Here is a 144,179-nt window from a genome sequence, read left to right as displayed (position 1 = left end):
AGTTGAACAAGGCCCAAGTGGAAGGTCCTGTACATGGGTCAGGGCAACCCCCAGTAACAATGAAGACTGAGTGGAGAATAAATTGAAAGCAGCCCTGAGGAGAAGAACTGAGGGGTGTCAGTGGATAAAAAGCTCAATATGACCTGGCAATGTGCACTTGCAGCCCAGAAAGCTAACTGAATCCTGGGTTATATAAAAAAAATCATGACCAGCAAGTTGAGAGAAGTGATTCTCCCCTCCTGCTTTTGTGAGACCCCACCTGGCACACTGACTTCAGCTCTGGGGACTCCAACATGAGGAGGACATGGAGCTGCTGGAGCGGGTCCAGAGCAGGGCTGTGAAGATGGCGAGGGGGCTGGAGCACCTCTCCTATGAAGATGGGCTGAGAGACTTGGGTTTGTTCAGCCTGGAGAAGGCTCTGGGGAGACCTTGTTGCAGCCTTGCAGTACCTAAAGGGGGCTTACAAGAAATCTGGAGAGGGACTCTTGACAGAGGCCTGTAGTGACAGGGCAAGAGGGAATGGCTTTCAACTGAAAGAGGGTAGATTTAGATTAGATGTTTGGAAGATTTCTTTTTTTAACGTGAGGGTGGTGAGATACTGGAACAGGTGGCCCAGAGAAGTTCTGGATGCCCCATCCCTGGAAGTGTTCAAGGCCAGGCTGGATGGGGCTTTGAGCAACCTGGTCTAGTGGAAGGTGTCCCTGCCCGTGGCAGGGGGGTTGGAACTTGATTATTTTTAAGGTCCCTTCCAACCCAAACCATTCTCTGATTCTCTGATTCTCTGATTCTGTGATTAATTGGAAATGTACATACAGTATTAAATCAATCTTTAAAATACAAAAATACTAAGTAAAAATTACTGTTCCTGTTTAAATTAGAACACCTGATTACAATTAATTGGAAAATACTTACATGTACATGGAAATCTAGGGGTGGAGGGAGAGTTATTTATTTACTGGGGGTTTTTGGTGGGTGGTTTTCCTTATGTTTGTTCTTTTTTATAGTTAATAAATTCCCACTGAATTGTATCTGTCCCATAAAAAATAATATTAGAAAATTTGTATTTCTTTATATTCCTCTGCTGGTCAGTATCTTCTGTTAAATTGGCAGTATGTTTTCCTCTTTAGTTTTTGCTTATCTGTTAGAGAATTCTTTTGCAAGTTTTGATGAAAATACAAAGAAAATTATTACATCCAATGATCAATTCAGCCAAGTGTTTAGATCTTCTGAAACTGAGAATAAAGTTACCATTCATCTTCATTTGAGAACAGGTAGATGTATACACTGGTTAGTCTTCTCATCTGCCATGATTGACAGATGCCTGTAAGAAACAAATATGTTGCATTCTCATCCATGTCAGTCGATTATCTGATGTCTTTAAGGGCTTGACCTGACTTGGCAAAAAAAGCAATTACTGTTGCATCTTTTCTTTTTGAAAATTTGCATTTTAATGATTGCTTACATGGGCTGTTTGGTAAGATCAAACAGCAGTTGTATGTTCCTGTCTTGCAACTCCGTTTTGTTTTTCTTAGTGATCTCTTAATATTAGGGGATTTTATCTAGGCCAAACACCATCAGAATCATTGTGTGCAATCCATTTTTGTTAGGCAGACAAATAGAATATCTCCCAGTGCAAATTCCTAGAGCTTGTATTCTACTTTGGTGATGTTTTACTCTGTGCAATCAGGAAAGCAGAAAATGTGTATGATGTCCTCCTCATCATTTGAGATCAAGCATGTACTCCATAAAATACATATGTGAAAAAGAAACAAGTCTCATAGAATCATAGACTCCTAGAATCATTTAGGTAGGAAAAGACCTTTGAGATCATCAAGTCCAAATGTTAACCCAGGACTGCCAAGTCCATCACTGAACCATGTCCCTCAGCACCACATCTACGTGTTTTTTTAAACACCTCCAGGGATGGTGATGCCACCACCTCCCTGGGCAGCCTCTTCCAATGCTTGACCACCCTTTCAGTGAAGAAAGTTTTCCTAATATCCAATCTAAACCTTCCCTGGTGCAACTTGAGGCCATTTCTTGTCCTATAGTTTGTTATCTGGGAGAAGAGACCTACCACCCCCTTCTACAACCTCCTTTCAGGTAGTTGTAGGGAGCAGTAAGATCCCCCCTGAACCTCTTTTTCTCCAGGCTAAACAACCCGAGTTCCTTCAGCTGCTCCTCATAAGACTTGTGCTCTAGAGCCTTCACCAGCTTTGTTGCCCTTCTCTGGACACGCTTCAGCACCTCAGTGTCTTTTTTCAGCTGTTATTTCAGGAGATGACTAACGTTACAGGTTGTACCATTAAACTATAGTCTTGCTTTACAGCAAAGTCAGGGCTGCTGAATGAACAGAAAAGAGAAGACTTTATAAATTGTTCCTTGTCTTACTAGGTATCATGTGGGGATTTTTTTTAAGGCTGTCCAACATCCTGCATTGTAAAAAAACATTTTTCAACTGCTTTTATGCTTTAATTTCTTCAATGTGGAGACTGATATTTTCTATGTTGATCATATTTCACTTTTAATATCTTAGGGAAAATGTCAAATCAGCCAAACACTTCTTTTTTGGAGGCTTAAGTGGTCTGATTTAACATGTAGCTTAATAAAGAGTTGTGTCAACTGAGGGCATGAAGAACTGTGGTACAGGACAAGCTGCCCAAGGTTAGAAGCTTTTGAAAGCTAGCACATCAGAAATTTGTTCTTGAAAACGCTGCATCTTTTCTAACTTCAGGGTGGAAATCTCATTAAGAACAAGGTATCACAGAAAATATTAGAAAAAATGGGATCAACTGTTGGGTTCAAGGTAGGAGGTAGGAAGTGAAACCATGACAGACTGGGACCAAGTTTTTGATGAGTGTGGGTGTTTATGTAGGACACAAAATTTACTCAAGGCAGGAAATAGATGAATGGAGAAAACACACATGACAATAATGGTATGAGAAAATAAACAGGAATCATATAGGGTTTCAAGGAAATGCTGGGACTGGGGAAACAGAAAGATGAAAAAGCATCCAGAAAGAAGACTGGACAACGAGAAAAAAGAAAGCCAGAAGCCAGTGGTAAATGGGCATGACAACGTCTGTTTGACCAATTTGTGTCTGGATGTAAAGGAAGTCAGAGTATACTAAGTGCAAGGAAACAGCAAACTGAAAGAGAAAATGAAGCTGGATGCAAGGATCTGAGTGACTGTGAAAGGCTCGGTATAGACTGTGGATTTATAGGGATAAATTATGTAAGCCTAAGGGAGACATGTCAAAGTCTGGGGAAATGAGCCGAAGTGCCTGTACTCACTAGACCCCCCCTGTACTGAGCAGCAGCAATAGAACAAATTCCCATTTCTCTCCATTTGTTCGCTATCATGAAATATTTATGGTTCTCATTTCCTACCAGTTTGATCTACATATAAAGTTACAATCATGTTACACAGCTGCCAGTTGTGCCATCAGCCCAAACAGCAAGCACCCATGTGGCAAGTCTCCATCCTTAAGGATATTCAAATGTGTTCTGGGCATGGTCCTGGGAAGTCATCTCTGGGTGTCCCTGCCTGAGTAGAGGACCAGATGACCTCCAGAGGTCCCTTCAACCTCAGCCAGTCTGTGATCCTGTGAAGTCACAGCTCCATATCAAGCAGCATGAGGACAAGCAGGGTCAGGGGAATGGTTTGGTTTTTCTGAGTCCTGTGAAATATCACACACCCCTCTCTTTCTCTGACCTGCCCATACACAGAAATCTCTCAAAATTAAAGAAGTGCTAGAATTAAAACTTCCTTCTGGGCCTGTATTTCTGTTCCCATCTATACCAGAATATTTTCAATTGCTTTATACATACTATTTGTTTGCTGTTCCTTAAGACTTGGGAAATCATAACAGGTTTAACAGAGCCTGATTGCCATAATGCAAGAAAATTATTTCTAAACACAATGATTCCTGCCACTAAAGGAAAGACTCTGCATACTTTGAGTTTCGCTAATCCACAGACAAACTGGAAAGAGTCCTAAAAATCATACAATATTTATATTATACATTTAGGGAACATACTAGTTACCCTGACTTACATCTTTCCTGAGAACTGTTAATTTGCAGCTTAAAGATCCACTAACATTTCTCTCTGCAGTCCTCAATAAAGACGGTATAAAACAGATATTAATAACACTCTGTTTTTAGAATAATGGTAAGTATGAAAATGAACATGTACAAATTGATTATGTACCTGTTCAGAATTTAGGGAGACAAGTGACCTTAATCTGCAGAAGAAACAGCAATAAATATTTACAGATCTATGTCATGTCAATACAACAGGGGTTATATTGACATATAGACTGGGGTTTGTTTTTTCCTTGTCATTTCTGCCCACAGCTACCAGCCCTTTGGGTGTAACTTGTTCTGGTACTGGCACAGTTGCTGCTTTCCTCTATGTTCCCTTTTCCCGTGGTCCTGAAACTGTGTCGTAGATGACCACAGGAGGAGAAACACACTGGCCACCACTGGGAATTTTTAAGAAGCCTTTCAGTAATGGTCTGTAGGAACAGTTCAGTGATGTAAGGCATCTTCTTACACAAAATTGACTTCTTAATTGCTAGGACTTTGAGTAGGAAGAAACTAAAGGTTATCATGCAAAATTGCCAAAAAAATACAGTTGAGCTGTAGGGAGGTGGAGGGACTCATTCTCTGTCATCTTCTGTGGTCATTTTCACACACAATACAACTGTAAGTGGTGGCATACAGCAGAAAATGATGACAAGTTTCAGCAGAGCTGCAGGATAACACAGGTGCTTGTAGGTCATAACTCCATGAAATTAAAGGTAAAAAAACCCCATGACTTCTATCCATATAGATTGACCATAAGGAAAGCAGAAGTTTAGATTGGTCTGGTTTTTAAATTCAGATAGTTCCTTGCTTCTGCCTTAGAACTGGTTTTCACTCTGCTGTGCTCTACTTTCCTACTTCCCTTTTAGCCTGCAGGAGCATCTTTTCTTACAAATACTGACTCTGCATGCCTTGAGTCTTGTTGCATAAGTGTCCCATGGGCTTGCACAAGGCATGGTGCTGTGTGGTGCTGCATACTTACAGCTTTGAGTCCTGAATGTATGAACAACACTCAGTGTGAGCTGTCAAGTCCAGTTTCTACGTGTGGAACCTCACGTAGGGTATGACATTGATGGTTCTAGAAGCACAAGTACCCTCACATTTTTAAATGTGTACTGGTATTCAGAAGCTCCAGAATAATTTCAGATATGTAGATGTATATAATTCTCAATACATGTTATGGTATGGATATGTGTGTATGCTTCTCAAAAGACGTGATTTATGAGCTTAGAATGTCTTTTAAAAATGGCTTTCTGAGAAAATATACAGTAACTGATGGCACTATTGACAAAATTCATAAACAGAATAGTTGATTACCTGTTGTGTAACTAAGCCAATGAATATTCATAGTTCCCTTGGTACGGGGTTGGCATATTTCAGCTAATTAATTCTTCTGCTTAGTTGGTGCATCTGCACACTTTTTATACGATACCAAAGTATGTTTAATTGAGGTTTGACAGATAATACCAGAAACAGTTTGCAAACAAACAAAGTAGACTCCACTGTCATTTCCATAAAGGGAATGGTATCGCTAAACAGAAAATTGTATAAAAATTAATTTTGTCACCCCATTTCAGAAGGGCCTAATATTCACACTCTTAGGGCATGTTTCAGTTAGAAATTGGCAAGCAAAACACTTTTTTTCAAGGTAATGCATTTATTTCAAAAGAACATACAAATTTCTACTCAGACTGCTTCTAAATGTTGTTGATATTGACGTTATCCCCTTTACTGAATATATTTGAGAATACTGTGCAGCCTTTTAATTGAAGTTTTAAGATACCCTTTTTCCTTTGAGAATTTTGGATGCAAGCCAAGGTAAACAAAAGATCAGAAGTTGAGCTGCTTTCTAAAGCAGTTTCTTTTTTAACATCCTACTGTCTTTAGCTGGGAACACACATAGTGGCTTGCAAGGAGCACAGCCTGCTACAGGGTACTGGTCCCCACCTTGTTCAAAATGAGATGCTTAATAAAATACCTTGTGTCTGGTTTTGGGGATGCGTACCTAGGTGTCCTTCCAATGGCTTTGCCACCTTGCCTCAGTGGCAGAGCAGCTGGATCTGTGACTGGGTCTTGATCCAGTGCAGAGTCCAGAAACGGCTGAAGTGTGTCCCCAAGCCACGAACCTGGAGCTTTTGTGGTCTGAGAGCTTAGAGGTATCCCAATAACCAGTCAGAAGAAACTGATAAAAGTGATGGGCTCTGGTTCTCTGTTTCCATGGAGTCCTTCCATCCTCCTCCTCTCTTCTAGTCGTCTTTCATCCATTGCAAAGCTGAATGATTAAAACTTCAATTCAGTGCCACAATCTTCTCACATCAATGGGGCACATCAAGCCACCCACTGTTCTTGAGTTACTCCTTTCTGCCTATCAAAATGATAGCTGGCTAATTTTTAGTCTTAACTTTTCCCTTATCCACCAGAATGGCATTTTCCCATGCTTTTCCTTGATATCTGTTATTGCACAGAAGACTTAGGTAAGTCCACCATCTAAACCAGCATCTTTATGTCTAATTGACTCCTGACTTCCTGGATCCCATCCTTTTCTCTCACCCATGACTGCTAACACCTGTAATGAAAACACCTAATTCTGGAGTGTGGGTAATTTAAAAGCTAGTTACAAACAGAGCTTTTTTATGAAAGTCATTACTTCAGACCCACTCCACGTTATAAATGGTTGGAGTCCATCTGGAGGAATCAAACTGACCTAGGTTTAAGCAAATAAACTGTGTTCGCTGTGTAGCTGGTGGGAAGATGTTTCCGTGTATACAAGCGCTAAGGAATCCGCAGCAATATTTAGATCAGATTTGATGTGCTGAAAAACACGGAAAAAAAAAAGATAATGCTGAAAAACAGGGAAAGCAAATCACCCAGAAAAGTTCCCCCACACTCTGCAATAGCTTAATACACAGTGGCATCAGAGTTAGACATCAAGTTGGATCCTGTGGTTCTCCCTTAATTCAAGTAAATCTGCTTGCTTAACTCAAGTTTATTTAAGCAGTTATCAGAAAGTCATTTTGACCTGTCCCCTAAGGAAGAAGTGTCTTTACTTATAACCCAAATTATGAAGTTCTGATACATGCTAAATTACAATTCTGATCTTAGCCATTAAAATTTTATTGAACTCAATGAAAATCAATTCTACTGTTCATTATTTGAATTCACATCATTTTTGTGCATACTCTCTAATCTACTCTGAACCACCATAGCACTTTTCTGTGTATGAAGCTATAAAATAATATAATCTCATATAATTGTGACTAATACAGTTTTTACGTTCTTGATACAATTTTTCAAAGAAGGAGCAGAAGATAGAACGTGATCTCTTTGAAAGGTGAGGTCTGAACTACATTTTCATTATTTCTTTCCTGAAAACAGCAACAGGCTGGTTCATGTTCTGCTTCAGTAACTTCTTATGAAGAAAATACCTTTAAAAACTGATGAGTCTTTTTCCTTTTTAAATTGGTTTTATCTGTCTGTGAAGCTTTAAAAATGAATTCCATAATTAAATTGTTTTCTCTGTAAAGCTAAAAAGTTGAGGCTAATTATATCTTACTCACATTATGATATTACCATAAATATCTAGCTATTAAGTCATAATGGCCAATCAGATCAGTTAATTTATAAATGTAATTTCATAATAAACTTTAGTAGATTTTGAAATACCAGTGTGTCAAAAGTATTTGGGAAATAACTATTTTTACAAATGTTAAAGCTGTATCAGACTTTTGTTTTTATTGTCAACTGTGCTTTGAGAAGCAAAAGTAAGTTTGCATCCTAAAAAGGCTCAGTTTGCAATTTTTTTCAAAAAATCAAATTTAACATTCTGGTTTGTGTGAACTGTTTTATTGCCTTCTGGTAGCAAGAGAGGACAGTGGCACCTGGGAGACTTTTCTAATGGGCTTTTAACATTTGTTAACATTTTTCCCCATTTAACCTCAATGTTAGTGAAAAATAGCTGAGTTTTTCTAAAAAACAAGGAGAAAAGATTGTATCTGGTGGTAAATTTTTTCACACACTGCATAAAAGTGTTTAAAGAACATATTCAAGATCCAGACTGGTCACAGGAAAGCCAACTGATCTGATCTACAGGGTTTTACCAGTGCCTACCACGGTAGAGACTACAGAAACCAAGAAACAGGTGGCTTCTCTAAAGATTGTCCTTCCACTGAAAAGGTAAACCAGTGAATGTTTAGTTGCTATTGCCTGGGCAACAAGAAGCAAGGGCAGCCCAGTTCAGGGGAGATGACAGGGGTGTGCAGGCATGGACATGTAACTCCAGCTCCCAAAAAGCTCTCCACAAGCAACCTGGAATGCTCATTTTGGGCATTTTGAGCGTTGAGTCTCATGAGATGGGTTTATTTTATAATGCCATCGTTTTAATTAGTGTAAGCACTGAAATTATCTGATAGTGGTATGGTAATGACCTCAGCTAACTACATCAGTTTTAATGCTGCATTTTAAAACAGGATAATGAATGTGGATGTGGCACGAAAATATTCCAATAGGCATTTTATAGTATTTCTGTGTAGATTAAAATACATGTTTATAGTAATGGAAGTGTTCTTGTAGGCCAGTAACTTTCCACTCTCCCACGCCACATGAGAATATTTAGACTACTGTTGGCTTTTAACACCATGATTCTCAAGTGCATACTTTTATCCAGACCAGAGCATGATCCACTTTTGTCTAGTTTAATCAGTCTCACAGGACACCCCCTGACCTGCTTGCCCAGAAAACTGAGAAAATAGAAACTCATTTGATAGTCTTGTGACCTGGAGTCAGAAATCAAATTGCAGTTTCTCTCAGGAGTACTAAAATTCACTTAGAGGCATTGGCCTAAGTTCCTATTAGGAGGTGAGACCTGAGACAAGTAACTCATAAATAAAACAAATAAGGTTACCTGTATACTGCCACTCCAAATTAATTTACTTCAGCAGATGAAGATACATAATGGAGTTGTTTCAGCTTCAGGTTTTGCTTATGTAGTCTGGCAGCAACTTCACAGAATCTGTTGGAATTCCGGGAGCGTGCAGTGGGCAGAGTTATGCATGCTACTTGTTGAGCACCGTGCTTTCTGTTCCTGTTATAGACAGTCAGAGAATGGAGTAGCTAGTTGCAGGTAGGTTGCAATGTTCTCCTTTGAGTTTCACCTCTCCTGTATAGAAGAAATGAAACATGAATTTTTAGGCTTAGTAATAAAATATTCCTTTTATGGTAAGTGGTATATGCCCGAAGATAGTGCTTTACTGACAGCGTGTCCACTCCGAGTCAGCTATGTTTCTAAAGAGCGATCCGCTAACCAAAGGAAGAATTAGAAATATTTTGCCCTGTTCCCTGAGGGACAGCAAAACATCAATCAGTAGATCTGATCCAGAATAAAATGCAGTGATTTTTTCCTGCAGGATTTAGAAGTCAGATTCCCATCCTCTTATTTTTATGGAGGCAAAGGCATACTACAGTTGAAATTAGTTAAAGTATTTATGGACTTAAGCAACAATGTGAATAAAAGTGTCAGAATCTAACCATCTAACACTAAATAATTAAAACTGACATTATCATGAAATTCCTTTTTGCCTTCAGGTTGCTATTTTTCTGTACCCTTTTTGTTCCATACTAGGAATAAAATGTAAATAAAACAGGCAAAGACATTAAGTTGCATTATAACTCCTTTTAACTTTAATAGTCTTCCCTGGATCTGAAAAAAAAAAACCCTGTTATTTAAAACTTGATCTCTTTGATCTGGCAATAACATAGCTCCTTAAGCTAGAAGGTGACACGGTCAATTATGCTTCATCACTCTTTTCACAGACTTGGCCTTCCTAATGCAGACTCAATGAAATTGATAATGTTTGCCTTAATTTTGCTTTTGCATATGTAGGTGGCAAATGTTTTCATTTATACTTCTGAAATCAAAGGTGAAGAACATGCTTCCTGATCCACTGACTAAACTTCTAAGACATAGTTTCAACTATCCTCTTATTCGAGCATTACTTGTATGCCTGCTTGCTTTGCTAATTATTACTATTTCAGTATAGAATGATATTTAATCTGGAGGTATTTGGGTCCTTTTTCTAGCATGTTCTGGACAACAAATTTGAACATGTGTATGTACGTGTGTTTAATGTCTGTTAAAAAGTAATCATTGATATTAACCGAGGATTGAAATACTGTGCAAGGCTTCTGGAATCTGAAATATTTTACTTCCTGTAGAGCAGTGGAAATGCTTGTCCAGCAGATGAGCTCAGTCCTGTCCTGGGAAGATCAATCTCTTTCATGTTTGCCACTAAATGTCAGGCACCTTAGTGTGTGAATGGATGTGAGCAAGAGTAACATCTTAGAAGCAGTTAAAGGTAATTATCAAATATTGAATCTGAATGAAGGGATTGAAATGAGAAGATTAATGACTATTTTTATCACAGATATGCACAAATATTTCATGATGGGGCAGAATGCACTGTTTGTGCTAGAATTAATTTATAGATTTATTCTTGACTAGAAACTTTTTGTTATTATTTGCTTAATTCTGATGTTGAAACTGAAAGCGTAAGTACATTCAGCATACCTGCCTGCATCAAGTTCACTGTCTCACCATCACAGGCCTGACCGTGATGTGGGAATGCTAATTACAGTCTTCTCTGCACACAGCATCCTCTCAGAATGGCACTGGTCCTTTGGACCGCCTCACCCCAGCCTCTGAGAGGGAGACTTAGGCCTTCCTGTATCCCTTACTGACAAAGTCCCTTTCGGCGTGGTCACTAAAGATCAGGTTTTAAAACTGCAAGGAAAATGCCCAACAACCAAAATGAACACTGCCGCAGAAAGTAAACATTTTTGATACCTGCAGCTGGGAAGGCACAGAGAACCATCAGAAAGGATCACTCCTTTCCCAACAAGGGCCAAAATCATATCGGCTGTATTTATGCAAGAAGCTTACATGAGTATATACAAGCCCAATGTACTTGTATTCACATATCAAAGACATGATTCACCTCTCCCCTATGTGCAAAATACACAGAAAAAAATCTATGTGGTGAATTCAAATATTTCCTAAAGCAGTTCAGGGGTGTGTTGAGAGTGTGTGAGAGTGGTGCATTTATCTTATGTTAAGCACGGTCAAGTCCTTACGACTTGAGTCCTACAGCAGATGTTACAGGAGTTGAAACAAAGGTTTCCTTGCAGGTTAGTGTGGCTATTTGCATTATGACAAGAAATCTTTCAAAAAAATCCAGTCACGTTTCTTTCTCTTTCTGCCTATCTGGGACTACCTTTTTCCTCTCTCTTCCTACCAAATGAACCATGGGGCATTATTACTATAAGTTACTGCTTGTACAAGAACCCAGAGATGTCTATCCACCTTCTGTGTTTCAGCTTGGGTTCAGGAAAGTTTCTCTCTCAAGACTGTGAGAGCTACCAGGTAGCTATTTCTCAGTTTTCTCTTTGTTAAAAAGCAAACAGGGCTACAGAGAGCCTTCTTTCTCCATACCCTGTTAAAAGCTTTATCTTTTGGTGTGGAGCAGGAGAGGCTTATTATACACATAAGAGGCACTGCCAGAAGATGTCTAGTTTGTGTCCACCTTCTATTATGTTAAAGCTTAGGAATGTCTTAAAACCTTAGCAACCTTACCTTTACAAGGTATGATCATACCTTGCTAAGGTATCACTGAAACGTGATAGTTGCTTATAGCCTTGATTCTGCAGATGGGGCTGGGAATGTTTCCCTCCTCCGGTCCTTCATGGAACACAGATGGATCCCACAAAGCAGGAAGGAAATCCTCCTGTCTTCCAGATCCTCTCCAAGGAGACAAGATGTGTGTGGGAAGCATCTAGGGCTCATTAGAGACAGAAAGGTAGTTTGCCACTGATAGCAGGAGGTAATTTTCTTGGTGGCAGGAGACAGAATTTTTGAAAGAAAAGGGAAGAAATTCACCGTGGGAGGAATGTAAGTGGGAGTCCAGGCATGTCTGCTTTTTGCAGATTCTTGGTTTAGTTTGTGGAAGATATTAGGCTTCAAATAGTGATTAAAGGAGGGGAAGACCCAATAGAGTCCATAGATCAAGGAGTAACAGAATGCTTTCAGAAAGCTGCTTCCTTTAGAAAGATGAAGCAACTAGCAGTTTTCAAATATTTCTGCTTCTAAGGAAAGTAATATTCAAAGCTATTAAGCACTGGCTAGATTCCAGGATTTAAAAAATAAATACGGGGCTTTGACAGTTTAGAAATTTGATTTGTTTATAAAGGAACCCGTACTTTGTCTCCTACTCTTGAAGAAAGTAGAAAGGTTTTCAGGAACTTTTGTGACCAGCCAAGCTTCAGAAAAAAAATACCCAATCCACCTCAGAGTTGGACTGCTTCTCCATGCCTGTCTTTAGAGTGATTTCAACCATGATTAAGATTTCCAATTATATTATAGCTGGAAGGATAAAGCACATCAATGAAAGCGGAACCAAACTGCAAAGCAACCTGAGGACAATAAAGAAGCCAAGCCACAGGGAATGAGAAAGATATTCACTAGTAAAAATATACGCTGTTATGAAGTGCCTTTCAGTTCTACTTCTCGGAGCAAAATGCACATTTCTATTCTTTTAATCTGGAAGGAACTGAGGTACTAAGCATTGAAATGACATAGGGAAAGGGAAAATGCAGAGAAAAGTGTTGTAAACATGGAACATAAAGACAAGACATTTGCCATGGAAAACTTTCAGGACTGTGTTGGAAGGCAAATTTCAGTGATGAAGCTATACGATATTTCTTATTTGCTTTCATTTTTTAATGGGACAGAACTACACTTTTCAGTATTTCTCTAGGAAGTACAATTCTGGTGGAAGGAATAGTAAATTTAAGTTATTGCAAATATTTTGCATTTATTTTTCTGTTTCAGAAAGTAGTACAGAAGTGGGATAAATAAATATTTCACAGAAAAAATTAAATTCTTAATTCTGAAAAGACTGCAACATGACACTTGGACATTAAAACCCTCCCTTTTTCTTTCTTTTTGAAATAATATTCAGGAAAATCAACACAGTTTAGCAAAGTATTTTTAGTTTTGTCAGAACCATATTTTCTGACAGAAAATGGTTCTTTTAAATTTTTTTCTGACCAACTCAATTTCAGAGCCATATATCTAGACTATCCTTCTGCTAATGCAGAATTGTCCCCTGCAGTATATTTTACCAATGCTTTGTCCAGTCTTGCTATAAATGTCTCAGACAATGAGGCTCTCACTGAAAGATTACTCCGTAGTCTAATAGATCTGTCAGAAAGATTTTCCTGAAACTCAGACTGTATTTTCCTTGTCTTAATTTGGGATGTCGCAGAGCAGCTCATGAAATGCAAGCATAGTAAATCACTTGAACCAGATGGTATTCATCGGGGGGTTCTGAAAGAAATAAAGTGCGAAACAGGGAGGATACTGGCAATAAATCATTAAAAATAGCAGCTGTTCCCTTTAAAAGGCAAAATCCAGCCTGATGCCTGTACTTAGAATAAAAGAAATTATTCTTTTTTAACTGAATAAAAGATCAATTTCAAGAATTGCAGCCTGATGAGCTTAATCTCAGCTTCAAGGAAATCTACTAACAATCTGAGTATAGTCCAAGTATTAGATGATTATAATTTTAGACCAAGCCATGGCATCTCCCACAGGGGCAAATAATGGCTCTCTAGTGTGAGAGAAATCTTTGGAAGAAAAACAGCCACAATTGTGTAGGAAATTCCTCTTTAGAAGAATTTATAACTGAATGGCTCTAACTTTCCTGGATTTTTTTAAAAAGCTTCTGAAAATGATTTTTCAGAAGAGGTGTCCATTGGAGGGGTCGTTTGTTATTACAAAGCTGGATAATGTAAATGAAGGCTTCCAATGCTAACAGGAGCTAATAATGTCTGGGGAGGCAGCAGGGAAGGAGTTTATCACACCAGGTGTCCAAAACTGCAGTAGTAATGTCTGTAATGATAAGGTTTTTATTTTGCTTTAAAATGCAATGTGCTTACATTACAATAGGCAAGGTGAAGGAAATACACCTTGAAATGGAGCATGAGCAAGTTAAGGTTTGTAATGCTCCTTAGGTCTGATGGCAACCCTTTCTTCTCCATGGCATCCAAAAGAATCTTTTATCTCAGCCAGTAACCATAGAAATTTGGTGCATCCTGCTTACTTTGGATAAATTTTCCATCAGTGGAATTTAAATAGCAAACAAACCTTTCCCTGTGAAGTTTGTGAGAATTATCTCATAGGTAACTGAAAATGTAGCACAAGAAGGGTATATTTCAGTTTTCTTAGGAAGCAGTTATTTGTATTACAAAGCAGGAGCAAGACAAATTGGTATTTCCATATAGAGGTGAAGAATTACATTTATCCTTATTCAGATCTTATCTCTAATTGTGTTCAAAATTTAGCAGGTATTCCTGGGGCTAGAACCACCTGCTCAGAAAACCTCACTAATTAGTGTTGAATGAGCAGGTTACAGGAACACAGTTGTGAGCATAGATAGTGAACGTGGTAACAGAAAGAGGAGCGCACACGGCAAAAAGCTGCCGGGAGCTGTATAGAAAGCCAGAAAGGACTCACAGCTTTAAAAGAATTACACATTCATCTGAATGCTTTGGGCAGGGAAAAATATATCATTTGTTTCTTTTCTGCTGTGTCACTGTGGTGCCTACTTCATCCATTTGGTTTTCCTCTCTTTCAGTTTCACTCATGGTGGCTCCATCCATCCTGTCCTGCTAGATCTGTGTCAGAAGGACCAGCCATCAAGGGTATCTGCAAAACCTCACTCCTGACATTCCCTTTGTCTTTTGTAGGCATCACACATTTAGCCCTGGCTCAGGCTACTTACATATCACATATCCCATTTGCATTTGCATTAGATAGAGTCTAAGCCCCCACAGAAAGTACTCTGGAATCCCTGAGTGGAAGGACTGGATCTATTTTCTACATATGACCCAGGAGGATATAGCTGAAGGCCTGCCTTGTTCCTGCTGCAAGGGCTTGGGAAGAAGGGATTCTTGCAAATACCGGCTACACCAAAAGTCTTCCTCAAGCAGCCCTGGGAAGCTGCCCCAGAGCCAGCACCATCACTGTCCCTACAGCAGGAATTTTAACTGTGGTTATTTTGACTTCAAAGCTGTCAGCAGATGGAGTGGAGAACTCCACCTGGGCATGTAAGGATTGCTGCTGAAGTCTTTGAAAAAAAAATATTGTATCTGCTTAACTATAAATATATCCAGTTTTTTCTCACTACAACCTCTGTATTCTACAGCAGTATTTTTTACTGTTCAAAACACTTATTGAAAGACAGACTCTTACAGCTTTCCTCTGGCTGAAGAAACCCTTATTTTACAAGTATTTTGGGACAGCACTGTTATATTTTACACCTGCCTGCCCTTCCACAAAGTGCAACAGCTACAGAGTCTCAGGCAGAGGTGTAGCTGAGACCCTGTCCCTATATCACCTCGCTTTAGGACTCCTCCACAAAGGAGCAACCTTAGGCAGCTGACTGAGGCACCCTTCCCACTACCAGCTGATGCCCAAATGCAAATCTCTTTAAGTAAGAAATCCAAATTCTGGGCCACTGTCCATACAAATCTGAGTGTATTCTGTCTGGATTTAATAGTATTAGCACTGAAATTCACTTGTGAGGGAACTGGACAGGGTAAAGAAAAGAATTCCATTCATGTGATTTCTCACTAACAGGGCTAAATCTTAAGCTAAATATATATATATATATAAAAGAATAAAAAAAAAAAAAAGAAAAAGAATAAAGGAAAAAAAAAAACCTCCACCAAAGATTTCAATTTATTTTGCCAAGTGTAACAAATCATGTGAGTGACCTAAGGCAGGTGTGTTCTGTGGTCTTCATGCAGTCCTAATGCCTTGATTATCCTGAGTGAGAGATGCACTGGGGGCTTCTTATGCCATTCACACCAGATTTCTCTCCAGTCTGCAAGGGAATGCAGCCTCTACAAGACCAGGAGGCAGCCAGGGTTTACACCTATTGCCAGGGCTGCAAAGTGCACCACAGAACAAAGATACAACCATTGCGATTCAGCTTGATCCTTATTTTTATCTCATCTTTTCCTTCCAGTATTATAATTATAAGGCCTTCAGCAGAATATGTTTGATATGCAGTGGGCTCCCAGAGCAGCATCAAAGTCCGAAATAGACTCTCTGATTGAAAGCTATTTCTGGAAGACTATGAAACTACTCACTCAAAAACTTTGAGATCAGCTTAGAAATCACAATTTCTTGAAATATATTACACTTGTTTCTCTTTCCATTTCTCTCCTTTTGAGGTTTGCATATTTACAGAGTAATCCCTATACAGTGAGTGCTGCATAAGCATCTCTTTTGCATTGCTGTAGGAGCTCAGGCTGTAAGAAGAGCTGTAGATATTCATAGTTTACCATAAAGTGGCTTTTGTTCCCTCTAATGATTTTTTGCATTAATTATGCCCTGCTTCTCAGAGGTGCTATCTGGAATTTCTACCAAGCTATCATGGAAAGTGGTGGACGTGTAAGACAACTGGCAATCAGTTTTTTGGGGCATAAAATGGATTCTTCCTGGTGACTAAATCCATGGTAGGCTGTTGAAGATGATATATAGTCCTGCTGTCAATTTTGATTTAGAACTAAATTGTTCATATTGGACTATGTCATTGCCTTAATAATTAGCATAATTTTAATGTGCTACTTTGCCAACATATCACCACCACGATACAAAATCTTGTTGATTGGTGTCTCTTTGAAGGTTGCTCCTAGAGTTGTCCCATTGTTTCTTGCCATGAAACTTATTATTGTTGGCTTGGAGTACTGTGGTAATGAGGTCCCAGTGTGGTACAGCTAACCCCCACTTATCTCAAAGTAGAGCAGGGTCTCAGACCCAAAATTCTTCAGAGTTTAACATACAATACACAAATATGGTGAAGACGTCATCGTTTTCAAAGATGCGGAAGAAATCTTTTGTTAGAAAAAAAAAGATAAAGACTTCCAATATAAGGATTATATCATGTGAAAGGAAAACACTGTGCTTTTTCTCCCCTTTTTGTAGATAAAACATTAGTGGATAAAATAGGGGATCATATTCCTCTTTTGAAAAACTTACTACTTAGAGATTTGAAGAAAAATCAATGTGACATTTGAATACACTTTGAAGTTCTTTCACAGCTTGAAACTTCACAACTTTTGTCTCTCCCTTTTTTTATCAACCATATTCATTACATTTCCATATAAAGCAGACTGGTTGTTAAATACCATCTCTCTTCCTCTTGCTCTTTTCCTCTTGCTTGCTCTCTTTTTTTCCATTCCCCTCCCCCCTGCCACTTTGCTCTCCAGGAGTAGTGAACACTTTCTCTCAAAGGTAGCGACACACCATTCAATTAAAGCTCTGGCCTTTGTAAGGACAGATAATAACTTTGATCGCTGCATTTGTATAATTAAGGGACAGGCCTCCGGTTTAAAGGGGCTCCTTGTTCGCCTTTGAAATGGCGAGAGCATGATGAGTTTTCTGCAGCACCAGCGCGGTAGGAAAGTCCGGTCTCCTTTGGTGTCACATCTATCTGCATCCCCCAGCCTGCTCGTCCCCTGTCCCAGGGATGACGATTAGGCAGCCCCCCCGCTGGCTGCAGATGGAGTGAAGCAGAGCGATAAGGCGAGCTGCCTTTCTCCCCTGCCTCAGATCGGCAGAGGGAGAGCTCTTCTTCATAGGCAGCCCAAGAGTAAGCCGTTTAAACAAGCGTGCAGGAAATATTGGGGTAATTACCAAGCACAGGGAGGGGGTCTCCAGCTATCAGTGGCATTGAGAATGGATTCAAAAACTCGCTTGGCAGATTAATTGATCCTTTTTCTGCAACCGGTCTTTTGAAATAATTCTCACAGCAGCTCATTGCCGAAAGTTGGGAGAGTGCAGTGTGCTGAGGAGAGGCATCCTTACCCACAGTCATGCGTATTTACTAGTATCTGCATCTGACTTTCTTCTCCGCCAAAACATTAAGAATTTTAGCAATAATTCATGCTTGGTAAATTTGTTTTCTGTAATAAGATCAAGCCCACAAAGGGAGAATAAAAAACAGTGCCGCCTGTGCTTCCTTATCTGCAGCAGTGCTGGCTAAGTGCTCTGATCACAGGAAGCTGCTCCAAGGCGCTCCTGTCCGCTGCTTAATTAGCTTACTTAGAAGACACTCTGCCACTGTTTTAATTTTCAGTTTTGCACCAGCGAAGCAGGTTGCCAGCTCAGTGGAACAGGGGTGACCAGCGGGCCCCCACAGAGAGTGGACAGGCTCCTCTCAGTCCTGGCAGGCCACTCAAGTGGAACATCAGCCAAGTGGCAGGTTTGTGGCTGGGGAGATGAGGCCCAGCCCCCTCAGTCACCTCTGCCCCTGCCCTCACTTTTCCCAGCTGGTGGAGTAGGGAAACAGGCAGTGAAGACCTCGATGCTGTACCTGCTTCTCACATTTGCCCGGTGAAGGATGCACCGCTGGGAGGGAAACAGCACACGGCGTGTTTGTGGCAGTGCCTGGGGGTCTCCTCTGTAGCTGAGTCTGTACGTTAGCATGTGTTCTGTGTGTAAAGCAGAGAAGTATGGGAGAGGAAGCAGGGTTTATAAGAGCTACGGCCTGTTACTTTCCTGGCTGATTAATATTAATTGCTCATTTAAGGAAAATAAAATACTGTTCTGCGATTTAGATGTTGTGCTGCAGAGAGGATTTCAGAACTCTTTATTAGCACTGTCTTATCAACTTGGGATAAAGCAAGTGGCAGAAATGTCCTGATCTAATTTTGAGTACCTATTTTTGTTCAGAATGGTCTAGTATCTTGGCAGTTTCTGTCAGGACACCTATCAATTCAGACTGCCTTTAGTCAGCACACAGGTAAATTGCTATCCTAATAAAAAGAGGTGAACAAGGCAATTAAAATCTATTTATATTATAGTTGCCAGCTTCTTCATGCAGGAGTAGAAAGTTATTGTAGGTCTCCTAAAGCCAAAAACTTAAATGTTGCTGTGTGTTTTTCCTGTCTCCATTTTTTCCTGCCAATATTATCGGTACATCTGTGAGTGTCATATCCCTCACTCCCAAAATACCATGGGCCAGACTTCGCAAACATTTGTGTGAGGGAAATTATGTGATGGCACTATGTGGGTTCAAAAGACCAAAGATTCACATAGTTCCCAGCTGGGCAGATGTCTGTTCTGCCACTAATGTGCCCGTACCTCTTTTGCAGGCACATACACAGACATCCACATGGAAGGTCTGCAAGTGCTTGAATATTCAGGGTCACACCACAAGGCCCTGAATTCTGCATTTCAGTAGTCCTTATTTCTTGTTCGGTGTTAAGAAGCTTTCAAACAGAAAATACCTTTTAGCATCAAAAGATGGACTTAAGAAAATTTCTGGGATTACTGTCACTGTGTGCCCATACACCTCCATCTTTCTGTCCTGTAAAATGGTGGTAAACACATCTGGCTGATTTCACAGGGTCTCATTCAAGCATTCTCATGTGTTTCAACCCACAGGTCTCATATTCCTTCAGCCTTGGATGGTGTGACTGTAGAAAGAATGCCAAATCTCATTTGGCACTACTGAATTTCACCTTTTCACTACAGTGTGAAACAGAAGGGTCCATATTCACCCGATTCAACTGTGCTCCATTTTGCATCCTGGCTTAACCTTATTTCTCAGGGAATGGCTTGCCTACAGATCTAGAAATGACAGGGTATCTTTTTTCCTACCTGCCTTCAGCCACAGTTCAGTGGTTGATGAACAGCAAAAGCAGGTATCTGCCCAGGCGAAGGGCTGAGAAGGCCTCAGTCGCTCAAGTTTGCTTGGAGAGGACCTGACTCCCTAAGGCTGCCACAGACAGGGAAAGCACAGAGAAGTGCCCTTAAATACGCCAGCCTCTAGTATTACAGAGACATTTACAACAGGCCAGTATGAAAAATGTCTTTAGTTGCATATTGTTTAAAATCTACTTCTCTGTAACTGTGCAGACAGTTTGCTAGGAAACATTCCTAGACCCCATAAAGGGGCTCGTGGTGCTGCTGCACTGAGGGCTTTGAATGCACCCATGCTGACAATGCTGCACACGTGGGAGCTGGTTTTGTTTTGAAAAGAGCACAGCCTATCTGTAGTTTGCACTCTGTCATAACATATGTGAAAGTAATATCCTAAGGTAAGTGTATATAGCATAAAGGAAACCTTTTGTGCCGGGCATATTCTCAAAATGAGTCTATAGCTCTTGAAATGTACCCGTTCTGAGGAGAAGAAACAAGGCTTGAAAGCACTCCAAAGAACCATGTTGACACCACAGCTGCTATTTTTAATACCCTACTGTGCAGGGTAGCATCCTGAAAGAGACTAAAAGCCTCTGTCCATCTACTCATGCCAGATCCAAAGCAGGTGGCTGTTAGAGCTCTGTTCTTCCTGTTGCCAGGTTTTCTTTTGGGGATCCATCATAGAGCCAAAGGCGGTCGCCTGTGGGACTTGCATCAATTGTTTACTTTATTTATATTTAGCTAATTAAGTGATAATCCTAAAGTATCAGGACGCATGTGAAGTAATAATTATTACTCACAAAGCACAAACTGAGCAAATTGTTTGTTTTGTTTTGTTTGTGCCTAAAGATAATACATCTGCCTCTCCAAAGGCTGTAAAACTGCTGATCGAAAGTTTCTCTTTTCATCCTGGGATGTAACTCTGCTGGCAAAACTGGAGTTATAGACAAGATGAGTGTGGCCCACAGGGAAAAAAAAAAAAAAAAAAAAAAAGTTCTTTTTTCAGGGAAGGCATATACTACCAGAATATGAGGGCTGGACTACTCAGCTGTGATGTCAATAATTATAAGTTCCTTGTCGATGTTAAATGTTGGAAGGGCCAGAACTCCTGGTCACAGAAGAGATTCAGAGATGAGTGGGACAGCTGTAACAGCTCAGCATCTCTGGAGGCATGTGACAATCTCCTGGTGTGGCTGCTCCAGAGACACTTTCAAGAGGTAAACCAGGAAGATGTGCCCCACCATGGACTTTTTCCCAACCTGTCTATGATCAAAGGAGTACGGAACTGACGTCCTCCACACAAACATGTTTTGCTGTGGTGGTGTCTGCATGGAGGAGGCTGATCTTTGTGTTTAGGCCTTTCATATGGTCAGACCAGATCAAATAAAATGAGGTTCTTAACACTCCTTGAGTAGTCAAAGCAAGTATAAAATGTGATAGGACACGCCTAACTTACATTCTCAAACTTTTGTATAACCAGCAAGGTTGTAAAGTTGTTGCTTTTTAATTTTTAGTAATGCTTTGATACCTCTATAGTCTCAGTTTCATTCCCAGGGTTAAATAAAGCCTAGCACAAGGTTCTCAACACTGACAGTAGTGGGATCACCGTGTGGAAGTGGTGGAAAAGGCTTTTCATACTGGAATGGCAGTAATTTGCAGCCACCTTGCATGGAAATAACATTCCATTTCTTCTTCCTTTTCTCTTCTGTGCTGTCTTCACTGTCTTGGAAGAAGGATGACGGAGGAGACGTATCTCAGAGGTCTATTAAATCATATGTGACTTACAGAGGGTAAACAGGGATCAGCTGTTTACTGAGTCTTCCAGCTCAAGGCACCAACCTGTGTAGTCAGATGGCAGATTCAAAATAAATTTTTGCATTGGTCTGATGAACAACTGTACAAGTTCATTGGAAAGAGATTTGTCAAGAGCTATTAAATACAATGGCTCCGAACCACAGAGAGAGTAGCCTATCAAGCCTGCAAACTTCTCTGTTCTTATACTATACTTCAGGCACTTACAGCTGGCTGCTATCTGAGATGGGATGCTGCACTAGATGAACTTGTTATCTGACCCAACATACTTGTTCTTGTTTTGAGCCTTTTTATTTTTATCCTTTCTCATGTTTTGTTTTAGAACACTCTGTGACTGGAGCTGGGAAGTTCTGGTTGTGTGAGAGTGCCCTTGCAGGAAGACTAGCTCCTGCAGCAATACAAATGTGGTGGGCTTTAGTTTTAAATTATGAATTACTGCAATTCCTTTGATTTATATTAAATATTTTAATAATAAAAAAATAAGAGGAAAAAGTTACTTTTTTATTTGACCATATGTAATGAAATCAGACTGGAGGAGTTCTAGTTTTTAAAAAAGAAGAGCTAAGGCCATAAAGGCATTTAATTACATTGTTTTCCCTATTTTCCTTTGCTTTTGTTTCTAAATAATTTATCAGTTGAAGTTACTCAGTGAAAGATAAAGGCACCTCTTCTCAAGTCAATGAGGACAACCATATATGACCGTTACTGCTTTAGATAAACTGCCATAGAAGATAATCAAACTTATATGCGTGGCTACTATTTTAGAACCATCTTAGTAAAAAGGATATAGAAGGATCTACAAGATGGATGGGTGAACTGACCAGAATCAAGTCTTTCAGTTTTTTTAAATGGGATGGTTAGCTCACTGATAGGTCAGGAACATGAAACCATATTGCGCAAATGAGTTTGCAGAACTGAGATTTTAACTAACAAGCAATGCAGGAGTTAAAAAAAGAAAAATCGTGCTTCATTCTGCTATAATAAGGTTAAAGAAAATGTGAAATTGAGTTTTTATGGCATCAAAAGTTTTAAAAGAAAAAGGGAAAAAAAGAAAAGATGAGGGAAGAATATAGCAGAAGAAAAAAAAAAAAAAAACAAGCAGAAGAAATCTGATTAGAAACCCACACAATGTAGCAAGGAGTTGGTTTTTATTTTAAAGTTATCTTAAAAAGAATTATGCACGTCTTTCAAATCTGTAGTGGGTCATTTTTTTCATAATTGTAGTCTCCACCTCTTGAATCATGGAATGTAAACCTGTTACTCAAGATTCAATGATCTGTTTAAAAGGACACTCTCAGCTTTGTGGGCTCTTTGCAGTGACTCATAGAAAAAAATTGAGGTTTTGACATATCCTGGAACAGAAAGCCTGTTTCTTTAGTGTAATGGATAGTCCTTTTGCCCTCATTTGTTTCTGAAAAGCTGCTGCCCATCCTGCTCCTCTCTGCCCTCACCCCTGCCTCTTCTTGGATGATCTCCAGTTTCAATTTCAAATCTCCTTGACAGCTATTTCAGGTAAGCACTGCCTTCCAGTGTACTGCCAGCTCACTGCAGACAAAAACACCCCACAAAACCCAAGAAAGGCAAAAAAAAAAAAAAAAGGAAAAGGGCAAGACTGTTTGGAAGGAATTTTCCCATTATTTTTACTGTAGTTGCCTTGAGAGTTATTTGTAACAGTAGTATATAGAACATTTTCAGGACATGTTAAGTCATCAGCAGTGTCTTTTAGATTACTGCATTTGACCACACAACTCAATGTGGAAACCATGTTCATGTATTGTACGCCTATAAATTGCAGACCATCTTCCTGCAAAGTAGGGTATAGGTAGGAGGGCAATCACTTACAAGTCTGACAGAGTACCTCCACTGAAGTCCAAATCCCCTGCTGGGTACCATTTTAATTCCAGAGAATTCTCACTGAATTTCTCTATTGCCAGAAGTGGCCAGCAGGTTTTCACATCTTTCCTGTAGAAAGATTTCACAAAGGTAGAATTGGAGACATGACAGAGCATCCCTTCTCTTCAGCATTTAAATTTAAACAAGTTCTGTTGTCTCTACTCAAGACCATTTTTTTGAAGTACAGATTTTCAGAAGCCGTTTGTTTCACCTGGCTCACAGACACTGATATCCTATTTCCACTTGGTTTAAATAGCCAAAATAATGAGTGAAGGCTCTTTAGGGACAGGGAAAGCAATGGAGGCAAGGGCAGGAAGTTATCCAATTTCATCCTCAGATCTCCTGGTCTTGTATTTGATCTCTGTGAGGTTGGACATTTCAGTCTGCTTCGCTGTGCCATATCTCACTCAAAATAAACCAAAATAAACCAAAACAAGTCGGCTTTCCCTTATCTACAGTACTAAAACCTGAAGATGTATCAGCGTGGGCATGTCAGAAAATATTCTTCTGTTTTATAAAACCTGCCTTGCAGTGAAGAGTGTGATGAGGTGGCTCTGCAGTCCGTGAACCTCTGCTTTTTATTTAGCAAAGAGCCAGACCCCCCACAGTGTCTGCTTTGGGCCAAATAGTAAGAAGATCAATCTTGCAACGTATGCAGTTAGGGCCTATAAAAGTATCTGGGTAAACACTAGCAATCTCCTCATATAAAAGTCAGATAAAGGTAATTAAATAGGCTGAACAGTGCATCCTTTCCACTCCACCGGCACCACTGAGTACTTAAATCAGTTGGGATCCTGATGTGCTGCTAAAGAGCTTAGTCTACCCAGTTTATGCTTTTTATTCATAACTTGCACCTTTATGCAGAGTTGATAATTTCCTAATAAACAGTGAATTAAACCACATTATACCTGTCAGATGGTTGCACACACCTAGAGACACTATTACATGAAAATGATTGTGTATTCTCCGTTTTGGGAAGAAAATGGTGTGTGCCAGATTAATGAGGTTATGAGCAAGTGAGCAGAATAAACTAGTAAAATGGAATTAAGCCATTTAGCACTCCATAAAAACAGGAACATATAAAAAAGTACTGCAAACCACAGAGTGCAGTTAGTTACCAACCCCAGCATGTCAGTAGGACTTAAAGGGGCACTCATTTTTTTTCACTTTTGCCTTTTTCAAAGGCAAAAAAATATTTAAAACACTCAAAGTTTCTTCTGAAGTTTTCCGTCTGTGTCCCATCCCTATTGTATATTGTGCCCCTCCCCGTACCCACCACTAATGTCTTCAGCAAGAGGAGGACATTTTTAAAGAAACCATTGAGGTTTTTTCCCCTCTTTCCAGCTGCTCTCACCCCTTCCTTCAACTATTGTTACCGTGTTCTCCCTTATACAGCAGGAGATAATGTCATCAGGATGCAAACACACCAACCAAAATTGCTAGTCTGTGACATACTTTGGTTTTTTGCTTCTGCAAAAGTCACTTCATCAGGGATGCCTGGACAACTGAGCCCTAGGAAGTGCAGCGCTGCATCTAAAGACAGCAAAAGGGAGTTAATATGTGCTTATTTCAGGACTGAAACAGACTCTCAGAGATAACCCACAGCAGCTGCCGTTCAGCAAAGATATTTTCACTGCAGAGAACAGACATTTCAAATAGTTGTTGTCTATCAAAGGTTGTAAAGGATTTTCATTATGCATAAAGCTATTCTAAATGCCACCATGTAAGAAGAAAGGGATCAAAGAGAGAGAGCTTAACATGCTTGCAGGATGTGTTAGATTCCCTCTAGTGGCTGATCTTCCAGAATTTAATAAATTACTATTGCCAGGAGCTAATGCAAATACAGTCATTCATTTAACTGAAGTGGTAGATGTTCAGACCATGCAGATGATACCTGTGGGGAATCACAGTAAGGCACAGAAAGGGAAGAGGCAGGAGAGAGGAATTTGTGTGTTAGCAGAGAACTGCATCCAGGAAGGGAACCTCTGGGAGAGACATAGGATGTGATGTGTCAGTGGTGGCTTGATGTGACAGATCAGTGGCTCACATCCTACAGAAAACTGGATGCAGTGATAGTCTAAGGATTTACATTCATCATGATAGCAGATAATAGCAGTGAACTTCAGTAAACCCAGAAAATTGTTTGGCAAGTTCTCATAAGGAGGAATTCAAACACAAAGCAGAGCTGCAAGTTGCTAGGAGAGAGAACACAAAAAAAGCCAACCAGGAAACTGTCTACCCTAATGTGAAGAAAACAGAATGGTTGTAGTAAAACACCAGAATCCAGCACCAGGAGCTCTTGAAGGACATGAAAATCAAAGAGAAACCATAAGCAGAAACAAAGTGCTGGAGGCTGAGTATAAAAAACACGTGGGCATGCATAGACAAGACCAGAAAGACTAATGAAGAAATTGAATTACAACTAGTGATGGATATAAGGAGCAACATAAAATTTCTATAAATATAGTTCCTTTATGGGAGATGGAGAAAAATACAATCTCTTGCCTAATAGAGACAGGAGCAGAAAAATTCAGCCATATTTATCTTTTTTTAATTTTTTAAAAATAATGAATTTTTGAAATTGAATTTTTAGATTAAAAAATGCAGCTCTGATATGATTAACAGCAGTTAATAAGAGGACAAGAACTCTGACCAAATAGTGAAATATCAAGTCAAATAATACTTAGATAAATTTAGTGTGCTGCAGTCATGAAGTTTGCTGAAATATACCCTTGGAGTATTTAAGGGATTAGGACAAGCAGTTGCTGGGTAGTGATTAATACTCGGAAAGGATGGGTGAGTTCCAGACCTTTGCAAGAGGACCGACACTTTTAAATGCTTACTTTTAAAAAGAGAATGCAGAATAGAGGAGAAAGGGAATTAGAGAGTAACACCCTGAATTTCTCTACCTCAGGAGGGAGGAAAGATCTTTCCAGCACCGAGAGGTTATGGTGATAAGACACAGCAAGCATGGATTAATCAGGAACGAATCACATTGAAACAATGTTTTGTTGAACAGTGTTACAGCTCCAGCGGATACGGCAAGGAGGAAAAGGATGGGATGTATCTCTTTCAGTGAGGCTTCTGGCCCATTCCCACATGTCATTCTTCTAAGCAATCTAAAATACTATGGTCCAGGTGAAACTGCAATCAGCGTAACGCACAGCTGAAATCCATATCATAACGTTCAAAAAAGACCAATGCAAAGGGCTGGATTTAGGACTGAGAATCCCATACACAAATGGGAACTAGGGACTAACTTGCTCCTCAGTTACATGGCAGTAGTATGACCTGGGGATTGTAATCCGGTATTCTGGGGATTATGCACCAAACGTGAGTCACCAAAGCAATACTGCTTGCCTCACAGACAGTATGTGCTTTCTGTGAGGCTAGCTGTTTCTAAAGTCTTATCTCTCAGTGTTAAAGAAACATGCAAGTCAGTAGGAGTTGTGAGTCAGTTGTGCAGAGAAGCATAGAATCGTCAAATCATTTAGGTTGGAAAGGACCTTTAAAATCATCAGGTCTGACTGTTAATCTGATGCTGCCAGTTCTGGCACAACCCGAGGCCATTGCCTCTTGTCCTGTTGCTTGTTATCTGGGAGAAGAGACCAACAGCCACCTGCCTACAACCTCCTTTCAGGTAGTTGTGGAGAGCAATAATGTCTCCCCTGAGTCTCCTCTTCTCCAGGCTAAACAACTCCAGCTCCCTCAGCTGCTCCTCATAAGACTTCTGCTCCAGACCCTTCACCAGCTCCGCCGCCCTTCTCTGGACATGCTCCGGCACCTCAATGTCTTTCATGTAGCGAGGGGCCCAAAGCTGAACACAGGATTCAAGGTGCAGCTTCACTGATGTCAAGTACGGGGGGACAATCCCTTCCCTTGTTCTGCTGGCCACGCTGTTTTCTATACAAGCCAGGACGCTGTTGGCTTTCTTGGCCACCTGGGCACACTGCTGGCTCATGTTCAGGGGGATGTTGGCCAAGACCCCCATGTCCTTTCTCATCAGGCAGCTTTCCAGCTGCTCTTCCCCAAGCCTGTAGCGCTGTATGGGGCTGGTGTGACCCAAGTGCAGAACCCGGTACTTCTTGTTGAACCTCATATGGCTGGCCTCAGCCCATTGGTCCAGCCTGTCTAGGTCCTTTTGTAGAGCCTTCCTACACTCAAGCAGATCAAGACTCCTAAATGTTAGGAAATTCTTGTCCAAAGACTATGCTGACTTTTTGAATACATGGTCTCCCTTGGCTTCAACTTTTTACTCATAACTTATTTTCAAACCATGAAGTTTGACCAGATCATTTTTAATCAAATAGCCTGACGTTGTATGTAATAAAGACCTTTCCTGAGTTAATTTTTGTCTTAATTAACTAAAGAAACTCCTTTAGAGTAACCCTCACACCTATTTTTAATATTTCTAGATGTGAGAGTCTAACACAGATCTTTTAGAATTGTTCCAGTGATTAACAGAAGTGTTAACTCAATTTCTGCTCTGACTTTAACTTCTGAAAATTGTTACATTACTTCATTATCAAAGTTTTCTTTCTGTTACTTAAAAGCTCTGATCAAGTTATCCCTTAACCTGTTTGATGAACTAACTGCATGGCTGTCCTGGAGTTTAAAGGCTTGGTTTCCAATCCTGTAATGATGCTCTGTGATTTTCTCTGAACCCTCTCCAATTTATCAATATCCCTGATGAATCATGGATACCATATTTCAGCATAAACTTCCAAACACAAAGCACTAGTGCCAAATCCAGACTTAATATAATTCCCTTCTGCTTGCTTGCAGAATGGTTGCCTACAGAAATTCTCCTGTTTATTCTTTCAGGGACTGTACCATCTCTTTTGGATGCAGAATCGTGCCAGGCACTCATGTACCATTGATTATCCATTATGATTCCTAAATGTTTTTTGGAGTCCCTGAAGTAAACTCTCCCTGTCCTGTAAGTGTGTCTTACACATCATATTCCTGGATGTATTCCTTTACATGTAGCTGTGCTATAGCACTTAGTGTTTGCTCATTTGTCTAACTTAGCAGGTGAGTTTTTCTGTATCAGACATTTTTCTGGTTAAGCACTTCTCCATTCTTAGGTGTCATCATTAACAAAGATTATGATTTTCTCTGGTCTTCCTGATCATTTATAAAACTGCTAAATACATAAGGGCCGAAACCTGATCACTGTGGGGCTCTAATAAAACCTCAGTCTACAATTGACGAGTCTCTGGTTTGAATTCATTAAATATATGATTTCCTATTGCTCTAAATTCTTGATCAAGTTCCTACATCTGCCATCTAATCATCTTCACTAGACCCTGTATCTTGTTTGGGGTTTACTGACAGGGTGGATGCCAGTCTTCAGATTACACTGCTGTGAAGTAAGTGAAGTGGCACTAAGGACTTTGTAATCAGAAGCAAAAATTGTACTGTCAGTGAGAATTACTGTCTGTTGGGGGAGGGTTCAATAATTACATTTTAGTGTTGCAGTGCAGTGGTACCTTTCTCAAACTTCCCACAGAGGTGTTGTTTGGGGTTTTTTTCGTGGCTGTGTTTTATTTTATTTAAAATCAGTTTGCTTACATTGGCAAACCAGTTCTGAGTCAGAGTATGAATTTGTCTTATGTATTTCTTGCACCTTTTTATCTGCTAGAACTTCAGGCATTACCCTCATGTAGAAAATGTATTTTGAAATGGTCATCAATATCCCACTAATATTTATGTAGTTTTCTGAAGAGACATTGTATTGTTTTCCTTGATCTCTTTAGAACTTGAAAATTCAAATATTTAATTATACTGTATTTGTTTACATGTACTGATTTTTTATTATATGTATAAAATACCACCATACACACAGTTAAAACAGAACTCTAAAAAAGGAAGAATTTCTAATATTCCTGCTTTGCAGGCTGATCCATTTTTCACTGATGTTTGAAGAGGTAAGGGCCATAAAGTTAACATGTATTTACTACTTTGAGTGTCAAAATGTAAACAATTAATTTATATTTGACTTTTACGTTAAGTCCTGAGTTTTGGAAAAGCGCTGAGCATTTTCAGTTTCTTCTGAGTGCCTGCAAGTGCCTGTAGAAGTGCATGCTGTCATCTTAAGATACTGATAAGGACAATAAGGAGAGCATCAGCAGCATCCCTTTCTTTATTCTATCATATATAACACGCTTGTCACACAAAATACAGCATAGTAAGTTAACAACTGCACTAAGTGAGCAAGCTCCAGAGCAGGAGGCGATACCCTGGCTGCTATGTGACTGAAGCAGTTATACTGTTTCTAGGACCTGAGCCAGCAGCTCTCCATGGCTCTGCTTGTGCTGTGCTGTGAGAAGCCAGCCTGGGGGTCTCTAACCATCACAGCACTGCGCTGTGCAGTCAAAGCCACAGACAGTGTTTGCAGATTATTCCTCATCTGCTTGTGCAGTATTCTGTATCTCCGCTAAGCCATGGCCTCTTGAGGCTCTGGGCAGTATGGGGGTACCTTTATCAGGTGCCATATGAGCAGGGAGACAGGATTTTGCTACCCCCTGCCTAGCAGCGGTCTGTGTGTTTCTTCGGCCAGGCGCAGGCACATAATGGCACAGCTCATGCTCCGGATGGAGGCGACGGGAGAACATGCTGAGAAAAATAATTGAAAATGAAGCTGCATTTAAAAGTAATCAAATTACTCCTTGGGATTAAATTTTTAGAGCCAAATTTTAGCCCTCCTTATTCTACAGTAGTGCCTTGCCAGGACCACATAGCTTGGCCCAGCTCCATGCCTGGGGAGAGTTTACTACTTTTCTGAGTAAATAGAACATGTGAAGCCAGATTCTCATCTCTTTTATGCCCAAGTAAATGCACCGCTTTTTCAGTGGAGTCCTCCCTGAATTATATGTCCCTGAAAGAAAACAGAAAGAGAATGGCTCTACATCTGCTAAACCAATGCTGCTGTCTCTAACTCTGCTCCCAGAGTGCTTAGGAAAGGCACTGGCAATGAAAGATAAGACAGCATGTTTACCCAGAACCTGATTACTTCTTCAGGGATTCTGGACCTGCTCTGTCAGCCAAAAAAGTGGACAGTGACCATTAGGATGAAGAGTGTAATTCCACTGTAGCACCTAAGAAATGTAAAATTCCACAGCTCAAGAGCATCGGGAGATTTATCCTAACCTGCTTGCCCTACTGCCTTTTGCCATCTTACCAGTCAGAGCAGTTACTGAAACACAAGATGAGAAGGAAGCTTTATAGCCCCTGTAAAGAAGCAAGAAAAGGATGTTCAGAGGGCATGGAATGTCTCTGATCTTCCAGTCCACTGCAACTCCTAAGAGTCTAGTCATGGAGCTGTTAGGTTTTGGTGCTCAGAAAAATGAAATCTGCCACTGAGCTGCACTGCCTGGGAGAAGAATCCAAAAGAAACAAAATGCTGCAGGTACCAACCATGAATACAATATTTTGTGTCTTATGTCCCTTAACACACACCTCAGTGACCCTGGACTCTCTCCTCTCTTCCTGGGGTGTGTGCACACATGTGCAACATGGATAGGTACGTAGTAGTGGGACCTTACTCCTCTGAGTGAGGAGACTTGATTTCCAGTTAACATCCCTGACACCTGCATGAGGAAGTGCCTTGCTTGTACTCAGTGCACCATGCACACCAGGCTACAGTTCTTAGGCAACAGCTAATGACATGATATAGGCTATTGTAATGAGGTCTCTTGGTACAAGAGCTTAGGTTTCTTGTTGTCTTAGGGAGATGCTGTTGAAGAAAATGTGCATTGTGTGTATAAGTACACACACATATATATTTGCGTGTTTATTTCTGTGAATGCTTAAGCAGAGCACAAATTAGTAGTTTGAGTTAAGCAAAGAGAAAGAAAACTGTTGAGGACAGTAGCAAGATTCCTTATAACTAACCCTGATAAATACACCAGCCTAAGCTCTGTTGCACTGAGGTGTTGCATTATAACATATGTGTCTGTCTCACCCATTTCTTATGCTGAGCCCATCAGCATGTTATTTGAAGACTTTTGCGTCATATATCCTACACTGTGTTCTGTCAATATCTAGGCACTACAGAGTGAGTTAAGAATGGACTGACACTTCCAAGACAGTCCCTTGCTGTTAGTTTAGCACTTTCATGTGAAAAATATCTTCAGAATGGCTGTTTCTTTCTCAGATAACAGACCTGTCTGCCCTCACAAGTGACAGCTCCATCCCTTCCACATCAGAAAACAGAGGGTATCATTAAAATGTTGACGTTCACCAAACATTTGTTAAATTTATCATAGTATTTCCTGTTCTCTCTATAGGAATACCACAAAAAGAAAACAATGAAGGTAAATATTAAGGTCTGGTAAATGTCAAGATTTTAATGGAACCCACGCTGTCAGAGATCTCATAACCAACCATTTGCTCAAGAAAAGTGTCATCACTTCTTTGCTGTCCTGGTTCTTGAAAACTGGTAGACAGATTTTACTAAATTTAGATTTGTAGTGCCCCAAGGTAAGAGTCACCACATCTGTAGTCTCATTAGAGGACTTCTTCCACAAATGCATCTATCAAAAGTGGTAGAAGTCAAGTAATGAAATTAGATGCGCTGACTTCTTTAGAAACTTGGTTCAATATTCACTGAAATCAGTGGAATGTTTAAATCAGATCCTTGCACTTACTTTTGGTTTTGCAACCTGCGTTCATAAGTGACAATGCTATAAACTTTTTTCAAGCTGTTTCCAGGATGCAAAAGAACTATTAAGCAATAATGAGTCACTTTCACATCGCAATAAATCCATGGGGATTTAGGACTGAAAACAAGCATTTAGGGGCATAAGAATATAAAAGTTGCCAAATCAGATGAGACCCATTCAGACTGGGAATATTGCCACATGCATGACAAGACATTACAGGAAATCATGTACCAGAAGACTGCAACCACAGAGTAATTTTCTTCCTGCCCTTCTGTAAGACACCAAGAGCTCTTTGCTTGAAGTATACATGCTTATTTCCTCCCAGGTTTTGTAGCTTTTCCGTATAACTGTGAAAGATCTTACTGTCTATAAATGAATAAAGTACCTGATGTCAAATTATGCCTTTTTCCCAAAAAGCAGATACAAAGCAGATACAGGGCTCAGCCTTTCTCTCATTAGTCTGATGGCAAAATTCCCATTATTTGTCCTACTATTGGAAGATTTTTTTTCCGTTGAGACTTAATTCACCAAAAATGTCACAGTATCAACAGATAGGATTTGTGAAGACTTTGTTTGATTTCTAAAACGGTATCAGGTAAAAATGGAGTAAACCTACAAAAGCATGGAAAATCAAAAAATGTATGGGTTTGATTTTCTTTTTCAAAAATTGTCTCACTACATCTTAATCTACTTTTCTTTTTTTACACTGTTAAAAGTCATCAATAAACTTCTTCATTCTTAGTTAACTGAGGTATGCTTACTCGTGAATAAATCTTTAACACTTTTTTTTTCTTTTGCCTCTAGATAGTATTTTTGGTTGGTCCAAATTTTCCTTTATACCAGACTTTTGGTTTGACCAATAAAGAAAAAAATACCAAGATTCGAGTATGCCTTTCATCTTTAGCTGTGAAGGACAAGGATTAAGACTGCAGTATCCAAAATGCTAAAAATGCTTTCTGTTGCTGATCACTAATTAAGTAGCCCCTTATCAAAAGACATCCATTCACAGAGGAAAGGAAATCTCATCATTTAAAGGGCCAGTAGTCATTAAATATAAATGAGGAGATAACAGTAAGACTATGTTCTCTTAGCATGCATCATATCCCACGGTGATTTTTTTACTTATAAAACATTAAACTGATTGCATACTGTTTTTCTCAGTATCACTCACAAGGACTGCTCTTGGGTAATGAAGTGTAATTAAGAGGAATCGTATGTATCTCTTCATTCAAAGCCAATGATTTCCTTTCCTATTAGTTACACTCTTGAATTACAGTGCTTTACAGAGGTAATCTTTACCATTGGTTTAATTGATTCAGCTGTCTTCAGATGTTAAAACTGGGTACCAATGGCTAGATCATTTAGGTTTGCTTCTGTTTAGCTCAGAAGTTAAACCAATATAAACATAATATTCCTTACCAACCACCAGAATATTAGGCCCAATGATAAGCAGCCGTTCTTTCCTTTGAATATCACAAGGTATGTGGTTTTTTTCTCCACCCCCACTCCCCCCCCCCCCCCAACCCAGGAAGTTTCTTTGCACTTGAATATGCTAAACCGAGTGTAAATCAGTTCATTTTCTTCACAGTTTTTCTTTCTTGCATTTGACTACTATGCTTTAGAAGCTAATGAAATACTAGCAGGACTTGAGAATACATAGTGCCTAACTGCTGGCTTTCTGAGCACTGAAAATCTCCTGCACCAGTCTATGATGTTGAGGTGAAGAGCATAAAAACTGAAAGAAGGTTGATGCCCCCTCAGAAATGCAGCACCTTACATAGACATAATATTCTTTATGGCTGACTACTGATATCTCACTAAGGGTAATAAGGACATCCTTTACACCTTGCTTTACTGTGAAATTCTGAAGCCCAGTAATGATACACAGGAGAAACTCAATATAGACATACTAAAATAAACAATAACCTTAATTTTTTAAAAGTGAACTTATGAAATTGAACACGCTCTGATTTCCATTTAGATATGACGGTCCTATGTCTTGGTCTTTTATTATGGAAAGTAACTTTGAGCGAAACGGTTAATTCACCCACTCTCAAAAACTAGTATGGGCAAAATAAGTGACTAACTGCCACTAAAATAATTACTGGACAGCACCAGCTCTGTTTCTTTCCATTTTTTAACCAACAGTTAATTGTAATGCATTTCATCAGCAGTATTGATATCTGCCTGAAAAGAAGCATGAAAGGGATCACAGAGACTAAGGAAACTGATCTGAAGGAGAAAGTTTAGAAGTGAGTGAAACCAAAGAGCGATTGTTTGCTATTACAAGTGTTTGTCTGGACTGCAGCTAGCTTTTCACAACGGGATATTAAAGCAAGCCATCTACTTTCCTGTATGGATGGGATAGATTCATGGGATGATTCATTTTTCATTCCTTTGAGAAAATGATCTAGTCTGAAATTGCCATGTCCTTGCTCCATCTCTGATCTGATCAACAAAGTGAGGCCAGGTTAGTGCTGGAGAGGAGGAGGCATTAAAGGTCTAACCCTCCCAGAAGAATACACTCTTCACCCACACACACAGCTGTCCAAAGAGAGGTTTCTTCCCTTGGAAGGCTGTGGTTTTGCACCACGCCACGCTCAGGCTTCTGCAAAAGTGCATTCTTTCGTGTCCAGGAGCAAGCCCTGATTGTGTCCTCTGGCTAGGCTAAATGGAGAAGGACCCCTCAAAAACTGAGGTCCAAGCCTCCCCTAATTTCTATTCTGCCAAAACACAGTCTGAGCAGTTCAGCCAGTGCCATGATAGCCCAAATGATTTTGAAAGGATTTTTTTTTCTTTTAATTTGGGTTTCCTCCAATCTAACTCAAGAGTAAATAAACCTTTTTACTTCTAGCTGCCTAGAATGAACCAAGGCCACTGCAAACCTCACTTCAGGCCTGTAGTTTCCTTCTGGTCAGCACTGCCACGGCTGTGTTAATGGTCATCAAATGTCAAGAGTCACTTTCACCTTGAAAAAGCTTGGAACAAGAGAATAACAACTAAAGCTTGAAGCTTAGGGATAAATATGTGATTTACATTACACAACAGAAGGAAGGTTACCTGTATAGCACTTCCTTGGTAGGTGTATGCACACATAGAGAGAAGAATCTGTTCTCCTTCAGACACAGCGCACGTTTGTATGTGTTACAGACAAGGAACAGATGACTGTTTCAGATGGCAAAGGACTATAAAAATGTTAGTGGCTCTCCTTTCATTTTTGGTAATTTAAAAAGTGTTCTAATGAACTATTGCAAACTAGATTCTGAAAAGTCATATGGTATTTTAAATAACTACCAAGGAAAGAGATTACTTTTAAATCCTGTATTTTAGAGCTCACAGGAGACCTCAAGTAGTTTGTTATTCATTTCAACTCAGTGCAAGCATTAACAAGCTTACTGGATAAGGCGTCTACTTTCTGAAATGTCTTGACTCTCTAATGCTCATTATTAATTGTTCTAACATATATAATTCAGTGCAATTTATAGTATATGTCTGAACATTCTTTAGGAAATTAGGATAATAGGGTCTCTGGCCATTAAAAATGCCCTGGACAATGTATTTTATTACTTGTCAGTTATCTTCTGTTTTGAAAATATAAATTCAATGAACTCTTAGAAGAGGGGGATTATTAAAAAGGGCAAGAATATCAAAGTGGCAAAACAATAGCATTCTTTAGCTGCTAATAATCTCAAAACTGCTAGAAATGCTTCCTGCAGTCTGTGTTTTAGCAACCATGGCAATGCTAATAATATTTTGTATCCTCAGGATTCTCAGTCATGTCATTAGTACAAACTCATCTCAGGATAAATTCTCCAAGCAGCTGAAGGAGCAGTTTGGGACCTTGCTTCTGCAGTATCCCCCTGTGTAATGTGGGTGCTGCGCTGGGGGCAGCAAGCTGGACACCCCAGTGCAAGCATTGAGGGATGTAGCTCAGGGCTAGTGTCATAGTCGTGACAAGCCTTACCCAGATATGTGACACTGTCTGCTTCATGGCACACCAGCCCCAGCAGTTGTAGGTGGGGATGAACCAAAGTCACAGGCTTGTAGCCTTAGTGTGCCTGCCATTTTACACTACAGGAGAGGAAGCTTGATAGCTGCAGGTGCCATCAATGCTAGCCAGGTTTATTTGTTGTGCTGGGTGAGAGCAGTGACTGCAGTCATGTTATACCTCTGTACCAGACCCTTCTTGTTTGTTCATACAGTGTCACACCTTGAAGTTTCACAAAAGCCTTGCTAGGTAAAGAAAATGGTTGTTATCATTAGGGTTGACTGGAAAGCAATGTTATGCATTACAATGTCTGTGGAAGGTAGGAACCAACCTGTCTATGAAATTTCTTCCTAATAGTGGCAAATCAGAAAAGCATGTTGGTTTTTTTGTGGTGCTTTCTTGTGTCCTGGAGCTCTGTTTTTTTCTTACACTCAAATAGTTCTTAGTGCAGCACAATCATGGTTCAGCACATGAGCTCTCACAAGCCACAGTGATAGAAGTAGAAATAATAAATAAAGCAGTGCTCACATCTCCCAAAATATTGATGCTTGCTGATTTTGGAAGCTACAATAAAAACAACACATTTCAACAGCAATACATTTCACATTTCAAGCACAATAAAACATGTCAGTTTTGTAAAACTTAGGGAAATGTAAAGCCCCTTATCAACCTCTGTTCTTCTGGCACTGCTGAATTTAGTAAACCTAATCTTGAGGCATCTGGCTGGCTTAAACCTCTCCTGTTTTATTCTTAGATGTCACTGATTTACATGATAGTTTGCCTTAGACAGGGCAGTCAGTCTGTGATATTTGATCCCCATGGGAGTGTTGATTAATAAGGGCTGAGAGGAAAAGTTATAACTGCAGAAAATGAGAATAAATGAGAGTCCTTTGTAAATGAGAGTCCTGGGATCTGCAATGATTTCAAATTACGTTTCAGCATATGTGCATATGTGTGTGTGTGTGTAGTCAGTCCTTTAGTATGCCAACAGCTCTTACTGCAGTTTAGAAAAGATGCTCTGAACATTAATAATCTGTAGAGCTAAGCTATCTTGGTTCAGAAAATTGTATAAAAATAACACTGTCAGAGTGTCACAATTGAAAAGAGAGAAAGAAAAAAATCATCCTGCAAAAAAGCAAGAGGCTAAAGAAAACAGAAGTGCTAGGTTTTGCAGCTGAGAACTATGTAATTTCTTCCTGAAGGCATAATAGGGAAGAATTTATTCCTTTGCAAAACAAGTTCCGAATTTGGGGCATCAAGAAACAGGAGAAGGAAGCTGTAAGCTTGACACTGTGCCAACCACCTGACTCATTGCTTTGGGCTGTTCCGAAGAAAACTGAAGTGTCTCCATTTCCTATATTCCAATTTTGAAAGGGTCACTGTGTGGTCTAATAGCCCTGGCTACATAAAGCATCTGACACTTTTTCATATGACCATACATGACCTTTCTCAATGTGGAAAAGGCTATAAATCTACACATTACCACTAAAAACCAATAACCAGTTTTGTTACATGCATGTAACAAAACCTCCACTAAGAGTTATTGATAAATGTTTGTGACATATACAACCAAAATTTTGAAAATAGCTTTGGAAACTTGGAATTGGAATTGCAACATTCTCAGACTTTGATGGTGACCTTCACTGAACTGATTGTAATTTGGGAATACTGTGAAATCCATACAGGCAACATTTTGCAACCAGCCAAATGTTGAATGGTGGTAATAATTTTCAAGGCATATGATTAGGTTAATATTTTTATTTTATTTAACCTCTGATTAGTTGTACATGGAATATTAAAGCTGGCATTTTGCAGCCAGTTTAGCTAGGGGTATTTAAATCAGAACATAGATCTCTCTTCTAAGTACAAATGAGAAGTGCAGACACTTAATAGTTTTGAAACATATGGTTAATAGGCCTATATTTTTAATTTATAGCACTATGATTATATTTTATTTTTCAGTTTGTAGATATTGGGAAATGAATCTTCAGATGGTCTTAATTATTTTGAATTCAGCTAATGAGGTATGTTGCTGCAGTCCAAACTCTAGGCTCATAATAAACAAAAGCTAAAAGAAGGAAATATACCCATTCTTGTTTTCTTGCTGAATGTTATTTAGAAAAAGAAAATGAAATTTCCTAACTACTGAGCAGATTCCTTTTAATTATTGATCTGCATCTCCAAAATTCACTGCTGCACTATGTACTCTGTGCTGGGTTTTTGAGAGCCCTCAGCTCTTATTTCCATCAGTGATTGGTATGATCTGGAGGGCAAAAAAGCACAAAATACATCTGTGTGCTATGAAAAAGCTGACCAGAAGCAGCCAGCTGTCAGAGCCGCCATGAGTTGAGAACTTGCCCAGCCCCTCTGACCAGCTGCTCAGCATCTGTACAGTATTTCCCCTCATTCTCCTGCAAAGCAAGGGAACAGGTCCATCTCATTTTTCAGGTTAGGAGCTGAGGACAGGAAGGGATCAGGGTAAGGCTGTGTTTCAGGTTGAACACTCATCCTGAGTTACACAGTGGGAGCAGGCCCTTTTCCCATGAGAGGAGGCAGGCCATGTGCTAGAGCAGAAGGACAAGGCAGGATGGAGTGCTGACTGAGTACTGGCATGGCAGATGCCATGTGGAAGTTGCAGTGCACCACTGCAGCCAGGGACATCTCTCATTCTGCCACTGTGACTAGGGAATAAGGCAAGTAATAGATGATTTGGAGGGAAGCAGGGATGATGCCTTTATCAGTGCTCCTCTCTTCCTGTTCCCAGAAAATGCCTACCCGGCAGACAACCTAAGTGTCTTGTCCATGCTGCAGGTGAAGGCTGACCCATGCTAAAGGCTGGTATCCTGGCCATTAAACCATCCATCTTCTGTACTCACAATGCTGTACTTGAAATAACTTTCATTTTCCAATTCATGTAATGAAGATGGGATCTTATGAACCATGTTTTCCAGTTCTGCTTAACAACTTACAGAATCATAGAACCATTTTGGTTGGAAAAGACCTTTAAGATCATTGAATCCAACTATTAACGCAGGACTGCCAGGTCCATCACTAAACCATGTGCTTAAGCACCACATCTACATGTATTTTAAACACCTCCAGGGGTGGTGATGCCACCACCTCCCTGGGCAGCCTCTTCCAATACTTGACCACCCTTTAAATGAAGAAAGGTTTCCTAATATCCAATCTAAACCTCTCCTGGTGTAACTTGAGGCCATTGCCTCTTGTCCTGTTGCTTGTTATCTGGGAGAAGAGACCAACAGCCACCTGCCTACAACCTCCTTTCAGGTAGTTGTGGAGAGCAATAATGTCTCCCCTGAGTCTCCTCTTCTCCAGGCTAAACAACTCCAGCTCCCTCAGCTGCTCCTCATAAGACTTCTGCTCCAGACCCTTCACCAGCTCCACCGCCCTTCTCTGGACATGCTCCGGCACCTCAATGTCTTTCATGTAGCAAGGGGCCCAAAACCAAACACAGGATTCAAGGTGCAGCTTCACTGATGTCAAGTACAGGGGGACAATCCCTTCCCTTGTTCTGCTGGCCACACTGTTTTCTATACAAGCCAGGATGCTGTTGGCTTTCTTGGCCACCTGGGCACACTGCTGGCTCATGTTCAGCTGGATGTTGACCAAGACCCCCAGGTCTTTTTCTGCCAGGCAGCTTTCCAGCCGCTCTTCCCCAAGCCTGTAGCATTGTGTGGGGCGGTTGTGACCCAAGTGCAGGACAAGGCACTTCTTGTTGAACCTCATACAACTGGCCTCGGCCCATTGATCCAGCCTGTCCAGATCCCTCTGCAGAGTCTTTCTACCCTCAAGTCAATCAACACCCACACCTTCAACCTGGTGTCATCTCCATACTTACAGATGTTGCAATCAATCCTCTCATTAAGACTGTCAATAAAGATATTAAACAGGACTGGCCCCAATAGTGAGCCCTGAGGAAACCACTTGTGACCGCTCACCAGCTGGATCTAATTCCATTTACCATTGTTTGGACTTGGCTGTCCAACCAGTTTTTAGTCCAGCATAAAGTCCAAGCCATGATCAGCCAGTTTCTCCAGGAGAATGCTGTGGGAGATGGTGTCAAAGGCTTTCCTAAGATCCAGATAAACAACATCCACAGCCTTTCCCTCATCCACTAGGCAGGTCACACTGTCATGGAAGGAGTTCAGGTTTGTCAAGCAGGACCATGCTGCATCCTCTCATGGATGCAAAGTATCTGTTGTGACCAGAAATCTGAGTATGCCTCTAGCAAACAGCTGCATTCAGAGATTAAACCAGACACCTGTTTAGATACTGTAACAGTTTTTTGCTATGTATGTTTTAAAGAGTACAAGGAAAACATGGAACTCAAGCAACTTTGCAGCTAACTCCATTTCAGGATATCAGGTTTCCTCATGCCTTGGCCACTGGTTGGACTTCCCCTGACAGTTTTCTACCACTGTGAGGGATTCCTGGCCTTTCTTGTGTGTTGTTTGTGCTGTTCCTTGCGGGTTCTATGGAAATCATATTGAGGGAGAAAATAGGAAAAAAAGGGGTTGGGTTTTTTTGTTCCCTTTCATTCATTGTTGGTACTCTCCAAATGAAAACCAGCAAGAAAGGAAGGTAACATAGGACTTGGCAGAAAGCCAATGCACAGGAGTGTTGCAGCAGGCTGAACACTCTGAACCTTTTGTCTATTTAATATCCCTGTTTTGTTCTGAGCTGTACAATCTGTACAAGCCCTAATTCATATGACAAAACCACTTATGTAGGATGTCATGGCAAAATTTTGTGGTTTTGTTTTGGTCACACCAGTCCTGATGAGCTCTTCACTTGGGATCTTCTTCATCCTGTTATCCTCGTCACTAGAATTTCTCAGTGTATGTCAAAGTAGTTTCAAGACAGCTGCTCATCTTTGCAGAAGACACCAAATGCTTGATGTGATACCCACTGCTCAGGTGTTACTGATTCGTACTACGGTGCATGAACTACTTTATACTGATGAGAGTGGTCTGGTGCCCGAAGTCATCATTCTGTGTCATTTGCCCCATGTTTGGTGGCATTACTAAGGATCAGCATTCTTTAACCTCCTGCCACCGGTCCTTCTTGTCCCTGAGCACTCTTAATTCTGTGTGCATATCCCCTTTCCTTAATGCCCCACAGCCTTCTGAACCCTTCAGCAGACACAGGGCAGATGCACAATTTTTGTTTGTCCATATGGTTACCTTCTACCAGAGTGAGAATTTGGTAACTGGCTCATTTACTGCAGCATCTGACTTTTAAAGGAGTCATTGCATTCCCTCTGGGTTGAATGCACGGGTAGTTCCCACCCAGACAGGTAATATAATTCATGGTGCTGGGTCTGTTCTGGGATTTTGGATTGAACTGTTCTCCCTTTTCAATGCCTAACTAATAGAAAAGAAGGGTAATATACTGTTATGTATAAATTGTCTTAGAAAAAATATGTTATGACCTTGATTTAAATAAACTCTATTAATAATATAGGAAAGGGGAGAATGGGGGTTGACATGATTTCCAGCAAGGTATTTACAGAACTGTTTGAACAGACTTTATAATAATTAAAACAGGGTATAGGTTATGTTAAAGTAAATGAAGTCAATTTAGTCCATCATCATTTTTACAGTGTTGCAAATTAACATAACAATGACAACTATAGTTGTCATTGACTTGAGCAGCAGCACTTAATCATTGCAATTAATCATTATTAATACATAATTCATAATGATCAGTCATGCTTGACACTAGGATTATAATGAGCTTATATTAAATATTATATACATATAAAAGGGCATTAATAGCTGTCCAAAAGCTAGGAAAATCAGTTCCCCGATTTCCATTTTGATGTTCTGTTATGAGCCATCACTGCCATGTGTCTGAATTTGTTAGGACTTGTTTAGTTTGAATTAATCTTGACAGGTGAGAAGTAAGATTCCAGCACATATATGCAAATTGCATAAATGTCCCATATTTGTCTAATATAGCTGTTACATGCCTCACAGATCTGGTAAGTCAATTAGGCAAAACTCCTTTGCTCAGAACCGAGCCAGTGCTTTGGGATTGCAGCCCTGCTCTCTTTCCCCATGGTGCACTGAACATCATAAAAAGTAATGTCTGGTTTTCAAAAACAGCTCTCAGTTCCTCTTCAGCTGCTATTCTCAAAATTTGTTGAGGAAGTGCTGCTTCTGAGGTAGACATTGAGCTGTAGTTTATACCTATTCCAAAGCTGATTTTCAGGAGCACAAGAACCTCTGAAAAGTAATTTTGCAGGCTGCCTGTATTCAGAATCCCATGCACTAGACCATGTTTTGGTTTGGTTTCTTTTAACAATTTCTCTCTTTATGTGCTCGTCTAATTCTTTGGGAAGTAGAAGAGTAATGACATGAATTAAGTACTTTTTCAGAAAGCTTTGGACTACTACTTTTTAAGTTAGATCTGCCTGGGTATTTTAATGAGTCTTCACACAGAAAATCAACCATGGTTCAGACACATATTGTACCCCAAAACAAATCAATTTGTTTTAAATGGAAGGCTGTCTTAGAGGGTGTTGTTTTTTGTTGGGTTTTTTTTTTCTTAGAGTGAAAAGCAAAAAACATATTTCAATTTAAATTAATTTTAAATATTTTAGTTTGGTTTAAGGAAAATGAAAGAACACAGGGTACATATTGGTAATGAACTGCAGTAATATTTGGTTCAAAATGACTGTTGTTTCAGCATACAGCAGTGCCTAGAGAAAGCCAAAAATTCAATATAAACAAAACAAAGGCATTAAAGTTTGATACCCACACAATTTCTAGGCAGAGGGTAAGGACCCACTGGTGAAGCTGTTCTGTGTCCTGGTACAGCAAAGGATTTTTAAAATCAAGTGCTTTTATCTTAACCAAACAAAATATTTCAAAAGCAGAAAAGCTGCTTTAAATTCCTCCTTGAAATAGAAGCATCTTCAAGGGTAGTTTGGCACAACTAAACTAGTAATTCATCAGATTTCAGCCGTGTCTGATCTCTGAATAGTAAGAATACCATCTATGCCTGAAGGGCAAACAGAACCATGAAACCTGCACGTGGGTAGAAGTCGTCAGAGCAAGCTTAGATCAGCAGGCAAAGTCGTGGTGTATTGCAGATGAACGAAGGCAGTGGGTTGATTGACGTGGATGATGTGCAGCTGTAGCTTGTTCCCACTAAGTGGTTAAATAGCCCTGAGGAGGGTTGGGGAGGTGTGGCTTGGTTCCTGAAGTAAGGAGAAGCAGGATGGGTATTAGAATCTGACTGATGGTAAAAGCCTTGTTGCAGCTTGCTAGCTTCTGTGTGCTGTGACAATTGGTGCCCTGTGTGAGGCAAGCTGATTTGGAATACAACAGTGTATCTGCCTCAAAACTGACCAGGCAACTGGGAGCCCTGTGTTGGTATGTACTGATTTCAGAGGTGGTCCTCCTACTGCAGGTGTAATTTCAATCTTGTTTTCTACTCAGGAAAGCTCAACACACAAACCTGCGGGTTTTTTTGATCTTACCAATATTTTTTCCTGAGTTTAAGGATCCCTTATGAAGCTGTTATTTTTATCATGCTGCAGTACCTTTCCTCTGGGAAATCAGTCCTTGTGCTGCCAAGGGCATGAGTCTGTTTTTCAGCTTCAGTCTGGTCCTTGGCCTTGTGTTTCTCCTATCCTGTCAGTGACACTCTTTACTTCCATGGCTGCCATGCCCAGAGCAGATGCTACCAGAGCAAGTTATTTCTCTGTGCACTGTAACCATGCACAAACACAGAAATATGAGGCTACCAGTAATGTAGAAGAACCAGGAACAAAATTCTGTGCACCTTGTTTTGGAGCCCTGGCAGGCAGCTATTGATTAAAATAGGACTGTACTGCCTTTCTTCCCCCTGCATATTCTCACTGTTTAACTGTGATAAAATGATTTATTACCTAAATTAAGAATGGTTTCTGTCTCTGTCCTATTTTTTTTTTTTTTGCTCTGAATGGCACATGGAGCTGGAGGAAGGTGAGTGGGGAAAAAAAACTTGAAAAATAATGTTGCTATTAAAAAATACTTTAAGTGTCTATCTCTTCCTAAAAACTAATCACTGCAAAAGTTTTTAGGGAAAAAGTAGTCTTGAAATGACATGACAAAAGAAGGTCATATTAAGAAGAATATATTCATAAAGATCATATTAGGAGTTAAGATGTTACATCCATTGCAGGGTTTTGTTTTAAGGAGAAAAAAAAAATTATTTGACTGCTAAATCTTCAACACTTAAATTTTCAGTCCCCTGAGAGAGGAATCATATGCTCAGTGCCTTGAGTCCCTGCAGAAAGTTTGGGAGGAGTGGGGCAACTCAGAGTTGGATCCAAACCAGCTGAACTGCAAGCAAGTAGAGCTGTTAGGGAGGGGATTAAGAAAAACTACTTCAGCGGTGGGTAATTACTCCTGTCAGCTTGGAGCTTCACCTGGGATTGCAGAAAGGCACCTTTGTCCAGCTGAGGTCCACAGCTTGAAGGAAATCACCAAATTTTTTTTCTTTTTTTTTTCTTTTTTTGGTAATGGGGGACTGAGACGGGTTCACTGCTTCTATTAAGGAGAGCAGGAGCAGCAGATGTACGCAGGTGTGAGCCACAGTGCTTAGGGGATTCAAGGTTAAGGAGAGCATAGGTCTCTTCAGGCTGCTGTGGTAGCTGGTGTCTGGTTTTGAATTGTGGTTAGGGACTGACAGGCAAATGCTCTCTATAATCCCTCCTTGTGATGCTAAATCTCTTATTGTGTCCAGCTCTTTATCACTAAGACTCATAGATTCAAGATAGAGGACAGAAGCTCTTTCTAGGCACATTTTTTCTGTCTTGTTTCTTTATACCAGTCACTTTTCTATTGATGAACTATTACTGCCCACATACAAAGGTCAGAGTGAATGACTCATCAAGATTAATGTTTTCAAGAATACTGGATTATAAATAATAATGTATGTATGTGTTTACCTTCTTTGAGGTGGGGGGTTAGAAAACTAGTTGGTTTCTGAAATGCAGTGAACCTATACATTTTTCAGGATGCTACTGTAAAAAAGGGTTAAGTGGAGCTTTAAAAAGTTGACAAAATTATTTTTTTCTGAAGAATTGCTCTTTGTGTGATGTCCTAAATATAATATCAACTAATTTCCATTCTGTTGTATGTTCCATTGCAGCCCTGTGAGTCCCATAAGTAGAACTGTGATTCTTCTAGTGGCAGATTGAAAATACATAGATAAAAGTATATTTATATGGACATAATAAAACTCTGTAACATATGGTGGGTGGGTGTCCTCAATATAAAACAATAGAAATAAGAACATGTATGCAAATTAAAATTTTATATACATATGAATTTTCATCTCTAGAAAGTCACTGCTTAACTTAATATACAGACCAATTAATGTCTGTGAATGAGTGACACTGTCACACTGACGTGTTGCAGACGTGAGGAATGTGTTATGATTCTTTTATTCCTCACTCTGTTTAGGAGCACACACAAATTACTGTGAACTCCAATAATGCTAAATTAATTTACATATTATCTGCATAAGAAGCTGCAGGCATTTATGTAGGTAATAGTGATATGTCTGTACACACAGCAGAATATTCATTACTTCCCAGTCCTTGTTAACATTTTGGTAAAAGTCTCAACTCTTCCAAACTGAGAGCTCTTGATAGCCAGTTATGAATGAGAACTCTGAAAATCTGTACTCCTGTGAAAATCTGTGTATTTCCTGTGTGTCCCCCTGCTTGAATTATCAAAAGATAATTTTTCCCAGATGCCTGCTTGCTGTGTGTTTTTCATACCTTGGATTGCACATGTACCCAGTGTAATCTATGCATTTCAATGATGTTACACGGAGTTTTAAGTATCTGAAAATGTAGTCCAAGGTCTGGTGCTTATTACCTAGAGCCAATTGTCAGTCAATACTGATAAACTTTCACTTGGTAAGGTTCAGGTGCTTGGAGGGAAAACACTGTGGAGAGTATGAGTAACATCAACAGGAAAACATTGTGTTTCAGTATTCATGTTGTATGCGAACTACCTCTGTCCTGAGAATGTTTCTCCCTTCTCTTACCCACAACTAGAATTCAGTTACAACCCTAATGATGTCTACTCTCACAAACATCACTTTCAGGTTCTCTGGTGCGTTTTTTTTAGGGAGCTATGGCAGCAGCGAGCTTCCTCTTGCATCCTCTCTATCATCTTAGTCACATCTCCAGACCCCTGACAGACAGTGAGTGACCTGCAATGTCTATATAAAAGCTGCAGTACAGCTTATTATAGATTTTTAAATCATTATTACTTGTGCAAATATCCTTCGTTGCTGTTGAGTCCCTGCTTCGGCAATGTGAGCTGAAAAACATCTACAGATGTAGAGCAGGAACATGGAATTCTTTGTGTTACTGCAGTAACAGGGATGGTGAAAGAAGCATGGATAGCATTTTTATTATTGAATCCAGGTGTAAAAGTAGCAGTTTTCTGTGCTGTTTTGTTCCTGTCAGGAACCAGCTGCTGGGGTACCCCAGTGACAGCCTGAGTCTGTGTCTTCAGCCTCTTGAGAAATGCCACCACTGTGAGGCCTGGTGAGGCTAGGGTGGCTTAGTGAGGACCCCAAAAACAGGCACCAGAACCCCTCAAGAGCTTCCCTACACACTACTGCAGGTCCATCTGGTTGGTTCTTGGAGACTGCTGCTGAAACTGGATTCAGAAGTAGGAGCACGCTCAGTTGTTCCCTACCTGTGCCCACGGAGGTCACCATTACTGTGCCTAGAGCTCTTTCCACACCCAAGCCCAGTTTAAATGTTACTAGATTTGAAGAGCAAGACACTATTACAGATCAAGACCTTAAAATTAATTATACCTTGGACACGATTAGAGATAATCTCAGTTAGTAGTCGCCTGGGTTGATGAGGGTTAGTGATGAATGATGATTTCTAAATACTTCTGTTCAAGGTGGCTGGCTGATTTTTTTTTTATAGATAAATAGCAACAATGAAGCTTTTTGGCATCTGCCATTGCTGCAGCATATGTTTTCAAGAACTTCTTGCTATACATGTTGTGAATACAACTTGTTATGGCAAAATCCATTTCCTCCATTCAAATGCAATTTGAGGGTACTTTTTAACTACATGGAATTCTTCTTGCTAAGAAGAGTCAAACAGCAGCATACAATTTACCTTCTGTACCACACCCCCTTTAAATTCCCTTATGAGCTACCAGTTTGAGTCATTTTTCCATTTAAATCTTGTATATTATCTAAAGGGGGGAAAAAACCCTTCCATTCTTGTTACAAATAGGAACAGGTTTAAAAACTAAAAGATCAGGTTCACACAATATCTGTGAATTAATTCGATGAGGTTTTGAGCTCAGTGGTTTTGGGTTGGCTTATTTTATATGCCTAAATTTATGCACATTAATAGTCATATTTTGTCACATAATTTATTGTTCTCCATTACCACATTTTGCTTTTAGCCTAATTTACTATCCCTATTTTTAACACTATGTGTTACTTTGTATAAAAATAATCTCACCCAGATCCTTACCTAACACCTTTTCCTTCTAGCTCTCATGCCACTTGGGGAGCAGGGTTAGATAATTTGGTTCAGAAAATTTGTTACAGACTAGAAAGTTTAAAAACATTTCACTCAATTTCTATTCAAGTAGGCTTCTAATTTTTAAAGAATTTCAGAGGTGGCAGAACATGCTATACTGACAAGGTCTGAGGCTGGTGTCATCTACACAAGCAAGACTGCACACAGCAGCAGAGCAAATTTTGGGTGAAGGTTTGTCAGCTCCTATTTCATCTGAATGTGTCATGCAGTCCTATTAAAAAAACTATAAATATGACCCAGGATTTGCACCTTTTTTCACAGTACTATGACTGTTCTTCCCAAGTTATTCTTTTTATTCTGGTAATACTTTCTACTTCCAAAATACATGAAGTACTACCCAGCACAGAAAACAGTGGCAGAACTTACTTATCTCATGTAAAAGGCCAGATTTAAATGTATTTATGTGCCAAATGATTCAGAAACAGAGACCTAAGTACTTGGGAACCCACCACGTTTCTAAGTCCAGATATATCCCAAAAAACTGCAATAAGGCTCTTCCTAGACCCATCGTTAGTCATGCTGAAATTCATGACCACTCATCTAAGTGTGTTACCTGCCCTCCACATTTTTCTTATGATAATCTGAGGATGCTGTCACAGATCTTAATCTACACTTCCTTTTCTAAAACTTTCCACTAACAGTGAAATTGGTGAAATAAATCACAAGGAAAAAATCTACTGCTTCCTAAACGTATTTGTCATTGTATTTTCTCCTATGTGGTAAGATCTCCCAGAGTAACTATACTTAAATTAAAACAAAAGTATGCAAATATTCTTCATACTATAGTGATTTTGGAAATGGGGAACTTTTACTATTCATATCTTCATTTCAACTTTCTTCTAATCTGTTGTGTATGTTTCTGTAACACAGAAAACATTTAAGTACATTTAAATCATAAAAAGCTAATATGGTCCATTAATGGGTCAAATAGTGTTTTCAGATGTTCTTTTTGAGTTCTTCAGTGGTGTTTTTCCAAATCATGTTATAAAAATACATAGAAAAATACTTGTAGCAGAGACTTGAGTAAGGTAGACTAAAAGCACATCTTTTCCTCCTAGATAATTTACTTACATCTTTCTTGGCAAAACATGTATATCATAATTTAATCAAATGTTTTTCTTTTTTTAACCCAATCCCATACACCTTCCATAGCCAGACTTAAATGTTAATTGAAATTAATATGAAAGAAGGCCTTATTTTTAAATCCAAAGCAACAAAATCCTGATAGCCATCATTTCACATTGAATGAAACTTTAAGACTCTTCAGTCTCAGAGGTACTAAATAACAACTGATATGGTGCCACTTCATCTTATAGATACTAAATCATTATGAAAATCAAACTCTTATATTTCATCTTTAATTTTCATTTCTTTTTTTTTGGTAACAGGATTTTGTGGTTTTTGTTTCTAAATTCTAATTCTGAGGTTAGATGCAGCTCATTTTTTCTGGAGAAAAGGAGGCTCAAGGGACACCTTATTGCTCTCCACAACTACCTGAAAGGGAGGTTGTAGGCAGGTAGGGGTAGGTCTCTTGTCCCAGGTAACAAGCAATGGACAAGAGGAAATGGCCTCAACTTGCACCAGGGAACATTTAGATTGGATGTTAGGGAAGATTTCTTCACCTAAAGGGTGGTTAAGCATTGGAAGAGGCTGCCCAGGGAAGTGGTTGAGCCACCACCCCTGGAGATGTTAAAAAACGCATAGGTGTGTTGCTTAAGGACATGGTTTAGTGATGGACTTGGCAGTCCTGGGTTAACTGTTGGACTCAATGATCTTAAAGGTCTTTTCCAACCTAAATTATTCTGATTTTGTGATTCTATGATTTTTCATGTCATAGTTTGGAAGTTTTTATGGATTATTTGTTTCCATAAAGATTGATCTAGCAAAAGAAATTGGTACTTTCTCATTGAGGTTTGTACCCATACATGTTAACTCGTTATATAGTTGAACTCTACAACCTATTTATCTTCCTGAAATAAACAGAAATTGCTTTGTCACAAGCTGCAGAATATATGCAGGACTGCACGATACTCAGTCCCTACTGCATTCTGGACAGTGATATATTTTAGCATCTAATATTTATGTTCATTTCAACTTGTATTCACATTTTTCATCTGCAGTGCCCTTGGTGATGATAGAAATTAGTTTCATTATGGTTTCCTTTAAAGGACATCCAGGCTTGGAGGAAAATCAGGGAAGAGAAAAGTCATCTGGAGGCATGGGCACCAAAGTGATATGTCAGGAAAGTATATCCATGAATTTCCTGTTGAAGCATAGTGATCCTCAATCCTCTCTTGTATTATACACTTATAAAATACCTTCTCTGATGGTATGTCATTTAACTATACAGGTCTTTATATCAAAACTACTGTTTCAAGCCCAGGTTGAACCATCAGTGCTAAGGAGGTCACCCTGGAAAAACAAAATGGATAGCAGTCTTGACTTCCCTTCCATCAGACACAGGCACAGATCTGGCTGCTACAAGTCCATGGAAAGTCCTTGTGGTAGCATTTGTTCCTGTTATGTGAGATGAGGCTGACACTGCTATCTGTCACTCAATGCATTACACAGGTTTCGTGTTTATGCTGCGTCTCACACTTTCTTTTTTCCTGAGATGGCCTCCCTCTAGACTTCTGCAGTTTAAATCTCAGCAGTCAGGTGCTATTTTTCCTGTGTCTAGCTTGTCAGCCTGGATCTTATAAAACCTTGAACAGGTCCTTTTCTCCTCCCCACTTCCAGAAGGGAGACATTTTAAGTAAGCCAAGGTTCAGTATGTGACAGGAAATAGATGAAATAATAAAGCATCCTTCCACACCATATGAAGTTGTGGTAAAGGTGTAGTGAAGGACAGGGTAATTACAGGGAACAAAAATGTTCTGTGTTGCCTGATCTTCAACATTCAACTTGCTAAAAAATCACTGAAATTATACTATAGCTGCAACATTTTTGTATGACTGGACCTAATTATCTGATACTTGGTCAAATGGACAAAATCTATTAAATATATATGAAAATGTTTTGCAATATACAGATAATAACCTTGCCCTTTAGACCTCTGGTTGCAGAGATAATGATTTGGGGATTGCTAAATATTTCACTCGTTTCCAACTTCTGCAAGCTGTTTTTCTTCTGAGAAGGAGTTTGCAAGATTTCGGTAGTGCCTCGACATCTCATTACAGGGAAGGAAAACAGGCAGGCAGGCACAGGGTGTATAATCTAAAGCTATTTAAAGAGAAGGTGAATGGGGAAGTGAGCAGAGTGACTGATAGAAATTCCAGGACTTTCAAATAAATTGACAGAAATGTAAGCTTGCAGTCTGAAGATAAATGTGTTATTCAGAGTTTTCTGGACAAAAACTTAAACCTGACACTGCTTCTGGCTGTGGCCTTCAACAGCTCTGGTACCTGAAGGCCATGAAAATGATGTGGATGAAAGCCCATCCAGGTTGAAAGAGTTTCCAAGAGAGAGTTGGTCAACCACATACTCAAGACCAGCTCTGCTAGGAAGAAAAGAAAGGTGGTTGTTATTGGCAGCTCCACACTGTGAGGAATGGAAGGCCCAATATGCTGACCAGACCCAATCCACAGGGAAATCTGCTGTCTCCCTGGGGGCCTGGTGAGGGATGTTACTAGAAAACACTCGTGTCTTGTACAGCCCTCTGATTACTATCCATTACTGGTCTTCCAAGTGGGCAATGTTGAAGTCAAAATGACAAGAAGTCTAAGGGCAATCAAGAGAGATCTTTATCGACAATCTGGACAAGGGGATTGGATGCAACATCAGCAAGTTTGCAGATTACTTCAAGTTGTGGGGGTGTGGGTGTTGATCTGCTTGAGGGTAGAAAGGCTCTGCAGAGGGATCTGGACCAATGGGCCGAGGCCAGTTGTATGAGGTTCAACAAGAAGTGCCTTGTCCTGCACTTGGGTCACAACCGCCCCACACAATGCTACAGGCTTGGGGAAGAGTGGCTGGAAAGCTGCCTGGCAGAAAAGGACCTGGGGGTCTTGGTCAACATCCAGCTGAACATGAGCCAGCAGTGTGCCCAGGTGGCCAAGAAAGCCAACAGCATCCTGGCTTGTATAGAAAACAGTGTGGCCAGCAGGACAAGGGAAGGGATTGTCCCCCCGTACTTGACATCAGTGAAGCTGCACCTTGAATCCTGTGTTCAGCTTTGGGCCCCTTGCTACATGAAAGACATTGAGGTGCCGGAGCATGTCCAGAGAAGGGCGGCGGAGCTGGTGAAGGGTCTGGAGCAGAAGTCTTGTGAGGAGCAGCTGAGGGAACTGGAGTTGTTTAGCCTGGAGAAGAGAAGACTCAGGGGAGACCTCATCGCTCTCTATAACTACCTGAAAGGAGGTTGTAGGCAGGTGGCTGTTGGTCTCTTCTCCCAGATAACAAGCAACAGGACAAGAAGAAATGGTCTTGAGTTGTTCCAGGGAAGGTTTAGATTGAATATTAGAAAAAATTTCTTCATCTAAGAGGTGGTCAAGCACTGGAATAAGCTGCCCAGGGAGGTGGTGGCATCACCACCCCTGGAGGTGTTTAAAATACATGTAGATGTGGTGCTTAAGCACATGATTAGTGATGGATCCTGTCTTAATGGTTGGACTTGATCTTAAAGGTCTTTTCCAACCTAAATGGTTCTATGATTTGCCTAATTTCCTCTTTTATCTTATGTACAGATGAGGAAAATAATACTTAGTTACGGGAGTAGTGCTACTCTCAAGCCATTTTCAAAAGCCTATTTGCACAGAATGCAGGTCTTAAATACTTTGTTAGTTAAAGATTACTTTACATCATCACAAAGCATTTTCCAAAAGAATTGTATGTCATAACTCACCAAAATGGAGGATGTTAGATGAACAGTTACTAGGTGAAAATCTTGTAGCAGTTTTCTTGTTGCCTTCCCCACCATTCTCCTGAGGGTTTTTGTAGCCTGTATGGTTTCAGTCCATGCCCCTAAAAGCTGCATTAAGTCAGTGAGGAGGATGCAATCTAGGTCAGATATAGATGTAGGACCAAGCTGCAAAGGTGATAAAACCAAGAATATTTTAAGCTCTGCTGCTAAAGGATACTTTACACTGGAAGCTATGCACTAAATCTCCAGAGACTTTGTTCAGTCTGTGTTGTGAGTTATGTTATCTTCTTTTCCCTCAGCTATACTGGATACATAAGGGTCCTTTTGGAAGCAAAAATTGTCATGTATGAAGTAACTGCTCTATATGGGGAAGACTGGCACAAAATTCTTGGATTTCAGTATTTTAAAAGTAATTAATTTGCCTCTTCCAGCACTGCTTAGTAGGAAAGTTCCCAGCTGACCCTGCCTGGTCTCCTTCAGCTCTCTCCAGGCTTTCTAAATCATGATACTCAAAGCTGAGGCAGGGCCTGTCAGTGGTGCTTCTTTCAAACTGACTGCAAAAGAACCACAATAGAAATTCAAAGACAAAAAAGTAGGTAAGAAACTAGAAAAATGTTATTAGTAGCAATTCCCTGTAAGGGGGTGGGGGGACTATCGCTGGGGAGGAACTCACATGGCCAGGTGTTTGATACAGTGCTTGAATATGACACAATTCATATTAGAATTGACAGCATTTTCTCTGTTGCAGAGAAAAGTTCAGACTTATGCTGTCATGCTGCCTCTCAGAAGCTGTGTACAGACAAGGCGGATCTGTAGGAGCAGCGTGGGTTTGGAGGTGCTGGTCAGTTATTGAGGTACAGAAGGAAATTAGTAATGCTCCTGGGAGGGCAGTGGGAGTCCCGGGCAGTTTATTTCAGTGCAGGCAGGACATTATTGACTGCAGGCTTATTTTTGCAAGTTCACAGCGCACTGTGAAATACTTCTTTGTGTACACCTCAGTTACCATTGCTTCTGAAAAGTCCAGGTAGAAAGGATTGCAGTGCTTTGTGACTGTCATAGTGTCTTCTGTTGCTTCCCAACTGTTGCATGGAGGAGAAGCAGCTCTCTGGTTCTGCCTTGCCCTACATGTAGAAGTTCTGAGGATAGACAACTTCAGCCAGGTAGCAGTGCAAAGGTCAGGCCTCAAAATTTCTGCACATACTAATATAATCCTAGCAGCAGCAGCCCCTCCCTGTGCATTGGAAATGGTTCAGCTGGAAGGAGTGCCTCCCAAGCCCGTGGGGAAGACTGGAGTGAAATATGCTGTCTTCTGCAAAGGTGTACCAGAGCATAGGCTGCAAGCCAGTTTTTAAAATACAAAGTGCAGTGGTTTAGGACATCTTCAAAACGCAAGTGAGATGTTCAAGAGATGTAGAGCACCTGTCTTTTTTTAGTGAGAGGTGTGACATCACGCATTGCATCTCTGAGGGAAGAAAATGGTAGTCCAGGTGACATATCTGACAATCTTCATCTTTATGTCATTCTAAATTTTTTTCAGGTACTCTTCAGATCTTATTTTTGCATAATAGGGGCAACTTATTGTATTCTCCAATTTCAGCCAAACAAGTTCTTGCCCAATATTAAATCCTGATGCTAGGGGAGTTTAAGTTACGGTTATTACACATGTGTTTAGGAACTGTATTCTGAAATAAGTAATCTACATGAAATATGGGAAAACTTTGTATAGGAAGGACACAAATCTGTGAAAGTCATCATCACTGAATTAACATGTTATGTTTGCTTGTTCCTATCTGGGGAGATTTTTCCCCCAGTATGCCATCTTTCTGTTGCTGTCCCCTTCTGTCTGACAGAACTATGAAGTTTTACCTCTAAAGTGAAAATTCTGGGACTTGCTGCTTCCTCTTTTTTGCATTATGAAAATAATTAGCCACTGATGAATGTTCCTTTTACAACACTTCTTGAAGTGATGGCATATTTTCCAAATAAATTTGTCTGTCCACATAATATCCACAGTAGCATTTGGTAGGAAGGTTTAACTCAATAAAGTTCTCCTGAAACTTTCACAACGAAGACCACTTTGTGATCAAGTAAGCATAAGAAATTTGCATTGATTCAGTATGAAACCTCAGCCAGCCTTCAGCAACACAGTGGTATTACATGTTTGTACTGGCTCTTCTGTGAAGCAGTCCTAGCGATGCCAAATGCAGTGTAACCTGTTAATCTTGAAGAACACATACTTAATTTTACACCTGGATCTCAATCTGTAGTCTATTAAAATGTCAATATAAATTATTCTGCTTAGTAGGAAAGTCTAAATACTACTACTAATAATAACAATTATACTAATACTAATAATGACTTACAATAGGTAATGAATTAGTAAATTATCAGATGTTGAACAAATCAATAAGGAAAAGGCCTTTGGGACAAAGAGAACAAGAAGGAGGCCCAAGACTGGGAACTGAAATAAAAAGGAAGACAAAACAGATGAAGGCAGCACCAGAAGGTAGCTAGCATACAAGTGTAGAGAGATGCACAGCAAAGCGGAAGCAGAAAAACAAGAGATTTTGAAAGAATAAAGAACAAGAAAGGTATGAGAAAAACTAATAATGCTAATATGGCATGGGAAGGAGAAAAACAAGTCTAATATGAAACAAGCTCTAGCAGAATGCCATATATCTTAGTGTATCAAAGTGATAACAAAGAATCATAAGAGAAATGAAATATTGAAGAGAGCAGTGGGAAGTAAGAGGATAAACAAAATGCGGAAACTCTAGGGGAGGTTGAAAGATTTATGTCTTCCTCCTTATTAAGCCTTATCATTAACAGGAATAGTGTTCTATTTTATTTATAGCATCAAAATAATGCTGCTGTAAAATCTTCTCCAATACTGTATCATCAGCAGCAACTACATGTTGCACTGCTCTGCTGAAACAGGTAAAGCCACAATCAGCCATGAGCTTTTTCTCATTTCCAATGATGCTGATCCTTTGGATTTTGGCAATTCAATGCTCCTCTGCAGAGAATCTTTTAAGTCTCTCTAGCACCTTCTTTGGATAAATGTGCAGAACAGGCAACCAGAGTGACAAGGAGCTTGTTACGGTAATGACTGATTAGGAGGAGGAGAGAAAAACAGACAACTAGGGAACACACATTTGTGGTTCAGTGCTGAAAATAATGGGATTGATACTATAAATTATAATAATAATGAAACAGGACTACAGCTAATGCAGAAAAAAGGATAGAATGGGGGGTGGGAGGGTGGGAACACTTTGCATAATGTGAATAAGGTACGTATGCAAAAAATAGATACCATATGTAAATGACTCTTGAAATAAGAACCAGGAATAAGATAAATACTCCCATACACTGATGTCAGTTTTGACAGTAATAGTGTTTAGTATGACTTGATAATTGATGACAGAAACTGTCTGCTCTAAAGTCTTGTGACACTATTACTTAACTCAATTAGTTCAAATTACAGAGATGTAGCTGAATAAGCAATATTATGGACTGTGACTCACATAAGCATTTCAGTCTGAGAAGGTAATTCAGAATGTACTAACTAGAAGCTAATAGCCAGCAGGAGCACATGCACAATTTATGACTTTCATTTAAAGGGGACCGCTTACCACAAAATAGCTACTTTAAAAATGAGAGCACTTAGGTCTGTTTTAACAACTTTCTGGACAATAAAGAGAAAAATCTGTGTTAAATCAAAACCATCTTTCCAAGCTGTGAAACTTGTGTTTCACTACTAATTTTGACAAAAATCAATGCAACATCATTGACACAGATGCATCCTATCAGAAAGGTTTCATTAGCTTTACTTCAAGCATCAGCTGAGCTGTGGTTCAAAAGAGGTACTATCAGAAGCATAAACATTCTTTCTGAGTGCATGTGATTTCATTTAACCACTCACATTAGCTACCAGGTTCAACTTTCCTATGACATTGATCCAGGAGGGATTTCTTTTGACTCTTACAGCTACTACCTAGAGCAAAGTCAGGTCAATTGAGTCTAATGGTGAAAATATTAATATGTCAGTGAGAGCTTTCTCTGAAAAGGTCTTTAAAACTTACCCCAGAAGAAAAAAGATTAGATCCCATACCCACTAACAAGCTCAGTGCTTACAATTGTCACCTTATGCTCACAAGCTATACCAATTACATTTCTTAAAACAGGATTAATTTTTTTCATCACCACATAATCCATCACATATATCTGATCTGAGAAAGTCATTGCTTTTACAGTCATCAGGGAATATGTAACCTTCTTATTTTCCTTTCTTATTCTTGTCTTTACATTACCAGAGCTTGGGGGATCTTGGGTGGGGTGGACAGACTGTTACGTTGTGGGTATTTTTGTCTTGAGGTCTTTTTGTGTTTATTTACTAAGCTTTGTCTTGCAGTGCTTTTGTGCATGCCACTTGTAAGAAGATATTTTGGGGTTTAATAATGTACTAGACTGAGCCTTGAGCTTTCACAAACAGATCTGTTGAGTAGTACGCAATGCTGAGAGAGAACCAGATTGTCCTCAGAACATCTGCTAGTCGTGGCATGGCCTGGGGCATACCGTCACATTTATGCCATTGATTGACAGTACAGCCTGCTGCACTTTGGTAAGTCCAACTAGATGGCATTAGCGTACACCATATTTTCTGCATCGCACTTTCTCCTTGGTTTCCACTCATTCTTATGCTTCAAAACGTAAACCCCACTTTGAATACATACCTGAAATGATGGCAGCATAACCTTTTTGTTTTCAAGGATGAAATACCAGTATTGTTAAAAAAAAAAAACAAAACCCAAAACAAAAAAAAACCCACAAAAACCTAATGTCACAGGTGTGCTTCTTATTAAATAACTTCTCTTCAAGGTCTCTTTCCTATAGCAATTGCAGCTGATGTGGCATTATCTCATTTTGAAGTAGCTGCTCAGAAACCATTCTCATGCAGTCTTTCTGCCATGCTATTAGCTTAGCAATAAAGACCAGGATAAAAATTCTTAGAAATTTTTTGTGGAATATAACACAGTATATGGTTCAAATCTAGATTCATATAAAAAAAAAGTCCTGAGGGGGGCATCTAAACATATGTAGTGATTCAGGTGTAAACTATTAATAATTTCCATTGCAAAAATAACTCAGAAAAATACAAAACTGGATGTTCAGACCTGTGTCTCAGTTACTATCCTGAGGTCTTTTTGCTCATTTGGTATCTGGAACATTTGGGGTCTGAGAAGGGATTCATTTTTGCACTTTACTGTTCCTCAGGTGCCTGGTTTTGTTCCTCAGCATCATCTCAGCAGTCCTGAGCTAACTCTAACCTCCAGCACCAAGAAACCAGGCTTTGGTTTAGCTGGGTTAGTAGCCCTCAAAAGCCTCTGAAGGAAGACTGGAGCTAGGGATTGCCAAATCAGGAAGATGGAGAATCCTGGTCCAGTATGTTCCCTGCAGAAGGATTTTAGACACCCACATGTGCCACTTTCCAGGATACCTGACCTTGATGTTAAAATGCTCTAAATGGGTGTCAGTAAGACTGCTGCAAAAACTATGCTGTTGTGCAAAGGATGCAGAATCTCTGCAGAGAAAGAGCTGTGCTCATAGCGCACTGCTGGTAACCTGGGAGGAAGGGAGAAGATCCAGGGTATGCACTGCTGTGATCCACTGCTCCAGTGGCTCAAAAAAATCAGACGAGCTCGTGCGTTTTTAAGTGTTGATAACCCTTGTTTTGCAGGTGATGAATTGCAGATCATTTGCAGCTATGACAATCTGTAATCGTGTTTTCTCAAATTAGCTCAGAGCTCTGAAAAACTCTGGCGTGCAGCAAGACAGCCCAGTGGGAGAGTGGGATTTTCCTGCCTTTGCAATAATGCATAAGTGAAGGCTCTTTTCTATGATGTTTATGGACAGATAACTATCTCCTCATCTAAAGTACATCTGAACAGATTGACTGACTTCAGTGAGACTATACGTGTTTGCATCAGCTGAGGATCTGGCCTGAAGTATTATTAAATTATATATTGCAGTTCTATAAACAACCAGGTCCTGCTGAGTTGACAGGCCTGATTCATGGGGCCTGTTTTGCCACAGAGGGCAGCTGATGGGCAAGATAACCAGTAGTCAAATAATTAAAACACAATTAGACAGAAGGAAGCCAGAAATTCACCACCAATTCTCCCTCTCCATTTAGTGCTTCACCATACACTGGCGATTCCCGTGGACAGCTGCACACGCACAAGGACATTACCTCCTAGCTGCCTTGCCATACCTTCTCCAAGGAGAGCAGCAGCCGACAAGCAGATTGTTTTCCTGAAAATGGGGCATCCTGTCAGCAGGAAAAAACAAAAGGAACAAAAGGTCTGTTTGAAAATAATGCAGTTGTACTCCGGCACAACCTATATTCAGACCAATTTTTCATCAATTTTGTTTTAGATAACTCATCCAAATAAAAAGCAATAAGTAAGCTAGCAGGATATTTGTGGATATTTATGGATTTCTGTTCATTCCTAAACCAAGGCTTTTCTTGCAGGTGCTGTGATTGACATGTTCACAGTAGGAACACTAAAGCTGTATTTGTAAAGAAGTTAAAACAGTACTTGAATCTTAAGACTGTGCTGTCAGGTCCTGGAAAAGAACAGAAAAACAAAGGAAAAAAGAAAAAAAAAAAAAGCATAAAGGAGAATAGAAAGTCTTCATGTGCAAAAAGGAAAGAGATTTTATTTTGGCATAATATCTGAGGTCACAGGGCCCTGCCCTGTAGGACTGCAGAAGAATCTCTCAAAAGCAGCCCTTTCCCTCTGTCCTTTGGAATAATGGAGGAAGCCCCCAAAAGCCTGGTGGTTTAGGCACATCTTTATTCAGCTTTTGACTGAAGTTTCTTAAGTACTCAGTAAAAAGAAAAAAAAAAAAGATATTAGAGCAAAATATATTTTATATCATATCAAATATAGGTGCTTTTAATTTTTGTATGTGTTAGCTTGTGAAAAGGCTTTTGCGGTTAATGAACCACTTTCAACAGACTTCTGGGCCTGAACCTGTGTGTCTGGTCATGTTTCTGCTCCTTGCCCAAGCATGCTGCCTGTGCCTGGCATGGTGCTGGGAAACCCCGCTCATCCCTTAAGGGATTTCTGCCTGGGGGTCACCCAGCAGGGCTGGGCAGAGCAGGAGCGTGTGCTGCAGGTCGCCTTGGGGCCTGCGGGAGTCACCTGTCCCTGTGAGGGGCAGCGAGTACTAGCAGGACACCCTGGCACATGGGTTGGGGTGGATCAGGGCACATGGGTGCTGCTGCACCATGAATCTCTGACCCCTCCTTAAACATGCATAAGCAACTCAGCAAGACACATAAGCAGTGGCTCAGCATAGGAGCTCTGAAAGGGATCTGCAGAGCGAGAGCCATGCAGGTAGTGGCCAGCAGCACAGGTCAGGGAGGAGTAGAAAAGAGGATAAATGTGTAACTTGGGGATTCCCTAAGCAAGAAGTTAATATATTTCCATAATATCACTTGATGGATTTTTTTTTTTTATTATTGTTATTACTCTTTAAACCAATGTGGTTATGTTGTTTTCATTCCTGTGACACCCCATGGAAATACATGCCACTGCCTGGTTATGTGGCACATGAAGCAGCATATGCCACTGTCTGCTTACCTGCTAAATTCATAATACAACCAATCGTATTAAATTTATTCATGAATCTCTGATCCCCGCATATACGCCTCATGATTCTTGGAATTTTTTAGACCTTTATCATGAGCTTCAGAGTTGAATTTTTCTAGGATGAGGGGGTTTGTTAGATCCTTATACAAATCCATGTCTCTTACCATCCTTATTGCTCCTTTGGTTTATTTCCTCTGTATGTTGTAGAGGAGGTAGACTGCAACAGTAGCAAAATGATCACCGGTCAGGTGAGCTATGAGCTGGTACTGGAGCACGAACTGTTCTCTAGTTCTTTTTCCTGTTTTAACAGCTCAAAAATTTTTCCTCCCCCCACCCCCCAAGTCATATTTCTTGGAACTACCTAATGGCAAGATCTATTTCCTAGACAGCTATCTGCTCACTCCGAGGCCACTTTTGTGTACAGTTAAATTTGGGTTTTTCTCATGTACAGTACTATATCCACATTTAACGTCTCCAGTCCTTTCACCTCCACTCAGTGCCAGAGGTCTTTCTGCACCTTTACACAGTTGCTTTCCTTTTTTACTACCTTGGACAAATGAGTATCATCAGTTGCCTTTGTGACCTCAGTGTTTGTGCTGTTTTCCAAATCGTCTAGCCTAACTCTTTTCTTCGGTAGTTATGCTAAAAAATAATTTGATGTGCTGGGTGAAACCTTTTTGCTCTGCTGTCAGTAGAATTTTGTTACTGACTTAAACGGGATTAGGGCTGAACACATCAGGCTTCGGTTATTCCAGCACTTCCTTTATTGGATTTTTTAAAAGATAGAAATAAATACAAATTTTAATTCTTTCTTCTCTTTCTTTTTTATTTTTCCCATCACCAAAAAGTATTGAACAAGCATGAATTCTGTTTAAGAGAATGTAACACAAGAGGAGCCTTCATCCTGATTATTAGATATTAATATTTTCTAGGGCTGTTCTGGATTATACTGTTATTATTGATAGTTTGCAAATATCACTATCTTCTTACCTTTAAGATAAGATTTCATTTGTTGCAGTTATATGGTGGGCAACACTAGTGAAAGTACTGGAGAATTATTTAGCAGAAATATAAAGTCAATTCAACTGTGTAAACTGAACTTACCAAGATTTGAAAATTCCTCTTTGTAGTGATACTTAGCATTTCTACAGTGTCTTACATCTCCAACACAGAGTGCAGGCATTCACTAATTAATCTGACACCCCATAGGTAACCTGGAGTTGCTATTCTTATTTAACATGTGAGGTGGTAATTTAATATCCCATCTCTGATCAGCTACAGGCTCTTTGCAGCTCTCCAAGAGAAAAGCTAAAGACTCTGACCATTTTTTTTCCACACTACCAGCTTTCAGAATTGTCAAAGCCTAAATTCTGTTGCTTCTTCTCACATCATAACAAGCTGTAAATGAAAACGTTAATGTTTTTTCACTTTTGGAAACTTTAGTTTCTTTCTATTTCTTTTGACAAAATAAGAAGTATGAAACTGTATATGTAATTCAAAGAAGCTACAGGAGCTCCAGCTATATTGTATGTAACATTCTGCCACAATGTTACTTTTTTAAAAATTCAGAAAGTGGATAATGACCCATTTTGAAATACAGCTGCATGCAGCTGATCACTTGGTCCTTCCTTATGCCTTTTTTGGCAAGAACCATGATTTCCCAAATCTGCCTTTCCTTTGTAATAAGTAATAACTTTGATGAAAATGAGTTTCAAAGCTTTGCCAGAGAAAGTTTCCAATCTTGCTGCCACTTAATCTAATATTAACTGGTTTTATATAACTTTCCTGCTCTTTTATGATTTAAAGTGCCCAAAGTCTATAAGTAGCTCTTCAGTATGCCCAAAGCCCTCTTAATATGAATCAATGTTGTATACATTTTAAAGCTGTGATTTTAATGCTCCTTTAGACATCTCTAGATTAATGCTTTCTGGTGATGAGCTGGCATATTATTAGTGTGATGAAGAAGAAGACAAAGTAGGAATAATTAATAATTATTGCCAGTGGACTCTGAATCTAGGGAGAAGGATGTGGAGGAAAGCAGTAGTCATTTGTAATGTGATCTCTTTCTTTTCCAAATGGAGGAACACCAGCTTCTTAAACAGCACACCATCCATCATTTAAGGGTGAACAAGATTATTTTGCTAGGAGCAGTAAACTGCATACATGCTACTCAACTCACAAAATGTGCATATGGGCTCAGACTTCCAGAAGTGATTTCTCAATCAAGGAGGCTGCTCATATGGTACATAATCTTAGTCTTCAAGATCAGTTAGTGGACACTATTGACACAGGCTGCTTTCATTATCATGCACTGCTTCAGACACCTGATGTGTGAAGGGCAAGGATAGGTGTCCAAATACTTCACTGCCCCATCTGTCCTTTCTGTTCTGCAAACTACCCAAAAATTTCCTTCTCATCTCTCCACAAAATTGAAACATGTAAATTGTCATTTTCCTGCTACCCTATGCCATGTGTTAGGATCTGATACCCAATTTTGCCTATATGTGTGTTTCAAGCTGGTTTTTCTCTGTTTTATTTCTTGGCATCCATTTGACCATGGTGTTTACAGACAGCTGCATATTCCTCATGGTACTGCTACTGATGGTAAAGAGGTGACTTGATGTGCTGTCCTCCATCCTTCTCACCCCAACAGGCAGTGAGTTTGCCTCCCTTTCAGTGACTGGTGGTTAACTGGTAGTATTCAGCATTTGCATTGCAATCTTTAAAATGAGACAGTGGGCTCTTCTCATGCCCAGGAGCTTCTGATAAAACGAGTGTTTGTGATGGGTGGCAATGGCAGGTAAAATTGCCCTCTTTGTCCTGTAAGCACTTCACAGACCCAAACATTTGCTTTTTAATAGGCACTCTGGGTTGTGGCTGCTGTATAATATAGGAGCTGTCAGGAGGAATTTGAGGTAAAAATGCAGACATTTCTAACCCGTCAATCAATTTGAAAATTTCACATTCATTTTATTCTTCCATTTGTGTTGTCTTGGTCGCATGTGTGCACACACACACCCGCTCTTGATATATTTACTGTTACTGTCATCTTGAATTGCTCCTTGCCAAAGGCAGCATAGAAATATATATGCTTCAAATTTGGTATGGTAGGTAATCTCAGTATCCTGAATACTTGCAAACATTTCAAAGGAATCTCATTTTAAGAATTGTAATTTAAATTTGCTACTTTTTATGGAGATAAGGGAGAGACCCCAACTTAAGGAAGGCTGCCCACAGCATTTTCCATATAGCTTTGATATTGTTGACTGTTGCAGCATTGACATGGTTGTGTGTGTCAAGATCATGCAATTCTTTAGAAACTATTGCAATTCCAGACAAACCAAGTCACTGCTCAGTGCTGCTGGACTGCTGCAGATTGAGGAGTCTTCCAGGCTCAGGACATATGTACAGCTTAGGTAAAGTGGCTTTAGTTACAGTTGAAGAGAGCCAAAACCAGCTTCCTAGTAGAAGGCTGGGCTATAATTTGAGACCTGCTAACGCAATTCCACTGAGAAAATTCTCAAGATGTAAATGAAGTGATAGTCAGATAAGTAAATGGGATGGAGATTATTTGTAAATGAGAATCTACATATCATGGGAAGTGAGTGGCTGAACACCTGGTCTGGGTAAGGGACTCTGGTATTTGGGCACCTTCCTTCAAATAACCCTGGGGCATATGCTCTGCAAATAGAATCTTATTGCATACAGCTAAATATATATAGAAGTCAACTGTTCTTGAGTGTCTGATTCCTGCCTAGCATAAAGCCAGGACTGACAGAGTATGTGAAAAGGGAAAACACTGTGATAGGAAGTCAAAGATGATAAAACTGTTAATAAGCCAGTAGGCTGCTGGGATCTAACGTTCTTCTTAAGAGCTTTTCAGAATTTGTGAGTTACAGAGAAGGAGCTAATTTTAGGTCTCTCTAGTTTCGTGGAAGTCAGATAAGTCCTTTTACAGTACAGCTATTCTATCTTTAGGGCCAGTGATACACTCTTTCTTACTCTGTCTTGCACGTGTATGAAACACTGAGATGGAAGGCAAATTTTGTACAAGGCTGTCTATCCTTCATCTTTCGTATACCTTGACTGGATTCTTGGTTGAGCATGTGTGCATATATATTATTCTAAATTGTTAAAATCTGTTGGAAAATAGACTTTGAAGGGTAAAAAAATATAAATCCGTTTTCTTTTTTCCATGGGCTTCTGTTTAAAAAATATTAAATGAATGCAGTACATACTTTTAGTGTCTGACAAGAAGTCAGCTGTGAACTCACTTCAGTAAAGTTTTAGTGATAAATTGCATTATTGGATATTTATTAGATAAAGCAATATTTAAAATCAGAAAACCACATGTGCATTATTTAAGTTTGAATACTACTTTTTTGCTGCACAAGCTACTGCCATCCAGAACTTCTGCACAATTTTTTTGAAGTCAGATACATGAATAAAATTGCTAAATATTTTTAATGTCTGGTCACATACTTAGGAATTTAATATGGGTTCAGTGTTGTCTTCTAATAATTTAGATTTGTTAATGCATGATATAGAGTTGTTGATGTTCACGGGACAGTTTTTAGTCTTGCATGAAAAGAGGAACACCTTTTCCTCCTAGTCTTCTGAAATGTATTTTGCATTTCTAAAACAAACTGATATCCTTTTTATTCCTAGAGCACACATAGATGCTTTAAATTCAGCAATATCTTTTTTGGCAAGATTGGAGCATATTAGTCAGAACAAGAGTTTCAAACCTTCAATCTATAGCTTTCAACCTGCAACCTAGCAGCTCTATTTTGCTGCAAGGTCAGGGGATGTGATTCCCTCCCACTGACCATAAGAGCTTAAAGCTTGGTCCTGCTTCCTTTGTGTGACTTCAGATCCATGTCAGACTTCAAATCAAGCTCCACAGCCGGTAAAGCCAAAGGAGGATTTTCATCATAACACTGGAGAAAAAAATTCATGCTCCTATGAAATCAAAACTTTAAAAAGCCTCCCATGTGTGGTCTAGGCAGAGTAGCTAAGAAATCCTGACTGGATCTCCAGCATTACAGTCCATTATTCTCAACAAATGTTTTCCTGCTGACAAGATGCCCCTTTGCTTCTCCTCGTGTTGTAAACAATTGCTAGTTAATATAGAGATTAATTACCTTTCCTTTATATTTGGGTACTCATGGGAATATAAAAACTACTGCATACTTGCAGAAAATATTCTCATTAATGTCACCTTGGTGTTATTGATAATTCTGCCATCAGTCTTCTGTAACCTTTGATCCCATTTGTCTGGGCTATAACAGGTTGATAAACCTCAATTGAAAGCATCATCAGCACACGGTCTTATTTTTCCAGATAAACTTCTCATAGACTTGAAGGTGAAAAGTTCTTCATCCTCCCTAGCCTTCTGCAAGTCTGGGTCCCAAAAGATTTGCTTTACATTCACAAATGTAGTAGATTCACATATTCAAACATAATCTGAGCATTGCTATACGTGGCTTAGTACTGGAAATTAAAAATATCTAAGGCAGTAGTGGCACCATTACCTTTTATTTCCATGGAAACTTTGTAATGGATAGGAATCCAGATTGACTGGCTGACAGTGACAGAAGTCTGTTACTGTAACACATCAGCTGTCCCACTCTTGGCATTTGCATGCATTATTTGAATATTTACAGTAGAATTATTTTAGCAAAACTGTAATATGAGGAGTATAGCAGCTCTAGGCAGTTGTAGATTAATTTTTTTCCCCAAGGTTAACTGTGCTGTACCTATAGCGTACCTGATTACTTTTTGCTTATTCAGCATGGACTCTGTTTTTAAAATAAAATAATCAGGTAATTCAGTGTCTGTCCCTGTTTGCAGAGAGCTAGAATGATCTGCAAGGAAAAAGAAATAATGGCCTCATAAAAACTGCAGATACACTACATGAACCCCACACATTCTGTGGCTTATGTATTCTGTGAAAATTCAACAGCTGCTGTTGGCACTATTGCTATAGAGATAGTGTAAGTTTCATTTTCCTGAGGAGTTTAAAATCCAAAATTTGGAGTGGTGTCCTATAATTTACATTAGACTTCCCTGTTATGCTTATCAGTAAGTCTGCAGAGCATACACAGGGAGCATTCACACTTTATGCACTGGTTCAATATTTATCAAACCTTTAGTCTCCTGATGTAATGTTCTGTATTTTTCTAAGAAAACTGGATTTTTTTTTTCATTTTTTCCCATACATTATTTCTTTGACTCCCCTTTGTCCTTTTTCTTACTAATGCACAGTTGCCATTTTCCAGAAGTCTTCTCACTATCCTTTGAAGGCTAAACTAAGATGATGGGCAGTGAAGGACTTTGTGATAAAATTGAAATCTTATCCATGGTCTTTAAACTGGTACTTCACTGAGGTTAGTCAGATATATACTAGACTGGCTCAAAAACCTGTGATATCAGAAGACATGACCTTTTAGCTGGTTCAGACAGAGAAATTATTTTTCATGACTGAGAGGTTATATCCACCCTCTACCCCTGACATGCAGTGGGCATGCAAGGCAGAAGTCGATTTTTAACAGCTGTGACGCTTAAAACCAGCATTTATGAAAACACGTGCCTCTTCTATGGGAACTAGAGGTGTGTTTGGCAGAAGGCACAAGGAAGAAATAAAGCAGGAAGGAGCTTTTGTTGGTAGGAGCTTGAGAGGGAAGGGTCTATGCCAGGTTTTCATCTGCAGCATGGTGGCACAGTCACCATGAAGTCAATATGAGCACAGCCTTTGATGGCACCAAGTCCCCTGTTTCCTATGGAGAGTATAGCTTGCAGGGTGGCTGAGATGTTAAACAGCACCTGTAATGGGGAAGGTGGAGGGTTTGATTACATCCAGCATCTAATTTAAGATATTAATGCCTTTTCCAATACAAAAATAATATTGTTATTATTTCACTTTAAATATGAAATGAAAAAGCCTTTCCCAGCAGTGGTTTGTGTGGAATGTACTTGACAGAGGTTAGACTACTCAGGGGAGCTGTTTCACCAGCACTGTCTGCATTACAGAAGCTATCAGCCTTTGGATTATGCACTACGGACTATTATACGTGCAGCTATTATACTTGTATCATTTTTATGGATTTTCACTATTCCTATCTGACAATCTTACTTGCATCCCTTTATATACAAGTTTCTATATGTATATGTAGATATAAAAAGGCATTGCCTTGTCTTGATAGTTTAGGAATAATTAATTCTCAGGCAGAGAGATGCATTTGAAAAAACAATTTGAAAAAAAATATGCTGAGATACCTACAGCAAGCACTGCTTGTTCTGTTGAAACACTGCAATGGCTAGTTTAAAGTAGATGCTCTTCTAAAATGTAAGCCAGGGCTTCTGAAGTTTAGGTAAATAAGACTGTAGTAACATTAATAATAGTTGCCTAATATCTGTTGTAAAATTTAATCTGTATATCGCTTATAATCTATAATATGTTTTGTGATCTTGTAAACATTTCTCAAAATGTCAAAGAACAAACTGCCTATTGGACACTTCTTTTTTCTGACTGGTAAGGTTTCTAACATATAGAAGAGATTCTTCTGCAGCTCCTTTGTAAGGACTACATTTAGGATTAGTCTGCCCTGGACATGTGCTGGCGCTCCTGGAGAGCATCCACATCCTGTCCTCAGGCTGTGTGAGACTCTCAGGAGGAGCAATGCTCTTCTCTGTAGAGACTGCTGCTTTCTTCTTTGGCATTTGACTTCATAGCCAGCAGGGGGTTTTTATGGAGTACTCATTTTGTAAGGAAAAAGCATTTTAAAAAGGCAAATAAATCAGAGGCTGGATCATTTTTACCCAGGTTTCCTCAGAACTTTGATGTGCTGGATATCCCCGCTCCACTTTCAGTCTGCTCCTCTGCCTCCACAGTGAGATGGATCTGCCGCCTCAGAAGCAGATCCCCAGCTATACGTAACTACACACAATATGTGACACCATAAACCAGTTGGAGATTTCCCCAACAGTGAAATCTGCCTCAAATACCTCCTTCCTTCTGCATAGCTGTATGGGAATCATCATGCCCCAGGTAGCTATGCAAGCATACAGATGGGTTTTAGTTATAGAACTGATTAACAATTATATATATGCATGTATTTCCATTTTATAACCAATGCCATTTGGATGTTTGCCTGTTTGTGTATTGTATCTTTGCAGTAAGGGGGGGGGGGGGGGGAGGAAGAAGGGTAAGGGGAACAAGGGCCTCAAGGGTCCTGTATATTGAATATTGAACTAATTAGTAGTAAAGTAATATCACTAAGCGGTGGGTTCTCTAGCAATCCCTCAGTATCCAGTATAGCAGAGATTTCAGTTTGTAACTTCTTAATTAATTTCTTAGCATTTTTTAATTTTTAATTTATAAATAAAAAATTCTTGCTGGTGACTGAATTTAAAGTACACCTACAGTCAGAATACTAGATGTTTTGCTAGAAGCATGTTTTTATATTTTTCTGTCTGCAAAATCAATATAGGTATGGCAGAGCAAGCTGTATTCCTTTGTCTACTGTATAATAGAGTTGGCTGGAAGACAGCAGTCCCTTTTCACAACAGCCCTTGAGATTTTAAAATTTGTTTTCCTTTTGTTTTCTTGGTTTTAAAACTAAAATTACTTTTGAAGTTTTGAGGAAAAAATGAATTGCTTCAGAGGTCAGTTTGTACGCTTTCCTAATAGTTACGAAAGTTATATGAGAAAAAAAATAAATAAGTGAGTCCACAATTGATTTACTTCTGCAATACTTTACCACTGGTAAGAACTCTCCTCAGATCACAGGCTGTGGTTCATTCAATATATTTAATAACTTTAAAGTCTGTAAGGACCCAAATAGATTTAATCCGTAAACCTATTCTACAGCATACCATACTATTTCCTCCAATGAATTTCAACTCATTCCTCACAAAATAATCAAAGGAAACTCATGATTTCCAGTGTTGATACATGTTCCAGTCAAACTGTCCATTGTTTTCAAAAGATATAAGTTTTTCTAAAAAAAGGGGGAAAAACAACCTGGCTGGGAGGCATAATGGAGTACCATTTGAGTAGAAAGCTATTTTAATCTATTCATTTCATCTTTTTCACTTTCCTTTGATCTGTTTTCCTTTAAATTAACATATTCTCAAATATGGCAAGTGGTCCTCTTCAAGACAAAGTGTTTTGGCTCTTTAAAAATGTGGTTACAGACCTTCAAATAGATTTTCAGCAGGGGAGAAGATAGTAATTGCATCCTGTCCCCTCTCACCTGAGCCATTCAGTCTATTGGCAATAGCGATTTTTCAGTAAGGATCTGCAAAGCAGAAGGTTGACTGGCTTTATCTCCTGCTACCGGCTGTCACCTTTTGTTGTTGCGTTGGCCTTCCTGCTTGCTGTCTCAACACCAAGAAGGAAAGCTTACAATGCAACATGCGGGCAACCCCCTTGCAGTCACTATTGCTGACATGTAATACATGGACTCCCAGCACGCAATTCAGATCTGTGGCTCTGGCACAGCAGCACGGCCATGAATTCTGTACAGTCATGCAACTTTTCCAAGGAGTCCAAAACCTGCAATACATTGATGTATTTTTAATACTATTTTGTATGAATTTACATGGTTAACATATCTGCTGTTTCCTCTCATCCTTTGCAAAGGAAGAAAATAAACAAATCCTTGGTTTCTGGAAGTCGAAAAGGAGGGCTGATGGCTGGCTGTACGGCTCTGTGTAGCCAGAGTGAATTGTCCTGCAGGTATATTGAAAATGTCTTATTCAGAAACGATCATCAGTGATTGCTGATGGACTTTTTTGATAAGTCATGTATATATTCCAAATTCAATGCCATGCTGAGACCTTCTTGGTGCAAAACTATGGAAATTGTTCCCTTGGCTCATCACAAGTGATGTATTTGCAGTAGCTGCACAGTGGCAGTAATACTGCCTGTTTCTGAACAAAAGAAAAGCCTCCATTGGGACCCTGCTTCTCCTTGCGTTCTTACCTCTGCAAAGGAGAGGTGTTTGCATGAGTAAGTCCATCCACATACATTATCTGAGGGAACGAAGGACCCAAGTCTTGTATGTTTAATATTAAAAAAAAAAAAAAAAAAAGACTCTCTGGTTTCTACCTCAGCCTACAGGCTGTAGGTGCAAACCTTTATTAGTCCTGTACATTTTTTAATCCCTTGAGTCTTCATCGGTCTTGTACTGTAGAATGCAGAGAGGAAATCTGGATTTCTTCTTATGTCCTTGATACTTGAGTAGAAAAGCACAGTATAAAGAAACATGGCTAAACACCTTGTTACAGGATGCTTTGTCTCAGAGGAAAAGCATGGGTAGTTGAGTGTCTTACAGGAAGGTTTAAGGGTTGTTTTTTTTTTTTTAATGCTTTGTGCAGGATATATATATATGTAATGTTATTATATATTGATTGTAGCTAAAGATCAAGATATAATGATTCACAATTTTATAGCCTGCCATAAGCAGAAGACAAGCTTGATGTGCTTGAAGTAGTTTGTGTTGCTAAGGATATATTGTATGGTTGTAGTCCAACTGAGCGATGATCAAGGAATGAATAACTGAAGCCATGTTATTATTCATCAGATAGGAGTCCCTTGCCAACTGGAGATAGAAATCATAATTCATAAAGGCTGCCATGTGAGAATTTAGCTTCAGGAATCTAAATAGGCACAAACTGAAATAATAAGTGGTTGGTATTCACTGTCTATGACGAGACACTTTGAATCCAAATTCTTTGAAATATTTTCTTATGCCCAGCAATAAGATCTTCTTCTTATCCTCATCTGCTATTGTCCACCTTTCAGCTCAGTTGTGATGATTACGAAGTTGAGACTTTCTAGTGAAAAATAGTAGAAACTTGAGGTCTATAGCAAAAGCTAGGATTAAAGCAGTCAAATGAAAAACTAATTTGAACTTCAAAAAGTTTTACATGGCTGACTTTTATCCTTCTGGCCATTAGGCACCAACCCAGTGCTCTGCTCTAAGGCCTTGTTGGTCTGTGATTCCTTCATAGCTGGGAGAGAGGGGTAAGGAAGTTACCTCCACAAAGTATCTGAGAGCTTAGGTAAGGCAAATTGCCACAAAGGTCTCTGTGTCTCCCTCTCTGCTTCACTCCGATCAGGGGGTGTCAATAGTGAGGAGGACAGAAGGGCTATGGTTATCCGTGTGACCGAGTCCTGTGTCTCACCAATGGCTAAGGAATCAAGCTACTGCCATAATACTACATATTAGTATTTCTTAACAAAATGATATTCTACTTTCAGGTTTAATAGATCCTTTCATATTTTCTTCTATCTGGGGACTTAGGGAGAGGGATGTGCTACTTGCTGCAGGGCTGTTGTGTTCCAAGGGTAAAATTGTGTTTATAGGAGCTCTTGGAGCAGAAGGGTCAAAGGTTGAAGGAAGTGGTGTGAGCACAATTCAAAATATCTAGGAACAAAAAAGAGAATAGAACAGGCATATTTTAGGATTTGTCTCTTCTAACAGGCATACTTATCTATGTAGACTAAACAAGGTTAGGCTGGTGAGATCATTCGATACTTTGCAGAAACATATCAGGACAAGCCTATTCACAGGCCAGGGCTGTCTTTAGCTCATTCTGTGGTTTTAATCTTGTTGCCTAAATGCTGATAAGGAAAAAAACCACCCCAAACCCAAGCACTGTAAGTAATTCACACCAGCATCCCTGTAGTTGCATGTCTTTACAGCAGTCTAGCGTAGATACTGAAGCAGATCTGCATCTTTGAGTACCTGCTGTGGCTGCCAGCCTTGTGCTGGGGACAACTCTGAATAGCTGGAAGCCCAGGGATGTGGCTTCCTCCCCTCAGTCTGTTTTACTGGTTCCTGCATCAGTTAAATCATCCACTGCTGCTGGGTCTGACTAATTCTCCATTGCTATGTATCTTTTGCAGTCGCTTACTGCCGTGCAGTAACCCTGAATGCTAACCTTGTTTATTATGTGAGTGTAAGAGACTTAAATAAGTAAGCATCATTTCTTTTCTCTTTCCTGAAGTATAGTTCCTCTTGTCCTCTTGCGCTTTACCTTCTGTGACCAAGCATAAGAAGAGGCATAAGGGTGATTTTTGTTGCAAGCCTACATTTCCTTTGCTCTCTGGCTCTACAAAGCACTCACAGCATCTCAGGGACGAGTTGTGCTTTGCATTTATAATTTCTGTCACTTTACTGAATCCAAAATGTAAGTGGCACTGAAAATTGGCTGCTTCTGGTTAGGTTAGTAATTCCCTTTCAAAGTGAAAACCGATTGTAAAGTGGTATTCTCCAGACTTGCCCAAAGTCTGGGGTTTTTCTCTCTGTTTGCCACTGTTGTGGATCAGACAATAACTTGTAGGAGAGCTAAGGAAGACCTCTGTTTTAGACTATGGGATTTTTCCAGTCAACTGGATGAACTTATGAAGGACAGATAGGCCTGATCTCTTTTATTTGTGTGTGTCTAGGGGACTCGGTGCTTTGAAGTAAGCAGATTTCCATCAAGGATGAGTTCAGTCCTGCTGGTTTCTTTCCCTGTATGACAGAATATATATTTATAATTATGCTTGTATCTGTAATAAAAACACTTATTTAAATAAGAGAAAGGGGAATGAGTGACAGTAGGTGTTAAGACCACAGAGTGAGTGACTAGACAAAGGCTAGTGGTTCAGAAGCCCTGCTGAGCCAGCGCCTGCAGAACGCATGCTGCCAAACAGTGCCGGCTGTGGCTGCTTGCTGTGGACCACTGATCCATTGGATGAACAAGGCTCAAATCAAAGAATAGGAGACAAGCCATGTCCTTTCTGTTTTCAACCCCTTTCTTACCCATTACCCACCCCCTGCCTTTCCGCTAACATACATGCAGACGTACACACATGATCATTCATCCTTCTCACTGTGTTTCATTTCCAATGAGACTGATGAGGAAAAGAAGCCTTTTTTAAGATGTTCACTGCTAACATATCAGATGTTCATACAGAAACAAAACAAAAATAACTGTATATATTTCAGGATTTGTTTTTTCTACAATAGTTTGGTGGTCTTTCATGTCCTGAAGCACAGTAACAAAGAAATATGCAGGTACCTCTTTAGCTGCAATGCTAACTGTGAGTGACTTTCAGCGCAAGAACATTTTGAAACTTGAATTGGTAACTGCTGCTTCAGAGACAGGTAACTCTGATGGATTATGGCATAACACAGCTATGCAACATTTGAACACAAGTCTAAGTGAGCTAAGGCACATATATTGGTCTGTATTTACTCAATGATAAAGAAAATCTACTTCTGGCATCAATGTACTTTTCAGCCATGTAACTGAAAGTGTTACCAAAGAAAACCATTGTGTAAATGGCCTAATAGCATCTCTGTTTAGGATTTTATGCTGTATGGCACTGCTGGTGGGGAATGTTAACCTTAGTGCTGTGCACAAGGTGGAATGCCTAAATCCAGTGCAGCTCTGTGTTTTCTCAAAATTTCAGAAGCATTTGAACCTGTAAGTGTCTTAAAATCAATTTTAAATGTTACTAGATTTTTTTCTGATCAATATTATCAGGATTATGGCTAAACACAGGAGTAACTTCTGATATTCCTATCATCATATGTCAATTGGAATGGACTGTGCTACAGTGGTGCTATTTATGTCTGTTTCAAAAGAAAAAACAGTGAAATGCATTTTAAAAAAAATTACGTGTAGGACAGAAATTCAGTCTATCTAATGTCAGGGTGAGATTGCACTGACTGTTTACACTCTTCCTATGAAGGAGAACAATGAAAATTAAGACAGGCAAGCAGTTAATTAAAGTTAAAGATTATTCAGGATATGCTACATTATGTTTTGTTGGTCTTGAATTTCACGTGATGTGAATCAAGTGAAGGTTAGGTTTCAGGGTCAGAGGCAATAATATTTCTCCAAAGAGCTGTGTTATGTTCAGACCATGATTCAAAGCCAGACTCCTCTTGCCACAGACCTGATTTAGAAAGCCCGGGCTGAATTTGTGATCATGTAAAAGGGGTTTGCATCTGTGCTTCTGTTCTGCAGAGCTCAACTTTTCATAGTGGTATGGAGAAAAAGGGAGAAAAAAAAACCTTAAGTGTTCCTTATCAGCAGAAAAGCAAGGACTGTGTAACATATGGTTATGTGAGAGACGGTCCCTTAATAACAATCCACATTTCAAAATTTATATTTGCTTCTGGCAAGAAGTTCAAAAACTGCACTCTAGTGTCTCTAAGTTACAAGTAACACTGGTTTTGGCCATGACTTTCAAGGGCTTTGAAGGACTTTTAAGCTGTGTCAGGATCTCCAGAAGGGGCGGGGGGGTGGAGTTCATAATCTTCAGACTAAGAAACTAAGCCACTTCTTTAGACTCCAAGATTTCTTTCAGCTTGGAAGGGTGTGATCATGGGGAAGTCACTATCTTTTAAGTTTCTCAGATTTCATAACTGGAGAGGGGGATCTTTGCCTTCCATGTTAAAGTCCTTTGAGGCAGTTGAGCAAAAATAGTATATCACAACGAACTTATTATTTTGATAAACATTTACAGTTTTTAGAAGATTTGAATCGGTGACCGAACTGATAGCAGTACATTTCTTAAAAGAAATGTAAATTGTATTTCACTTATAATGTGATGCTTAATTACACTGCTTATCTTCCTTGAAACATTTCACAGTAACGTACGTTTAAAATGCAATGTCCACTAGAAAGGAAGATTGATCCAGGAAATACTAATGATACCCACTTCAACTAGCTATTAAATACTACTGGAACGTGTCACATTAAGAAGCCACTTGCTCAATGTGCCCCATCCCACCACGGATTGGTCATGATTAACCAGGATGACCTTGCAAGAACCACAAATGGTCTGTCAGTTCATGTTCTTCATTGTTAAGAACACAAAGGTTGCTCTGCAAAGTGTTTGCAACCTCTAGCAGCACAGCTAGGGAGGAATAAATCACTTTGGGCTGGTTTCCAAAGTTGCACTGGAGTCACAGAATGCATTTTCATTTTTAGGACACTGTTACTGAAGTATTATTTGGACAACAAATTGGCTTAACTCTATTACCTTTAATGAGTTCAAATGCATGTAAGTCATACTTGCAGGGGGGTGTGGGATGGTGGGAATCCAATAGTTCTCTAGTTGTGAGAGCTGAGAAAGCATTGATTTTTTTGTCCTACCCAGTGACCTTCTGACCTTTTACTTTTCCCTTTCTCAGTAACACTTCTTGACTGGGGCAGCTGTGATGGAGAGGCCCATGTCTGATAGCCCAGGGGCAGAAGGGCACTGTCTTTCTCTCTGAGGCTCAGCCCTTGGTTAGTTGATGACCCTGGATAAATCACATGTCCTCTCGGAGCACCACCATTTCTCCCTACAAATTAGAGGCAATAATGCTTTCCTACACTGACTGGTAGACAAAAAGTTTGTATTTCATTAGCAAGGAGTGCTTAAGGGCACATTGATTCATGCAGTATGGGAGGAGCATTTGCATACAGTGGAGGATATCCTCCCATCAATATCCATCCATGGCTGCTTCTCACAGTACAGAAGGAAATACATATGAAAAGTCTGGATGAAATAGAAGCTAAGCCTAATGCATTTATAGAGAATTGTTAGAAGAAAGGAGGGTGCCGCATTTTTTTCCCAGCACTGTGCAGACTATTCTATAATGGTTTACACTGAGAAAAATAAAGTTTGTAGTAACTGTATAGTTTGGATAAATGTATGTTCTGTATCTCTCTCAGAGAAGTAGTCCTTTATGTCATTCATGTCTTTTTAATATGCATATGAATTATACTATAGGTTTTTCTTTTTCGCCACATCCTTGTACTTCAGAAGTGTGTTTGAAGTGCTTTTCTCCCTTGAGAAGCAAGTAAGCTAGCTGGCCATGTACATTATTGAAAAATATCAGAAGTGCAATTCATCCACCAAACAGGCTTCTGTGTCTCTCTAGTGAAGACTTTTTACAGTTGTCTTGCTCAGAAGTTATTCTGGTTTATATTCTTTTGCCCACTGCATTGGGGAGAAGATGATAATACATTTAATGTGTAGAGTTGTTTTTCCACCTCTAGGACTACAGTTCACATCCAACTTGACCCTCTCAAGTGCTATCACTGAAACAGATGGAGATGAGGCTTGGGTGAGCATAAATCTGAACAATTACAAGGATGGCTTTTAGCAATTTGAACTCAATAGACAAAGAAGACAAAATATACATGAGTAATGGGACCCATGCTGAGCACATTTTTCTGGGGAAACCGGTATGCACACAGGAAAGAGGAAGGGGTAGAAAGGTTTTCAGAAAACTGACAGATTGGACTAGCACATGTTTTCAGAGGAGCATGGAGTGATGGGTAGGTAACAGGGTTTCCTGTCCTGCATTACATCTAAAATCAAAAGAGACCACACATATGCTTTGCTGTGTGTTGCTTCTGATGATTACAGTGCAGCGTTCAGATTAATAAAACTTAAAGGTGTAGGGGGACCAAGACAGTGGTTTGTTTGACGTTGATAATGTGCAGCTGTGGCCTTGCTTTGACGATGTACAGCTGTGATCCTGCAGCAAAGTGGTTAAATAACTTTGAGGGAGTGTGGGAGAAAACCTGGAAGAAGCAGAGACAAAGAGTGTGGTCTGGCCTCTGGAGGATGGGAAAATAGTGTGGACGCTAGAGTTTGACTAATGGTAAGCTTTTGGCAGCGCGTGTACAGAGTGTAAACTTACAGAAGCTGTGGCTACTGAATAGTAAAGGTCTTTGCTTCAGAATCCTTGCAAAGTCCGTGCCTTGTACACCACATAAAGGTACTTGAAAAAGACACAAAGGAGTTCAGAAATGAGCTACTGAGGTTAGGGAGCAAAACAGGACATCTTTGAGGTACTTGGGGTTCTCGGGGCAGCTGCTGTTCTTATCTCTGAGAATTTCAGAGTAATGTTCAAAGCCTGAACGCCAATGGCTTTGATAAACGTGGTTATCCTTGAATATGTAGAATTATTACTATTTACTCCACAACTCATCTACCAGTTCCTTGTGATCTTTCATGAGTATTAGTCAAAAGTTAAGTGGTTGAATCTGTGTAGTTAATTTTCTTTTTTCCTAATATCTTTGCCAGTAAAGAGACTTCTGCAAGTATTCTTTAAAACTGCAACATTGTGTTCTGTGAGCTTTAAGAAGTCCAGCTGAGTTTATAAAGGAAGCTGAGGAAGGTTTAATGTTGTTTGCTTTAAATACCTTCAAATATTTGCTACCTGCCCCAGGTAGCATTTTAGCTTTCATTTAGAGGTTTTTTTTTTTTTTTTTTTTTTTTTTAATTTGCCGCAGATAGCTTTTTTATCTCCTACCCCACCCTACCCCAGCTGACTTACTCAGGTTTCAGCTTTTCAGACTTTAATTGGTGATGTTAGCAATTTGCTTTTTTTTTTTTTTTTTATCCCATATATGCACTTCTTTATTAATCTTTAAATTGTGTTTTGAATGCTGGCATAATTAGTTCAGTAGATACCAGGTGAGATAAGTTGAAACAGCTATTCAGTCAAGGTGAAAAAAAAATAGCTTGAGGGGGTTGTGTGTGTGTGTGTGTTGGTTGGGTGCTTTTATTTTTCCTCCCAGATATTTTTCAGTTGCACCCTAAAGATAGCATTTTGGTTCTTAATGACAGTTCCTGAGCCTTCTCATGCAGCTGTGGAGCTGGCAGTCTGGCAAAGGTCTCCCATGTGAGGATGTGGTTGAATTCTTGGACTGGCCAACCCAGACAGCTGTGCAGGATGGTGCTGATCCATAGGCACAGTTATATGCCCTTACTAGCAGGTTGCAGTTGGTGGTGAGAAAGCACTTTGGAAACAGATTTGGAACAAGGATTAGGGACATCACTGATAGAGAAGAAAGAACAGGAAGCTTTCTTTTTGAAGTGCTATGACACCCGGTAGTCCACAATTTGTTGTTTGAGTTATAAAATATGTGTAAAAAGGACAATTTATTAGACATTAACCTTCAAGGCAGTAATTATGAAGTAAAATAAACAGGAAAAAAAATCTATGCATGAGCTTTAATTTTTTTAACAGAAGATAGTAACTTCACTTGGAACAGAATTTCGTGACAACTAATTCACCTGAGCATATAGAGGCTCACATTTCAGAAGAGGTTGATGAAGTCAGGGGCTTAAAAAAGAATGTATTAAATTGATTTTAAAGAATCCCTTAAACATCTTTTGTTAATCTCAGTTTAAAATGTCATAAACTACCTGAAACTGTTAGTTTTCCTTAATTTTTATATAGAAATGGTCTGAGCTTGAAGCCACCCATCTAAACAGTGGGAAAATTCAAAACTGCAATAGATTTTAACAAATCTATAGGAAAAATGATGTTCATTCTATTTATTTGTGTACAGCCAGATTTTCATAGATGTTGGTTTACATGGCTTTCAGTCTGTAGGCCCACTTTGAGAAATTCATAAGCATTATCCCAAAGAGCACTAGTTTGATCATTAAAATTAATGTAGTATTATGTTATTACATTAAATTAGTGTAAAATTTAAAGTCATTTAAGGTATGGGTTTTTTTTTCCCTCTGACTCCACTTGTATCTGAAAGGAAGTAAAGTTTTCTGAAAGTCATTCAAATTGTTCTTAGTTAAGAGAAAACAAACAAACAAATGAGCACACTGCAGGCAATCTGGAGCAATTAATATGAGAGCTGTCAGGGGGGTATATTATAATAAGATGAACTGACAATGCTGTTCAAGGGCTAAACCTGAAGTTTCCACTCCAAAGAGGAAAATGACATTTATGCTGATTACAACTTCCTTTTCAATTACAGCTTTCTTTTGTGAAAGATTAATTATTTTCTTTTGTGGTTAGATGAGGAAAAGAACCCCTCCATGTTCTTTTCCTTGAAGGAGCTAGCTTAGGACTTTAAATTATGGTGGCTGAAAAATTAGGGAAAAATAGAAAATTCACAACAAACACCAACCAGCTGCTTCTGCTGTATATTTAATATGTACAGTTCTATTAGACTGGTTTATTAATACATCTGCAGGTATTCTGCAACAGGGGCCAGATGGCACAGGAGATGGATAATGGCATAAAAAGGGTTGCAAGTAGCAATCTCTTGCAGGTAAGAAATCTCCAAATGATGTTGCCTTCTGATGTCTATTCAGCAACCAGCCTGAATGACTCAAGAGAGAGGGTTTCATTCCAGCGCGTGGTCCTGTACCACCAAAACTGCAGTGAATTATTCTCCCATATGAGCAGGAAAAAAACCCAAACATGTAGAAGTGGTGACAGGTAATTAGGCAAGCGCTGTCTACACATTAGCAATGATGCTCCTTGGTAGGATTGTGCCGGACATTTGTTTTATTTTGGGAAGTAAAAAAAAAAGACAAAATCCAGCAGCTGACTCTGTAGATGGGAGTGGATCTGTGTCAGCAGCGGGGTCCTGGGCTCTGAAACATGCACACAGTGGGCTTCCAAAAGGTGGCATCAAGGGCTACGCTGATTCGTACACACAGCAGTATAGCAGGCTGTGTTTTTAAACTTACATGACTGACTCTATCTTCCTGAATTGTAAACTGAAGTTCATTCTTAAGGAAATCCTTTTATCTTTTTTTTTTTTTTTTTTAAACCCAGTCAACAAATATTAGGGGGAAATAAGGGAAATAAGTGCCAGGCTTTGTGCTTGTTTCTCTACTTTTATCTTCTAAAAGTTTAGAAGTAGTTTGTTGTTTTGAATTTATGAGCTATGGAAACTGGTATTATTAGGTGACAGCAGGCAAAAAATTGAGAAGTTATAGTACTGCAGTCTTAATAAAGCTGGTATAAAATGATTTATACAGATGCAATACAGACATGATCCTGTTTTCTCTGTCTGATGGGGCCATAAGAAAAATCACAGTGAGATTCATCATATGACCAAACCTGCAAAAACTCAGTTTAATGGTCAGAGCGTACTGTAGGTGTATTTGTCCAGAAACCTCACCTGTGTGTGGATATTACCTTGTCACTCAGGCTAAGATAACATAGTCATAATACAATATACGCTTTGCATCAGACCCCTTGCATCACTTTGGGTTTCAAGCATCAAACATAAAATTAATGAATCCTGTCTCTCAGGCCACAGGAAGGCAACTCTTTGTCTTTAATCCTTTGAACTGCTTTTGGAATTAAAGGAATGATACTACCTGTACTGTAGGGTTGCACTTGAAAACCTTTTCTGATGTCAGCTAGCTCAGGTGTACCATGTAACTCAGGTTACCACGTAACTGCGTGAGTATGTGTGTGAAAGGGTATTAAGCACAGCACGAATACAGACTGTACACTGCTTTGTACCCAGATGAACAGGGATGCTGCTGCCTGACATTGCCCTGTTGTAAGTCTGGGGGTGTGCTTGGACAAGCTGTTGAGGGTGGTCTAGGGAGGTATCTCTGACGCCAAGGTAAGTGTTTCTCTGGTATCTCTGTCTCTTGTAACACTAAGTTTATTTGTACCTTGCAGCTTAGTTTGTAATAAATCACTCTGATGGCCATTCATAACAACAGTGGCCTGTTGCTTTTCTTCAAATTCAAATAATCCCCCCGTCTCCCCACTTTTCAAGGCATCTGTTGAAACTTAAACTCCTTCTCCCCAAATGCTAATATATATGGCTGTCAAAATAAACAGAGTCCCTATCAATGAATTATTGTTTTGGAATTTGTGTACATGCAGGCTCTCGGTGTATTTTTTAATTATTATTTATTTGTTTGTAAAGCTCTGCCTCATGCTATGATGTTGCTAGTCCTGTAGATAGAAAAGACTTCAAACAGGAGCAGGGACAGGTCTGAGTAAATCCAAAAGTAAAAGGAAAAAGTAATCAGCAACAGCTATATGTGTGTAATTCTTGAGAATGATTCTGTAAAAGCACATTAGCCTTGCACTGTGAAAGCATAGGAACCATTTGTTTGCATGTGTGTGTGTCAGCTGATGTACACTTGTGAAGTCAGTGATGTTAAAAGACAGAAATAAAAGCCCGATCCTTAACTGGTGTAAATAGATTCACCACCTTAGCTTTCTCATACCTAAAGCAGTTTACACTTGCTGAGGTTTTGACTCAATGTAATATTAAGTCCAAACATCTATAAAAATAAAACATGTAGAAAGAGTAAATATAAATTAAGACCTGTGTTACATAATGAGGTTTAAATCTTCATTATTCCATGGAAAAAGATAGTTTGACCTGAAAATAAAATCTTACTGGAAAAGGTGGCTATAAAACTTATTGTTAATATGACCAGACAGTAAGAACTGTTTAGTGAAACATGAGCTGAAGGACTTGGGGAGGTAAAAGTATTTATTTTACATCTAAAATTACATCCTGTAAGAATTCAGATGGAAGAATCGGATTTGCAGTGTTAAATCTGAATCCAACAAGAATCTGTTTCTACTATCCAGTGACTTATAACTTGATCTGCTCAAGCAGATAAGTAATTGCCATATCTTAAAATAAGTATTTTATTTATTTAGCGTGCTTTCAGGCTGTCAGAAGTGCTACAGCTAGATGTGAAACAACATCTACCACAAATAGGAGAAAGCAGTGCAAGAAAGTCCTTGGCTAAGATTGTGAATATTTGCCTTTACAAGATAAGGGTCCAATCAAATGCCTTACTAGCAGAAGAATATCTACAACTTCATAAATCAATCATAAATTCATGTTATAATTGCTACTACTATTCTTCATGCTAGGTGTTCTACCTATAAAGAGTTCTCTAGCTGCCTGTTTAATGTCCCCTGGCTCATTGTAGATGTTAATTTTTTTATCATGTTAGCTCTTTTGGTCATGTACTTCAGATTCCCTTGATTTTTCCCTTTTAAGGAAGTTCTATTACGTACTTTCCATCTCTCTCTTAGCATTACTTATCTTCATGACACATCTCTTTTAATCTGCCCCAAAATTCACTCTTGCTTTTTGCTATATATCTACTCACTGTTCATACATGGTAATGCCTCATTCTTCCACTCATGTGTTACTCACTCAGTCACTTTTAATGCATAGGAGGAAGAAAGGCTTTCCACGCCGCCTGCTGTCAAGTGCATTTAAGGGACTGTATTCATAGCAGAGAGTAAATGCTATGTCTGGGGGCAATTAACTGCACTAGTGAAGCAGAGGAGTTCCCTGACTGCAGGGTCCACATAAGCATAAACCTTCCAAGAGCTGAGAAATTCTCATCTTTTGCTGGAGCCACAGGGAGCTGAAAGGCTCTGAATGCTTTGCAGGAGCACATCATGAAATTTATGGAGAAGCCAAAAAATATTTCATAAGGATGACTTTATGGAATGTTACTCTTGCCTTGTAGGGGCCTGCAGGTTTTATGGTGCTGCCTTGTTCAATGCAATACCATTGTCAACATGGGAAGAGCCTCGGCAAATCATTAGTTAAGAGACAAAAATGGAAAAAGCTTTATTGAGACCTAGATTTTGCTGATTTCTTTCATGCCGTGTTACAGCAATGGCACTGCTGTACCCGTCAGTCATGAATAACCAAACCAACCAACACATAACCGTGGCAGTGGGAGCACTATTAGATGTAGACAGATGTACTAATAATCTTGCCCCTTCTTTTAGTGCATGGGTTGAGGTGATTGTTTGTTATGCAAATAGGGGGAATTGCATCTCAAAGTGTGATTTTTGTAGACTGAATTGGTTAATAAGCTAATTGGTGTGCATACTAAAGAGGATTTGTAAGGTATTTACACATGTACAATGGATGATTTTCAATCTTTTATCAACTTGGCTGCAATAAAGAAAATCAATTAAATGAAATAAAATGCCATGTACTAGGGATTAGTGCTTGCAGAGATTTCACTGCAATAAAAATTTTCTAATAAGAAAAGCCTAAACTGATAGACTTGAGGGTTTGGGGTTTTTTTTGTCTTAACTAACTGGCTTACATATTATCAGATGTGTTTCAGTTAATTTAAATGTTCCACTTGTGTGTTCATATCCCCATCTACTACTGTGTTCACCGAAAAAAGAAATCCATGTGCTAATCCAGAACAAAACTGTAATCCTTTAAATTACATTGAAATCTTGAAAATGTAGAGAGGCAAATATAAAAGTTTTCAATTATATGCAGCATACTTCTAGTGAATGTGGATCAAGTGCAATAGATTCAGTTTAAAACTAACTAGCTCCAAACCAGCAAAATCCTGCTCTAACTTCCTTCCAAAAACTTGCTTAGGTTATTCCATGTGAATGAATTGAAGCTGAAACACTGTCTTCATAAAAAAAAAAACCCTCATTCTGCTTTCTTCATCCCATTCTCCCTCAATATGCCTTGCTGACTAACAGCGGACAAATATAGTATCCAGTGCATTTCTGCACTCAAAATGTTAAATCTCATGATGCACTCAATAATGGTGATGATTGTTCCCTTCTGGGGAGGGAGGAGCCCAAAGCTACTGTGCCATTGTATTTTTTCTGGTGGTCAGAAAAACAGTTTCTCAGCACAGTTCTTCTATTCTCACTTATTTGGCCATCCGCACTGAATAGGAATATTTCCCACATTGGTATCCTTCATACACACAGAGATGATTCACACCTAATATGCACAGACAGATTTCAGAGCTGTCTTACAACTTTATACCACGTTTGACCTGTAACTGCAAAAACTGTTAAAAAAGATGGTGCTCAAAACCCAGTTAATAAGATACTTCAGAAGGCTAAATATGCTGCTAGTTTAACAAAAGACTGCAAAAGTTCTGCTGAATGGGAAAGTAGCTGGTACTTATAAAGAAAGATTTGGTAACTAAATTTGCTGCTAAAGGTTCCCAGATGACCTTACATACTGATTTAGTTCTCCAGTCAAGCCTCACTGAAATTTGGAGCTGTATTTCTGTTGCCTGCAACAGGCTTCCTGTAAGTGTGTGTGTGTGTATGGACCTGCAGAGCAGCAGTCAGCTAATGTTTACTAAATTATTTTTTTTTCCTTTAGTGAAATGATGCAGGGGAATGAAGGAACATGCACGTGCAGGTCCATGCTGGAGCAGCCTACTGATCATTTCCCTCTTGGTAAATTTGGTTTAACAGTTTTAAGAGCAGATTAAGCTGCTATGTTGATTTAGCATGCAAAATAATGTCTATGTTAAAATATTCAACCCAAGGTAAGCTAATAGCAATATTAAACTCTCAAAAGAGTCAGCATTCTTTTAAAATGTCTTGGGGGGCATAAGAGGCAATCTCCACTGAAGGCAATAGGAGTTTTACTGCCGATTTCTCTGGATTTGGGATTAAAATACATATATGTTATTGTATTAGATCAAATTGTATTCACACGCACACATTCAGTATCCACAGAATGAGGCTGGATTAACCATCCCAGCTGACCAAAGGGTGCGTTTCTAAGAGATGATTCCATGCCTGATGGGTTCTTATTCCTATTCAGTACAGTTTATGTATATAATATTCAGATTAGAATTATACTGGAGGAAAGTATAGTGAAACATCATGATTGCATGGAGGTTGAACAATTATAATACAACTAACTACACTGTTTAAATATTCATTTTTATGAAAGACATTCATTATGCTCTTCATCTGGTAAGTTACTCTCACTTAAGACTCATTCCAGTGTTCAATCTCTGATAGAACATTGGAAAAAATCATGAAATATTTAAATGCTCTCATTATGGTCTGGACAGCTTCTGTTGACAGTGTATCCCATGCTTCATTTACAACAAAGCTTACAATTTTTGCCAGTTAGAAATCACTGCCATTCCTCTTAGGCAGAAAGTTTTTGCTACTAAGAGGCAAAAAGAGAATTGCTGGGAGAGCACAAATCAAGAACTACTAAAAGGCCCTTGACTAGCCTAACATTTTTGAGATTTGCACTGAACTATTATTTAAAGTTACAGGGTAGATAACATTTAGACACACTGTGTGGCATCCAGCATAACATGTAACACCATCCAGCACAATATGTAACACCAGCATAAAAATGGCATGAAATAGGACCCTTGTACATTAAGGCTTTTTAATCTCTTACCTTGCATTTTGTTCTATCTTGTTCAGTGCAGCTTCTGCCAATTTCTGTACAAACCTAGCACATACATCTGTAATTTCATGCACTTGCTAAACCACCTATTGTTGAGTGTGTGACTGTGCCTCAGACTGAATTGCAGAGCTAGCAGCATTTTTGCTGTGTACCTGCCTTAGACAACTGCCTCCCTCGCAAAGAAAGCTTCCTTTCAGAAGGGAGAGTATCAGGCTGTGATATCTGAATCACTTTTGTCTTAGTGCTGAAATCCTTTCTGTAAGAACAACACATTATTTGAAGACAAACTGAAAAGAAAAAAATACATGTCTATTATTGGACAGAGGCTAGCCACTGGAGCGCTGAGGCTTCCTTTTGGATAAGCTCTTCAGATCTGAATTCTTATCCGAGTACACTGAGCAAGGCTGAGCCTTTCCAGGCCACATCCACCTCTGTATTGTCTGTAAAGTCTGCCAGGAATATGCTGAATGCAGAGAACAACCACAATCACCAGCCACCCTCTGCAGCTGCTGAAGACATTGGTCTCAGCTAAAACCCACCAGCACAGCCTTTAAGGTGATGCTGTTTTGGATGTGACGCCAAGAGCTAGCAGGCCTGCAGGGAGTGGGGATGTGGGCTGTGGCTTGGCCCCCACCACACTGCAGTGCCCAAGGCTGCAGGCAGTGCTGGCTCCCCCTTGAGCCCTGTGCTTCAGGAGGGCAGCTGTTGCCCTGGCTTCCACCTGACCAAAGCTCTCTCCAAGCATCTCAGCACACAGCTCCTGGCTGTTCACACCTACCCTCCAGCCTGCAATCTCCGTGCAGTTGCCACTGCAGTCTCATCTTCCAGATGCATCCTTGGGCCCTGCCTAATATCTTGAAGCACAGATGGGGAGTTTCAACACTTTCTGTGGATTTATAATGATTAGAAAAGTTGTAAATATGATGTATAATGAATTTGACTTCGGTTTCCTGCATGTCACGCATCCCGGGATACTGGATTTTCAGGGTAGGGTATTGTATTTTTGCCAGTGTTTGCATGCTTTGGACAGCACTGCCTTATTGACCTGAAAGTCCAGGTATTACTGTAATGTAAATATTAACCATAATGCAGGCCTCTGAGAAGGTAAGAAGTTGTCTGCCACTTCTTAATGTGAAGAGAGCAAGAGGCGGTCACAGCTGTTTTAGCTGTATGAACTATTTATGCACAGTATCAGATAAATAGAGATGAAGGAACCACTCAGTTTTGGGTGGCCATGGGGATTTTGTTGACCAAAGCTTTCCACTCATCATTTCTCAATGACGCTTTAGGAGCCATTTTAACATATGGGAACTTAAACACTTCTCTGTCACTTTACAAATGACAGATAGGGAAAGGGTGTTCTTTCTGTAGTGATGGAAATGCTCAAAGGATGTTTGTGCAGTACCAAATGCAAAGTGGTGTCAGACCCTTCCTGAGGCTGAAAAGAACAATGGCAATAGAAATAACAGGAATACTATGCTGAACTTCACTGTGTGAGGTGATGGTGACACAGTATTTCCCAGAAAGAGCTGTTGCAGATAACCACACAGCATGGAAGATAAGCAGAGTAAAATATGATTATTCAAAGCACAGACCATTGGGTAGGTTGAAGAACAATGCCTTCACAAGTGCAGGGTAATCAATTATTTCTATTTTCTGAGCAAGAATACTTTCAATTGTACTGCAGACAGAATTCCCTCTGGTTGAATAAGCTGCTGAAGTGGAAAATTTTATTTAGCAGCATTTGGTAAGAGTCTCACAAGTCTCCACTGAGTCATTAGGAGCGGTACAAAAAGTTCACTTTAGCTGAGTTAAATTCTGGCTCCTTCCTGGGTGAACATGGTTGTGAGGGGTTGCAGTAGCCCTGCATGTATTCTGTAACACCCTTCCTTCCCATCCACACCAAGGAGCCACACGAGCACTTGGTCAAGGGCTCCAAGTGAAAATTGCCCAGGTTTCTAAAATTCCCCATCTGTAGCTCTAAACTAAAAAAACAGGATGCTTAAATATAGTTGAACTTGGTTTTATTCTGTTACATCAGTGTTTACCAGAAGCCCCTAGACTTCAGTGATTATCAGCAAAATCAAATTTATGCCTTAAATGTAGTTTGCTAAGTCTGAGGTTGACCAGAGATCCAGCAAGCTACAGAGGGCTAATATCAATTTTACCTATACTTCTCCATTTACTTCTCCAGTACCATGAACATTATACATGTTTATCAAGAGCAAAAGGTTGCTAGATGATGTTCTGTCATGCTTCCTATAGCTTCAATGAGGTATTTCCTAACATGCTAATTATTGTCAGAAAATGCCAACTGATCAGAATGCTCCAAATTTGACCTCACCCAGCTCAAACAGGTGCACAGGAAAAGCATTTCTTTAGGAAATGGGAAATTAATTTTCAAGTCCTCTTACTACTTGATTGAGCCTAAGCTTTCAAGGCCATCCTCCTGACTGAATGCTTTTCTGTGAGGAAGGCAGGTCTCTCCTTCTGGGGTTGTTCTGCCCTGTACAAAGTAGCTGTTATTTATCAGCCTTGATACAAACTTGTGCTGATCCAAACCACCGGCCCATACCGGTTACTAGACAATCTGTCCTTCTTTCTAATTCTTCTTTCACTCACCCCCCTTTTTTTTTTTTTTTGGGGGGGGGGGGAGATAAAGATATTAATGTGAAATATTTTGATTGTATCTTGATGTAGAGGGAGAGAAAAATATATAATGAAGGGAAAACAATTTCTCAGAAACTGCATTTGCAGTAGGTATTTCACTTGGTTATCTTAGTCTGGGTGAATGAATACATACACTTTCTGGTCAAATTAGAAACCTACGACTAATCTGTTGATAACATTTTTATAGCATTCCTGGAGATACAGCATCGTTGGAAAGATGACTAAATGCGCCCTACAGGTTTTACATCAAGTCAACTGTGAGGGCCCCTTTCTGGGTCCAGCTGGAGTCTGGCATAGAAAAACAGAGCAGGAAGACTACTCTGCCCTTTCTTCTCTTCCCTCAATGTCATGCTCTGCATTAGCTGACACAGGCTGGGGCCACAAACCCCCAGCCCACATTCCAAAGACAGGACTGCACTTGCACTAGCCCCCAGGGCCAGAAGACAAATGAGAGCACCTCGGGAGGACCCTGACTGAGTAATAGTGGTGCCAGCTGGAAAGGTTAAAGGGCACCCACCATTTGCACTGCAGTAGGTTAACATCAATGGCCTCCCCCAGAGCACAGCCAACAAAATAAAGCAAAAGATGCCACTTTTAGCCTATTATTTGGAGTTACCAGAATGCTTTAACTGAAGGAGAGCGAGCAAAGCTAATTCAAAATGTTATTATCTGTTTGTCTGCATGGTGGTCATCCAGACAGCACACTAGCCTCTTGTGAAGGGATACCCGAGATAGCTCTCTTTGAGCTAAAGTACTGCAAGTAATATAACCAGACTAGCATGGCACTCTGCCCAGACTAATTTATCTGTCTTTTCAAAGGCAGGATATCTGACAGGTCTGTTTTATTCAGTGCCTCAGTTGTCACTAATGACTGCTGTGTAACTAGAGCCTCTGAACAGCACAATAATCAATTTTAAAAAGGTCTCACAAGAACTCCTTGAAGTTGAGTTCTCAGTCATGCTAATGATGCTAGATGAGTCCATCTACATAGACTGGTTGTCTAGAGTAAGCTTGCATGAAAACTACAGAAGTTCAATACAAGCTAGAAAACACATCTTCAGGCTGGAAACCTATACCCCAGCTTCAGCTTCTGAGAGTCATTTCAGAAATACCAGGGCTGGCCCAACTGTGCACCTACTAAAGGTCAAAGTTAAGACATCAAGGACTGGGGACAGTGCTCAACTTGTGCTTGAAAAATCCAACCTGCAGTCTTGTAATGACCCCGTTTCAGCTGTTACTGCATTTTAAATTCTTCAGTGTGCTGCTAAGTCAGACCATCAGTGAGAGGGCAGCAGAGATGTTAAGCCTCACTATCTGGCCCTGGTTCTTTGACATTTTTATCAGTTTTTCCACTTCTTTTGTCTGTTTAATCTATTTCATTTTCCAAAGCCATCAGTTGTCTACTAAAGTTATTTCTTTCCAGACGTTATTACTTTTTTTATTTTGAGATGTTATTGACAGGTATGATGCAGGCAAACTGATACCTAATGCAATAATAAATTAGATACAGCTGAATCCCAGTTTCCCAATATAATCATATTACAAGAAAGTATTCGGTTATACACAGGAGACCCTAATGAAGTCAACACAGCTGCTCATGTGTAAAAACAGCAGAATCTGATCCACTGAGTTCAGCTGGATCTGGCAGGTTTCCAGATTTTCTGAACTAAACTACTCTCGTTTCAGACAGTCACCAGTAGGAACCAGTAACATTCAACATCAGAGCGGCACTTCCCAGAGAGTGTCCTCTCTAGAGCTGATTAAAATAACATAACCTCCAGAAATATAAGATCAACAACTGTATTTACATTCATTGCTTAAGGGGATATTAGTTTACTGTTTATTATATTGTAACATTCAAAATAATATTTATCATAGCCTGAACCAACTCTTTGCTCAGAGCCATTTACAAAAGTCAATGAAAACAGTAATTAATTACCAGCTCTGCTCTAAATGGTTCAGAAAACTTTATCTCCATCCTTGAGCTGTCTTTCCTCTAAACTGCAAGTTTAGTTTGTTCCCCTGACCCCCTTTTTACTTGTTTTCAAACTCAGAAAGAACAAACTGGAATATCTAATATTTTTCTTCAAGCTCTGCTGTGCCTGTTCCACAAGATGATAATCAATATGTCCCTTCTTCCTCCTGTGCTCTTTTCCATTTTGGGATCTCTGGGCACAGCATCCATGCTATCTTTGCTTCGGAGAAGAATTTAGGATCCCTTTGTCCCTAAACCGCAATAGCAGTTCTCAGATACAGTCTTTTTTTGCTTCTGTAAATGTCTGATGGGCTCATTTTCTCTAATCACATCTCATGTACTACAATGCTCTTTTTACCAGGTTTGGTTAAGGATGTTTTACATGGACAGCATCTTCCTGAAAATACCATCTCCCTTAGCTAAGGCTACTTTGTTAGTTTCTTTCACATCTATCCTCAGATGTGAAAATAAACACTTTTTTTTCTATCATACTACAAATTTTTTTATTCTATTAATGTGGTATGATTCTCATCATCATTTTGGCCATGCATTCTTTGCAGGTTCTTATCTGTTTATATCTGTACATTCCATCTTGAAATTTATTTTTACTCAATTCAATAGGATAGATTGGTTTTGTGATGCACTCATACAGTCCCTAGCCTGAAGGGTTTCTAATAACAAGGATTTATAAGCACTGCATAAGTATAAATTACAATGTCAACAGTATTTTTAATTTATATAGAAGGCATAACAACTCTCATTTCAGTCGTTTTTTTACTGTATACATCTTGTCACACTTGCCACTGCTAAAATAGATATCTAGAATGTGGAGCTTCTGAATAGTGTGAGATACTGGAAACGCAGGATGATAAGATAGGCTGTGGAAATTATTTAAAAACAAAAAGCATAATCAATATATTATGACTTAAGCAAAACCCCAACAAATTACTAGTAACGTTAGAAGCTTCCACTATTTTCTTCCACATTTTTGTACTACTTGGCAGCCAAAAAGGATGAAACCAATGATAGATTCTACCAAAGTTAGATATTTTGTCCTGTGACAGATCAGGTAACGGGGGCGGGGGTGGAGTGGTTTTGTCCAAGGTGTGCATTGAATCTGAATTATACAATAAATTCAACAGTAGCGTAAGATGGAAAAATGTATCACCACTACTACTATTTGCTGAAGCACACATGGGTTCAGTAATTCAGAATGTGTAACTTACCCCCACTACCTCTGAAAGACATGCCAGCAGATAACTGCTCCTGGAACTAATACTTTGGCCTTAGAGAAGACCATATTAAAGCATACTTTATTCTTTAGGTCTTTCTCAGAATCCTGTTCCTGCCAATATGTAAATAAAATGCTAATCGAGAGGTGTGCAGGGAAAACATATTCTGATACGTTGGCGCATAGCATTTTCAAGCAATACACAGCACATTTATCATTATGTTAATGTAAGATCCCAAAGGCAGCATTGCCTTAAAGGCATACTTGAGCATGCCAAAGTTTTCCCTTTTGTAGGAGGCAAAATAGAAGATAGATTTGTCATTCATGAAAATGTGAAGATTCCCCGAGTTATACACTGCAGTCAGAAACCCTAAAATAAAATAATATTTTGCTTTTGTGTAGTGACTTTTTTTTTCATTTTCAAACCATGAGCAGTTTATTATCTACATTATTTTCCCCCTTTTAGAGATGGCATAAATGAGGCATATTGTAAATGCAGCATTTCTTAAATAATGCTGGTTGAAGTCACATGCAGTTGGGCTGCTAATGGTGTTAAACACCAGTGGTTTCCTTTTCCTATCCTTCAATAACTTATACCTCAAAAGATTGTCTGGATGAACAAGTGAACAAACAACAATCAAAGAACACAAGATCAGAGAGAGCTCCTAAAGTGTTTGCCTGATCCACTTGTTCAAGGTTACATAGCAAGTCAGTGCAAGGGCTGGGAAAAGATTCGTGACACCTACTTCTCAGCTCATTCCAACTCTCACGTCAGATAATACTCCAAAAGCTTAAAAGATGTTCCAAATGTCATATGAATCTTTTTTGAAAAGAGATGCAAATCTCAAGGATATGGCTTATGGTAAGGTTCTGAGAATAGCTTTTTCCTGTGAGTTTTAGGTGGTGAGATTTAGTTCTATTCCTGTATCAGTAAATGTCCACAAAATTTCAGGTATCCTGGGTTTAATTTGAAGATGTAATTGATAATTACTTGGGCTCTATCTCCTTATGTTTCTCATTCTACTTCTTATCAAAAAGCAAGGCACAGAAATAACAACACAAATATACAAAATTTAAGGTTCAGGAAAACCCTTCCAATACAGAACTCAGTGATTTGCTGGTTGAATCCAGGTCCCTACTGCCACAATTAAATATACATAACACGTATAAATGTATCATTTTAACATCAGTTAGATGTCTTAGCTTTCTTCCTTTTCTAGAAGGTTGCCCCAGAAAATTAGTTGTCGCTCATAAAACCTAGATCCCAGACATTTGCAAACTCTTAGCTATCCTCGAAACATTCAGTAAAAGGCAAACAAAACCCCTCAAAGAACAAGCACTTTGTTCCTTCAGCTCCAGGGAGAAATTGCACATGATAGGTTCAGAGGAAGTACTGGACAAAAGTGTAAGTTCCATTTCTATTCTAACCAAAGCCCCCTGTACTACTTCGGTATCAGGATGCAATTTGCTACTGTTATGAACCACTTCTCTGCCTTCTATTATGTAGCTCAATGACAATGGGCTCAGGTATCAGAAGGATGTTCTGGATGTCATCAATGATTACATCCCCATCTGGGCCTACTTACACATTCACGTGATTTTGCTGAGAACATACCTCGTGGCAAAAACATGCCCATTAATGATTTTGGGTGCCCTAAAAGACAGTCAAATTCAAAGTCAGTAAAAACATAAAAAACATAAAAGCAGTCGTGTCTTTGTGGCTGTTTATGCCTTTAATACGTTAATCTCATGTGAACGTTTAAACTCAATCATGGTTCATTTAATGTACAAGGTTCAAGTACACAACTTTCCCTACAGTGCAGTAAATCTGCACAAAACCAAAATGTTTCTGGTCAGCAGTACTAAAATCTGGAAATGTTGCTAGGTTTTGTATGGTCAGGAAATATTTTTTGCTTCATATTACGTTATTGTACATTGTTTTAATCTTATCTATTTGTGCATTAAGATAGACAATGATGGTCTAGAATGGTAAATTCATCACAGTTAACCAAGCAAGCAAAATCTGCAACATCCACCAAGAACTTTGGCTTGGGTTTCTCTCTGTTGCCGGGAGCCTTTAATAAAATGGGATGTATTTATGAAACAGAGGAAAAACTGCAATTGACATTCAACCCTGTTAAAGCCAAACAGAAAAAGGCACTCTGTTCTAAGAGTTTTATGGGGAACAATATAAGCATTGAGCAGTGGGAGACATTAAAAAACTACAAATAGCCTAGCTAGGGAAGACAGGGATATCTATTAAAAAAAAGGAAACCACAAGTTAACAAGATAATTGAAAGCGGAAAATAAATGAAGAATTGTTAGTTGGATAGAAAGCTCACTAACAAAACAACACAGTAACTGCGAATGACTTTCATTAATTGTGTTCTTTACTAAAAAGAGGTAATTTATATCAGCATTGCTGCCCCAGAGCTAGTTTTGAGCCTTCACTTGCTATTGACATTAATGGTCACAAGCTGAAAAAAATCAGAATCTGTATTTCAGGTGCTTCATAGTCTGTGCATTCAGTTCATTTACCTTCATGACAATCTGGTAAAGCAATTATTTTCCCACTATCCATAATCCTCTTATTTACCAGCCTTTAAGCAAGTGCATTTTTTGTAAAACATTAGGAACAGCTCTCCTAGACAGTACTTTCTTTGGAAGCATTGCAGCAGTCATTTTAAAGGACTGGATGAGGCTCTGCCATGCACATTAGTAAACAGAGGAGACTGAACAGCTGCTGCTGTCGCTGATGGCACTCACGTTGCTGTTGTGACAAGAGACAAGCCTCTCCTTATTGTCCCCAGACCTTGCCACCACACTCAAACTGAACTTGAGGAGAGTACATGCTGTCCTTCATAAATGTTTAGTTGCAGTTCCCTTAAATGCCTGCTTCCCAAGTTGTAAAACTAACAAGCAAAGTCTTTTCATGTATGAATAAACAATATACCTCTCCCTATCTCACTGCACAGGTAAGTGCACAATTTAACCAGCACTAGCTGGAAGGTATTAGCTGCCCAGCAAAGATTAACTTCAGGTGTCAGTGAACACATTTCTCTCTTCTCTATTGCATTGTATTGTAGATGTTCCCACATTTACGGATATAAGCTAAATCTAAATAATTCAGGAGATGAAAGTATAGCTCAGAAAAAGGTGCCAGGAGTTCTCCCTTCATGTTGCATTACCAGCTGCAGGCCCTGCAAGGAAGGAGGCCGGTACAGTACAGTGCAGCGTGCATACCCTGCCAGTACAGCAACATGAGTGCGCCCGGGAGCAAACCCACCATCTAAATGGGCAAGGCGGACGCAGGCAAGAAAGCTGTGGGCAGTATGGGGAGCTGGACCACCCGGCTGAAAGGTCGTGCTGCAGGTAAACAACAAGAGCCACAATCCTGAGCCCTGACCACCGTGACGTTCCAACTCAGGCATGCCACTTCCAAAGCCCTTGGCAGAAGTAGCTTTAGGGCTGGTGGTGATGTCTCTGTGTCACCCACTGTGAGACTCCGTCTCAGGGCATGGGGGTTAGTTGCTAGGAATGTCAGATGAGAAGGGCTAATGATGAGCTCAAAGAAATTTCATCATTGCTACTGAACCATCTGATTACTTGGGTAACACTGTGGGAGTAAAACACTCTAATGCAATCATTATTTTTTTTTCCAGAGGGTTAATTCTTTTATATATATTTATACATGTTTATGTACAAACACATGCACACAGACACATTTTGTCATTCTAACAATGCTGGGACATGAAATAAGAAGCCTAAGTGCTTCTTGACAGTGCTGACTTGCCAAGATGCCACATAAGCAGTACTAGAAATGAGGGGGTCTGTGACAGTGTTCTACCTCTGTCACTGCTGACTCGATACTCATCTCCCTTCCTATTATCAAAAACTTATGTACATCTCTAATATGGCTGATACTTCTAGGTCACATATGTCTAGAAGTTTCCTGAATTTTCAGCACTTTTAAGGATTATTTTGTGCAAGTAGTGATTCATTTTTTCATTATTATTGCATTAAATATAACTAAAGAAATAAAATATTTTTCAAGGAAACATCTAGAACTATGATTTATATAAATTTGTCTTTCTGTGTCCACCACAAACACCCAATTGTAGATTCTCAGGACCCACTTCAAAATCCAAGTGTTTTTTTCATTCATATTAAATATGGTTAATTGTTCACTACTGAGAGTGCAAAAATATCCTTTTGCTTTACCTATTCTATTTCAATTAGAAAAATTTTTTTTTTCATTTCCACATTACTGCATTTCTCAGATTTAACTTATTGCCATATAATTGCCCAACATTTAAAAATAGAACGGGTTTCAGTCCCAGAATGTATCACAGAGGAGTCTTAGCCAGCAGGAGATGTCTGTTTAATCACTACTTTGAATTGTTACAGCTACAGCAGGAGAACTATAGAAAGATTTGCCTTAAAAATTAAACCATGGAGAATGTTAGGACTGCCAAAGACCGGCTTTCTGAAGAAAAAAGAAAATTCTGACACTCACAAATAAATCTGTGAATCTCTTCTGTGTGTTTGTAATGGTAATGCTTTCCCACAGTTGTACAGAGAAGATTTAGGGATTTCATTAAAACCATGATACCCTGATCATGGAGACTCAGATAATTTGTTAGTGCCTTAAAACAGATGTTCAACTTACCTACAGTGCACTCAGGATGCAGCACAGTGTTGCTATTCCCTGAACACACATTGTCCTCATGGTCATGACCCACCTCACACCACTCTTAAAAGAGGCTGAAGATCATTGAAAATAACTACACCAGTAAAGTCTTGTCCCACAGTAAACATGAATCCCTTTGTAGTCACTAATGTGGCATTTCTAGTCCAATAGCAGCTCAAAATGTATGGCCAGAGAAGTGGCTTACATGATGAAAACACCTGTATTTTAAAACAGAATCAATATTATTCAGCAGCCTGTGATGGCTGCCCTCTGTCTTAAGTAATACATATTCCTAAAGCTGCCTGGATGCTCTAAACATCTACTCAAAAGGACTCAATGACTCTGAAAAAGCCACAAATAATGTGCTTGCTGCCAGGCTTCATTTTTCAAAGAACTCTGGCAGGACTTTGTATCTGAAGAACTTTAGATAGAGCGAAGACACTTTTTCTTATGTGTTGTGATCGTATCAGGATTGTGTTAACTATTGGCTTCCTTTAAAGAGAAAGAGACCTTCTGAAAGCCTGTATAAGTTTGTCAGGATTTACTAGGAGTACTTTGTGAAGTTTCTCTGTGTGGCTCTAATAGTTACTACCCCAAAACTTCATAGTCCGTGATGAAATAGAGCAGGTAGCACAGCTACCAACATAAACCAGCATCCATGCCTCACTGCTTGCACACTACCAGAACCAGAAATGATTACTCCAATAACAAAATTCAAGATACATGATCCATGATGTTGCACTGGGGTATTTGCTTAAGAAGAGGATTATGTCAACCCTTACACCCTCATTATTAGGGAATTGTACTTTTGTCTATATGATGGGTATCCCTGTACAGCACAGTGAAGGATAGACATTTAAAAACAAAGAGACATGGTGAAGCTGCCCCATTGAAGTAAGTCCTCATATACTGATTGATGTGTATAAATTAGTTAATTCATAATATAGATTATTTAACTATTATTAATAATAAAAATCTGTGGTATTCCCTCATGACATTGTTACACACTCTAGCCAAGAATGCAAAATATTGATAAAACTGCACCAGAATGCTGTAAAGATGGGTAAAAAGCCACCTGCACCTCCCAATCTGAGTAAAGATGATGATCTGATGTTATATGAGCATTTAATTCTCATGTGAAAATCATGCATCTATCATGGTTTTTTCATACATGAAAATTGTGGGGGTTTTGATTTAGTCCTAGAACTACTATTGCCTTCCCTTCCCCACCCCCACCCAGTCCCCTTCACTAGCACCAGTTCTGGCCAGCCATGAACATACATTATTGTCTCTGGCGTGAAATCAGAGGATGCAGTTGTATGCACAACCACATGTGTGATGACGAGTATAACTTAACAGAAAACTTTGCAAACAAAAAGGTACTGTGGTTTATAGTTAATGATCTTTTGCTGTGACAGCATCTATTTAAACAAAGGTTTTTTTGTTTTAACTGTAATTCCACTGGTTAATTGGAAGACTTGCCCTTTCTTTAAGCATTCACCTATTCCTTTGCAGCAGCTGGAAACTTCCTGTTGAAACAATTAATGTGTGAGAAATGCCACTGAACTAAAGCCATTTTCTTAAATATATAATACCATTTTTTACACCATTGGTTTTTGGGGGGAAGGATTTGCAAAACTTCCAGAGATTCATTGTTCAGCTCTTTTAGAGTATGGACTGAAAACATTTAGGAGTAGGGCCACATTGTGTAGATTGCAATGATACAGCAGAGGAAAAAGATTTACTAGAAATTTTCAACTGTCAGTAGATGGATTGTGGCAGTAATACCTTATTTCAGAAGTCCTTGCCTTTATGAGGAAATAATTAATCTGTGTGATGTCTTTACTTTTAGAGAATATGATGAATGGATCCTTATAATAGAAGTGTGAAAGTATACAATGTTGCAAGGATTTAATTCCTATCTACTTGTATTCCAGAGAAATTTCTGCAGTGTGTGTTGCTTCTTGGAAATCTCCTGTAGCATATCCATGCATTCAAGCCACTGAAGGCTTGGCTTGGATCTTGTTTTGGCTATAAAATCCCCATTGTATACCATGACTTTTAAGTCTTTGAGACTGTGCCTGCAAAACAGCTGGGCAGTCTTAAGGAGGTTTAAGAGCTTTAGATTTAATACTGGACTGTATGCCCTGGTGCACTTGGGAATGACAAATGCTGAGCCCAGGCAGTCCTATGGAGACTTCTGCTGGCACTTGCTCTGAAGACCCACACTCCAGGCTTTCTCTTATCTCCCACCCTATGGCTAGTAAGGTACTTGAGAAAGGGAATTTTTGGCATTGGAAAGAACTTGGAAATATCATTTTACCTCCTCTGACACCTTCTGAAAAAAAGGATAAGCATTTCCTAAATTTGACACAAAGCCAAAGCCTTAGCCTTCTTGATGCTGTCAGCGAATGGAGAGGCAGGGGAAAAGCTTGTATTGATTACAGAAGGTTAACCCCAAAGGGATTGTGAAAATGTGTTTTTTTCACACAGCTTTAAGAAAAATTGTGTGGGCTTCAGAGATGCTAAATTGTTGGTTTGAAGTTGTAAGCTGTGTTTAATGACTTTAGTAACATTGCTATGTAAAGTTGGACCGGCAGATGTTACCCAATATGAACTAGGTGTATATATATATACACTCAGTATGTATGAAGTATGCCTTACAGTATTCATAAGGCTATAGTTTTATCAGTTGATTAGATACAGTAATAAAAAAAAATCCTCCTATAAAAACGTGGGCAGTCTCCTTGTGGAAACAAAGGGGTTTGATATAATATGTTCATTCACACACACAGTTTTTATCCATGATACTGTTGCAGTATATACTGTACACACACAGCTTTATATCTAACAGCATCTAGAAAAGCTACATTAAAAGTACCACAGGCTTCTGAAGTTCTGTTCAATGTTTGCCAATATCATGTGTAAAAAATATTCTTGTCTGATACTGGAAGTGATCCCTATCAGTTCTACTTCATAAAACTCCTAGAGCTTTCATTTTCATGCACCTTCACATTCTTCACAACCAGTGGTATTGATATGCCATTTAACAGCCTATCTCAAGGATGACTGCAGTAAATAAGTACTACTAAAAATATCACAAAGATTGATCTCTTTTTTTTCCTGCCCAGTTATCTAATGCTTAAATTATTAGATAGTTCCCCTGGGTATAAACATGAATAGCAAAAAAAATGCCTTTGAGAAGCAGCATAGAATGTTCTGGACAAGCACTGAATTTTGGGGACAGTTGGGCAAACCTTGACCCAAATGTATACACGTTAAATCACCCTCTCCTATGTAAAGAGTGCAAGATCAGAACAACTATGGTCATCTAGTCTGCCCAGGGTTTTGCCTGGCCAGTTTGTGATGAACTCAGTTTAATTCTACCTGAGCAGGCAGGTGGTGGATTCTGATGCAGACTCCACTGGCACAAAACAAACGTGTTTGCAAGCTTATCCTTCAATGTGACACAGTTTCATTATGCTTCAGATGAGCTGGTCTAATCTGTAATAACAGATCAATAAACCTACGTGCAGTAGCCTTGAGGTGGCAGTTTATGTGAGCTGCTGTACCTGCGCACACCAGTGCGCTCTGTGCGGCCCTGAAACCCTCTTCTCACATCCACACATGCAAATAACTCATAGAAGCATCCAGGACTTTTTGAATGGCCAGTTACAAGCCCCCAGTGCCCATGAAGAATAGCTTCTGCAGCAAAACCATTACTCCTGTTGAACATGACCTGCTGTGTGAAAAATCAGTTTTGGTGCACAGATTTCAAGTGAATGCATGAATGGTATGGGTATGATAGCACTTACCAGGTATGCATATTGATAATAAACGTGTGTAAAAACATCAGCAGGAAAAACAAAAATACATGCATCCTTGCTTGCTCACGTGAAGTTTTCTACAGGTTTGGGACTGAACTAAGATTTATAAGCATTTCCATTTCATCCTCTTGATTGGGCATTTCAAATGTGCAGAGAAGTGGCTAAACCAGCTGAACTACCCTGTGTCTGAAAAATGGCAAAGGAGAAAAGAAAGAGTCTGGAGAGAAGCTCAGAGGTGAGTTACTTCCAACAGTCCTTCAGCAGCATTGAGTACCGCCTTGTTCTCACAGTAGCTTTACTTACTAATATGCACCAACAGATACCACCCCCTAAAAAAGCAAAAGGATCACATTGAGTACCTGACTTCTACCTGTCCAAGAAAAAAATCTTACACTTTCCATTCAGCCAAATGTCCCCAAGCCCAAGGCAACCTAATGCCTTTTTTTCTTTTTACCATAGGTCTTGGTAGCAGAGGCAACAGACATTTTACCATGCACTTCAAGAAGACAAGAAATTTCCACCAGAAACTTGAGATGGAGGAGCACTGGATGTAGAGGATCAAGGTGCAGAGACTGGGAGTACAGAGGGGTGAGTAGCTTCCCAGGGAGCAGTGTGGAGCTCCTGGTTTTGGTTTTGGCTTTTTTTGTAGAGGGAAAATACAGCAGCAATACTTTGAGGAAAGCAGAGAGTAGGTTTAGTGGATTTAGAGCAAAACAACAGAAACAAAAACTGTGGAGATGGACCTTTGCTTAAAATATTGGCAGCATCTTGCTTTGGCTTACACTCCCTTTATTAACTATTGGCTTTCAGAAAGGAGATGCAGCAGTTTCATAACTTTGGTTTGGTAATATAGCACCAATAAAAAAGTAGTGGGTGTGGGGGGGAAGCCATTCCTCCCAAAGCTAAAGCATTCCCAGCTAATGGAAACTGTGACAGTCATTACCACCATAGGGGTTCTGATTACATCTGTTGATACAAGATTGATTTTTCTTGGCCCACAGTCAACTGCCATCTCTGCAAACAGTTCACAGCAATACAGCCCATGGGGGGGTATTTTAGAGCCGCTGACCTAGGCAGCACTGTTTGGTTTACTGTTTTCTCGTGAATGCTCCCAGACATTTTGGTGCCTGCATAAGTATGGGGCTTGCCAGCAGCAGCCAGTGCAGGTCATAAAACACTGTAATAGAGGATTTCCATCTCAGCTGTGACTCTGTCCTGAATTCAGGGCGGCTTTCTCTGAAGCACTGTACTTAAGGGTGTTTATGATTAAGAAGAAATTTCCAGCCTATACAGTAGTTGCAGCTTTTATCTCTTTGGCTTTGATCTCCTCTGTATTCTCTTAAATATAATTAACCTGTCACATCATTTCCCTCCTTCTCACTTTCTCTCTGAAACAACACATTTATGCACAAATTAGGAACTTTAAACAAAGGCAGTTCCAAGGAGTAATAAAATAAATTTGGGACATTTCAGCTTCAGCTCATATATCATTTCCCAGCAAATGTGGTGCATTCCATCCTGGCTAAATCCTGAACCAGATTTTTTTAATTTAATTTTTCCTACCACAGTATATTTTACTGCAATTTCTCTTAAAGTCTGCCATTGCTAACCTGGAAATAGGAGTGTGAACGTTAATATCCTTCTTATAACACAGCATTAAATGAATCTGACAATGCTGGCATCCAACCAAAGCACAAGCTTCACTGACAAATGCACAAACTCCATCTTGTGGTTTGACCCATTGATTAAACTCGTGAAAAAAAATTGTAAGGAAACCTTAAATTCACTGAAACTTTCAACAAAGCTGTGCATTATTCAAAGTTTTAACACAGGCTGAGGAAACTAGGGCTGAGCTTGCCCTCTTAAATGACTTCATACAAGGTCAGTGACTAAGGAGTTACGAAGTGCACAGTATCGCTATGATCGATCCATTTTATTCCTTACTGTGTATGGAGTTCTGCACAACACAAAGGAAAAAAAAACCAAGCTACTTTTAAAAGCTGGTTTGTGTTGTCCTGTTAAAATGTGGATTCAGGCCTCAGAACTTCTGTATCTCCAGCAAGGATTCTCCACTTGTTATTAGTAAGATCTTTCCTAGCATCCGTAATTGCAAAACCCCATTACCTTCCAAGTGCTTAGGTTTATTCTCACGATAGTTTCTCCCATCCCATAGCAGCAAAAGTATTACCATCCTACAGAGGGAGACCTGAGGCACAAAATGATTACATGATTTACCCACTGTCACAACAGAATTTTGAAGTGCAGTGAAATTATAACCCACACTGAAAGACTGCTTTTACACTTATACTAGAATCCTATGCAATAAGAAGAAAACTTTAAAATAGCATGTTAGGAGAGACACCTGGTACAATTAGCTCAACTGAACCTAATAGATTACATGAAAGACTAATGAAACAACTGAATGTACTGTGCTGAATTTCATTAGTAGTATACTTGCTTTACAGTGATGGCTTGCTCAGAAAGACAGGAGCAAGTCTGCTTGTGGTTAACACTGTAACAGACTAATTGCGAAGTGGGATACTTGTTGGACTGTACTTTATCCTGCCAGATCATGTGAAGTTTCTCTAAAATCTACCTGTACAAGGTGTTTCCAAGTTACTAGACCTGTCTAAGTGACCTGAGCCAGGTGAGGGCCACCAGGATGCGTTAGACTTGCTGTGCCTGTGCAGTCTGAGTGTGATGCATTAGTTCTCATGCTTTCTGGGACCACGGGGGCAATTGCACACATGTAAGAGCTTTGTGGCGATTCTGAATGCAGCTATTGCTTAACATCAGTCAAGTGACAAGTTTAGAAAACAGAGATCCTTGGTTTAGTTTATCCATGAGAAGATTACAAAATGATCCATCTGGGTTTACAAATACTTACAGGTTAAAAAAGGTAACACAACTAAATAGGACACCAGATGTTTCTTCAAGCTAATAAAAGAAGACACTGCAAGATGTTGCCAGTGGATGGGAACAGAAGATACATAAGTTTCAGTGATGTTTAATTGATGTGATTTCTTTCACCCTTAATGCAAGTCTCACAATCTAGGGATAAAGCCTCCAACTGCTGTAATTATTTCATTCCTAGCATCTCTGTTTCCACTAATAAAACCAAAATAAAACCTCAAAACCCAAAAATTTATTTTTGTCCCTCAGTGACTACACACAAAACACATTTAAACTATGAACACTGAAGTCTTAAGTATCAGAAGAGGAATGAAAAGATGCCCACAACTTTTTTATGCATGATATTGGCAATGGGGAAATTAAGCTGGGTATGAAATGCACAACAGTTTTGCATGAACATTGGAGGTACATAGGAAGAGATTGTATAGATGGGTTACCCCATTACTTGTAGCTCTTTAATTTGTACAAATATCTGTAATGAAAAAAAAAGGTAGTTCAAACGTTTGGATATGTAAATATTGAAGGTGCTTTGGCCCATGTTGTGTGAAGAGTGAAATTAGATGCCCGTCATGGTTCTTCCTCAAATTTAAGAAAACCCACAGAATATGAGCACCAGCCCCATGGGCCACTCACAAGGCATCCTGGAGAGGTACTCTGTCAGCCTCACACTGCCAATACCCTGCAATACCCTTCCAGCACATTCTCAGAGGGTTTGTCATCTTTCAGCCATGGATCTTTGATACTGCTCTTAAAAGGTTTAAATAGGAGGGAAAAAAAACCACAACCAAAAACCAAAACAAACAAAAATAAAAAAACCACACCAAAACTAGATGCTCAGAATGAAAGGATAAATAAAAATAGAAGTCCAGCATCCCTGAGAATGTGTGACTACTCTGAGTCAGTGTTTTACAGAAAAATGAAGGATAAACAAGTGAGCACACAGCATTTTTAAAGACAGCACATTCTCTTTTTTTTTTTGGGGGGGGGGGGGGGGGGGGGGGGGGGGCGGGGAAGACAGACACGTAATTGAGTCCTGTTAGCATATGTCGTTTAAGGGTTTTTTTTCAGTCACATCAGACATTATCTGATGTAACAAGTTTTGTCAGCAGCTTGGTGTGACAGCACAACATGGCTCGACAGAACCTCAAAGGAGGTGATTGTTTCAGGTGTGTCTTGTTTAGAAACACAGTCTTTTCCTGGGTTCCAGGCTTTGAAATAGTGCCAGGCTGGAGCAGACTCACATTGCTGGAAGATGCAGATATTTTTGCTGTGCTGACAAGACATTCCTTCTAGACACACTCTGTAAAGGCATGTGAAACTGTCACATGTGTCTCATTAAATGAACTGACATGCTGAGGTAGCAGCATACGTTATTATTTATAGAGCCCTACTGTTTCAGGTCTGCACATAAGAAAGTGCCAAATACTATGCAGAACTATCCATACTTTTCAAAGCTGTAAATCTGGGCACTGAATGCATTCATTTTTGAGAGAGAAGTGAAAAGGTGAAGTACAACGAATGGGTAAAAAATGAAGCAAACTATTTGTGAATGCCACCTTAAGGCTCTATTTTGCAGACCACTGCCCATTCATTACATCGATAAATGGTCCTATTTGTCCCATCTAAACTGAAGTCTTACTTGCCCAATGTCCTTGTACTGTACCTGATCCATTGCTGACATCTCTCTCTATGCCAGCAAAACTGATCTGGTAATTACCAAGGACTCATTTGAACAGAAGAAGCAAGAGCCATGCATAGTTCCTCATTCTCACAGAAAAGCCTTCAGGGCATGCTGCAGAAATAGAGGATAAAGTAAAAAGGATGCAGAAAAATATTATTACTTATTACCTGTGATTTACTTGGGTAAAAGATAATGCCAATTCTTCAGTTGTCCAAAGTGGGGCACCGTATTTCTAACTATTGGAGATATCACATAGGACCTAGGTGAGAGAACAGGAGTGTCAGGTTGCCATGATTTAGTACTGGAAGGTTTATTATCATTTATTAGGGCAGGAAGAATTAAAATAATTGAGATTTATCCCTTAAATCAAATAACATCTAAATGTAGTCCTTTTTCTTTGCCAACTCAGTATGACTTAGGGAAGGAAAAGCCCTCTACAGTGGCTGAGATATTATGTAGACCTAGACATAAACAGAAATACCAAGTAAGTTTCACAACCTACTTCAGATCACATAAGAAAGTAGGTGAAATGCTGTCCTCACAGAAATAGGTTCAAAAGTTATATAGCTTGACCATTTCCTAGTCGACTTACAGTTACAAAACACCTTCAAAAGATTATGAACAATTGAGAATATGATAGGAAAATTCAGATTCAAACACTGAATTTTCCCTTACCTGCTGTAAGGAAACAAAGAAAGTGGGACAAAAATTGTGAAATTGAGCACACAGTACAAATTGAATTATCATGGCAGCCAATATTATCTACAACTATGACATTAGCGGATAGCTGTGCAGACTTGAATGACATAATGCGTTGGGAAAAAAAGAAGACAGACGCATACAATTAGGAGATCTATAGCAGCCAAATTTTGTATGAAAACTCCCATCTCCCTCTACCACCTCTAATGCTGGCTGAAGAACTTCGGTTATTTTTATAGCTGGCCTAAAGTTGGTAAAAAAGCTTCACTCATTTTACTTCAATATTTTTAACCTCACAGCCTTTGGAATAGTTTTGGGGACTTACCCACTTATGAATCAGTACAATTAGGGTAAAGTCATTGTGTTATGTTGAAGCATAAAAATAAACTAGCATAAAAATGGGTGTGATAGAAAGGGTCTTAGAAAGCCATGAAGATACGTACAGTATGTAGTGTTCAAAAACAAATGAGAAAGGAGGCCGGGGACCTAAAACAATGCATACACTATATGCTTCAGCTCAGTTATTCCATCTTTGCATACTTGTTTCTTGACTGTATTAAGGTTTATTCTATGTCCTTATTTCTAAATAAAGGAATATTTAAATCAAATTAGTCTTCTGTTTCCCATTTCCCTCTGAAGTCCTGAACAACCTCAACACTTTGAAAGGAGAAGCCTTTCAAGAGCCACTCCGTGTACAGTAACAATTGTTAACATAAGTTGTGTTGATAATACAGATAAAGTCTTCTTTGTGCAGCCAGCACTGTTCTACATACAGTATAAAGGCAGCCATACCAGATCCTTAATTACATTCAGCGGCTTTTTCCTCAAAGGCCTTGAGAAACAACGGTATCTTATTTGTCAAGAGAGCTCAATAGTTAGCAAGTCAGATCCATAATTTTTTATGAGCTTGACATGTTGTTTCTGCTTTCACTGATTAATGAGATAGTGCCCCTTATAGTAGGTCACAAGTTGGATTCTGTGGAATAGGACGTTACAGGTTTACAGCTTTTGGGGGAAAAAAGAAAAAAAAGCACAAAAGCAAGCAAGTACAAGGCACAATGGGCATTGACCAGCTCTTCCTTTGGGACTGTCACTACAGCACCAGGGAACAAATTATCATTTCTCAAAAATTACTGATATTCTGATCTACAAGGCAGACACATTCAAGTTATTTTCATCAGGGAGTGTTTATCCTCACTGACTCTTGCATGTAAGTCTAGTAAGGTCTTGGTACATGTCCCACCGTATGTAGTGTCTTCGGCAACCATAAAGTGTTTCCCAGCAGCATGCTAGCTTTAGGTGCTTTTTCATCACTTTGGAGGAAGGATCACTTCAACACGTTAGCAGTAGCATAACAAGATGGAGAACCTCTTGAAACCACTTCCATTACACAGCGTACCACAGCTACTGACAAGGCACATTACCTACATGATACCCCGATCTTTCACTGCAGCGATTGCACTTTTGTGAGCTGTTAAAGTAGGAATTGCTCTTTTCATCTGCCATAGTCCAGCAATTCTATAGAAACATTTGTTCTTAATTAAATGATATGATGGTCAAATATGCTTTCTTTTTGATCACTGTTTGGGTGATTTATCCCATGTACAGTCCACCTAATAGACAAGTACTTTCAAAAGTAAACATATTAACCAGCTCTTGAAAAACCTATACAAATTATGATTCTAAATCTGCTTGCAGTACATTAATTACATGGCAGAATAAGCAAATATTGATGTGTAATTTAATCTTACAAACTGTCCACAAATGAATACATATGGCTTCAGACAGAGGGTTTCTGTATTTGGCCCTTGGTCTGTGACCAAGCGTTGTAGTTGGAGTCCAAACCAGTTTGCTTCACACAGGGCCCCAATTGTCACAGCACAAACAAAACTAGCAAGCTACATCAAGGCTTTACCTTGTTGGTCAGATGCTAATGTCTGTGCTTTTTCTCCTTCCTCCAGAGGCAAGGCCAGGCCACACCACTCCTCCTTCCTCCAACCACCTCTCCCACGCTCCTCAGGGCTATTTAACCACTTAGCAGGAAGGAGCTACAGCTGCACATCATCCATGTCAATCAACCCACTGCCTGCATTCCTCTACAACCAAGTGTAAAATACACTGCCCTGTAAGGCAGGGAAACATGAGTTTAAGAGTATGCTGCTTAATCATCTGAATTACAGAGCTGAAAAAAATACATCAATGGTAGTTTGTAATTAAAGGTGGCATCACTGAGGACAGAGCAGTGCTTTGGGGTAAAGTGATTTAAGAGGACACAAAAAAGGAAGAGGAAAAAAAGCAGACAGTAATGCCAAAAGCAGCCTCCTGACCAGTGCACTGGGTTTGCGCATCCTGACTGAACGTGTTTTTAGACAGGCTGGTTATGTTTGCAGTGGGCTTTAGGGCAGGACTTAATGGTACGGTGTTCAACATCACCCCACAAGCTGATCTGAACACAGAGCTCAGCAATGTTAACAAAATTAACCGCAATAAGTAACTGCAAAGAATGGCTGGAGGCAGAGGAACATCAGCCTCTTCCGTGGCAGGTATAAAATGCTGAAAATATCCTATTCCTGCCTAAGGGAAGCCAGTGCTTTAATGATACACCTGGCTCTGATGACCTTGAAATACATTTGTTCTTTCTGCATCTGAGCTCTTGCTGCTCTGCCACGCTGACCCCTGCATAGGTACAGTGACCCCACCCACACAGCTCCGGTGAAAGCTGTTTAGAAGTGCAGCTGCCAAAACCAAAAAAGTCTCTGCTTCAGAGATTACCCTGTAGCCCTTGTAGAGTCCAGGCTGGAGCATATACCCACACTGCTGCCCAAGGAGAACCAGCACCGGAGCAAGGGGGTATTCCCTGAAAAAAATCCCATGCTGGAGCAGGTTTATGCTGGACTGCTGTCCACGGAGGATCCACACCAGAGCAGGGGAACAGTGTGAGGGGGAAGGAGCAGCAAGTAGGAGTTATGAACTTACTGCAACTGCCCATTCCCCATCCCCCTGTGCTGTTGAGCAGGGGGAGGTAGAAGAGTGGGAATGAAGGAGTAGAGTTGAGCCTGGGAAAAAGCAGGAGGGGTAAGGTGGTGCTTTAATTTTGTCTTTGTTTCTCATTGTCCAAGTCTATTTTAATTAGCAACAAAATAAATTTATTTTCCCTAAGTCAAGCCTGTTTTGCCCATGATGGTAATTGGTGTCTTTATTTTGATCCGTGAGCTTTTTCATCATATTTTCTTACACTGCTTTACTGAGAAGGGGGAGTCACAGGGCAGCTGGCTGAGTGGCCGGCTGCTGGCCAAAGTTAACCCACCACACATGCATACTGTATCCAGGAAAGAACAAGGCTTAAGTCAGAGCCTAGGAATCTAGCTGATGCTACCAGCAGCTCCGAATGCACTAGGTTTGCTAAGTTTCTCAATAAAACTTAAGGTAGTTAAACAGTTGGGAGAGCAGTTCTGGCTGGGTTTTTGGTTAGAGATTACAGCAAAACTAGGTTGTACCTCCCTTTCACCTCCCAAGAAATAAAACTGTAAACTGAATTGAAACTTGTCTTATTTCCCAAAAGAAAAATGGCTTCTGGGGAATCCTATTTTTTGTTTTCATTAAACACATCCCTTGAACTGTAACACATAGGACAGGCATGTTCTTCTCCTGTCTGGTGAGGACACTTGTCTGATATTCACATAGGTGAACCACTCATATGTATGATGTGATTTGTTAGTTTATTGCAAGCTTAAACACAATTTACAACCCTCTGAAGTGCTGCCTTATCTGACTCCCAGTCGATAAATGGTACACAATGACTTTGGATGTTTACTTAGAATAATTTCACTTAAATACCTGTTAAACTATTGAGAAGGCCAAGACCACGGTGCATAAATCTTCCAGGAACAGAAAGTGCACATGCAAAACACTAAGAAGCAATGGAGCTACAGGAAATAAATTCACAATGTAATAATGAGAGATTATACAGTTGAGACCGGTATGATTGATGAGCTTTATCACAGAAAAATTGCAAAAGCGCTCTGATATCTTTTAGAAAAGGATTATGGGTATCGAAACCTCAGAATTTATTATTCTGATAGATATCATAGGGGAGGTATTTCAAACATCTTTTAGCATAGTGACAAGAGCCTTCGTATCAGGACAGTATGCATTTCAAAGAGTCAATATGCATTTAGTTTCCTTTATTAGAAGAAAGCTGAATATACATAAATACAAAATATTGGAACAGTAGTACTGGATGTGAGCACAAATTAAATACACTCTCCCTTTTCATGTGCCACATTCAGGTGAGGACAAAAGTCCTTCTTTCAAACTCACTTTTATGTTCCTATACTACAAAGTTCCAAATCTAGGAATGATTTTCCATGGAACCCTTAGTGTCTGCAGGATGCACTATATAGGGTTGTCTTGCTAGATAATGCATTTTCTGTCAAGCGTACCAGGCCATAACAGGAATCACCTCTGTCATTTATGCCAGAAGGATGCTTTTCTCTACCAGACTCCTCTGCAAAGTAAAACTTTCCTGTGTCTGACCTCAGAGGTGTTGCATTCCCTCATTGCTGTGATTTCTGCTGGCACACACTGTTCCATAGTGCTGCTCACCTGTCCTGCTTTGGCAATTATGTGCATGTGCAAGGCCAAAGAGTCACCTTCCACGTACAAAGCTTTTCATCATTTCAGGATCTGTGGGTTCCTGAGCATGTGGAAGGGGCACAAGAAGTCAAAGCTGGCTGCACAGACCCTTGAATAAACCAGAAAGGCCTTAGGGCTCCTAGAGGCTGTTCAAGCAGCAGGAGCTGCCCACACTCTCCTCTTTGCACTGGTGCCCTCTAAAAGTCAGAGCACAGGATGCTGTACTTTCTGAAATGAAAAGTCTTGCAGCGTCACTCCCCACAACATGAGACACATGTTTCAAAATTGTTCTCTAATTACACCATGTCTGGCTCCTGCCTGGCTTCCTTACGCTTTGCAGACAAACAGGGGTTTACTTTGAAAAAGCATGCAAAAGGCATGCCTCATTAGAGGCTCAATTACGCAGCTTGCTCAAGGACTCGATGCCTCAGAGTGGGTACCCAGCTGCCTGCAGGACAACGCTCTGTGATACTATGTGCTAGTCAATGATGTTAGTCATTAAGCTCTGTACAAAGTGCATTTGTTGTAACTGAATACGAGCAAAAGTTCTGTGCTTCAAATTGGCAATTCTTTCACCTACAAACTGTAAACAGAGGCTGTACAAATTGTGAGCCGTGGATAAAGGCTTCCTGAAGTCCTTAGAAAAAAACAAACCCTTGTTCCAAAAATAACACAGTATGCAAAGCAGCTCTGGCTGAAACAAGGAGAGTAAAAACTGAGAAGCCAGGTTCCTGAGAATGTCAAGGCACCTTTCCCATCAGTTCTGAATTTGTGTATTTTACAGTGTTGAAATTCATTGTGAATAGCTGAATTTCCTTTTTTTTTTTTTTCTTCATTATTTATTTCTAACCATGCATGCTTGTAAGGGTTTCTGATCATCGGTTTACCCTGTCGGTTTTGTTTGAAGTTAATAAGGTATGTCACGTGGGAACCGTACCTATCCAATCTACTATGCTTCTTCAGCCCGTGAGATACAATACAATGGATTATTACCCATTGAAAGGGATCACCATGCAGTGACAGAGGAAATGACAAGGCAGCAGATATCAAGAATTTAAAGTAGGTAGATCTGAAGGGTGAAAGGTTGCACCTGGTCTCCAGTATTTTCAGACTGTTGTTCTAAAATGTGTGCAGCTTGTTCATAATTGGAAGCTTGAGATGTCAGTTTTGATTCTGGTTTGTTTTGATGATTACCAACTGTACCGAATATGTTTCTTAAATGGAAAACAAAAGAGAGTGATCATTAGTGGCTCATTCACTGGTGCTGGATGTCATTAAATAAAATTAGCATTTTCCAATCTGTAGAGCTACAACATTGACATCTCTGTTATTCTAGGTACAGTAAGAGATTCTCGGTAATGTATGATTTGCATAATACCTAATGAGTTTGTAGCAAACCCTTTTCTAGATCCACTCTACTGATAACATGCACCTTAGATGATACAACTGCATCATGCTACATTGCAAAACAGCATCAGTTCACTAACTGACAGTACCTTCCAGACATTTGAATCTTGTTATACAGGTTGTTTTGGTCCTCTGTAACAGAGTTATAAGCTAGAATTAAATAAAAATTGAGCTAAATTTTTGCCCCAGATCTGAATTAATGCTTTTCTTGCTTTTTTAACAATGTACTTTATGAATTTTCTGATTTTGTTTTTCTGATACTATTATTCATTATTCTGTGATCTCTACATTATTTATTTAAGAATGATATAATAATATATTAATAATCTAGGCCCCTATTCTCCATGTATTTTTATCTAAAGTGAATCTAAACTGATCCCTAATGAACAGTGTTGTTATATTCACTGTATTAGGAAATGAAACTGCAACTTCTAAAAGAAACTGATGTTATGTGGTTCCTACATGCTACAGATGTTAACTGAGATCCAGCCTATGTTGTGGGGTTTTTTAGTTTTGGGGTTTTTTTTCCAGCATCTAGGACTTAGTGCAAGGTTAACTACCTTTAATTGGTAAAGCGACCTTACATTCTCTGACATTTTCTACACCTATTTTTTTTCCACACTTAGTTCAATGGAAATTAATTTGAAATAATAGAAGGTAAGGTATAGTTTTCCAGTTGCATCTGATTGTGACTTTTCTCTTTTTAAAGAAGGAAATATTAACTGCCTGACTCTATACATGAATCTCTAATCTTGACCAAATCAGAAGGACCAGATCTGCCATCACCTTTCTGGTATCTTTACTCCACTCCACAGCTGCATGGTCCCCTCCCCATGCAGTTTTGCAGGAAGGAAATACTCCCCTTCCCATCCTGTGCAGGGAAGCCCACAGAAGTTCTCATCGGCTGCGTTAGGCTGACAAACAGCACAAACATTAATTACCATCTACATCCATTTGTGTGCTAAATCTAGTTGCTTTCTGTCTTTGGAGAAAATTGCATACAAAATCAATAAGCTCAGGGAAAATGGCTATAAAAATACAATTCTTTAAGTGGAAGGAAAGTAAATTGCCCATGCTGCTCAGGTAGTTTTGGATTTGTTGCCTGGTTCCATATGAGAGATTTCCTTCCCAATAACTTAAGTCTCTGAAATTATTGTTAGTCACTGTAAGCTTAAAAGTCTGATGCATTAATCTTTATATACGTTCCCTTCTATTGCCTCTTGCTTTATTTATGGAAATCATTTTGCTGGGGTAATACCATAAGCTATACAACTTGTTTTCATGAGGAACTGAAGTTTTAAAAAATAACTCAAAATAAAACTAGACATGAAATATCATTTGAAAAGCACCACTTAACAATTACAAATATTTATTACTTGCAGTAAATATTGCCCCTCTTTCTATGTTGGTAAAGCTTTTTAATACTGTTACAAGCCACTATTTATACCTCTTCTTTATCATTCAGGAGTTTAAAACCTCTCAAGTGCCTCCTCCTTACTTAGAGGATTCACAGGCCACCTGTATCTTTTAACACATCACCCATCTAACTGATAGATTTACATCTCTGAAAATAAACTTAGACTACATATGAGAGCATTGCCCACAGCATAGATAAAAGCACTGGGTTTTGACAGAAAAATCTCAGTTTGTTTGTTGCAAAAGTAACTAAATCTCACCTGAATGGCAGCAAAATATAATATGAAAGGTCATTATTTACCTCCAGAATCTATCATTCTCAAACTGGTTTGATTCTCTAAGACTCACAGTGTGCTCCCAGCTCATTTACCAGGGAGCCAGACATTCAGCTTGGAAGAAAAGCATCAGAGAAGTAAGTACTGTAGATGTCACAATGTTTACCAAGGCTGGTCCATGAGCTAAATAAGGAAGATTAGGAAATGTGTGCAAATATACTGAGCTTGATTTGCATCTGTATCTCTGGAGCTAGATATGCAAATAGCCATCTTTATGCACTAATATTGCACCTGCAGGTATAATCAGAAGCACTGTTTCAGGTATGTGATACCTTTGCCTTTCTATGAATGTGTTATTATAATATTTAAAAAAACCTCTAAAACCTGTGAAGAGCTTGATGCTGGGCTACTGCAGTGAAAGGGAGGGAGTTAAGAAATTGTGATTTAGTTATCATTTAGAAACCTTCCTCCCGACTTTTCTCATTGCCTGTCATCCTGTGAAGCACCTCCAAGCCTGTTATTCTGTTCCCATTCATGTTGCTAGCAATCACATAAGGTAACTGTTGCTGTAACAGTGCAGTATGGACACCATTTGTATCTCTAAGTGGTGTTGTATGCAAATGATAGATGAAGTAAAAAATATATCAGGGTATTCTACAGATATTTCAGGACTGCAATACTCTAATAGTGAGAGAATATTTTGATCCATTAGATTTATAGATGCTGAAGGATTTGTGCACCTGCTTCACTTAAGCACACAGACACCACCAGCAGTAGTCCTTTACACTCATAGGCAGGACCATACGTAAATCCTCAAAAGACCTGTGGTATAAAAAAATATTCCCTTATCCCTCACCCCTGCCTATCTACACTAACTGGGCAGATGCTATTCCCAGAATCAGTTCACGAGACTGCTAATTAAAATACCATTCCTATTAGTGAAACACTGCAAAACTTGCATTATCTGATTTTGTTTTGATGATAATGCAAAAAAGTGAAAAAATAATAAAGCACATAAGTTGTTTATAAAGTAACTCAAAGCTGATCCATACCCAGCATTTATGAATAGCCTTAATTCATATTTTTCATAAACAAGTTTAAGCTTTGCTGTGATTGATCAGAAACATTTTTCCCTGGCCCCAGCCCCTATCTAAGCATGCTCATTTCATTATTAGATAGCAGCATCAGCATCCAAATTAACTCATTTACAAAACACCCGGTAAACAGCTCAGAATACTTTTAAACCTCTTTGAAAATTGGTTTATAATTTTAGTACCAATAAAATAATAAGTCTTTTTAGTCCTCAGTAATCTTGCTAAATATTTTACAATAGCTTGTTTATTCTTCAGTCAAAAGTTTATTGTCCTGTGTGTTACACAAGCCTACTAGCCCCAGTTCATGTCATAAAATGGTAGCTAAATACCAGATACATCCCCCAAAGGAAGATGTGGAAGGTCCATTTTTGAAGGATTTGAGAACCAGTTAGATAAAGACCAGGCTGGGATGGCTAACAGGCTACCCTTGCAGGAGCTGAACAGCTGAACTCGGTATTGCTCCCTTGTTAGCCTGCAGACTGCTGATGGCCTGTGATCATTAGAAACTGTTTATAAAATAATAATAATAATAACAATAAAAAGGCATAACCAATCAGATAAATGATACCCACTTCCACAAGCAATAAAGACTTTAAATGGAGGAAAACGAAAGTAAGAACTGTATGCTCTCAGGCCAGTTAGCTTTCCAGATAAGCCTGTAGAAGCTCTCCAGAAGAAAGCATGGCAAGTCTGAGGTTAAACCAGCAGTTCCCATACCCCCACATGAAAAGTATGAGTATTAAGCATACCAGGCCAGCTGGTAGGAAGAAATATCTTTCAAAGACCAATGATGGAATATACATCAGATTTGTAGGGGTAGAAGTTTGCATTTTAGTAAGTCAGAGAAAGAAAGAGTGCTAAATATTTCCCAATGCTTGTGACTGCTCACAGATGTTTACCTTGCCAGAGGTGAATTGCCATTTTCTAAGGTGAAGCATTTAAATGTAAAACTCCCAACAAGGAATTCAGTCCTGCAGCTGAGTTAATCCTGTCCTGTACCTTGTTTGCTACCCACCATGACTCCCCGCAAAACCTGGACATGCTCCCTGTCCTGTCCCAACACCTTTGCTACCTTTCTCTGTCCCAGTATCCAGAAGACCCTGTCTGCCACTTTGGTGTCCAGGGAAAGAAACCAGCCTTTTTCCTCCAAGTGTATTGTGCACTAGCCCAGGAAAGCACCAGCTTGCAAACTACCTAACAGTTGCTGAGGGTATGCATGTCTTCATCACATTTTACCATGATGCCATAAAAATACAAACAACAGAGGATTTGTTGTTTAAAATTATTTGCTGAATATTTGTTTTGTTCATTATTCAGTATTGCCTGCTATCAAGTTTTGAACAATTTTGTTTTGGTTTGTTCAGCTTCTTGCATGATAGGGCTCTGTTATATGATGAGGATCAATTCCTACGTGCTACAGTCACGTAAATGGTAATTAATGACTTGAACAGTTTGTGCTCATCTTTGCAGTGCATTTGGGCTATACAAACATTTTTACAAATGCTGGCAGCTGGCAAAATACTGGTAAATAATGAATAATACAACTTATTTAATAACAGAAAACCAAATGCATTGGGTTTATTGCAAATCAGCTGTTGGCACTTGCAGAAAGCAGTATCTTTCTCCATATTGCTAATTACTTCAAAACATCAAAGGCTTTGAGCACTCTAAATTTCATAGCTTAATTACTCAATGAAGAGAGATTTGCATTTCAGGTAGACAGAGCCACTGGAATTAGACTGCTGTTGTCACCTTATTTTTGACACCTAATTACAAATAAGTACTTTAGGTCAAATGACTGGTTGCATCCAAGATCTGCTGACACAGCAGAAGGGCAGTAAAATAAGGGCAAAGTCAGCTTAAAGCCACCTTGGAGAGCTCCCACATTTTACCATAATTTAGAGTTTTAGATATGCCTGCAATAATCTTCAGGAAGCAATTATTCTAAGCAAAGATTTTTGGCATTTCAGCAGCACCCAAGCCACTACATCTTCTCACCATGCACTTCTCCACTCTCAATTAAAGCTTGTCCCACTGCCAAACTGCCCTGCACAGCTGCAGGCATGTATGAGAGCTTTGCAAGTGCAGGGCCCTGCTTGATAACAAGGAAACAAGTATGGTGCAAGAAATGTGGTTCTGGGGCATTTCAATCAGGAAATCACAGTACAACAGCGAGCTGGGTTAAGGTATCTATCCCACTTATGTTTTCTGGTTTTAACATGGGGAACTGGCAGAGTCTCCCAGTTGGGGGGGGGGTGGGGGGCAAGGGGGGAAGGTGCTTCCAAAGGCAACTTGCAGCCACATTGCATTTGACAATTGAGCCACCCACCTATTGTGTTTAGAGGCACTGCCTTTTAAGGATTAGCTACAATTTAATTTGCATGCTGCAAATTGACAGCCAGCATCCACAGCATGCAAAGTTGCTTCATCTTCCTCTTTAGATGGCAATAACTAGACCCAGTGGTTAAGCAATGGAAGTTCATTCAAAAACAACATCTGTTGGCACTTTAGACTTCAAATCACACTGCTGCGTTTGCTTTTCATCAACACTTTATTTGTGAAGAGCAGTGGCATTTTGCATAATATTTAAGAATTTGCTTATGTAAAACACAGAAGAATTACTTGTAAGATTTTGAAGAAAATTCTCATATCAAGTCACATTCTCTACATTCTCATCTAGATTCAGAATTTGTACATCCAATATTCTTCCTCTCCTTGTCTCTTTCTGAACTTTTGTTAGGCAACATGTGCTGCTTTGCACATGAAAAGCATTATTTCTGCAAAACTGGCCTTCTTCAGTTCTTTTGGTTTGTGGTGATCTGTAGTACACTGGTTTCATTGACTGCTACTACAGGGCACTACAGCATTGATAAAATCATGTGTTCCCCTGATAATTAGATTCTACAGATTCTGCTTGCTGACTAAAAGACAACTTTTGAGAGTATCACTGAATAACTCCCTCACAAATCTTTATGGCCCAAACATCACAGACTGATATAGTGGCAGTGAGTTCAAAGGAGCTGTGAAAATTACATCAGCCATGGGTCAGGAGAGCAACTTATTTTTTTCACCAAGGATACTGAGATTAGAGCAGTGGAGATCCCCAAAGTATGGAGGTGATGTAGGTTCAGAAGAAATTTATACCTGTAACCTGCAGTGGTGATCAGCATGATCCCCCATGCAGCTTTGATCATGATCTTTGGAGTCCTTCTGAAGGGAAATGCTGAAGTAAGGAAGGACAAAACTATAAAAGAAGAAAATAAATTCTGAATTATAACCATTTTTAAAAGTTCTTCAGGCTTCAACCAAGATTTCCAAAGGTGACCAGTGAATTTATGTGACTCATTGGCAACACAGCAAAAGGCCCTTCAGTAAAGTGCTGAACCACCTAGAATATTCAATATATTACTGTACAGTCTTGGCAAGCTAGACTGTTCTTTGCATAAAGGTGAAAAACTTAAAAATGTTGATTTAATTTGTTATACACTCTTCTATTTCCAGTTGAGATGTTTTGTTTGTTTGTTTTAGGAGGTGATGACAGGCTAAAGAGAAGGTGGGCGATGTGGAGCTTCCTTTGTTCACAGCTGTGGGGACATTCCAGCTGCCCGTAGGACTATGACATGGTACAGACTGGGGTTATGTGTGTTCTCTTATCCTTAGGTCAATGTCCTTGTACAAAGCTGCAACACTCTCTGGCTGAGTGTTGGAGGAGGGTGAGGACAGGAGCATGCCGTGATCTGGTCACATCCCTGTCTAGAGCTAAGGCTGTCAAAACTAGGAGAAACAAGGACCAGCAGACACCCTCCATCACCATGAGCAGCCCTTGCCTCCCTGCACAAGACCCTCCCAGCCGCAGGCCAAGGCTGTCCATGTCATGTCTTCCTGACAGCCAGAGGACATCTGTCCTAAACATCACCATGGCTAGTGCCAGAAACTGGTGGCAGCTCTCTGTAACAAGGCCAAGACACCGCCAGGGCTGTCAGTGCTGTATCAGTGTGACATGGCTACTGTCTTCTGCCACTCAAGTGAGAGGAAACAAATAAAAGAGAAAAAAAAAGGGGGGGAGGGGGGTAAGAAAACATTTTTAGAAATAGAAAAAGGGAAACTGCTAATGCTGAGCTGTGAAGTCAAGTAGCTGGAGAAAAAATTAAGGAAAAGCAGCTCAGTAATTTAAAAGGGAACTGAAAGTAACAAGTCCTACCCACTGCCCAATTTTAAAGGTTGGTGTGGTACTTCCTGCTGAGATTTGTGGGTTTGAAGGCTAAATTCTGGAAGAAAAATGAAGGTAATATTTCACATCTTTGGAATGAAAGGCAAATTCTGCATCCTTAAGTGGCTGACAGTGCTGAGGATGTTTCAGCGTGGACTGCCAGACTCACATCTGTCTTTCCCTGAAATGGACCAAAAGACATTGCAAGGGATGGTCTCATGCTACACACTTCTGTTTGTCACTAGAACAAAACACATAAATGAGCTTCCATCTACTTGGTTCACTGTAGACTACTACATCCTCTTGAACTGACAGGACTGGGGCAATAGGCACAAACTGAAACACAGGATGTTTGGAGGCTGTGGAGTCTCAATCTTTGGAGATATTCAAAAGCTGCCTGGACATGGTCCCGGGCAACCAGGTCTAGGTGGCCCTGCTTGAGCAGAATTGTGGGACCAGATGACTCCCAGAGGTCCCTTCTAGCTTCAACCATTCTGTGATTCCTGAAAAAAAGCCTAAACAAACAAAAAAATGTGTCTTTTGCTCTGCATACCTGTGCTTAGAGCGATCTACAGAGTGCAAGTATTTTCTTCATTATATTTTTTTTATATTGGGGAGAAAGGGTGTGGCTTTGGGATATTAGGAATTTTTTAGTTTTCTTTCTGGGATCACATCATCAAGAACTGGCTAATAAGAACTATAGAATACAACCCTCCCCTCAGAGAATTATGCAAGTTTCATTAAATTACCCTTTCTTTTTTAAAATCTTGGGTCAAACTCTGCCTTGCTTAGAAGAATTCAGAGCAAGAACTGGTTAGATAAACTGCTGTGACACCTTTCCTCTTCCTAAGTGAAGAAAATAAAAAGTATATGTATTTAAAAAAATAATAATCAAGATTGCAGTTCACAGGAAAAACAAAATGGTATTTACATAGTTGAATGATGACGTGTTTGCAGAGTAAACACAGCCCGAGAAGGGTCCATGGGCATACAAAAAAAAACCCAAACCAAACCAAACCAAAACACAAAAAAGTGGCTTATCATGTCCTTTTCTTCATACTGTCCCACACTGTCTTCTCAGAGGAAGACCTCAGCATAGAAACTGGTGCTTAATTAGGTTTAACTTTTGCTTTGCTCTTGTAGTTCACCTTTAAAAGTTGAAAGCCATTGCTTTTCATCAGGTATGCCAGAAGGTGCTGGAAGTGACACTCTGCAGTTTGTTGCAGATCCTTCCTTGGAGTCAGCAATTGTGCAGCTATCTCTCCACTCCCGTGTCCCTGGGGATTTCTCAAGGACAGGTGGCCTATTTTTCTCGTTACAGTGTCCATATCCATCCTAATTAGTTTGAACCAGGCTGTATGGATTAACAAGATCCCCTCAATAAGAGGCTTTGCGGCAAGGGTGACCTCCTACCCTCCCAAGTTGCATGAGTGTGAGCTCAGTTGCAGATATCTGGAGCAGCGTACGTGGTAGACCTGCATTCAGAAATGGAACAGGAGACCACTGTAATATTTTCCCTTTAATCCCCAGAAACCAGACACTGAATTTTTCCCTTACACAATTTTATACCGGTATAAATGCCACCAAAGTTGACAAAAAAAAACAAAAAACCAACCAACAACCAATTCCAATATCTACAGGAGAAAACAGGGTCCTGAATGTACCCTGTCTGAACTTCAAGGTTGTGATGGGCCACTTGCAGTACTCAGATTATCCAGTCTTCTCATTTCTCTTTCTAGGTTATCACATTTAATATGGTGCTATTAATCATATAAATAACTTCACTTTTTTCTGTTGTAATCGCTGATTTCAGCCTATCATCTGGAATTTTTGACTGCTTTTATTGAGGATTATGCTGCTGTGGCAGAAACTAGATTTTGTTTTAATAGGATACCAAAACATGAATGCAGACAAATTGGAAGCTGTAGGTCTGCAAAGATTTCCAGAGACAACGCTTTGGGAAACTTGATAGAGCTGCATGTGAAGTAGTGTTGTTGGAAGCTGATAAGGACTAAATGTGAAGACAAAGAGCACAAAGTAGAATTGTTAAACTGAACATATGCACAGTTCACAAAAAAAAGGTGAGGTTTGAAAGGACATGAAAACCGCGGCCTTGAAGTGAGTTCACACTTTTGTATTCCACCATGATTTCTACTTAGCGCTAAGATCAACAGGATTTTACCTTGGCTGTTTTAGAAGTTTCCCATAACAAAAAATGCTGAGTTCTCACTCTGCAGTTGATTTTACTATCCTGCCTACTCTGCAGAATAAATCTCCTGAGGGCAGATTTTGCTTCCCATTACCAGTCAGAGTAACTCCAGGCTTCAGCAGAATGTTCCTGGATTGACACCAGTGCCAGTCAGGTCATGGTATCATGCCTGAAGGTCACTGTCTTTAGGAAATGTTCTTCTGTTTGTAGCAATTTCTATTTTGAATTGCTGTTCAGTTTTACCAATTACTAAAAAAAAAAATTAAAAAAAAATAAACTTTCTCCTTCCCTTTATTGTTCTTGAAGCTTCTGCTCCTTATTCTGCCACCATTATTAAGCAAGTCCTCCTTGTGCTTTTCAGTATCTGCCACCATTATTAAGCAAGTCCTCCTTGTGCTTTTTAGTAAAGTATTTATATTACAGAGGTATACCTTTACCTACTCTTTACCTACTGTTGATTAAATAATGCTTGAGTCAAAGCCTCCTGAAGACAACAAAGCTCTCTCTTTGACAAAGTATATAAAAAATTATATACGACCCAGCACTCTTCTTTTACCCCCACCACAGTGGTCTGTAGCCACATCTGTCTGTTATTCCAGACATAACTGCATGTTGGTTCATCTGCATTTTAGCTGTCCTCTCCTGAATCTCATCTAACCTGTTAACTTCAGTTTTGTGATGAGAAGTCCCAAACTGCACACAATTCTGACTGTGCTCTTACCAAGACTGCCAAAAAGCTGTTACTTGGAAAGAAGAAAAAGTTATTTATTTCAGTCGCTCATTCTTATCCTCAGCTGACCAGACTTAGCTGCACTAGGGAGCTTTACTTGAGTAGAAGGTTTAGCCAAATATGGAAACTCATATACCATATTACATCTGTATCATTGATATTACTCCCTAATACACTAAGGATGGCAAAGTTAGAGAAACGAGATTTCTTTATAAGACAACTCTTTTTTTTTTATATCTATCTTTATGTTATTTTTGCAACATAGAGTCTTTTAACCCTTTCACTCAGTATGCCTCCCACTACATACACCACACTGCCATCATCCACTAGTATTTCTTCTAAACCAACAAAGTTGAAGCGATGAGTGACACAGGTAATTCAATTCTTATATATTAATTCTCTTTAAGCAGCCTAAACCAGCCAGTCACCCATGGTTACATTTAACTGATGCTGCACTCCATCCTTGCAACCTCTCTCCTGGTTGTTGCTACACCAACATGTTAACTTGAAGGTGATCAGGCTGTATTTGTCCTATTTCACAGCACCAGCATTAAGAAAGCAGGAAACTGGGCTTCAAGTTTCATCTTGCACTCAGCCCAGTCTGTCCCATTCTGTCTCCGTGAGCCTGTGGATAGCCCACTGAGGGCTTTGGCACGAGTGCCTGACAGCATGAGAACACTGCAATAACTCTGACCACTTCTCAAAAGCTATGTCCTGGCAGCCTCTTACATGCTGTAAGAGGTTTTTACATATTGTAACTTAGGTGTTGCAACAGTTTCCAGGAGGTTTGCAGGTTACCTCTGTTGTGATAGGCTGCCACTGCATGTCACCATCAAGATAAGATAACAAAGAAAAGCTGTACGAAAGCCTCTGAAATTCTGGTGAAAATGGGCCATGTTATCCCTGAGGTAAAAGCCACCCTGGAAGTAATAACCCTGGATTTCACCTTAAGGAAATGGAAAGAAAAAAAAAATCATAACACTGCCTTTCATTCCCATTGCTGGATTTTGGATTTTATTTTAGTTTAAATGTACATCTATAATTTGTAGTCTAAGTATTAACTACCATATTGTATATATACTTATTTATGCTGCAGTATAATACAGAGCTGTTGTCTGACACAGCTGAATGAAATCAAATACACCATAAATTTAAGATGCCTGTATTTACTGTGATAGTTAAGATGTTTGCATTATGCGGAAGAAATAACAGAAATCATAAACTGTGTATTAAAAGCCATGATACTTTTAACCATGGAAGGTGTTTGATCCATAAAAGAATAAAACTCTGCTATTTAAACTTGAAAGTCCAAATGCTCTTTTTTCTTAAAAATCTAGTATTGGTTTCAGTGTCTATTTGCTCTAACAACTCTTTGACTAGAGATTTCCTTGGGTATTTCAAAAAGTAAAGAATATAAACACAAGTACTTCAAAGGCTGAAAAACAAGTCCCCCCACTTATTTTGTGCTGAATGTCATACCCACATATTTTTTTCCAATTATTGTGGAAAAGGTTTCAAATATGCATCCAACAATTATGAGATACATACATTACGCAATGCAAACTATTCCTTCCTATCACAGACTTAATGCTAAATTAATATCAGGGGAAAAAAAAGAAAACAAAATCAAAAATAAAACTAAACAAACAAAAGTGCAACCACAAGAAAACTAACTAGTCCTGAAGTTGGGTATAACAGCTTGTGTTAAAAGATTTTTGAGAAGATGCTGCACTCAGAAGAATTCCTAATCACCACAAATGTAACTCTAAAATTAAGGTTAATTTCAATCTATGGAGTATCAAAGAAGAAAGACAAGCCAATGGCCCTGTAAACAGCCACTCTTTTCAAGTCATGTGAAATCCAGGAAACATTTATATTCCTGAAACTATGGGGTTGTTCAAGCTAAAACTGACCTTCCAGATATCCAGGCAACCATAACAAAACATGAGAAAATGGGTTCACCTCTTCTAATACCAGGCTTTGCTGCAAATTCAAGGGTCTGCACAACCCAATATGGCTTTGTTCTCTTGAACTTTTTGGTTTCCTCCATATAAGTCACCCCTAGTCTTGACTCTGAAGACCCAGGAAAAACCCCCAGTGCTCTAGCTTCTAAGCTGCTTATGCCTACCAGTGCTAATTATAAGTATAACCTTAAACTCTGACCTGAATTGGAGACCAAGACCCTTAAGAGGCAGAAAACACATGGAGGATCTTGTTCTCCCTGTTCAATGAAATAAATTAAATATTAAACTTAGAAGCTATTGTGTATTTCTCACCTGAAAGCCTAACTCTCACTCACTCCTAAAATTGCACAGTATCCAAGGTAACACTCCAGACTCCAATGAGAGAGACATGCCTCCCAGTAGAAGCCTTTCTTCTATCACATTTCCAGAAATCAGCCTTAATAACACCAAACATTTTCAGCTTTACTGGTGTATTCATTACAAGAATTAAACAAGACCAGCATCCTAACCACAGTTCAAGTGGCTGATGCAGGCTTATAAGAAGTAGTGAACAGTGAAGCCATGGGAAGAAGCGTCTCTTTTTTGTTAATTAGATGAAAATGAAAGGTGCAGAACAACTTGGTTCATTTCCAGGTCTCTGTGGGCTTGATTGGAAAGCCACCCACTCCAGTGATTTCCTGCTGTAACTGCACAAAAAAGAGTTTCCTCCTTATTCATTTACATCTCTTTCTTGTCCCACTTTTTTTCAGTGAGATGATTTAGCACCAGTGTCCACTGAACAAAAAAAAAGGCCTGATTAATGTGCAGCAGTTGACATTATAGCATATACATTCATGTTAGTGATGGAAGAGCCTCACATAATTGGATCAGAAATTGGATAAAATAATGAAAAATTTAATGCAGCCTTTGTCTTTATATGTTACAGTGGGATGGCTGGGAGGTCAGTGAGTGGGAAACAACTAGGGGTGTTTTATATTCTTTTCTAGTAAAAATTTGTTTAACACAGGCCCATGATTAAAAAGAATGTAGTATCCCACTGCGACACAGAGGTACAAGAGAGGGAATAATAAATTGGTGGCATTGACAAGGTGTCATTTGTTATCTGCTTTAAAATGTCAGGTCATGTCATTGCACTGAAATATTTTCTCTCTTGATGAATGCCTTACAAAGCAAGTTCAATGTTTGGCACTTTTCGATTTCAATAAAAGAAAACAGCTTTTAATCTGGAAAGCACAGTAACCAACAGGAAAATAAGGTCAATTCAAGGCTCTTATTTGAACACTTATTCACAAACCTCTCGAAAAAACCTATTCTAAGTGGCCTAGTTCATTATGGAGCCCTGCTCTTCCTCACAGAGTCCTGTCTAGCTCTCTGTATTTTTCTCACCTTTTTTGTTTGTTTGTTTTGTTTTAAATTAAGTATGTTTCTGTGATTTCAGTAGCAAAAAGTAAAAAAGAAAGAATTGTTAATTTCTGTAGAACTGGAATGCTGTGCTAAATATATCAACTTTTCCATCATGGAAACTACTAAAGGAATATTTCCCAGGCTGACATTAATTACATGCTGGAAATACATGTAGGGAATTAAATTATGAACTTATATCCATGATAAAATCCATTAAATAAACCAGACATAGGAGAAGAGAGTGGTTATTATGTTTGTATTTTTTGTATTAGCGAAGAATAAACAGAGATGAGTGAAATCCTCATTGCAAAAGCCTTTTTTTCCCATAAATCTATCAGAAACATGGAAACTGGAAAAGTGGGGGAACAAGACAGGTAATGACAGAATGCAATGCAATTTCAAATTAAGTCACAAATTTTACCCACAGGATGCATTTGCAAAAAATAAGACAAAAACAATTAGTCAAGGGTTATGGAAAAACCTGAAGCTTGCTCACAAACACACTTCCTAATGAACCTGAGTGTTAGTTACTTCTTGAACCTACTCTCCGAGGAGTACTTTATGTTATTGTTTGGGAAAGACACTGTGAATAAAAGCAATATGACAGAGCTGAGAGTCAGCAGCAGCAGATTAAAACCTAATTCGAAGCACTGTGGCTCCTGACTTGCCTAGTCTTTGATACACAAAATAGCTAAGGCTAGGATGGGAAAAAGAGGGAATGCACAATACGTACTTACAGGCAGATTTGGAGCAGTGGATGAGTCTTTGCTGGGGCTGTTGGAGGGGCTGGCTATTGCCAGAGAAGTACTAACTGAGTAAGCGTCTAGAAAAGGCTGTTGCGTCTATGTGCAAGTCTGCCTTTTGCAGTGTTTTTCTCTCCTCCATTCATTTGCACAGCGCTCAAGTTCAGGGCAGCATTGTTGTACAAAGCTTTAAACCTGCCTTCACAGACTCAGCAGCAATATTTGCACTGGTATAAATGTTTCCCAGAAACAAAGGACTAGGAATTTCCCTGGCTTGGCAAAACAGTAACAAAGTGAAAAAATGAAGGGTAAAAGGGTTTTACACATTCCTTTCCCCACTCAGTTGTTACTGGATCCTGCTGCTCTAAGGTTTTTTTGAGTTTTTTTTTTCTCCATCAGTGAGATATATTCAGCTCATCAGTCCTTAAGTAGATCCTAAATCCAACTTCTTCCAAATGAAGCTATGTAATATCTCTAGCACCCTTTAACTCCACCAGTTGTTGTATATTTATCTAGAGGAAAATTTGGAAATACAGCAAGTAGTATGATAGGAATGAAAATCCTAGGTCCGTGACTGGGCTTTATTCTGCTTCCTCTATATATCCGTAGAAACACAGAATAGCTCCACTAAAATCAGCCGCTTTTTTTTTTTTTTCCCTGTCATCCTAATGAAGATCAGATCCTGGTCCAGCAACCCTCTGTTTCTTCAGTTCAACTGCATCTAAGCATCAGTAATTTTCACAGTCTCTCCTTACCACAACTCCCCTGGATTTATCCCCAGAATTTCAGAAGGAAAACATAGTGGTGGGAGGGGTGGGGAGGAAAAAACAATTTTTAAGAAAAAGGATGAAATTACATACCAAAAAACAAAACAAAACAGGTGTGCATGAAAAAATAATAATAAACCTATTTGTCCCAGCTTCCTGGGAAATAACTGCTTGCAATGTTACTGACTAGTTTGTGCGACATAACACCGTAGGGTCTAATTTATGACCAGCACCTCACAGAGCACACAGCAAGTTCTCTTACATTTTTCATATTTCTGTAGTCCAGCTAGAATTTTTTTACATCACCTTGAGCTGAATGCCTTGAAGACACTAGAAAAAGCAAGCACCTTGATTTATGTGGCAATGTTTCACTTCAGCTATTATGATACAATTGTTTAGACTAGTAGAGTAATAAATGGCCCAATTGTTCACAAAGGACTAGGGATTGTCAGGCAGGGGGGATTACTGCTGTAATCTGTGGTTTAGTAGCTAGCATTTTGATTTGATACCTGATACAGATTCATAATTACAGTTTAATTTGTGTGAGAGCTTGCAAGAGAGCGAAAAAATATGCATGCATTGTACAGACCATGGGGAGAGAAGTATATTTTCTTTGCATATGGACTGGTTCCAGTGAGGGATTTGGGAAGTTTCCAGGGAGGTAGCACAGTAAAGAAGCTCAAGACTGAAAAAAAAACCCTGATTTCTAGAGTTAATAATTTATTACGGTGCATGCAAGATCATCTAAACTATGTGCACAGAAGGCAGGCAGTTACCTTGATCTAGTTACTAGGAAATACTAACCCTGCAGGTGCTCAAGAAATCTCACCTCTCCAGAGTGTTGGTACCTGCCTTAAGGAAGAGAAATGCCTTCATTCCCTTTAGGATACCGATCTGTGAATCCATTCCTAAGAGTTTTAACCTTACTCCTTGAACAAACCTACTCTGTTCACTCCTTTTTTATACTCCTGGAGGAAAAGGAGTTGCTTCTATCACTCAGTTTTATTGTAATAATCTAGAAATTGAAGCTACATCATCCTTTTTTTTTTTCTTTTTTTTCTTTTTTTTTTTTAATATGTTGTGATATTTATATAAGACTTCTGCCGTTTAAGTGAAGGGATGCTAATACTAAAACCAAATACTTTACCAAAGAATATATTTCAGCAGCCTTAATCCCACTTACTGAAACAAATGACAGTTTTACCAGGAGCAGTGCTAGCAAGATCTTACCATTCTTAAATGCAGTGCACCAGCAAACATCTTTTACACCAAGTAAACAAACGGTAGGATTGTTTATTTTATATTTCAGTCTGGGAATAGTTTACATTATTATTATTGAAAAAGTGAAAGTCACAAAAAGGCAGATGACCTGTCCCCATTTTAGCAGCTGGAAGTATTTGGCATCTATCACCTGCAAGGAAGCTGTGACAGAGGGTGCTACCGCCATAGATGTGCATGTTCCACGACTTCCAAACCCCACGGAGACACACACTCAGACTAGCATTGCTAACAGCTTGTTCAGCATTAGAGGTGGTAAGCTACTGCTTCTCCACTACTGTGATCATCTGTTGCGTGCCCAACTCTTTACTTAATAGTTCACTTATGAATTAGAGATCATGCAAACTTTCCTGCAGTAATTTCTGATAGATAAATCATAAAAACTAAAACAATTGCAATTTACTTATGTGCAGCTATAGCACTGGACATTATTACCTCCTTCTAGATTTATTAGGAGACAAATAACAGCAATGCCAGGCTGCAAACTGAATTGTGCAGGCTTCACAGCATACATGACTTATCCCTTTCCCCATCACTGACCAGATTATGTCCTAGGGTGTGTTCTCAGTGATTCTTTAAGTTCTCCAGACGATACGATTGATTTAACAAAGGGTCTTGGTTATCATTTTAATCATAATGGTGACATACGCATTTATTTATTTATTTATTTATTTAAGTTTTAAAAACTTCCTAGGACTGAGAATTAAACAGTGGTCTATTCATCTGGTGGATGTCACCTGCCTGCTTCTATCATTTGCTCAAAATGTTATTCTTTAAAAGAATAAGAATGCAAACAAATAGCTGTGAATATTGGCAAATAGGAATAAAAAGTTCTAAAAAGAACTGTTGAACAAATGGCCATAATTACAAAGGATAGAATTTGTTTTTTTTAAGACGAAACACATGTTTGATATGGATTTCAATTAAATGGTTTGTTCAGTCTAAACCCAAGTATTAAGCTTCAAATTTGGGTTCTTAACACTATTGAAGTTACAGTTAGGTAGTCAAAAAGTGATTTTGAAACATCTTAGCCATTTCATTATAAAATGGCCAAAATTATGCACTTTGCCTTTCCTAAATTTTGGCTTTCTGCAAAATTTATTTGCAAAACTAGGTGAAATTCCACCCCCCACACTCCCCCACCCCCTCAAATTCTAGTACCCTGGAATCCTAACAGTTAACATATAAAACTGTCCCTGATGATTGGTTGCAAATATTTTTTTCAGCTTTTATATACTTCTAATTATAAGGTATTTCAAATACTTCTGAAAAACTGGGATAAAAACCTGGATTTAGAAACAAATACATCTAGCTCCATAACCTTACTAGCATAGCTCCCAAAAGCAACAAAAATGTAATAATTGAACAAACCTGGGATATCTGTTTTCTCCAACTTCAACAGTCAAAATTCTGGGAAAATTTTACCTGAATATGCTATTAGAAACTGGCTGTAAAATAGCAATGCTACCAGGTGAAAGTAAACAAACTTTTCTTTCCTCTTGTAAATAATTTCCATACCTTTCCTCTCAATCTAGAATTCACATATTCACATTCACAAATAGCATATCTTCTGGTCATTAAAACACACACAGTCTTTTAAAAGAAGACACCAAACCTTTGCAGATAAAAAGCATATCCACACCATTCCAAGTGTTTTAAGAAGCCTTTTTGTACAGATAATTATTCATGTTGATTTAAAAGCACCAAGCTATAACACACACAAGAGAGAAGTGGTGTAACACACTTCTAGCATCTTACTTGACGGTTTCATTCCTGAAGTATACAAAAGGTACATTAGCTGCATTGACAATGCTGAAATGTGCTCTTATTTTGTAGTACCATCTCTTGATCAAACAAATTCTCTTAAAGCACAGCATTTTTAATCCAGATACTGAAATTGAGGCAGATAATAATTTGCATGTTTTCTTATTATTAATGGCTGCGCACTGTATATGAACATACCAACGCTGCCATTTCCATGTTTGTGTCTATTTCAAATAGATAACTTGTATTTGGGGGTTTGGTGGATCTCTCTCCCATTTCCCCTCCTGACAGACCTCACCACAGAGGAGGTGGCAGGGAGGTGCCTCCTCTTAACCAAACTGGGGCATGGTAGTGACACAGGAGCATTCAAGGGAGCACTCATGGGTGAAGGAAGGCAGCTGTCAGGGAGCAAAACTCAGCATATTGGGAATGTGAGGTCCCAAAAGAGAAGAGAGAGTATGCCAGAATTAAGTGTCATAAAAAGAGGTCAAAAAAAGTCTCCTTTTATTGGATCCAGAACAAATACCAAAAGATATTGACAAATATTCACGTCTAACTTGGTATATTGGTTTTGGCTGTGATAGACTTAATATTCTTCACAGTAGCTACTACAGGCCTATGTTTTGGATTTGTGCTGAAAACAGTGTTGATAACACAGGATTGTTTTACTTATTGCTCATCTGGGCTTACACAGGGTCAAGGCCTTTTCTGTTTCTCACCCCACCCCACCAGTGAGAAGGCTGGAGGTGCAGAAGTTGGGATGGGACACAGCCAGGACAGCTGACCCCAAGTGACCAAAGGGATATTCCATACCACATGTCATCATGCTTCAGCATATAAAGCTGAGGGAAGGAGGAAGGGGGGGATGTTCTGAGTGATGGCATTTGTCTTCCCAAGTCACCATTATGCGTGATGGAGCCCTGCCTTCCAGGAGATGGCTGAACACCTGCCTGCCCATGGGGAGTGTTTTTGCTTTGTTCCTGTGCACAGCTTTTGCTTTGACCATTAGACTGTCTTTATCTCAATCTACAAGTTTTCTAACTTTCACTTTTCACCCATCTCACTGTGTGTGTGTGTGGGGGGGGGGGGGCAGTGAGCAAGAGGCTGCCTGGTGCTTAGCTGCCAGCTGGGGTTAAACCATGACACTTGGCAAGATCCAAATACAGCCTGGTGAAAGTTAAGATGAATTATTTTATATTTTTCCTCACCCTCTTCTACTCAGTTACTGATAATCAAGACCAAAAAGAATGATATTCCATAATCTCTTTTTTTAAAACAGAAGCATACTCTTGAGCAACTTTGGTAATTTCCAAGAACAAAATTAATTTCTGTCAGGCACTGTAAAGCAAAATAATCATTTAAGAATAATGTAATAAACAACCCTTGAGCTGTACAGCATGAGAAGTGTTGTCTTGGTTACATGTTAATATTTTCATTTTTATAATTACATTTTTTGTTAAAATAAACTAGATGGCTTGGGTTTGGTGTTTACCTCTTTTTATACCAAGAGAAATGACAGAGTTACTAACATGCAGGGGCAGAATCCCACCAACTGCAAGATCATAGCCTAAAGGAAAAAAACATCCAAAATTTTGAACACATACAGAAGAACCAGTCTGAGGTGGACTCTTTTGCCTTTCATCAGAGCCTAACTGAAGGGCAGTTTATACCTGTCAATAAATTCCTCAGAATTTTTATAAGGATATGAAGGACTGACCTTGATCTCCTATTAAAATAAATACTTATGAATAATAGTGCTGAATCAAGTGAAGAATAACTTGGTCCCAATGACATTTTGGAAATCCAGAAGCACTCTATTAATTTGAATAAAGTTGTTGCAATTTAACATTAACACCAAAAAGCTGAGAACTAGGACCACTGTAGCATACCTGCTTAAAAGGTGTCTCACAAGTCAGTAATTAGTCTCACAAACACTGGGTTTCCTCCAGAATAATTCCATAGGGTGATATTAAAAAATCTGATTTTGTACCAGTCTTTGTATAAAAGTCTAATGGCAGCAAGTAAATCTCAGCAGGATGATGGTAATTTAGAGGGAAATGCGGGGGATTTCCAGCAGAAGTGGTTGCACTCCAGTGGATCCCCAGGTGGCTATTGCTGCTGTGTTAATAGCAGAAAGGCAACACAAAGCAAACTTGCTGATGAGTGAAAAGAACACTAAAGGCTCAAAAAATGTCAAAATAAAATGGTAGCAGGAGCTTTTTCCCTACACACCAAGTGGTGCACCCTCAGTAGCTGGCCTGTGGAGTGGCCAACTCCAGTAACCAGAAGCAGTGTGCTCCAGCAGATCCCTTAGCCCACAGTCTCAACAACCACCACCTTGTTGGAAAAAGCTGTGAAAACCCATCTGATGTTCACTGCAGCTGGACTGGGTGACAAATATGAGCAGCTATTGAGGACGGTCAGTGAGATGGAAACCCATGCAACCAGAACTGGGGCATGCTGCAAAGAGCCAATAAAAGAACTGAAGCAGCGAGCAGCAATCCCAGGAAGCATGGCACAGGGGATGAAAGCCATTCTGAGTAGTGTTAAACTGCTGGAGAATGATATCCAAGGGGGATAAGCATTAATGAATCTTTAGATGTGGAGAATTCCAGCTGAAAGCTAACTGAATACATGCTCCCTGCTGACAGCAATATCCTACATATCCTACCACCATGATGAAAACTGTTAGTGTGAGGCCAAAAGAAAATTTTTGCTCAAAGCAGTAAAAACAGTATAGCTGTGCGAGTCCGCAAATTGATAGTAAAATCTAACTGTACCGAATTCACTCCCAGGAAACACTGGGGCACCTGCACTTTGTGCTGCTGAACCAGTAGTCCACCCGGCAGAACCACTACTTCTCTGGTTCTGAATAACCTTACTCCTTGCCTTTTAATGACATAAAAAAACCCATGTATAAAACACCCCAAAATCAAACAACCTTATGATCTACCACTTTATATAAAATCTAACGAATATCCTGGGGCAATTTGTGTTTCTGGTGAGCAAGACTAAGGAAGAATGTTACTGCAGAGAACTACAACCCCTCCAGACACCACCCCCAACTCATTCATCAGTGGTCAAGTGTCCCAACAGATCAGATCCAAGCATAAGAACAAACAAACTGAACTTTGTTCTTGTGCAGAGGGACAGGTCAAGACAGATGCAACACCAGCGTGTCCTACTGCCCTAGCCCTTGTGCTAGGCTGATGTAGGCAGGAACAGTTTAAGCTAAGTGCTGATATCTACAGTCCACTCACATGGACACCATGTAATTTTATTATTTACCAGATATTTATAATGTGAGAAAATGTCCACTTCTGTATACAGTCATCCAGAAATTTATTTGCACATACAAAATATGGTAAATGGCACATGTGTGTATTTCCTGAGCAAGACTCCATGAAGAAATACAAAACAAAAAACTCAGGAAATGTTATTAGTCAGATCACAGTAGTCTGAATTGAAATTACATTCAAATAAAATTGAAAACGAGATTTCAAATTTAGCATTCAATTTTCTGCAAGAAGTGGCTTAATTTTCTTTTAAAAATACTTACAAAATTGAAACCAGTTGGTAAGAGAAGTGCATATTTATTCAAGAGAGAATTCATTTCTTGTTTGACTAGCATGAAGACCATTCACAATTATGCAAGCTATCTTGTATGCCTTCATGTTTCAGTTTATAAACCAACCCTGAATTACATGGGATTAGAAATCAAAGTGTGACAGGAAGAGGATCTCTGCTAATGATCCCTATTATGGAAGGCTGCCCTCTGAAAAATCTGAGAAAATATTCACCTGGAATGCCAATCTTACATTTTCAGTACACTTCTCAAAGGTGGGGCTGCTTCCAAAGGCTGACTGGGTAAGGCAAGATACAGCAGCAACAGAGGTAATGGAAATGCTTCTTGTTTTCTGACAACCATCTGTATGGGGCTTTCCATTCAAGTATTGTAGTATTTTGCTTTTAGATACCCTTGCATAAAATCTTTTACTGACTATGTGTAATACCATTTCAGAATTGTTTGGGCAACAATAGCTTCCCACACACACTTCTTTTTAAAACAGTTTCTGAATTTCTGATGTTGTTTTGGTTCCATATTGGAATGAAAACTAAATCTTTACAATATTCAGAAATCAGAACCACAATCTCTCTTCTCTCTTTCTATTGAATGTCAGCAGAGTCCTTTGGTTCAGAGCTTCCCTCTCCCACTTTTTGTCACATACATAAGCAGCAGTCAGAAACCAGCAAAGAAGAAACTAAAGCACACAGAGACTAAACAATTCTCCAGATATCACTGGGAAAGTCAATTGTACAGTCAGGAGAAAGAACAGACTTCTTAATTAATGCTACGTTGCTTTAATAATTTACATTTAAATTTAAACCAGTGACATTTGTCCCAAGACCCACACAAAGCAAAAAAATGTGACAATAAAATCTAGCTGAGATATCGTCCATATTTCAATGACAAAGCACCTGTACAGTGCAAAGCTAAAATAACTGCAACAGTTTTCATGCAGGGATGTGTAGAATTTGATTTATCATTACCTAACATCTGTTTCTAAGCAAAAAATGAGACTTCATAAATGGGTTACTTTCATAAATAACTTAAAGCAAAAGAAATGAACAAAGTAATGCTAGTAACAGTGCAGTTTTAACTAATATAACATACTAAAGGGTACTAAAGGGAACAAATTACAATAAAACTTTCGTGTAATCTCACCCAATAGATAGGAAGAACAATGGTCTTTTGTACTTAGTTTTTTATTTTGGAAGAAAAATTGTGTAATCCAAGCCTAGCTTTTTTTGACCACGTATCCTTAACTTCAACTTCTGTCTAAAGTAAATGAGCATTTATTTAGGCTGCAGCCTATGTTTTCCAGTCTGTTTATACTTTATTGAAAATGTTATTTATAAAATATTCAGCATTTACAAGTTGTGACTATACAACAAATCTATGACTCCAATTAGGAATTACAGATCCTGGGGCACAAAGCAGCAAAGCTTTACTGAAAGTGCCTGACGGAGCATTCTGGTATATACCAGTATTTCTACTTTATGTCATTTTTTTTTTTTTGTCATTTTGTCCAAAATCCATGAAATCAGACAGGAGCTCTAGTGGCTGCACATAGTAAAAATTTTCAGCTTGAGATTTATTTTGTTTCATTGGAAGCAGGGACATAGGACAGGGAAAATTCATTTGAAGCTAGAATTCTGAGGAAAAATTGCAGATAGGCTTCTGGCCATCAAAATGCTGCACTCCTTTAAAGCTGAGGGAAAAAAAAAAAACAACCAAAAACAAACAAACAAAAAAAAAAACCCACCAAAAAAAAACCCCAAACAAAATCATAAGAAAACTGCCATTTTACTTTCTCTTTTTCCCTCTTCAGTCATTCATATAAAGTTCTGTTTATAATCTTCCTTTCCAGCAAGAACAGATTGTCCTAGTAAAAAGGACACTTCCTCCTACACTACCAACAGGAAGATAATAATACTGTGTGGATTCATCCTGAAAGGAAGGAGGCTTTTTAGGATCTCAAAATAAACCAAAAGCCTGAAGAAATGAAATCAGGTTCCATTCAGATTTTCTTTGTGGTGTTTTTTTTTTTTTTTTAAATTTTTTAATTAACTTCCTTTTTTTGTTCTTTTTTTTCTTTCTTTTTTTTTTAACTTTTTATTTTTAGATTTTTCACTCCAAGCAGCAGTTCAAAGATAGAGGAAAACCAAGCAGCTTTCTCTGACATCAAAGAGGGTCAAATAAAGGACACTGTGCACCTTTCCAGAGGCACCTGTGCTCAGCGGCCTGAACACAAAATGAGCCAACATCACTTGGCAAATGGTTTCTTTACTGGCTTTAGCAGAAATCCCTTGGCTCTCGCTGCTGCCCTGGGTGCTGTGAATCAGCAATAATGACGTATTTTCTCTGCAAGTTTTGGTTGTTTATCTTCCTTCACAGTGAATGATGCACTTTTGAAACAAAACACACAATCTCTCATTGTGTGTTTGCTGCAGCACTGTGGAAAAGGTTGGACAATTCTTAGCAAAGTGGTTACCCTTTTCAAAGGGCTTTTCTAACAGATACAGAATTTTTTTTCTGCAAAATCTGGAAAACTTAGGGAATAATAATAATAATTTAAAAAAGACCTTATATTTGGACAGAGACCAAAAACTAAAATTGAGTTTATCATCAAAGTCTCAATCTCATACCCATCTGAACCAAATCAAAGAAAACATAATGAGATTCATTTTCCTTAGATAAATCCATCTGTGCACTTCTAAAACCACTTACTATAGCAGAAAACAACTGTTCCACTGTATCATCATGTCCATGCTGAGTGGGTTAATCTTTGCACACTAAGACACACTAGCATACATATCATACAAATCCCTCCCTTTTTCCTCCTTAGTATAAGCTAATGAAACTTAAGCGGAGTCATCCAACAAACTGCAGGCCAGCGCAGCAGCTGGCTGTACTTACACAATTGTTTCAATTTGGCACATCATACTTGGAGTAGGCAATATAAAGTCTCGGCATTAATAAAGCAACACAGTCTCACAATGGCTGGACCAGCTTTTTTCCTTCTCATTGTTTTTAAGCATCTAAAATTCTCCTGCTTGTTTCAGATGTCTCTACTGTTCAAACTTAACCTTCACTCAGGTTTTTGTAGGACATCTTCAAAATTTACCTCCAATACAGCTGAAGTATATACCTCCTTTTTTAATGTTAATGATTTCTTTCTCTCCGTAGGTTAACTTACCTACCCTACAATTCCTTATATTGGTGCTGCAGCTCTAACTCTCACCCTTCCTAATTTTACAGAGCCACAGTGCAAATGCTGTTGCCATTGCTTTCAACAGGGAGGCACAGGCGCTCCCCTGCCTACAGGATGCCCTGTGCACGGCTGACCGCAGGGGAAAGCCGTTTCTGCCACCCTCCTCTGTGTTTGTGCATGGCCTGAGAAGCAGGAGGAGGAACACCATGGGCTGTGCTTTAAGCCCAAAAACCTGTTTCTGTCCTTTATCATACATTAAAGTAGGATCTCTCTCTCAAAAAAAAAAAAAAAAAGGAAATATCTGTAAAACTAAATAGAAAGTAGTATTTGCATTCTCTATTATCAAAAGCAGAAATTTGCTGCTGTAAGTACCACCGTTTCCTCAGGTTACTTAGTCACATCCTTTAAAGATGCTTGGGAAGTTATCTTAATCAAAAAGGTGCAATTCAAAACAGCTACAGCTCTGCTCAAGCATCCCAGGTGCTCTTAGCTCCCCCACCTTGCAGAGGTAGTACCAACAGGGAACGTTCCTGCAAAGAGGGCAAAGGAGGTGAGTCTCTGTTCGTGGTGCAGATGCCCATTAAGCAGATACATATCAGGAGACAGGACAGTGGAGTTCATGAAGCTTCCTTTATTCATACTCATTTGACAAAATAACTCACTTTATCTACACAAACTCACAAGCACTGCAACCGGGTTCTTAAAAAGCAAGGAGAAAGTGAGGTCTACAGATATAAGAAAAGGATCAAATTCCATCCCAGCTGGTAGGCGATTACTGAAAAAGGGAATTTTTTTTTAAGCAGCTGCAAGCCTAGGCAGGATTTACCTGGTAATACAAATGTATCAGAGCTTATTGAGAAAACCGAAGGTAAGTACTGTCTGCTAAGAATATTATCACCTCCACAATATGCCATCACTACTCGCTATTTGCAGACCAACAGTTTCTATCCTCTTTTCTTCTCAGCATTCATTTCTTGAAATTCTGAACCAAGGTTAACACATACATTTTTTCATCCAAATATGAGGATGAAGTTTACTAATAGCTGCACACCAAGATCTCAAATTAGGATGTGCCTCTTGGAGGGAAGGACTCCTGAATTTTCTTTCTTCACCATTTGTAACTGGTATGGATATGCTGTGTATTTTCAAGTTAGAATATGAAAACTTATCAAGTTTTCTGGAGAATTAAATTGATCAATAAGATTTTAGATTAATGCCACCGTCGCTTTCAGTAAGAGCTGAATTTCACTCCCTCCGAGTTATTACATACAAGAGTATCTCAGCTATTACAGAATTCTTTCTCTTTGCGTTTTGGTTGTTGTTTTGTTTTGGGGGGTTTTGTTTGTTTGGGGTTTTGTTTTGTTTTTTTTTTTTTTTTTAAATAAATATTAGCTTACTTTGTCATGAAACAGAAGTCATTGACATACTATAGAGTTATTTCAACCTGGCCTTTAAGAATCCCTCATGACAGACTGCCAAAAGGCAGCAAGTCAGCCAGTGATCAAGAACTTGCAACATGACCTGCAAGCACAAAGAGCATCGATTTGAACTATCTTTTCCCCATATAAAATTTCAACTCTAGCTTCCCGGCTAGATGCTAGCTTTTCTACTCTGGTTAGGTTTTTCTTGTAGTGGTTTGACCCTGGCTGGATGCCAGGTGCCCACCAAAGCCGCTCTGTCACTCCCCTCCTCAGCCAGACAGGGGAGATGAAATATAATGAAAGGCTCACGGGTCAAGGTAAGGACAGGGAGAGATCACTCAGCAATTACCATCATGGGCAAAACAGACTTAACTTGGGGAAGTTGGTTTAATTTATTGTCATTCAAATCAGAAAAAAACCACCTTCCACACAGAGAAGACTACCCTTTCTTCCAGTGACTTAAAATTCCATATTTCTCTATGTCCTCCAGCTGAGTGGCACAGGGGGACAGGGAATGGGAGTTACAGTCAGTTCATCACACGTTGTTTCTGCCACTCCTTTCTCCTCACACGTTTCCCTGCTCCAGTGTGGGGTCCCTCTTACACGAGGCAGTTCTCCACAAACTTCTCCAACATGAGTCCTTCCCACATGCTACAGTTCTTCCCACACTGCTCCAGCGTGGGTCCCTCCCATTGGGCGCAATCCTTCAGGAACAGACTGCTCCAGGGTGGGTCCCCCACGGGGTCACAAGTCCTGACAGCAAACCTGCTCCAGTGCAAGCTGCCCACAGGTCACAGCCTCCTTCAGGCATCCACCTGCCTGGCAAGGGTCCTTCATGGGCTAGAGGTGGATATCTGCTCCACCATTAACCTCCATGGGCTGCAGGGGCACAGCCTGCCTCACCGTGGTCTTCACCACAGGCTGCCAGGAGATCTCTGTTCTGGGGCCTGGAGCACCCCCTGCCCCTCCTTCCTCACTGACCTGGGTGTCTGCAGAGATGTTGCTCTCACAAATCCTCACTCCTCTCTCCTTCTGGCACAGGGGTTTTTTGGGTTTGTTTTTTGGTTTGGTTTTTTTTTTTTTTTTCATTCTTAAATATGCTATCGCAGGGGCACTACCACCGTCGCTGATGGGCTCAGCCTTAGCCAGTGGTGGGTCCACCTTGGAGCTTGTTGGCATTGGCTCTATTGGACATGGGGGAAGCTTCTGGCATCTTTTCACAAAAGTCACCCCTGTAGTCCCCCCCCCACCAACACATTGCTACGCAAACCTACTACACTTCTATTATAAAATTCAGCTGAACTGAGTCAGCTTCCATCATTCTCAAGGCATGATCCAGACAGCTCCCTCCTGTTCTGGCACTGAGACCTATAGAAATCCATTTTCACTGTATACATTTCCCTGACTAAGAACCTGAGAAGCTAAGTTTTACAAAAGTTCACAATATTGTTACTAATTTGTGGACTGAGTCATGATTGCTTGAAAGAAAACTCATGACATATTCTACCACTTCATATTTACAGTTACAATTTTTTCAGTCAAAATGATTCAATTCTGTACAGAAACGCATAAAAGTTTCTTCACAGACGTTCCTCAAATAAAAATAATTTCATGATGAAAATACCATTGCCCACATATTCCTCTGGCACTCAATTTCACTTTTGTAGAAGATTCTGAAGTAAGAAGTCACCAAATATTTTCCGCAATGTTTCTTTTAATTTACAGTGAGTCACATAGCAATATAATGGAAACCCAGAAAACTAGAAAAAGACCAACATTTGCTTCCAGTGTTCTCTGCTCCAACTGAACAAATTGTTTGGTGTTGTCTCTTAATTTGTGCAAAATCCAAATTAGATAACACTATTGACTGCTTGGCTATCTGAATGAAGCCAGAGAACAATCTGCAAGCTATAATGCTCATCTTCCTACATGTGTGGATTAATCAGCAATGAAATATCTAAATTGCTTTTACCATTATGTACGACCATTTGCCTCCATTATATACTTCGTTCATTGTAAATCAAGAATATTCATGTGTTTTCTCCAGAAGTTATTTCAATTTACGCTGGTAAAACTAAAACAGCAGCAGAATTTAGCTCTCTAACTAATGGCTGCATGGGTTTACTGCTTCATTAGAATGTTACTCCAGGCTTGATGGTGAAGTGTCTTTCTAATGAAAATTTTGAGTTACGCTTTGAGGAGTGTGAAGGAAGTGTCTTTCACGTGTAGATGCTGACACTTCCTCGGGTCTGCTTCCAGTATGAATTCAGTCTGCTTTTTGTACCTGCTGGACATCCACAGGTCATCAGCAGTGGCCATTTACTGTGGCACAAGCTTACTCAGCATAGTAATGGTAGCTTGAAAGGCCTTCAAATATTCTCTGATGATTTTGTTAACTTTATGCATAAAACCTCAAAAATTTAATTACTCATCTGGAAAAATATAAATACAAATCATGAAACTCAAGGGGTTTATACATGCAAGCAGCTAGAATAAGCTGCTAGTTTCACAAACCCTGTGTTAACATTGTTTCATTTTTAGAAATTTTTGGTCTCTTCTTTCCCAGAGCTTTCATTATTTTTTGAAATGAGAGGGCAGCTACTCACTGTTGCTATCTATTATTTTGTGGTCTGTATGTCTCATATTACAAGTGCTCAACTGAAACACTTTGAAATAAGACCTCTGGGATGCCAAACCCTCTCAAGGCCAACAAAACAGTGAGATGCACATCACATGAAGCTATCCAGTAAGTCAGCTTTTAAGTAAATAAAAGCAAATATTGTAGTTGTAGAAGAAATAGTAGTAAAAAAGACAACATAGATGACTCTTAAAAAGACTGTTTTTCTACTTATATAAAAGCTTGCATAATCTCTTCAGAACATCTTCAGAATGTTTCGAAGGATTCTTCTTTTTAAAAGCTCAGTGATCCAATAATGAATACATGCATGCACACACACATATAGATAGGTATTTAATATACACAGTTTTAGAATATTGCTTGGATCTGTAAAGCCTGCTTAGTGTGAAATTGATTCAGATTGTTTATACAACATGGACTAAAACTTTCCAGTTTGCTAATGAGAAGGAGGGGGAGCACCAAGAAAACAATATATTTCCTTCTCCTCTCCACCAAACTGAAGATAGGAGGTAATTCTTTACATTCAGATATTTTCAATCAGATTTGTTTCTTTCATTTAAGAGAAAGCAAGTATCATAAGCACACCTGGAAACAGAGCTTCCAGTTTTACTCATGATTATTCTTGGTACACATTACAAAGAAGTACTGGCAGGATTTTAACCAGCCCATCCATTTTGCAGGGCTCTCACCACCTACCACCTGTAATTTACATAATAAGGCATGTAATTGGAGATGTGCCCTTGCTCCTCCCCACATTCATTTTCAGTATGGTGCAGTTCACCTGTTAAGTAATACCAATGCATCACTGACAAATAGCACAATAAACCTGCTCATTCTGCCTTGCAATGGGAGCCAAATCAAACCAAAATAAAAAGTCTTGCACTCACATTTCGGATTAGACAAAGACCCGTGTAATAACATCACAAATTCAATTACTTTGCACTGTGATTATTAATGACAGAACAATGTAATGAGTCTGAGTGCAGATAAAATTCCTGTGGTTAAGTGAGTCCTTGATGCTGAATTTCTTTACCAAATTAAAGGACTTTTTCCCCAGGCATTTGGGTGTCTCATTAAAAGCCCATTTAAGCCAATGAGAATCATCCCATTGACAGATATAAGTCTGAATTAGGTCCTCACTGCATTAAAATTGAAATATGGGGGGGTCAAGTTTCAGGAAAAACAATTTCCTGGTACTGGCTCGGAATTGCATCTGAACCTGCTCATGCATCCAGCACCATTTGTGCAACTACACACAAAGGCATGTAACATCTCATTACATATATGCATGTAATAATCCAGTCTGCAGATATAAACTGTGATAGTAGATAATTTTAAATAGGCCTCAGAGCTCTTTCAAAGCCTCTCAGCTCATAGGTGTGCCTTGAAGCACATGCCTTATTCTTTCCTCTCTCTTATTGCTAAGAATCACACGATTTTTGCACTTAAATTCCCTACCCATAACTATATAACTTTTAACAGAAAGAGCCTACAGTTACATTATGGAGGTGGTTGCCTAAATCCAACCTAATTCTCACTGTGGCACCCTAATTCCAAAACTACTTCTCAAATTCCCCTGTCGCTGATCATCTAAGCCTGTACAATCCCTAGGCATCATTGGTTTTGACATTAAAACTTCTCAGGTGCCAGAGGAATTGTGGCTTCCCCAATGAATATTTCTCATTCCCCATGAGGCTGGACAGGATGCAGTCACCTCCTTTTCCTGAAATTTCTCAATTTGTTATTAAAAACATATACATGTGTGTGTGTATCTATTATATTTTTATATATATTTATACATATATAGAGAGAGAATAAAATCAAGTTTTAAGACAATGAGAGCAAGACTGAATAGGACTATACAGCCTAAACTAAACCTTAATCTGGAGACTGCTTGATTCCCATCCCTCGTCTACAGCTGCTATATATGATCACACAGTATGGGACAAAATGATCACTCAGAACAGGAATAAAAGTCCTTTTGTCCCAAGCTTCAATTGTTACAGACCATGGTTTTCCAATAGATTGTTCTTCTTTGGCCTAACAAACCCTGGATTGCATTGAATAGAAGGGAGCAGCTTCAAACCAACCGTATGAGTCATTCCTATTCCTACCTGCATCCCAGTACTGGAAATTATGCACAGCCTTTTAGTGAGTGACGATCAACCACTGAAACAACTTACCAGAGAAAGTGATGACAAAATGACAAATTCAGATCAAGATCTGAAACCTTTATGGAAGACAATCTTTACTAAAAACCCCAATATATTTTAGAAACACTCGAGGCAGCTGCATGAAAAAGTAACTGGCTACCTAAAAGAACTCAAACTGACCCACACTGCATCAGGGGTCCCTTTTGCTCTTAAGCTTTATGAACTTTACCATACAGTACGTCCATTTAACTAGATGCAGTCAAATCCACGTTGATTCTAAGACCACTTACTGTCTTTATTGCAAAACTGTTTCAAAAATCCAAATTACTCCATGAGTTTTTCTGTACTGTATCATGCAGATAATCACACCAGATGATCTCGTAGGTCCCATTTGGTTTAAAATTTCATGCACTGGCTCTTACTTTTATCTGCCAAATACTTTTTTATATTCTGAGCATTTATCTAAAGAAAGATAAAAGCTGAACATTTGTAATCTAGCTGTTTCTTTACAAATGGCACAGCCAACATCCTGCTTCCATGTGTGACATTACAAATGGAAATATCAACTGATCAGAGAAAGGCATCTGAAAAAAAGTGACACATTTTCAATATTCTGAGATTATTTTCAAAAGTACAGTCAAACTGGAGGTGCTTTTGGTCTAGCTATATATCTCCTCCTAATGGCAAGTGAACAGCTAAAACCTCTTGCCTCAAGCTGACAATATGCTTTTGCTTTCCCAGATATAAAATCACTGTTTGACTGAAGCCAGTAGACTGTGGTCTGCTATTGAAGTTATAGTCAAAGACAGATCAGCACCAGCTTTGTTTCATAAGAGAGATTCTTAAAGCTCCTTTAGAGCCAAGTCCATTACCTATAATTCACATTTGCACTAAAATTCATAGCCCTTGGAAGAGCATTGTCCCGAGCATTTGGATCTGACTTGGAATAACTGAAAGAGGATGTGTTGGCACTCACTTTGGTGCTGCAAATAAAAATACAACAGAAAAAGCACCTATTCCTCTCTTTCTTTCTTTCTGAAAGTATTCTCTAACCTCACAGTACAAGATGTACCTTACTTTAATATTATACTAGTTAACAGAAACTTTAAAGAATGTTGGCAAATTCTACTCAAGGTATGCATAAATCTTCAGAGAATTTAGAAAAAAATGCATAGAAGTTACTAGTTGATTCATTTTGTCTGTTGGTTACAGAAAGCAGTGAAGAGAGAGGAAACCAGCAGAATGCCAAATCACATTTGCTGGGTTCTGTTACCCAAGGTTGATAACAGTTAAATTCTACCTGCCAGAAAAATTAGTAGCAAAAAGTACTCTCTGATAGATCCTGCAAGCCCAAGAAAATATGTCAGGAATGGGCACACACATTTTCTTCAGCCCATTTATGATGTAAAATAGTAAAATGTAATCTGAGAAATAACCAACTGAAATCTTGCCCAAAACAAGATCTACTTGGATCAGAAATTTTTAGTGCAGGTATGATATGGGCTGAAAAATTTTCCTTTCTCAAGCATTCTGTCATTGTAGATGTATGAGTAAATACACAACTTTCTGGTTTGGGTTAGGACTACAGAAACACCATAAACCCAGAATCTTTTGAATCTAAATGCTGCAGTTTAAAGCATAGCTTTGGAAGTCAAAGCTGTATTATTTTACCTCAGGGGCTGTTGCTGCGTTAGCTTTCTTTATCTAATCAGAAACAGAAAAGCTTCAGATATATAAAAAGCTTCCAGCCTGTTCTAGAAAGATTTCTAACTCAATTTTGAGCTAACACATCAGATTATACTCAACTCAACGTGGCAGACAAGAGGAAATCTGTAGTTCATTCAAGACCTTGAATGGCTGGGGGTGGAGATGGATGTCTTGGTAACACTAAAGTATATATTTTCTGGCTTCTAGGAGTATTTCAAAGGCATATTTGGTGATCTGATTTTAAAACAGAACATGTTTAACTCCACACTACTAGGCTCTGTTGCTTATATGTGTTGCACTTATAATAAAAAAAAGTTAACATGTATAATGGTAAAAGAAAAGTCATGGTACTAGCACAGAAAGAACACTGTCAGAAGTGCGGGGGTGAAACATGCTCCGCTTAAATCCTGGCACTAATGAAACAGAACCATACAGAAGCTGGGCAAGCAGAACCAGACCCCACTGTGAGCTATCAGAGATGCGGGAGCTCTCTGTCTGTGTTTCTGTTTATAGGGTGCTCTATCCTCCAGGACTGCAAATGCTGCAGTACCTCCCCTGGCCTTAGCTTCTGA

At 39.3% G+C, this 144,179-nt stretch overlaps 1 long non-coding RNA gene across 1 annotated transcript; it reads right to left on the bottom strand.

Moving 5' to 3' along the window:
* Positions 1-68,679: 68,679 nt before the first annotated feature.
* On the bottom strand, positions 68,680-123,051 carry LOC114010825 (uncharacterized). Its single transcript, XR_003552497.2, has 3 exons — positions 122,906-123,051; positions 104,485-104,576; positions 68,680-71,769 (listed from the first exon to the last, which is right to left on the bottom strand). It is a non-coding gene; the product is annotated as an uncharacterized LOC114010825 (long non-coding RNA).
* Between the last annotated feature and the right edge of the window lie 21,128 nt (positions 123,052-144,179).

Source organism: Falco peregrinus, chromosome 2 (assembly GCF_023634155.1).
Source record: "Falco peregrinus isolate bFalPer1 chromosome 2, bFalPer1.pri, whole genome shotgun sequence".
NCBI classification, from domain to species: Eukaryota; Metazoa; Chordata; class Aves; order Falconiformes; family Falconidae; genus Falco; species Falco peregrinus.
The sequence above is the reverse complement of the archived record's forward strand: the minus strand, read 5'-3'. Positions and strand labels throughout refer to the sequence as shown.